The sequence below is a fragment of the Sorex araneus genome, chromosome 2 (assembly GCF_027595985.1).
Source record: "Sorex araneus isolate mSorAra2 chromosome 2, mSorAra2.pri, whole genome shotgun sequence".
NCBI lineage: Eukaryota > Metazoa > Chordata > Mammalia > Eulipotyphla > Soricidae > Sorex > Sorex araneus.
This window is the reverse complement of record NC_073303.1, coordinates 6,316,214-6,430,297: the sequence shown is the minus strand read 5'-3', so window position 1 is coordinate 6,430,297 and position 114,084 is coordinate 6,316,214. Positions and strand designations below refer to the sequence as shown.

At 47.6% G+C, this 114,084-nt stretch overlaps 4 protein-coding genes, 17 non-coding genes and 1 pseudogene across 23 annotated transcripts; 5 read left to right on the top strand and 17 right to left on the bottom strand.

Annotated features, from left to right (window-relative positions):
- Positions 1-8,402: 8,402 nt before the first annotated feature.
- On the top strand, positions 8,403-8,474 carry TRNAA-CGC (transfer RNA alanine (anticodon CGC)). Its single transcript has one exon. It is a non-coding gene; the product is annotated as a tRNA-Ala (tRNA).
- A 1,585-nt stretch (positions 8,475-10,059) lies between these two features.
- TRNAA-AGC (transfer RNA alanine (anticodon AGC)) lies at positions 10,060-10,131 on the bottom strand. Its single transcript has one exon. It is a non-coding gene; the product is annotated as a tRNA-Ala (tRNA).
- A 3,035-nt stretch (positions 10,132-13,166) lies between these two features.
- Positions 13,167-13,239, top strand: TRNAK-UUU (transfer RNA lysine (anticodon UUU)). Its single transcript has one exon. It is a non-coding gene; the product is annotated as a tRNA-Lys (tRNA).
- Positions 13,240-16,439: 3,200 nt separating this feature from the next.
- On the bottom strand, positions 16,440-16,511 carry TRNAA-UGC (transfer RNA alanine (anticodon UGC)). The gene has a single exon. It is a non-coding gene; the product is annotated as a tRNA-Ala (tRNA).
- Positions 16,512-18,432: 1,921 nt separating this feature from the next.
- TRNAF-GAA (transfer RNA phenylalanine (anticodon GAA)) lies at positions 18,433-18,505 on the bottom strand. The gene has a single exon. It is a non-coding gene; the product is annotated as a tRNA-Phe (tRNA).
- Positions 18,506-20,721: 2,216 nt separating this feature from the next.
- Positions 20,722-20,793, bottom strand: TRNAA-AGC (transfer RNA alanine (anticodon AGC)). Its single transcript has one exon. It is a non-coding gene; the product is annotated as a tRNA-Ala (tRNA).
- Positions 20,794-23,359: 2,566 nt separating this feature from the next.
- TRNAA-AGC (transfer RNA alanine (anticodon AGC)) lies at positions 23,360-23,431 on the bottom strand. Its single transcript has one exon. It is a non-coding gene; the product is annotated as a tRNA-Ala (tRNA).
- A 2,950-nt stretch (positions 23,432-26,381) lies between these two features.
- TRNAA-AGC (transfer RNA alanine (anticodon AGC)) lies at positions 26,382-26,453 on the bottom strand. The gene has a single exon. It is a non-coding gene; the product is annotated as a tRNA-Ala (tRNA).
- A 4,839-nt stretch (positions 26,454-31,292) lies between these two features.
- Positions 31,293-31,365, bottom strand: TRNAR-CCG (transfer RNA arginine (anticodon CCG)). Its single transcript has one exon. It is a non-coding gene; the product is annotated as a tRNA-Arg (tRNA).
- Positions 31,366-37,940: 6,575 nt separating this feature from the next.
- On the bottom strand, positions 37,941-38,047 carry TRNAL-CAA (transfer RNA leucine (anticodon CAA)). The gene is made up of 2 exons: positions 38,010-38,047; positions 37,941-37,986 (listed from the first exon to the last, which is right to left on the bottom strand). It is a non-coding gene; the product is annotated as a tRNA-Leu (tRNA).
- A 4,365-nt stretch (positions 38,048-42,412) lies between these two features.
- Positions 42,413-56,656, bottom strand: TRIM27 (tripartite motif containing 27). Its single transcript, XM_004621837.3, has 8 exons — positions 56,111-56,656; positions 55,119-55,214; positions 51,525-51,755; positions 49,097-49,119; positions 46,159-46,274; positions 46,038-46,070; positions 44,741-44,767; positions 42,413-43,781 (listed from the first exon to the last, which is right to left on the bottom strand). Exons 1-8 carry the CDS (start codon positions 56,528-56,530, stop codon positions 43,186-43,188), a joined length of 1,542 nt encoding a protein of 513 aa, XP_004621894.1. The 5' UTR covers positions 56,531-56,656; the 3' UTR covers positions 42,413-43,185.
- Positions 56,657-62,276: 5,620 nt separating this feature from the next.
- On the bottom strand, positions 62,277-70,637 carry LOC129402109 (uncharacterized). Of its 3 annotated transcripts, none has more exons than XM_055127126.1 (2): positions 69,952-70,637; positions 62,277-62,456 (listed from the first exon to the last, which is right to left on the bottom strand). In XM_055127126.1, exons 1-2 carry the CDS (start codon positions 70,355-70,357, stop codon positions 62,278-62,280), a joined length of 585 nt encoding a protein of 194 aa, XP_054983101.1. In that variant the 5' UTR covers positions 70,358-70,637; the 3' UTR covers position 62,277. The 3 variants fall into 3 exon arrangements, 2 of the variants coding, with proteins under 2 accessions (XP_054983101.1, XP_054983100.1); XR_008628547.1 differs by lacking the exons at positions 62,277-62,456; positions 69,952-70,637 and adding exons at positions 64,081-66,036; positions 69,180-69,265; XM_055127125.1 differs by lacking the exon at positions 62,277-62,456 and adding an exon at positions 64,081-66,036 and having other exon boundaries at positions 69,952-70,624.
- TRNAL-CAA (transfer RNA leucine (anticodon CAA)) lies at positions 70,592-70,697 on the top strand. The gene is made up of 2 exons: positions 70,592-70,629; positions 70,652-70,697. It is a non-coding gene; the product is annotated as a tRNA-Leu (tRNA).
- Positions 70,698-71,083: 386 nt separating this feature from the next.
- On the bottom strand, positions 71,084-71,155 carry TRNAQ-CUG (transfer RNA glutamine (anticodon CUG)). The gene has a single exon. It is a non-coding gene; the product is annotated as a tRNA-Gln (tRNA).
- A 1,744-nt stretch (positions 71,156-72,899) lies between these two features.
- Positions 72,900-73,002, bottom strand: LOC129402819 (U6 spliceosomal RNA). The gene has a single exon (XR_008628860.1). It is a non-coding gene; the product is annotated as a U6 spliceosomal RNA (small nuclear RNA).
- A 285-nt stretch (positions 73,003-73,287) lies between these two features.
- On the bottom strand, positions 73,288-73,369 carry TRNAL-AAG (transfer RNA leucine (anticodon AAG)). Its single transcript has one exon. It is a non-coding gene; the product is annotated as a tRNA-Leu (tRNA).
- Positions 73,370-73,866: 497 nt separating this feature from the next.
- TRNAM-CAU (transfer RNA methionine (anticodon CAU)) lies at positions 73,867-73,939 on the top strand. Its single transcript has one exon. It is a non-coding gene; the product is annotated as a tRNA-Met (tRNA).
- A 1,655-nt stretch (positions 73,940-75,594) lies between these two features.
- TRNAF-GAA (transfer RNA phenylalanine (anticodon GAA)) lies at positions 75,595-75,667 on the bottom strand. The gene has a single exon. It is a non-coding gene; the product is annotated as a tRNA-Phe (tRNA).
- A 4,418-nt stretch (positions 75,668-80,085) lies between these two features.
- TRNAM-CAU (transfer RNA methionine (anticodon CAU)) lies at positions 80,086-80,158 on the top strand. Its single transcript has one exon. It is a non-coding gene; the product is annotated as a tRNA-Met (tRNA).
- A 2,731-nt stretch (positions 80,159-82,889) lies between these two features.
- LOC129402474 (aldo-keto reductase family 1 member B10-like) lies at positions 82,890-83,465 on the bottom strand (annotated as a pseudogene).
- Positions 83,466-89,167: 5,702 nt separating this feature from the next.
- On the bottom strand, positions 89,168-90,115 carry LOC101558476 (olfactory receptor 2G3-like). Its single transcript, XM_004621836.3, has one exon. It carries the CDS (start codon positions 90,113-90,115, stop codon positions 89,168-89,170), a length of 948 nt encoding a protein of 315 aa, XP_004621893.3.
- Positions 90,116-102,839: 12,724 nt separating this feature from the next.
- On the bottom strand, positions 102,840-103,784 carry LOC129402472 (olfactory receptor 2W1-like). The gene has a single exon (XM_055129173.1). The coding sequence runs from the start codon at positions 103,782-103,784 to the stop codon at positions 102,840-102,842; it is 945 nt and encodes a 314-aa protein (XP_054985148.1).
- Positions 103,785-114,084: the final 10,300 nt, after the last annotated feature.

Genomic DNA, 114,084 nt, shown 5'->3' with positions numbered 1-114,084 from the left:
TGAACTCAGGGTTCACTCCTGGCAGGGCTTAAGAGATCACTTGTGGCGCCAGGAATTGAACCTGGGTCAGCGGGTCAGCTGAATGCAAGGCCAGCGTCCTGCCTGCTGTACTGTCCCTCCAACCCAGACCCCAGCCTTCCGTGGTGGCTTCCACATGGGATGTTCTCCAAGAGGCCAACAATTCACTTTGGGACAGCGGGTAGCAGAGTTTATATCCCACCCACTGTTGATTCTTCTGGAGCAGAAAAGCGCATACTAACTCATTGTAGAATGGTCAGGAAATCACTAGGATCCTGTCCAAACTCTGTTGGACAATTCCAACGCCGTCTTGAGGACTGCGGCAGCATTAGACCCAGCAGAGGAAGGAGGAAGACGCCCGGGCAGTGTACCCGGAAGAGGACTGCAGCCTCGGACACTGCCCAGACTCGTCTCACAGGCCTGGACTAATCCTGCCTGGGATTCATTCACCTTGGGACCCTGAGTCAGTACTGGACCGGCAGCACTCACCTGCGTCTTACTTTGGTTTGGGTTCGGACCCTTGGCAATGCAGGCAGGAGTCTTTTCCCCAAGCTCAGGGTGAGCCATGGAGAAAATTTGATTAAACTTGGGACATTGGGCCTGGTCTCTTCAGGCTTTACAAAGGCCTTATGAGTCTCAAATTCAGGTTCAAGATCACATGAACTTATGGTCTTGGCACTGCTGGTCTGCGGTGTTATTGGTTTTGTTTTTTTCCACTTCTTTTGTGCTTCTTGGCAAAGCACATGTTCCTTGGGGATTTGGGGTCCACCCATAGAAGAGACTCTTAGTTTTCCGATCCATCCTCCTCCTGCCCTCCCTCTCCTCCCTCTCCTCCTCCTCCTCCTCCTCCTCCTCCTCCTCCTCCTCCTCCTCCTCCTCCTCCTCCTCCTCCTCCTCCTCCTTCTTCTTCTTCTTCTTCTTCTTCTTCTTCTTCTTCTTCTTCTTCTTCTTCTTCTTCTTCTTCTTCTTCTTCTTCTTCTTCTTCTCTCTTCCTCCTCTCTTCCCTCTCCTCCTTCCCCCGTTACTCCTATCTCTGAGCTCAGGGATCACTCCTGGTGGGTCATATGGGATACCAGAAATCAAACCTGGATCAGTAAAAGATTAGTCTGTATTCAGACTCCACATATGCCTTCATGATACTGTATGCCCGCGGTATGTATAATCTGAATCAGCCATCCATGAGGACATCAGGTTTCCCTGGAAATCTTCACCCTTGTAAAAACTGTGTTGCTTTCCATGGGAGTAGTCATCATGCATCACCCAAGGCATCAGACATTGAATTTCTGATAACCAGAGGGAACCAGGCTGCTGACGAGGCTGCCAAACAAGCTCTCAACAGCCTGGACATGTAAGGAGCTTGGATTCTGCCTCCGGCTTTGAAAGTTTCAGTTCCATTACTCTGAGCAGTGTGCCCAGCAGTGAAGAGTTTTCCAACATAAACCCCACCTTCACGTGGAAGCGGAACTCATATATCATAATTCTGCTCTCTGAGACTCTGGGGTACCCTGTTATTAGACACTGGCATGAAGACTGCCATTAGGGCAGGGATGAGCTCATGAAGCTTGGAACTTATTTGAAGGGACCCACTTGCAAGGACCACTCGAATAATCCCCCAGGGATGTTATCTGCATGCAAGTAATAACACCAAGACCAAGGCATACTCTCACAAAATGATGAACTATAAAGGACTCGGACCTTTTGAAGACTTGGAAGTGGACATTGAGGACCCAGAAATTGACATAACCGCCTCAGACAGCAGGAAATTTAAAATAGCTTTTAATACTTGTGATACTTTTTCAAGATGGGTCAGGATCTTTTCCATGAGATCAAAGAAAGCTTCTGCAACAATCTGTTTTTATTTTTTTTTTAAGTCTCTGTTTTGGTCTCCCCAAGTCCACGCACAGTGACAATAGACTAGTTAGTGTTTGTGCCTGAAGTTATCCAGAAGGGAAGCAGGTCAGGACAAAGCAAATGGAAACTTTATGCATCATGGAGGTCTCAGTGAGGAGGGAAGCAAAAGGTCAAGATAGGGGCCAGAGTGATAGCACAGCGGGTAGGTCATCTGCCTTGCATGTGGCCGACCCGGGTTCAATCCTGGGTTCGATCCCCAGCATCCCATATGGTCCCCCAAGCACTTCCAGAAGTAATTCCTGAGTGTAGAGCCAGGAGTAACCTCTGAGCATTGCTGGATGTGACCAAAAAGAGAAAGAAAAAAATAAGATCAAGATAGCTGCCAAGCTGTCAGGAACCCCAGTGGGAAAGGGACAGTGTTGCCTATTGCCCTTCTTTGGACCAGGTTACCTCTCAGGACCAGACTTAAAGTGAGTCCAATTTCACTTACGAGATTGTTATAAACCTCTGGGGGAAATCCACAATATACTCATATTTTCCAACAGATAGGTTGAGTTTTGCCTCCCTTTCTTCCTAGGTCCTCTCACCCAGTCAGTGAACCCCTTCATCCCTTCAAACCAGGGGATCAAGTTCTGGTGAAAACCTGGAGGAATTCAGAACCACGAGAGCCACTGGATGCGCAATGGACAGGTCCCTATCATGTGCTGGCGACAACTCATTCCACTGTAAAGCTGGAAGGCGTTAGATCTTGGATCCACCATTCGAAGGTCAAGAAGGCGCCCCTCGAAGTGAAGCTGGGGGAGCTGCCACTTTCAGAAGAGACCTGGAGCTCTGAACGTATTGATGGGCTGAAATACCTATTCAAGAGGCACAAGTCATGATGTGGCTTTTCCTTCCCTGGCTCTTTCCAGGTACTGATGCCTGGAAGGACCGTTGTTTAGTTAGAATCATGCAGTACATAGAATGTGCTGCCAAACTCACTGTATCCTGGACAAGGCATCCAAAATATCATCAGTTTATGGTCCTGGGGACCCACTTGTTCACCGTAAATATGATGTTGCCCGCCTTAGCTGCTCATGGCAAAAACCCAGTGAAAAGTCCAGACTCATGTATGTGTCAGAATAGTCGGGTTCCCCTCTGAAGGGGTTTGGAAACTTCCATGTTTCTCTATCCCAGTAAAGATCAATCACACTGTCATCCCATTGTTCGCCGATTTACTCGAGTGGGCACCAGTAACATCTCTATTACACTCAGTCCCTGAAAGAGCCTTCAATCGTTGGGAAAGATGAGTAAGGAGAGGCTGCTAAAATCTCATGCAGCCCCGGGAGGGGAAGGGTTTCTGTCCCTTGGCCTTTTCCCCCCTGGACAGCATGGCGACCACCACTGTTCAGAACCAGTTGGACAGAGAGGTAGGAGTTTGCAGTGATGGGACGGGATGCATGGGGAATCTTGCAATGGGGGAGGCAGAACCAGCCCTGTCTCCTGCCCAAATGAGACTCCGAGGGGTCGCCCATGTACAGCTCCTCCGCTCCTGAACAGCCATGATCCCAGCACCACAGAAACCAATCTCGGAATGCAGCGGCTGCTGGCAGAAATACTTCTGGACTTAATACCAGAATTCCAAATCCGGTGGCCGCTTTCGAGACCATGCAACATCATATGCTCTTTGTTACCAACAATAGAAAACATACAACCTAATGATGCCATTTAGACACGTCTGACTGTTGGAGGAAAAACTCCAAATAATGATAGTGAGTTTCCTGTCAAAAATTGAATGTAATCGGGGCTGGAGCGATAGCACAGTGGGTAGGGCGTTTGCCTTGCAAGCGGCCAACCCGGGTTCAAATCCCAGCATCCCATATGGTCCCCTGAGCACCGCCAAGGGTAATTCTTGAGTGCAGAGCCAGGAGTAACCCCGGTGCATTGCCTGGTGTGACCCAAAAAGCAAAAAAAAAAAAAAAAAAAATTGAACGTAATCAAAGTAAGGAAAGAGTAAAGTGAAAATCATCTGTCACACAGGCAGAGGGGGAGTGGGAGAAGATACTGGGGTTATTGGTGGTGGAACATGTGCACTGGTGAAGGGATGGGTGTTTGAGCATAGTATGACTGAGACTTGATCCCAGAAGCCCTGTAACTGTTCTCACAGTGATTCAATTAAAAAATAAAAATTAAAAAGTACAATCTCAGGGCTGAGTGTAAAGATCAATAATAATAAGAAAAGTTGTATCGTGGATTCACCATCAGGGAAAACCTTGCTCTTTTGTGACCAAAAATCAATTGTCATACCTAGAACTCACAATTCAACAGATAACCTTGGAAAGACCTGGGGAGAAAACATAACTATTTGGGTCAGTGAAAGAAAGGAGTGTATTTCTCATTCTCCTGGTGGTTATGTATTTATACGTGACAATGACGGAATCCCATGGACACATAACTGCCGACGGAATGTCGCAGATGTGGGACAGTATTTTCTGGGCACTTGATAATCTCATTTACTCACTTCCCTGATAATGTAATGAGACAATTGTATAATTTCCAAAGCTTATTTACCAGCAATTATTTTCCTGAGGGTAGAGTGAATAAAGACCAATATTTCTTTGGGTGTATTTTATTTTCTCGGTGGGAAGTAGAGGTCAACCAAAATATGTTTAGGAACTTACCTGAAGCCCTTATGAACATTGCTGATGTTATGTCCCAGGTAGGGAGTTTCGCTCGCACATTGACCAGGCCAGAGGCGAGGATGCAAATGCAAGGCCCCTCTATTGCTAGCCAAGCTAGGGTCCGAGTCCCATCCAACACAGTGGAGTCTCGACAAGGACCCCGACTCCGAATTCTAAGCAGTTTATATAGGATTTGATTACATAACAGCATTTTTTTCCCTAGGAACTGGCAATATGTTTCCAATTCTTGTCTCTGTCCGGTCCTGTGACGTCAGGGACCAGCACTGTTTCCAATTCTTGGTTCCTGTCGGGTCCCGTGACTCCACTCCCTCGGCCCTCTGGGCAGGGCAGTTTATCTGCCCAGGAAGATACTGCTCTCTGAGAAGTCGGGACTTTCTGATAGGGGAAACTGGTACTTGGGCTGCTGAGTTTCTGTCTTAAAGTGACAGGCTTCAGCTTCACACTGACAAAACTTCTGAGCTCTTCCTAATACACAGAACTATTTAGATTCAAAAATTCAAATTGTTCTGAATAATAAATAGCCCAATATTATGTACTTTAGCAGAAAAAGGAGGTGTCTGTGTATCTATAAACTTTTTTTTTTTTTTTTTTGCATTTTGGGTCACACCTGGCAATGCACAGGGGTTACTCCTGGCTCTGCACTCAGGAATTACTCAGAGGACCATATGGTGGTGCTCAGGGGACCATATGGGATGCTGGGAATCGAACCCCGGTTGACCGAGTGCAAGGCAAACATCCTACCTGCTGGTGCTATTGCTCCAACCCCTTATAAACTATTTTTACTGTTTCTATGTAACATCTTTTTCCCAGGCCAAGACTAAGGTTAATAAAACCAGATAACATGTCACCTGGCTGCCACGGACTGTGGCTCAACACAAACCACTATTTACAGGTGAATGGAACTGGGTCTTAAGCTTATTCTGGATTCCAGAGGGAATTCTATCCATATGGGAAGACATCTTGAAATAGGCTTCATCATCTTGGGCCTTCATGTGTGTGTGTGTGTGTGTGTGTGTGTGTGTGTTTATGTCTGTGTGTGTCTATGAGCAATTGAGATTGAGCCCAAAGACTCAAGCTTTTTTTATTGCAATTTTGTTTCTGGGGTTTCCATGAGAAAGAGGGGAGAGGAAGTCTACTGAGCCCCCTACCCCACCATAGTGGGGAAGAGCAGAGGACAGGGAGGGGGGATCCTGGGCCTTAATCTTGGGCTCCTACTGGATCTGATTGTTTCTCTTTTTTTAAAAAAAGACCCTCTGTATTTTTTTTTTTTGCTCTTTGGGTAACACCCAGCGATGCCCAGGGGTTACTCCTGGCTCTGCACCTACTCCTGGTGGTGCTTAGGGGACCGTGTGGGATGCCAGGGATTGAACTCAGGTTGGCCGCATGCAAGGCAAACGCCCCTCCCGCTGGACTATTGCTCCGGTCCCCGGATCTGATATGAATATATGAAAACAGGAAGAAGATGGACAAAGTTAGAAAATCTCAAGACTAACGCCCCCATCTTTCTGCTAGATTCCCTGAAAAGAGACCACAGATTCTTTCATCACTTCTATCTCTTCCATATCGCCCCTGTTCAGCAGGAAGTCTCCAGACTAGGATTGATGTCCCATTTTCCATAAAAATGGAAGGAGGTAGTCACTGACAGTGGGAGTTAGAAGTCAGCAAAACAGTTAGAGGCTGCATCTTGTTCTCCAAACACATACTCCTTAGAGCCTCTCTCTCCCTCTTGGCTTTGCCTTGTCTCCTGATACTAAGGAGTGTTCTCCTAGATTGTGTTTGATGTTAAATTAGGTTCTGTCACACGTGGAAGGGGAAGCAAAAGCACCTGGTCTCCCAGAGAGATCCCTGAAACCTGTCACATAGACCCCGTGTTGCTTTACAATGTTATTGCAAGGTTTTATAAAGTGCTCACACTTATCCCCACCGACTCATTTAGCCACTGACACCAGCCAAATGGCCATGTGACTGAACCTCTTCTCTCTATACAGCATTTTCCTGCTTGAATTCTTCTTTTTTTTCTTTTTTTTGCTTTTTGAGCCACACTTGGCATTTCTCAGGTGTTACTCCTGGCTCTGAACTCAGGAATTACTCCTGGAGGTGCTCAGGGAACCATTTGGGATGCTGGGAAGCGAACCGAGGTTGGCTGCGTGCAAGGCAAACACCCTACCCGCTGTACTAGCACTCCAGGCCTTGAATTTTTTTTTTTTTTTTAAATCTAGCAACCCTATACGAACTTCTAACTTTGGTATGAAAGCCTGGTGATTTTTCAAATTACAGGCCCACAGTCTTCTTGAATAAATATGCTTTTCTTTCACCAATTCTTGTCTCTGGAGTATTGAATTTTGCATGTTAAGAATCGTTATCTTAACATGATTATGCATGTTAACTCATTATTGGGGACTGTAAAGATAGCACAGCAGGTAGGGTGTTTGCCTTGCACACAACCAACTGGCTTTGGTGCAGGACTGAGTGCAGAGCCAGGAGTAACCCCTCAGCACCCCCAGGTGTGGTCCCAAAACAAAACAAAGCAATAACAACAACAACAACAACAACAAAATCATTCCTGGGTTCAGTATTGTTTCATTATAAATCTGCCTTAATTTTGGAGCCAAAAATATGTTTGTCCCTTGTGATGAAAAAAATCTTGGCTTTTGGTAAATTCAAATGAAATGTTGGTAAATTCAAGCCAAATAAGAGGGCTCAGCTTCTAAAAAGTCAACCATCTCCTGGTTTTCTTCCCTCCCTTTCTCTGTGCAGGAGACGTTGAGAAACACGCTTAGCACTTAGAGGTAGAAGACATACGTTTCAATAAACCTGTGAAGCCGGGCAGCACCTCAGTTCAAATACCGCCCTTTGAAGACTGGGGGGGCCGATAGCTCCATCCTTCCACAGGAGACCTCAGAGTTCTCCAGTGTCTACTTTTTCTTCGTTTTGAATCCAACCCCCGCCCCCCACTTAGAAACTGTTGTGTATGAAACTGAAGATAGTTCAGCCAGTGGGGCGTTTGCCTTGCATGTGGCCGTCCTAGGTTCTATTTCCCAGCATCCCTGATGCTCCCAGGGCCCTGAGCACTGTCAGGAGCGCTCCTTGAGTTCAGAGCCCAGTGGGTTCCATCCTCAGTATCCCATCCTGTCCCCTGAGTGTCGCCCGGTGTGAATTCTCTGCCTCCAGCTTGCAACTTGACTCAAAATCATAAAGAAGCAGCGTCAAGCTCCCGCGTCCGTGGGCGCCTGGAAGAAAGCATCCGCAGGAGATGTGCCATCAAGTCCACGCTTCCAGTTCAGAACTTTCTAGAATGTTCAAATTCAGTGATGACACCTCCCACCCCACAATGTGGCTTTTTCTTTCAACTCTTCCTGCAGGAGACTTTTCCCGCCCTTGTAATAATGAAGCTCCCAGGGAAAAGAAAGCAGTTTGACAGTTTTGTTGGGTCCCTGCGTCTGCCTAGTCTGGAAGGGAAAAAATAAAAATTGTTCGAAGTTGGAGGAATCGAGGTCTTGACCCGCCCCGCTCCCCGCCCCCCGACCCCACCGGCCTCAGAAATTCTTTGTAAGAATAATTCTCGAGGTCGGCTGCAAAATGCATGCTGGCATGGCAGCGATCCAGCCCTGCAGGGATGTGTGCTGGAAATTCTCGGCCTCTCCCGGAGAAAGAAAGTCCTTTTCACTCTAAAGCGAACGGGAAAGTCCTACGACCGGTTCAGTCATTTCATAACCGGCTTGATTCAACGCAGGGGACTTTCCCCAACGGGCAGGAAACGAGAGCAGGAAGCTGGAGGCGGGGGAGGGGGAGGGGGAAGGGGCGGGGAGGGATCCACATTATAGATGCTCCATGAAGCCCCTTCTGGTGGCTGGGGGTGTAGCTCAGTGGTAGAGCGCGTGCTTCGCATGTACGAGGTCCCGGGTTCAAACCCCGGCTCCTCCACTCGTGTTTTCTTTCTTTTGCATTCTTTTTTCGACCTCGACTTTGTTCCAATTCTCTGACTGCCGTGATAAAGGACACGAATCAAATAATTACCTTCAATGCTTTACTCTCCCGATGGAGGCCTTGGTGCCTGCCACCGGGGACGCGGGCATTCACGGACGGGCAAAGAAAGAAATGCAAAGACATTCATTAGCATCTCCTGTGCAAGCTCTAAATCTGCAGCCGCAGTAAAGGTCCCCCTAAAAAGAGCGGGAAAGAAAAGAACGGGGCAGGGGGGAGGAGGAAGAGGAAGAGGAGGAGGAGGAGGAGGAGGAGGAGGAGGAAGTGGAGGAGGAGGAGGTGGAGGAGGAGGAGGAGGAGCCTAGCGTCCCTCTGGGTTCCCTGTGCCCCTCGCAGAGCCCCTTGCTCCCAGCCGGCCACGGCCCCGCGTGGTCTTCGGCGAGTGAGCGGGGACGCACGCTGGACCAACACTAAGTGGCACTGAGCAAAGCCTCTGCCGTGCAAACTTTCCCCATAAAATTTGATGTTCCACTTGACCTTAGCCAAAAGGTCGAGAAACGACCCCCCCCGCCCCCCGCCAAGTAATTCGAAAGACCCGAGATTGCGAGCCCGTGTTCTCTGGAGCATTTTAGAGGATCCGGCCATCCGCCAGTGGATTTTAAAGTTTAGATCCCGCGTTTGGGCAGGGCAGTTCCTTTCGCTCCGTATGAAATCAACTCACACGGGGCGTTCATGCAAACACATACTAGAATTCTGACCCTCCGAAGTGCGCTCCAGCCCCTTCACCGAAACCCCGCGCTGCGCTCAGACGGCACGACGGCAAATCGCGGGTCTCCAGCCCTCGCCACCTCCGTTTCCTCGCTGACCTCGCGTTTTGGTTTCCGAATCCCGAGCGCCGGCAGCCCCTCATTTAGGAGCGAGAAGCCGGAGCGTCCTAAGGTTCCTCCCAGCCCAGGACGTGGGTGCGAGGACCAGCGATGAACCGCTGCGGGACGCGCACCTGGGCCAGTTCTCCAGGAAGTCACCGCAGAGAGCTCGGGACAGCTGCCACAGCCCCGCGCTCCCCGCACCTGCACCCGGCAAGTCCCGGGCTCCGCCCCGTGGGCTCGAGCCACGCGCAGGGGGGCCCGGGGAACGCACACGTTTCAGCTTCGACGGCGCGTTTGGCGAACCACCGCGGGGGCTTCCCTGGGCGGCGGGTGGGGAGGAGGGGAACGGTGCGAGAACCTTCCTCCGAGCGCTGGCGTTGGCCGGGAACGGGAAGGGCGAGGCTACGGGGTGTTTCTCAAGCCCGCGGTGCCCCCACGCGCCCCTTTCTGTGCCCCTATTTCGTGGGGGCTTCTGCATCCTAAACCAGAAAGGGCAGCAGAGGGGAAAGGCCTTGGAGGGTGGGGCGCGCGCCTGGCGTTTGTCCTGCAGGAGACTCATGCAGGGTGAGCAGAACTGAAACGGTTTCTGAACTCCACTCTTCCAGTCTTCAAGGTGCAAAAAACGCCCAGCCCGGTGTCGGTGGCTGAATGTCCAAGGGCACGCACATGACGGCGTGCACAAAATAATGCAAAAGAACCACTTGTAGCTTAGGCGTTGGAGGTGCTGGGGATCGAACCCAGGGCCTCGTGCATGCTAAGCACGCGCTCTACCACTGAGCTACACCCCCGGCGGAACCACGCTTTTATTGCATTTTGTTACACTTTATACGGGAGGTGTTGCCAAGTCAGAGCAGATTTGGCTACAGATCTTTGTCTGAACTTCCAGGGTGGAATCGTGTCTCGCCACTGTCCCGGGAGAGATGTGACCCGGTCAGCAAAACCCTTGGATTTCCCGCCTACCTCCCTCCTTCCTTCCTCGAACTGTTTTTAGCCAACGGGGCCTATGGTTCCATCCGTATCCATCAGGAGGGGTCAATCTGCTGAAAATCTTTTTTTTTTTTTTTTAATAATGTAGGAGTATTGCTATTTGTTCGGCTCTTGATTAAGCTTATTGAATTGGTTATGAATTCCACTGCAAAATCTTCGGCTCGCTTCCTCTTTAAAAGAAAGAAAAGAAAAAGGGAACCAAATGTCTTCCTCTGCCTACAAAACCGTCAGAAGGAGACTGAAGGCGATGCAACGAACGTAAAAACGCGACACCCGTCCCGTGAACGTCGAGGCAGCACGACTCGACGGCAGATGGACCCGGATCGCGCGTGCGGCTCCCGCGCACCCACCCACCCACCCACCGGCCTGCAAAGGCGCTCGCGGCTTTGGGTCCCGGCCCCGGCTTTGCAGACAATTCACGAGGGGCCGATGCCGGAGAAGAACAGTGGAAAAACTCAGGGCGTTGCTGGCCACGTCTGGGTTTTCACCAAATTCTTCGCGCCGGGAAGGCAGCTGGGCGCAACCTGCGGAAGAAGCTCTCAGCGTAAACTCTCCGTGCGCCCAGCTACGCTCGAGAACTGCATCTGGTCCCCAGGAAGAAGTCTACGGACCACCCACGTCCAGGGAAGGCGCCGAGAATGGGCGCGCAATAGACGCCAGCCTGGCGTGCAGCTGCTGTGGGGGCTTCGGGAGGAGAAGAGGCAGCAGAGAGGACAGGAGAGGGGGTCTTCTTCTTCACTCCCCTTTCTCCTTTCTTTTTCTCATCAAATTATCTTCCATCTGCCAAAACCTAGGTCCGTTTCAAGAGTGCTTTCGACCTAATAATCACACCGCAAATCTACAAAACCTTACGATCCAGCTCCCTGGTCATTGCCCCAACTTTTGCAGCTAAGAACGCGCTGCACGTCCTGGAAGGTTCGTTCTGTTGCGCAAGGAACGTTCCACCCGTTATGCAGAAGAGAACGGTCTAGATCCTCGGGATCCTGGTGACCCAGCCGGCTTCCGTTGGGTGGCTGAAGAGAGGCGCGGGCGAGGAAGCAGAGGGATGAGATGAAGCAGTGACGGTCGTTTCTCTACTCTTTCTGCTACTGTCTTGAACGGAGGCGTAGCTAAGAAGCGGAGGTAGGAACTTTTGTGGCGGTCTTTCCTGGGGGCTCTTTCTTTCCTTTTTTAAAATTGATTTTCATTTTTTAAAAACACCGTGATTTACAAAGTTTGTTCGTTATCAGTTGTTTCAGGCGTGTAGTATTCCAACACCTCCAGCCTGACCGTCCTTCCATCACTATCCCCAGATGACCTGCCCCTTTGGCACATAACAAATTTACTTTATATGGCTTTTTCCAACAAAACTTTAAGAAATGGCAAGTAAAATGACCAGAGATAAATCAGTAAGGGCCAATTAGTGATTACTATATGATTGTGATCTATGTAAATAAGAAAATTAAAACCATTTCATTAAATATAAAAATGCCTATTCTCGTTGACATGTATACATTTTCAACTCTGGAACCGAAAGTATCTTACATTAAATTTTATTTTCCACCTGGATTCCCTTGATGGTAATAATCATATCTCACCTCTTACTAACAACGCTTTTTCTCCTTTTTAAAAATACTCCCGGAGAATGCTTGTTCTTTAGTAGTAATTAAACGGCACGTGTGGTGAAGAATTAACAGGCTGACTGCCTCCTGGTTCAGAGGTCCTGAGTAAGCCCTCTGTGCAGGCTTCCCCCTGGAATATTCTCTGTTGCCAGCAACAGCACACAGGGAGTTAAAAAAAAAAAAAAAGACATGTAGAGAAAAAGGGGGAAAGAAGGCGAATTTATAAGAATAAGACGAGGGGAAAATGAGGGGAAAGAGTGAGAAAGAAGAGGAGCAAAAGGAAAGGAAGCGCCTATACATGAGAATTTGTCTGGAAAGAGGGGTGGAGATACTGAGAATTCAGCGGCAAGCAGCTGTGCTTGTTGGGACTTCCCCCTCGGGGGGGTGGGGGTGGGGGCGCCCCCCCGGCGTGGACGTCTGCGGCACGGACTAGAGCCCTGCCCACTGCACCGTCTCTCCAGCCCCTAGATACTTGGGTCTTAAGAGAAAGACCGTGACTGGTTATCACCTTTTGTCCATGGGTGTTTGGCGCGCGACCGTCGGACAAGGCTGGCTGGTTTGGCATTGATGCTTCTCAGTCAAATCTCTGCACAGCGACCACCTGGGCCCCAGAAGTGGTGTCAGAGTCGCACGTGGCTCTCACTTTCGTGCCAGCCTCTGTCCCCGGGCAAACCTGGCGGGCACTTCCAACGCCCAATGGAAAGGGGCGCGTTGCGGAGCATGCCCTTGGCTGTTCTTCCTTCAGTTCCGGCGACCACGGCAGCAAGAAGACTGTACAGGACAATGGAGAGAGAGAGAGAGAGAGAGAGAGAGAGAGAGAGAGAGAGAGAGAGAGAGAGAGAGAGAGAGAGAGAGAGAGAGAGAGAGAGAGAGAGAGAGAGAGAGAGAGAGAGAGGAGAGAACAGAAGAACTGAGTGTTGGCTCGAGAAATGTGGCATCGCACTTGGCAAGATTTATGCTCTTGGTGTTTAGAAATGCGTTGTGAGCCCCAACAGCAGGACTCTGCATCTCTGGTTCTTGAAAACCTAGAGGTGTGGAGAGAAAGATGAGAGAATGAGGCAAAATGCTCTGGAATTGTTAAGAACATCTCTCAAGTAAAATGTCCTTTGGAATAGGGAGATCTCAAAGGATATATTTTGGAGACTAAGACAAGTATATATATATATTTTTTTTTTTAATTGAGTAAATGTGTGAGTCTAGGAGAAATATATATTAAAGTGACGCACTAGCAGTGGGCCTGGATAGCTCAGTCGGTAGAGCATCAGACTTTTAATCTGAGGGTCCAGGGTTCAAGTCCCTGTTCAGGCGTGTAACTTTGTTTTTCCCCACCTTCTTCCCTAAATTGAACAGTGGAAAGGATCCTTTGTACTTTGGTTACAGACCAACAGATGTCAATGGTTAGGTTTTTGTGTTTGTGTCCAGGGAAGGCCAATTTTAGATTTTTGTTTCCAAGGAGGGTTAGTTTTTTAGATGGCTTTTGGAGAAGAGTCTATAATCAGTTGACTAGAAAAAAAAGTATTAAAATCTTTAAATGTGAGACTAGAACAATAGTGCAGCAGGTAGGCCATTTGCTCAGGAATTACTCCTGAAAGTGCTCAGGACCATATGAGACATCAGGAACTGAACCTGGGTTGGCCACATGCAAGGCAAGCTCCTTAGGCCACTATACCATCTTTCTAGCTCCAGTGCACAATTTCTAAATGCGCACGCATGCGCGCGCACGCACACACACACACACACACACACACACACACACACACAGAATTGTCAATTCATAATATTATACCCAGAGAAAATACCCTCAGGAATGAAGAGAAAATTTGATTCTTGGGGCAGCAGACCTGGATTCAATCCCCAAGCCCCATCAGGAGTGATCCCTGAGAGCAGAATCAGGAGTAAGTCCAGAGCACTGTTGGGTGTGACACCAAAACAAAATTAAAAAATTAAGATCTTCTCAAAAGGTAAAGGAAAGCTAAAAGAATTTATAGTCTACAGAATAATACTAAAGGGACAACTAAAATTCTTCAGACAAAAGGAAATGATGAAGAAATTATAGGCACCAGGAAGGAGGGAGCTACAAATATTTATAAATACTTATATATTTATAAATATAGAAAACATTGGATGCTATAAATGCATAAATATGTTTGTATATAATATATAATAAATATTTTAACTATAATGTTTATATGATATCCACCAAGGTTTTCTTTCTCTTGAGCTTTTAAAATTAGGCTTGGCAGTTAAAGCAAATAGTACAACACTACTCATCTTACATAGCTCTAAGTATGTAAAATAAATAGTTAAGGGGCCGGAGTGATAGTACAGAGGGTAGGGCGTTAATCTTGCAAGCAGCTGACCCAGTTTCAATCCCCAGCATCCCATATGGTCCTCCAAGCACTGCCAGGAGTAACACCTGAATATCACCAGGTGTGACCAAAAAAAAAAAAAAAAGCCAAAAAAAAAGAAAGAGAGAAATAGTTAAGGCAATTAACTACAAATAAGGAAGGGTCATGTGACAAAAAAGGAGGTAAGGTTACTCTACTTTAAAAATGATAAGTAATGCACATTGATGAATATATGAAAGTCTTACAGTATCTACTAAAAATCTATATCAAAAAACATTGAAGTAAAGAAAAGTTTTGCAGATAAGTGAAAAAATTCAGAATCCGTAAAAAGGCAAAAAAAGAACAAAAATGGAACATAACAGGGAACAAACAGAAAATAAAATGCTAAACTCTAGTGGTAACACATCAGTGACTGCACTGTGTGGTGGACAGGGAGACAGCCCAGGCCCGAGCCCTCCTCGGATAACTCTGCAATATCTCCAGGAGCAAAGCCACAGCCTGGAACCCCCGTGTCCAGCCTAACTGCCTGATATGTGTATGAAGAGCCACTGGGAATAGCCCCAGCACTCCTGAGCACACCTTGGGACTCTGTCCCTCAAAATTAAGCAAACAGGGGCCTTGCACACAGCTAACCCCAGTTTGATCCCCAGCACTGAGTGCGGTCCCTGATCGGTGCACACTTGGAATTATCCCTGAGCTAGGAGTAAGCCCTAAGCACTACTGGGTATAGCACTAAAACTAATAATAAATAGATAAACAATTTTGGGGAGCCAGGAGTAACCCCTGTGCATCGCCAGGTGTGACCCCCCCCAAAAAAAAACCCAATTTAAAAAAATTATGGACTGATACATTTTCGCTTTCTTTTTTTTTTTTTTTAATTTAAGGCAGGGGCCGGGGTGATAGTACAGTGGGCAAGGTGTTTGCCTTATACACAGCTGGTCTGGGTTCTATTCCTGGCTTTTTATATGGTTCCTTGAGCATCACCAGGAGTAATTCCTGAGTGCAGAGAGCCAGGAGTAACCCCTGAGCATCGCTGGTTGTGACCCCAATCGCTAATAATAATAATAATAAAATTTAAGAAAAGCATACTAAAACATACAACTAACACCCCAGGCACATGACCAATCAGCAACAAAGCAGTCTTTTGAAGCCAGTCTTCTTCCTGAATGTCTTTTCTTTATGGAATTTATTATTTTTTAATTGTGTTGTAGAGATAGACCGAGTATTTGTTTCAAACCCCTATGTGCAATGCTGCTACTCCACACCCACCACCTGAGTGTCTGAATCCTTCTGCTTTACCTCAGTATCGGTCCTCACCCCCATAGTCCGCACAACAGATCACAGTCCTGTTTGTTGCCTGCATCTCAGGGCCGTTTCCTTGGGAGTTATTTAACCCCTTTTCTCTCTTATTCTCTGCTGGGGACTGAGATCCTCTGGTGTTTGTCTTTTGACACTGTGGCTCACTTCACTTAGCAAAGTTCCCTCCATTTCCACTCAAATTGCGGCAAACCGTGATGTCGTCAGTTCCCGTGGCTGAGTGGTATTCCACTGTGTATATAGACAACAATTTCTTTAACCACCAAGTGTCTGTTTTAGATATTTGTGTGGGAAAAAGAAGTCAGAAAGTTACGGCAGTCCCGCCTGAGACAATGTTGCAAAGGCAGGCATGAATCACCTGTCATTCTCTCCAAGAGAAACTTTGATTCAGAAAATGAATACATGCAGAACAGCTGTTTTGAAGTTACAGAGCATTGGAATCACACACACACACACACACACACACACACACACACACACACACACACACACACACCATTGTGAACAAGGTACTCGCACTACTCTCGCTGTAACAGTCCTGCGACTCTGAAACAGGACCGTCCCCTGTCAACTGCCCACCAGCATACGTAGCCATCATCTGGATTCCGTCTGTCTCTTTAATTTCTTTAATTCAAATTTTACATTGGGGTCATGGTGGACCAACCTTTGCGCCCAAGGGATGGGGCTGTTGCTGGAGACACCCCAGGCTGTGCCCTCTTTCCCTCTGTCAAACAAAAAGAGGAAAATAGACTTGTGGCATTGCAGGATTTCCTTGGTAAGGGTAGGGCCCGTCACTATACTGTACGTGCGTCCAGATGTGATTGTTGGAGAAACAAAAACAGCTGGAGGTGCCGGGGATCGAACCCGGGGCCTCATACATGCAAAGCATGCGCTCTACCACTGAGCTACACCCCCTCCTCGCGCTGTCGCTGTCCTGATCCTCTGCAGAAAAAGGGATTTCTCTCCGCGCCTCCCCGGCGTCGGGATAACCTCCAGGTTTGAACCTCAGGAAGCAAAGAAGGAAACGGATTCTTTCCAGGCGACCTCTTGAAGTGGAACGTAAACCGTGAAAATAACCACAGTGACTCCCTGAGGGGTTTAAAACAAGGTTCGAGTCTCCTATTTCGCCAAGAAGGAAGCAAGGACCAGTTTTTTTTTTTTTTTAAGTTATTTTTTTAATTCTTTTTATTTTATTAAATCACCGTGTGGAAGATTACAATGCTTTCAGGCTTAGGTCTCAGTTATACAATGCTGAAACAACCATCCCTTCACCAGTGCCCATATACCACCACCAAAAAAAAAAAAAAAACCCACACAGTACACCTCCCATCCCGCCCCCCCACCCACTACCTTGTAACTTATAAGTTTCATTTTACATTCTGTTTACTTTGGTTACATTCAATATTTCAACACAAACCTCACCATTGTTGTTAGGAGTACCCCACTAGATTCAGACCTACTGTGAAGACAAATAAGGAAGGACCAGTTTTTTGACCTTTTTCATTTCCTCCAAATATGTCTAAACCTGAAATTCAAGGCTTTTGAAATTGAGGGTTTTTTCCCTCCTACTTAAAACACTGAATGGTATTTGTTCTTTGTTCCCACGGGATATCAGCGACCAGATCTGCTGGAGGAAAACCACCCCCAGAAGAATAGCGCCGAGCACCCCACTGCGAGGCTCTTTGTCCCTTCTGATGGGGCTCCCCGGGAATTTAGGGAACTGCCAATAGCCTACATCTCTCTGACAAAGCGTTCCTGAGGCAGGAATGAAACACAGTTGAGAGAGGAAGAGAATGGTGGAGGCCAGAGCGAAAAGAAAAAGCCACAACATGTTTTTAAAAGCCACATCTTAAAAAAAAGAAAAAATTAATTTTTTAAATATGCCAGGCATTACCAACCAGAAGGAAGCAAAGAGAAAAGGTGTTTTGCTTCGTCTTTTCAACTCTTTTGGGAAACAGGAGGAAGACTGGGGCAAGGAGGAGGGGAGGTAGGTTTGATCAAGTTAGATGCAAAATCCCCGCGGTCACTCGTGTGACGTGGATCTGCAACTCTCTCTGCCCCAGTCTCCTACTTGAACTTATGAGCAAAAAAAAAAAAAAAAAGAAAAGAAAAAAAGTAGACTCACGGGTGTGAAAGGCAAATAAAAACCGAAAAGGGGACTCCTGGGTGATATTGATAGAAAAATAAGTTTGCTCCTGGACATGGCTTGGACTCCGAGGCTTATCCTGCTTAAGACTTCTTTTGATCACATACCAGGTCCCTTCCATTTCACACTTTCTCATTCTGTGCCAGTATAGCAGCTTTTGCCAATATGACAAAGATAGTACTGAGTGCGGGTTGGTCAAAACTACAAAACTACAGCTAAGGGGAAAACGATCTAACTCCCGGTTCCTGTACACCCCGATGTTTCTACCCCGAGGTTGCTTTGCATTTTGGGTCAGTTTTTCATTTGCAACTTGATACGGTTCTGACGTTGGATTCTTTTCTCCTAACACACCGGCCCGGAGTTGTCAGCAGAAAAAAAGAGACCGTGATAGTCATTTAAAAAGAAGAAACTATTGGAATGATACTTATCACCCCTAGAAGTGAAGATAAATAAAGGCGGGACCATGGGATCATTGTACCTGTTGCCATGACTTGATCATTAGCTTTCATTTCAGCATTGGCCTTCTAGTTCAACAAAATGATTTCTCTAGAAATGCATATTTAACATTCCTTACATAAAGGTTCCTTCCTGAACGCCCAACAGAAATAGATCAAAGTGTAATGAACTGTTTTGGAACTGGGTCAACTGTTGTGAAAAGCAATGGGGATGAATCAAAAGGTTGGTGCCAACTGCCGAAACCCGGGATTGAACCAGGGACCTTTAGATCTTCAGTCTAACGCTCTCCCAACTGAGCTATTTCGGCCACACGAAAATCTGGCTATTAGTTACTTTTCTAAAAAAGTAATAGTTCATCAGGGATTTTATTTTATTTTTTCTTTTTGGGGGGGTACAAGGGGCAGTGACGGCGCTTTGGAGCGCTTGTGCTCATTGCCATTTCCTGCTGTCCTGTCCGGTGTCCCCTATCCCCCCTGGGCTCTGCTGAAACCTGCAATCGGACCCGGCGTCGGGAGAGCTGGCCGGGCCGGGCTGGCACCGACCAGGACGAGGAAGGAGCGGGCAGAAGCGGCAGGTGGGTCTGGCCGTCTGGGGAGCGCGCCCCCCTCAGAGCCGCGGCAGGAACCGGGGGGCTTTCAGGCGAAGTGACGAGCCTGTCCGGTCCCCTCTTCTTTTTCTGTCTTGCGCTCCCGGCGACAAGGCTGCAGCGCGCCCGCGGCGTGTCTCCGCTGCCCGCAGCCCCGACGGCAGCCGCGGGGACCCCCGGCCTGTCCTCCCGGCTCCCGCTGGCCCGGCTCCAGGAGTCCTGGGGTCGTTATCTGACCCGGGCTTTCCACGTCGGCCTTCTGCGTCCAGGCCTGGCTGGAAAGAATCCGGATCCTTTAGAAGAATCCGGATCCTTGGGTTCCTGCGGGTCTGGGCCCTGGTCCCGGGTCCCCCGTCCCAATACCCGCACAGACACCGCACTCTGGAGTCCCTGCAGAGGTGCATGGGGACCCTCGGGGTGACGCAGCTAAGAGGGTTAGGGATGCTCTTCAGGAAACCTGCGGGATTCTCGGTTTCTGCGGGTGGAGGAGGCTGTAGCTCGGTGGTTTATTACCTGGGTGAATGAAAGCAATTAAATAAAGATCCTCCAAAGTCACCCTCCAGTTAAAAGTTTAATTCTAGCTGTATCACCCTATTTAAAATGTTAGCGTGTACAGCCACATTTGCAACTGCACAACATCTCATACTCTAGCCACTGATGGAACAAGAGTAGCGCTCCACATTTGATGGGATATAATGTAGAAGACACCAATCTCCATATATATATATATATATATATATATATATGTGTGTGTGTGTGTGTGTGTGTGTGTGTGTGCACATATTTATGTATGCACATACATATATTAGCATACAAGGCTCAACCTTTAACAACATGTTAGTAATCTCTTATACAAAGGCCTAATGGATCCATGTGAGATACAACAATCTTCACATACTTTCCTCTAAGAAACTTTTTTGTATCACTTTTAGCAGATTATTTGTAACAAGCAATGCAAAATAAATTATTTAGATCCGGTTTGGGGGCAGGCTTTGATTGTCAGGGTGGAAAAATTCAAAATATAGTAGAGGGAACGTGTAATGGTGGTGGGATTGGTGTTGGAATATTGAATGTAGTAAATTCTTGTGAACAACTTTATAATAATAAAATAAAATTTTAAAACAAATAAATAAGGTCCTCTCTCTTTCACACACACACACACGCGCGCGCGCGCACACACACACACACACACACACTGCTGTAGATTTCCACTGAGCAGGTTATTCATAAAACTGCACAGCTCCTTGCTCTGTACAGAACGCCCAGTAGAGAGTTGCAAAGCATCTGTTTTCTATAGAAAGAAAAAGGGAACTTTTCCCTCCACTGGTCTTCCACCCCAGCGTTGCCTCTCCAGAAGAAACTTCTAACTCCAAGTATTATTTCCTCCCTGAAAGAAGCGTGCGGAGGAAGAACTGTCCTCTCTGCCACTTGCAAAGTTTGTAGCTAACGGGTTCCTGCGTGAGCCTCGGCCCAGCGTTCCCACCAGCACATCCAGGATGACCCACTGCGGATGCCACGTGGAATGGAGGTTTCAGTAAACGCCTGGGGGTGGGGGCCGGGGGCGTCTGCAACCTGGGTTAGGAGAGAGGTGGAATAAAGTCAGGAACCGCAGGACAATTTGAGTCTTTAACTCCCTGGTTCGCGTTGATCAAGCCGGCAGACTCACATTTCCTGATGCTTTCAGAAGACTCCTTACACCTGGAAGTTGCCTGAGTGGTGGAAAAGTCTTTTATTGCCCAAGTAAGGTGGCCCAGAGAGTGATTGTCAAGAATATTTAGAGAGATTGGGTGAATAACAGACCCAAGTAAAACAACTTCGGTGAATGAGCACCTATGACGTCCTTCAATTCCAAAGACTTTAAGAGTACTTTGCAATGAAACATCTCGGTTTCAAATATACGTCGGAATACACGTTGACAATGAAAAAGTAATCCGAAGTGGAGGTACTGGGGATCGAACCCAGGGCCTCGTGCATGCTAAGCACGCGCTCTACCACTGAGCTATACCCCCTGAGTGTTTGTAACAATTTAGGAAACGTCTACCAGTTTTGAGGGTTATTGTCTGAATCTGAGGCTTGTGATCAAACAGAACGATTTCATTTACAGTTGTTTCTGTTACATCCTCATCCTCTTAGGATGTAATAGAAACTTAAAGTCTGCTCCAGGAGAAAGGTGCCAGAGCGGTAGAAAGTAAAAGCTTCCAATGCGGGTCAGTTTTGCAATGAACCCCCCACCCCACCCCCAAAGTCTTCTCTCCTAACTCTCCTTTAGATGGCCTGGAACCAGCTTCCCTAGCAAACGGCGTTTTATCCTCGAATACAACATTCTCTAGCAACGTTTTTCTCTACGTTAATTTCCATTTCTCTGTCGCTAGGAAACGTTAATGTTTTGCAGATTGTGGATCCACAAAGACTGGCAAACATATTTGAAAACACGTGTTCCCGGACCCCAACATAGTACAGAAAAGCAGTGGTCGGGCCAGAGAGTAAGTACAGGGGCTAAGGTACCCCCTGCCTTCCACAAGACAGACCCCGGCTCAACCCCTGTACACTGAACCCACCAGGACTATGTCCTGAGCACAGAGTCAGGAGTAAACTCGGACACTGATTTAGTTAGGAGTACGCCCTGACCTGCTCTGGGCCAGCGGGGCTCTCCTACCCGCAAAAAAAAAAAAAAAAGAAGAAGAAAAAAAAGAAGAAATTCAGTGTTAATAATTCACGATATTCTTTATCATGTTTTCTCTACTGTTATTGCACAGCCTGCTGAATTCCAGTGATAGGAACATGTGAATACTTTTTCTCCTGACACAGTAACTATGAGTGGCAAAAAGGCACTGCAAACAAGAAGGGAAAGAATATATCACACAATAGAAAATTGTTCCCTAAAGCAACAGAAATGTGGAGGGGGAGGAGTAAATTATCAAACCATGATAACTTTACCTGCAGAAGAGTGTCTTTTGTGATTTATTTTCTTCTTTGAAAATTCCCTAATAAGGGCTGGAGAGATAGTACAGTGGGACCCTTGGCTAGCATGCAGCTGACCTGAGCTAGATCCCCAGCATCCCATATAATAGTCCCCCTAGCACCGCCAGGAATAATTCCTGAGTGCAAAGCAAGGAAAAAGCCTTCAGCATCGCTGGGTGTGCCCCCTCTCACCCCCGAAAAGAGAAAATTCCCTAATAACTTCACAGGATGAGAGGTGGGTCCTTTCATCACAGTTGCTAAGGGATTTGGGATCATCAAAATGATACTTTATATAAATTTTATACTGGGATTAGTATACACAAGGCTGTTAAACAAAGTTCCTGAAGATTTTGTGAATAACAAGTAGTTCAGGGTTTTAAAGAAATCACAAGACCTTATCCTATTGATAGCACTACAGAAACAAAGATACAACGTTTCCAGTTCACATTGTAAATTAGCACAATTGCAAAGAAAATTAGAGATAATAAAATTGCACATAAAATTGTATCCTATAGATTGAGAACAATAAAAAAATCATTACTGTGAACACAAAAATTGTTTTCTGTTTTGGGACCACAACCGGCGAGGCTCAGAGGTTACTCCCGGTTCTGCACTCAGGGATCACTCCTGGCCGTGCTGGGGATCCTATGGGATACTAAGAATCCAACCCGGATTGTCCGCGTTTAGGGCAAGTGCCCTCTCTGCTCCAGTCACTGGAACACAGAAAGTGTTCAACAATAGAAAAATATTTTTGCAATTACTGCTCTAGATTGGAATAGGAAATAAGACAAACAAAAAAAATCAACCATAAGTCCTTGCCACCAAAGTTATAACATTCAAACCGCTGCTTCTCAAACTTCCCAAAATGTGCAGAGGAGTCAGCTGGGGCGCTCACTGCAATGCTGGCTCTAGCCCTGTCGATGGGTGTGGAGGTGAGGTGCAGGGTTTCTAATAAACACAGTAATCACCCACTTGTCTAGCGAAGAAACGCAACCGGAAAAATTCCCTGCCGATAGGGGGCGCAACTGGCAACATTTCGCAAACCCTCTCATTCATGGAGTTCGAGTCAGATGGGAGCAAGGGGGGAATGGAACAAAACCGGAAAATCAACCCGTGATTTTTGACGTCTTGGGTGGCAGCCTATTCCGAGCTCAGAGCCTCCTTTTGCATCGCCGAAAACGAGGTGCTGGTGCTCCCGCTGCGCGGCTCTCGGTTCTGCTCGTAGCGCAGCCTGCGCCGTGAAACGCCACCGGCGCGGCTCGGGAGACAAAGGAACGGGAGGGAGAGAAGGCGGCGGGCTCGCTCGCGCTGTCGCTCCGGGAGGCGATGCCAACCGTGTCGTCTCTGCCCCTGCGCTTCTAACGCCGCTGCAGGACGGAGCCCCGGGGAAAGCGCTCGGGCCTTGCAGACGCGCCGGGGGGGGGGACGCGCGAGCCCCCCGCGGCCCCCGGGCCTGTGCGTTGCGCCCCTTGCTCCCGCCGCACGGCCGCTGCGATGTCGCCAGCAGCCCGATGAGCAGAGAGGCGACCGCGGTCACCCAAACGGCGCGCTGTGAGATCGCTTCGCCGCCTTCGGGAACCCAGAGTGAAAGTTTAAAAAAAAAAAAAAAAAACCTGGAGGTGCCGGGGATTGAACCCGGGGCCTCGTGCATGCTAAGCACGCGCTCTACCACTGAGCTACACCCCCTCCACGCGGCCGAACCCTCGGGAATTTGCTCAAGACACAATTCAGCCAGTTTTTGGGGTCGGTTTTTGCAAGAATTGGCACCTGGCTGCCGGCCCCCGGGGTCCTCCATCCGCGTTCACGCTCTGCTGCAGGAAGAGCAAATTGCAACACTTGCATCCTTGACCCAAAGTCCCGCCAGGGGCCTCACCCCTTCCGAGACCCCCGAAGAGCTCGACAGGAAACGTTTGTTCTCTTTTCCTCTCTCCCGGCGGCTGCAACAGGCTGCCAGGGAGCCCCCAGAGCACCCACAGGGCGAGGGAGAGAAGATGAGCGCGCACGTTTGCTCCAGCAAGGGAGGGAAGTCGGGGTGGGGACCCTCGCGCCGCTGCCCGGAGGTCCCGGGATGGCGCCCACGTGGGGCAGATGCTGTCCCGGAGGGGAGCGTCACAGCGGGGTGGCTTCACTCCTGCGCTGTCACCCTCAGAACCTCTGCCCTGCCTCACGCAGCGCATCCTTCCGAGTCTCGTCCAGCTCTGCAGACTCAGAGCAAAGACAAACCCATGCAAGCACACCCAGGCAAGCTTGCTGGACTCAGAGAAAACAATAACGGGGAACTGCACAGCGTCTAAAATACAGCGCATGTATTTTCATGAGGAGGAAGGTCTCAAAATCCACAATCTAACTTGAAGCTTCAGGGAACTTAACAAAGAACAAACTAAAACAACAAACTGAAAGCGAGCTGAAGGAAGAAGATAATAAAGACGAGAGATAAACTAAAGAATAAAAAGGCAAATTAAAATCTCCAGGGCACTTAGGGATAGAGGAAGGGCCACGATGACAATGATAGTTGGAAATGATCACTCTGGACAAGAACTGAGTGCTGAGAGTAACTTTCAGTATCTGCATTGCAAACCATGATGCCCAGAAGAGGTGTGGGAGAGAGAGAGAGAGAGAGAGAGAGAGAGAGAGAGAGAGAGAGAGAGAGAGAGAGAGAGAGAGAGAGAGAGAGAGAGAATAAAAGAGAGAGAAAATATAATGAATATATGAATATAGTGCATAGGAGAGAGAGAATATAGTGCATGAGAGAGAGAGAGAGAGAGAGAGAAAGAGAGGAAAAGTGCCTGCCATAAGGCAAGGCTGGGGGAATGGGGGAGGGGGAGGGTGGCAGGAGGGAAACTGGGGACATCGGTGGTGGCAAATGTCCGCTGGTGAAGAGATGAATATTCAATTATTCTATGATGAAATTCAATCATGAACAACTTTCTATCTTATGGTGATTTTATTAAACAAATTAAAATTAATTACCATGTGAAAAAATTTAAATGTAATTTTAAGAAAAGAAAAAAAATCCAGGAAATCATTTTTTAAAAAAAAGATGAACAAAATTGACAAACTTAACTAGATTTTGTTTCTCAAAAACACTCAGCAATTTATTACACTCGTGTAATAAAAATCATAGCTGAAAAAGCCACCGTTAGCATTTGTAATTATTGGTGAAAGATTGAAAACTTTCCCACAGAAGATCACAAACACGGCAAGTTCTTGACCAGCTCCCACTAAGGTACCATTATTCACCACAGTCCTGGAAGCACTAGTCAAAGCAAGAATGGGTCAGCGAGTAGACTCATGGGATGGAGCAGGAGAAAATCAAAGTCTCCTTGGTCCTGATGGCTGTTTTAAACAAAAGAATAGAAGGAAAACACATTCACAGGCTAGGAGCTCTGATACCTCTTTTGTTTCCTGGTGAAAAACTACGGAGTGACTTGGGATCGGCGGGCTCCTGGAACTTAACCTGAAAGCGGGGCTTAAGGTCTCTGTGGAACTGCTCTGCCACAGGCGACGCTCCCTTTTGTGGCCAGACCACAGCAGTGATGCAGTGAAAACTAGAATCTGCCCCTGAAGTGCTGGTGCACGGGCTCGGTTCAGGGTTTGCCAGCTTCTCTTTCAAGTCAAGGCTGCCACTCTCAATGCTTATTTGATGTTCTCTAAGCAGAGCTTAAAGTTTTCCAGAAGAGAGAATATGGGAAAAGGTGAGGCAGGGAAAATTTCCCTCTGATTCATTACTTTTGTACATAAAAGAGTCATTCATCATATGACCATAAAACAGATCAAAAAGGAAATTCTCAAACAATCATATTTTGGCTTCTGGCTAGAGGGACCTTTTGCCTTGCCTGCACTCAGGCTCTGCCGAGACAGAAGATTCACTGGAGTCAGACCTGAGGTGTTTACCAGCAGGCGGCCAAGACTGAGTGAGAGGGAGGATCTTTGTGTGAATGTACAAATGAGCATACCTTGATCCCCTTAGTAGATAAAGGGGAAATATAGCCCGACGACCACGTGCCAGCCTCTCAAATACACCCTCTCAACTCTGAGGGTGGTTCATAGCTTTAAAACATGGTTTATAGCTTTAAAAAGTCAAGGTTCTAGATTTTTATAACTCCTAAAGATGCCATAATGGAAGCCCCCCATCTGCCAGACTCTACTAAGCGGGCAGAACTAATCGTTTCAGTTGGAACAGAACGGCCTAGCCAAGGGTGTGAATTTAACAACTATACTGAAATGACAAAGACTTCAGGTTGTGAGTTTTGAAATGCTATTATATGGGGAAATATTTTAATGTCTGAAAAATCTCTATTGAAAGTAGCAAATATAGATTGATTATTTCCTCTCAAAAAATATTTCTCAATAGGATTTTTAAAGAATCCAGAATAATATGACAGGAAAACAATGTACCATTCTACGGATTTGGCCATCTCAGAACTCAGTAAGGCCACTAGGTGGCGCCTAAGTCATTCTCCAGACTGACGCTGGCAGAACATGAGAGCACTTGCAAACGGCAATGGCAAATTCCTCGTTTTTCCAAAGTTACTGTTAGGGGGAAAAAAATTACCCTGTGGCCCTCTGCAGTGATCACAAGCTCTTTCCCCAAAAATCCTAAAGCTAGGATCCGCTTTGCGACCGTGACCAAAACTGGAGGTGCCGGGGATTGAACCCGGGGCCTCGTGCATGCTAAGCACGCGCTCTACCACTGAGCTACACCCCCTCGCGCTCACAGGGCTTCGGAAATATTTCTATGACCCGTGACTATCTTTTTGCTCGGCGCCGCGATGCGACGTTTGTCTGGTTCGTCCAACTTTGCACGTTCCCGGCGGGACCCCTCCAGGCTCGCCGCGCAGGAGGCGGCAGCATCGCAGCGACCTTCCTCTCCTGCAGCGCAGCTTCCCGGAGGGGAGCACGGGGGCCCCTTGGCGCACCCCCTCTCTGCAGAAGCCCCAGCCCCCCGGCTGGAGGGCGGCGGGCAGGCTCGGGGTCTGCAGAGCCCCGCGCGTCCATCCCGTCCACGGCCGCCGAGCGCTGCCCGGGTGAAGGATCAGCCCCCGGCGAGTCCAGAGCCGCTTCCTGGAGATTCTGTGTCCACCCGGGCGGGAGTCCAGGGGGAACTGCATGCACCGTCGCCTCGGGGCCAGCCCTGGGACGGGCCGCCCACCTACCTGCGCGTGGGGGCGCCCACAGGGGGCTGCCCCTCCCCAATAAAAACGTCTTTGGGGGGCAGGTAGATGATGGGAGGCGAAGCCTGGCAGCCGACTCAAGCCCTTAGGGAGGCAATGAGCGAGGGACTGACAGTGCAGATCGGGTCACTCGATCACATTTGCCGTGTTTTATCGGCAAGTGTATCAAATGCATCCAATCTGCCGTGGCGCAGTAAACGCTTACGGACATTTGCCTTCCCATCTTCCTATAAATTGTTTTCTTCCTTGGAAGTCTCAGAACCCTACTTTCTCAGTAGCTCATCATAAAAAAAAAAAAAAAAAAGTCCTAATTACCTGGCCGTCCGGCTTTTGGAGTTCTCGCACCTGTGAAATTAAAGTCCCCCCGCTTTTAACGGGTTAATCTGAGAGCGGAAGGGGGAGTGGAGTCCTCGCCCGTTTGCACTTGACTCATGGCTTGAACCTATGTCCCATACACGCGAGGCATACGCTCAACACCTGATCTAGGCCTCTGCTGATCTAGCTTGGGACATGTTAATTATTAGACCCGCCACAGATTTTAGAATGGGAGCAAGACCTCTTTTTCCTCTCCTGCAGGAAACTGGAACTGGCAATGTCTGGGTCACAGGCACCGCTTCCTTAGGGGAACTAGAAGGTGTCGATGCTTTGTACGTAACTCAGAGGGTGTCCCTAAAAGAGATAAACTATCCAGGAGACCTTCATAAAATATAGATTTCCAGCTCCCACCCGCGATCTCCAAACACCCAGTGCCTTCTCATCACAGGCCAGGAAACTCGCGATTCAAACGTCTTTCAGCAGAACGTTCGGGAACCAGTGGGTTCGAAAACTCTACCTTCGGAAACTGAGATGAACTGGCATCTCAGGAAAGTGGACACGGGAGGGAAGCAGGAAGACAAAGGCGGAGAAGCAGAGGTTCCGAAAGAGGTGGAAGGAGGTATGGGCCGGTCCTGAGGCCCAGGGCTCAGAATCTCCTCCTGCACCATCCAGCCAGGGGCTTGCTTCTCCGCTGGTACCGAGCAGAGGCACAGGAAGCAGAAGGCTTGGTTTCTCTGTCTACCCCTGGAAACTTCTAGATGCATCAAAACTCACCTGGAGGTTCTGTTGAAACATAAATTGGGGACATCATCCCTAAAATTCAGCGGACTAGGGGAGGCTGCAAGAATTAGTAGTACTGGGTCCGTCTCCCCCCGCCCCCCATCCCCACCTTCCCCCAAAAAGGTCACACTGATTTATGTGTCCAAAGTAGGCGTTTCTTGTTATCTACTTTGTTTTATGTTATATATTAATTAGCATCTTGTTATGAGGACTCTGGTTGACAGAGGCCCTGGGGTGACAGCGTTACCATTTCTTAAAGAATCCAGATTCCCTAACTTTGGACTCATTACCTAAATCCGTAAACCTTTACAAAAATGAAAATTTTTTTAGCTGAGAAACCTGCTAGACTGGATGGCAAGCATCTAGAGACAAGGTTTTGTCCTATGAAGTCACCCCCTGCCTGTCCTGGGAAATTCTCACTCCTGGGCACCTGGGAGCCTTTCACTCAGCTTCAGAGCCCGCCCGCCCGCCCGCCCTGCTGAAACCAGGACTCACATGACCCTGGTGGAGGCCTGGGTCCCGTCTGTAAATGTTTCCTCCGCTGAACCTCTCATGTCATTTTGACTCTGGTCCAGCTCAAGAAGAACGCAGCAGGGTGGGGGGTTGGCCTACAACCCAACGCAGGCCCTGAGCTGGCGCGGCTAAGGATCCCGGACCAAATGTAGGCCAGATCTGAGATCTGGGCGCCAGCTCTGAGGTCATCCGTCCCTGGACAGGCTTAGAGAGCAACTGCTGACCTACATGCTTTGGGGGAGACCTGGAGATGAAGAAACAGCTCATCGGGAAGAATTCCTGAAAACCGGGTGGTTCTTTCTGAGAGGGAAAATTTAATACATCTAGGGAGCTTTCAGGTGGGAAGGAATTTGGGCTAGAGGACCTGCTGTTTGGAAAAGGCGCTGGCTTAGAAACACATAACAAGCTTGACCCGTAGTTTGTTTGTTTGTGGGTGGGGGCGGGGATTACTCAGGGATTCCTCAGTGCTCAGGGCTTACCCCTGCCAGGCTAAGGGACCATATGTGGTACTGGGGACGAGCCCAGGTTGGCCGCATGCAAGGCAAGTGCCCTCTGTACTCTTTCTCCACCTCAGGAAATCTGACTGGGTTTTTCTTGTCAGTTCCCCTGGCCTCTTTCCCACACCTTACAGTCTTTGTCTTGAGCTAGCATTTTTGTGTTTTCTTTTTTTGTTTTGGGGGTCACACCCAGCGTTACTCAGGAGTTATTCCTGGCTCTGTGCTCAAAAGTAACCCCTGGCAGTGTGTGGGGGACCATAGACCAGGGATTTGAACTGGGACGGGCTGCATGCAAGGCAAGTGGCTTAACCCCTGTGATACAGTAGGTGGGTCCCACGGCTGCCTTATATGAGACAGAGAGGAGAGAGACGGTCACTTTCTCCTGATCCATCTCTGCCACCCCAGGGCCCGCTGGGAAGGCCAGAACTGAGAAAGTCTTCGACGAGCCCCTGTGCTCCGCTAGCCTCACCAGGTGGCCGTCAGGCCACATATGACTTCCACTTGGTCATCTTGGCACAAGAGTTGGTCCCCACCACCCCATTTCTCGGGGAGCCACGGGCTCAGGTTGGAGCGAGGAATTCTCTGCAGGAAAGGAAAGCCGGCCCCAGCCTTACCCAGGGTTACTGGCTTCTTGCAGAAAAGGATTTCAGGAGTGACAAGCAGTGAAGGAAAACGTTTTATTTGGAGGGTTCTAGGAAGGGGGGATGTCGGTGGGCCCCACGGGTGACTTACGTGAAGCAGGGAGGAGAGAGACGGTCACTTTCTCCCCATGTGCCTCTGCCACCCGGGACCCAGGGATTTCAGGAGTAGACAAGCAGTGAAATAAATAAATTTTATTTGGAGGGTTTTTGACGGTGTGGAGGGAGGAAGGGAGGGAGGGAGGGGGAGGGAGAAAGAGAGAGAGAGAGAGAGAGAGAGAGAGAGAGAGAGAGAGAGAGAGAGAGAGAGAGAGAGAGATGCACTCAAGAGAATTTGGGCTTCTGCAAAGGTGGAGAGCACCCCTATACACACCCCAGCATTAGACATGAAAGCACGAAAGTCACATCTCAAGAGGAGAGATGCAGGTGACACATGTGCTCAGGCACCACATGTGCTCGGCCACATGGACACAGGCAGCACATGGACTCGGGCAGCATACACGCGCCCTTCCTTTGTTCAAGGTGGCCTTTTAGGGTTTCTCCCAAGCTGTCCCATGTGGGGCTTTCTAGCTAGATAAGAGTCCATTGCGGCGGGGGGGGGGGGGTGGGGGGGGGCGCGCATGCAGCGATAGCACAGCGGGTAGGGCATTTGCCTTGCACGTGGTCGACCCGGGTTCAATCCCCGGCATCCCATATGGTCCCCCAAGCACTGCCAGGAGTAATTCCAGAGTGCAAAGCCAGGAGTAACCCCTGAGCATCGCTGGGTGTGACCCAAAAAGCAAAAAAAAAAAAAAAGAGTCCATTGCTAGGGTTGTTGCCAGTGGGATAGAGTCGGGAGTGGTCTTCTTTGAAACTCCTTCTCTTGCCCTTTGGTCCTGCTGAATCTTCTTCAGAAGACTGGGGGGGTCCAGTCTTCTCCTATCTGGAGGGTTAATCAGATTAAGGAAGGAATTAAGGGTTCTCCAGGATTTTCCTTCAGGCCTTTTCTGTAGGGAAGGAGTCCAGTCCCCTCAGGGGCTGGCGGGGAGGGAGGGAGAAGGTCGTATCAGGCCTTCCTTTCTACCACGAGGTGGGTCAGCTGACAGCCTTAGGACTAGTGGCTGTATTACTTCCCAGAGATTTCATTGCCATGATGGGGGTGGGGGGTGGGGGGGTAATCTACCTGCCTACCTCACCTGTACTACCTTTCTGGCCTCGAAGATGGCATTTAAAGCCAGTCGGGTGGCAAGGTGGGAAGTGAGCCTGTTTGGGTTTGGGCTACATGGGTGATAGTGGGAAAGGTCATCTTTGCTGATTTCTTATATTTATAAAGCTTAGCTGGAAACCCCAAGCAGATGGGCAGAAAAGAAGGACTCTAAATAAATGCATGTGCTTTACAAACATCTCCGAAAGAAAAAAAAATAGGACACACACACACACACTTATATAGTATATATACATATATAGGACAGTATTTCTATTTGTGTGCGTGTGTGTGTGGGTGAGGTGTGCGTTTCTGTGTCACACACCTTTGACCTACTCCTCTTCTGGCCCTGCTTTGCCTTTGCTCAAAGTATGTCTCACGTTGCAAGAATCCTAGATGGGCTCCTCTAAGACCAAATTGACAAGTTACAAAAGGAAGGGCCGCACACGACCACGAAGGGACTCGAACCCTCAATCTTCTGATCCGGAATCAGACGCCTTATCCATTAGGCCACGCGGCCAGCCGGCAGCGGGGCTTTTTGCCGCGTTAGCTACAAAGGTGCGCGCAGAGCACTGGCCGGGGATGGTGGGGATGGGCTTTTTATTTATTTATTTTTTTTAATCAATCGTTGACCTCAGAGATGCAGAAAAGAAGTCGCACGTTGACGGGGAGAATTCTCCAACTCTTGAGAACTTCTTGCCACGCCTTCCTCAGTCTGCCCAGGAATGATGCTCGGGCATCAGGAAGCGACAGCGAACCGACCCCTGCGTGCCCGGCGGCCCAAGGGTCCGGGGAACGACCTGGAAGGACGGGAGCCAAGACTGGGCTGCGGGTGACGCAGACCCCAGCGAGGGGGCAAGGGCGGGGGGCTCCGGGGAGGGGCGTGGGGGGAGCCCCGGCCGCCCCCTCTGCGGAACCGGGAAGGAGGCTCCGCCCGCAAGGGCAAGGTTGGCTTAAGCCTGCGAGAGAGCAGCTTAGTCTGCGTACTCAGTGTGTGCCCAAGAGCCTACGTGTTTGTGTTTAATTTTTATTTCCCTCCTGACCCCACCATTCCAGCCCCGCCTCTATGGCAGGGACTTTTCACTCTCTCTCTCTCTCTCTCTCTCTCTCTCTCTTTCATTTCTGTCAGTGTCTCTCTTTCTCTCTCTGTCTCTTTGTCTCTGTGTGCTGTCTCTTTCTGTCTCTTTCTCTGTCTTTTTTTTCTTTCTCTTTCTCTGTCTCTCTCTTTCTCTCTCTCTTTCTCCTTCTCTGTCTCTCTCTTTCTCTGTCTCTTTTTCTTTCTCTTTCTCTGTCTCTCTCTTTGTCTTTTTTCTTTCTCTTTCTCCTTCTCTGTCTCGCTCTGTCTCTCTCTCTCTCTCCCCTCCCCCATCCCCTTCTTGGGCATTATGGTTTGCACTACAGATCCTGAAAGGTTATCATGTATATCCCTTTATCTGTTTCAATACTCAGTTCTTTTTTTTTTTTCTTCAATACTCAGTTCTTGTCCAGAGTGATGATTTCTAACTATTATTGTCACATTGGTCCCTTCTCCGTCCTAACTGCCCTCTGCACACACACTTGTGGCAAACTTCCAAGCATTGACCAGTCCTCCTGGCCCCTGCTTTCCCTGGCCTTGGATATTAGTCTCATATTGGTAGAACATTACAAGAAAAGAACATCCAACCCCATCAAAACATGGGGAGAAGAAATAAAGAAGAAATTCAAGTGGCCAAAAGGCACATTAAAAAAAAAATGCTCTACATCACTAATCATCAGGGAGATGCGAATCAAAACAATAAGCTATCTCACACACAGAGCCTGGCACACATCAAAAAGAACAAGAGCAACGTGTGCTGGCGAGGATGCGGGGAGGAAGGGACGCTCCTTCACTGTGGGCGGGAATGCCGACTGGGCCAGCCTTTTTTGGAAAACAATATGGACATTCCTCAACTACAAGTTCAGCTCCCATTTGACCCAGCAATACCACTTCTGGGAATATACCCTGGGGACTGCACGCTTATGTTCATTGCAGCACTATTCACAGTATCCCCAAGATTTTGAGAGAAGGAGCTTATGATTATTGAGGAACTCAGAGATATCATTAATCCATAAAATAATAGGGTTTGGGGGGTTGGGAGAGTTCTTTGCTTTTAAAGACCCTCAATGTCGTCAGAGCTGCAGATGGAATAAAAAGCCTCCAACTCTTCTGACTCAAAATTCTCTCCTACAGATTCTGTATTTGGGATTAAAGCAAAACCCAAGCCACGTGGATTTCTTGCATCAACTCTGTTTAGCGCCCACTGCAGAACGTGACGGCTAGCTCAGGCCTGGAATGTAGGGGACTGCTAAGGAAGACGCCAGGGGTGGTGGAGGGGCCCCAGAAAACATTATGTGGTGCAGAAAAGGCATGCATGCTTCCCTGTCGTTCTCATACAGGATCCTAGAAATTGTTGCAGAGCCTCCCAAAAAGGAGTAGAAACAGCCTGATTCATTTAAGGAAGGAAAAGGGGTTGAAGAAAAAGTTTTCCTGGGCACTCTGAGGCCTGTGATAGTCTGAGAATCAGAATGGCAAAGTCAGAATAACAGGAAAAAGGAACACATACTTAATGTTTTCTAGGACACTGGAGCCTTCAAAGGGAAATGAAGACCCTAAGAGATGGCTGAACCTCACTGCATTTGTGCTGGTTTTGATGAACCACAGGCAATCACAATTCCACATTCGCTTGGAATTGTGATCGGGAATACACTGAATCTGTAGATGGCTTTGGGTAAAGCATCAATATTAAATCTCCTTACTTTGGTTTTGTTTTTATGCCAGGTGGTGCAAATCCAGGTGCTCATGGTTACAAGGCAGGTGCTCTGCTCAGGGCCTCCTGATTAGGTACTTGGGGCGCCTTTTCATTGTCTTTCATTTCTTTAGCAATTTTTTGGTGTTTTTTTTTTTTGCCTTTTTTTGGGGTCACACCTGGCGTTGCACAGGGGTTCCTCCTGGCTCTGCACTCAGGAATTACTCCTGGTGGTGCTCAGGGGACCATATGGGATGCTGGGAATTGAACCCGGGTCAGCCGCATGCAAGGCAAACGCCCTACTGGCTGTACTATTTCTCCAGCCCCTCTTTAGCAATTTCTGTTTGTTCGTTTGTTTGTTTGCAGCAATACCTGGCAGTGCTCAGAGCTTACTCCTGACTCTGTGCTCAGGAATCACGGAATCACTTCTGGTGGGCTGGAAAACCATATGGGGTGCCTGGGATGAAACCCGGGTTGATTGCATTCACAGCAAATGGCCTAGCAACTGGTCTATCATTCCAACCCTTTATGGCAATGTGCTTTTTTTTTTTTTAAGAATGATAAATATTGCATTTAATGGCATGAACTGTGGTATCAAGTTGCAATAAAATACTTCCAAATTGGTCCTTAAACCAAATAAATATCTTTAAACAAAGTTAGCATTTGAGTGAAATAATTTTATCTATGGCAATGTTTTGATCAAATATTTGATCATCAAATTTTTTTTAAACTTTTGTGCACAAGTCTCTGTTAAATTCATTTCCAATATTTTACTCTCTGATATGCTACTATAATTGGAATTTTGTGTATGTCAGAGAATGACAAGATGCACATTATAACAAAATCTTCGCTTTTTATGTGTAACTTCTGTCCAAGTAAGTTTTCTTTTCTTTTTATTTGGGGTGAGCAGACACACCAGCAATGCTGAGGGGTTACTCTTGCTTGGCTCTGCACTCAGGAATTACTCCTGACTGTGCTCGGGAGACCATATAGGATGCTGGGGATGGAATCCAGGTCAGCCACATGCAAGATAAACACCCAACCCACTATTTTATCGCTTCAGTCTCCCATACCTGCAGTTTTTAACCTAAGGAAGTTTGCAAGGGCTGGAGTGATAGTACAAGTGGGGCAAAAGTCCAATGGGGAAGGTGGTTGCAGCATTACACGTAGCCCACCTTGGTTCCATTCCTGGCATCCCATATGGTCCATTGGACATGCTAGGAGTGATTCCTGAGTGCAGTAATGAGTTACTCCTAAGCACCACCAGGTGTGGCTGGTGGCCCCAAACCCAATAAAATTAATTAATTAGGGGTTGGAGTGATAGCACAGTGGGTAGGGCGTTTGCCTTGCACGCGGCCGACCTGGGTTTGATCCCCAGCACCCCATATGGTCCCCTGAGTACCGCTAGAAGTAATTCCTGAGTGCAAAGCCAGGAGTAACCCCTGAGCATCGCTGGGTCTGGAGTGAATATTAGAGGTGATTTTGTCCTAAGTCTGAAGTCTGAAGTGTGTGTGTGTGGGGGGGGGGGGGGGGAATTTCCTTCCTAATTTTGCTTACTGATACTTTTATTGCTAAGGACACACCCACTGCCCATTTAAAAAACTCATTTAGTTTTGGGGCTATACCCAGCAGGGCTTACTCTTGGCTCTGCACTTGGGGATCACTCCTGGCAGGCTCTGGGTACCAAGGGATTAGACTCAGCAGTGAGGCAAGCACCCGACCTGTTGTTCTATCTCTCCCGCCCAGCAATTCAAGGATCCACGTTTTGGTGGAGGTTTGGGGCCTTGCCTGAGAGCCCTGGGGCCCAAGTGCCTCTTGAAAGCAAAAATGAAAGGCAAAAGGTTGGTAAAAGACCCCCTTTGAACGGTGGCTTCCTCCCTAAATAACGTTCACTTCTCCCGTCTTCGGGATCATAAGCCCCTGCCGGCTCCTCTGGGTGAAGGGCCAAGTTCTCCATGCTCTTGGCTTCAAGGTCAGCTGGGCTGAAAACACGCCCAGAACCAATCCCTTAAACTATCTGCACAGACCTTCAAGTCTCTCCCTTGTGATCGGGATTAGGAACCACTGCGATGGACACCCCGAAGGCCAGATGCTTTCAGGCGCTGGCAAGGGTTAAGAAGCCATTGTTAGAAAAACAGACGCAAACCCAAATTCTGCTGAATGATTTCCGTGCTACCGGCTGACAATTCCAGAGGCGCTGTCCACAGGCAAACAACGCCCGGACGACACAACGGGCCACAAATCTTAATCTAAATCAGAGCTGAGGCGATCCTGGCTTTCCCTGCCTCCCAAACAAACTAACTGCCCCTTCCACTGTGACTTCACAGCTTTTGATCATCTCCATCGCGTCTACCAGGAGCTGCGGGAACGAATCCTTCGCGTCCCCGTCTTCCCAGGAGCTGGCTTCTCCCCTCCTATGTTTACATCCGAGTCCGCCAAGTGCTTTCACGCATTCTTGATGAAACAATGACATATCCGCAGGAGCGCTAACAGGAACACTTACTCTGTAACCCCGAATAACTCGAGGGTTCCAAAAAAAAAAAAAACAATAATCAGGAAGACTCCGGTTTAAAACTTCTTGCAAGCGACAGATGTCCAGGCGGATGCTGCGGGAGGAAACCTAGGTTGAGGGGCGGGGCAGACGGAGTTAGAAACGTGCCAGGATGTTAGAGCAAAAAACCGGACCCGACCGGCGTCCCCATCAGCCGGCACCGCTGCCCCTTCGGCAGGGACCCTGCGCCGCCAGCCAGCAGCGGAGGACCAGCCCGGGAGCCCAGACGAAGAGACACTTCCGGCCATAAAGAGGCCGATCCTAGAGCCTACCTAGCGACCGCAACCACGTTTACTTCCGGTACTCTCTAGGACGCTGGAGGTCTCGCCTTTGCGGTCGTTCCGGCCTGGGGCGGACCAGGACCAGGAGCGATGAAAAGCCACAGAACTTTGAAACCTTCCGACTCGCCTCCACCCAGTTAACTGGGCTGATGGGACACCAGTGACCGCTAAGAACAAGTATGAGGTGGGTTCAGCTGTAGGAAAGTAGTTACCAGGCTGTTACCTCCCTCACTCCCCATTTCACTCAAATCACCTGCATTTGGAGAGAAACTACCTACCTCTTTTAGGAAACTATTGCAGAATACCTACATTTACATTCACAGAAATGCAAATTAGTTATGTCCGGTGAGATGGAATTAATCACTCCCTGGATATTGAAAGAATTAAGAAAATTTATTTGTGGCCTGAGAGATAGCTCCAAGGGCTGGAGGGCATGGCTGGCGCTGTGGCCTCAAGTTTGACTGCTTGGGAGCCCACCACTGCCCTCTTGTCCCCCAAAACCCTATTAATTTTGTTTTTATAGAGGATCCACAGGTATGTAATTATACATACATATATTAATTTAAATAAACTTAACCTAGCCCAACCAATTACCTTAATAGAGTCTATTTTACTACTTTGAGTCACTGGCATATAATAAATCTCATTAAGTACTTGTTGGATTAATGATAGTTGGAAGTATTTTAAAGTTCCACAAAAAAAGATAAATGAAGTGGGATATATCTACTCTGTGAAATGATTTACAATATTTCCTTCATAAGGAAAAGCTTTAGTCTTCACATGAGAAAAGTACAAGTTAAATAAAGGACAGTACATTCTTGATATCTTATTTTCTTAAACACACACACAGCAAATAGTTATGTATACATATGTGCAAATGCAGAGAAAACAAGTGTGAAAAATACGACGTTATGGCGATTACATTTGGAGAAGCACAGCTTTCATACTCTATATACGAGTTATAATGAAACTCAATTTGACCAGGAGACAAAACACTAATTAACAGATCCCAATCTTAGCACGGACGTGCCTAGTTTACAAAGAAAATGTTCGAGAGCTAGTTTCATACATGTTTAATATGAGGAAAATAACGGAGGATCTCTGCAGGATTCCTTTAGAGGGAGCCACGAGCCAGAAACCCCCGGGACTGGATGGAAAGTGCAGTGGGGAACACTCAGGGGAGAGCCTGCGACAAACCCGGGCAGGAGAGCGGACTAAAGGCAGGGAGTGCACCGGCACCCGCCCCGCCTGCACTCCTGCTCTCAAATCTCTGCGTTTCCGGCTCCTCTCGCGCTTCACACCCCCCCACCCCCGCACCCGTCCAAGTCTCGCTACTAAGTATCGCGATACTCCCACTTAAAATTTTTTTTTTGTTATGCGCTCCTACGAGAGTATTTTAAACATGAATCTTGAACACTACATGGTGGAAAAGGTGCTCGGGATATTATTTAACTAGGCAGATCAATTTTGAAAATTAGAAGATGGCCAAAAGGTTATGTGTCAGAAGTGGGATTCGAACCCACGCCTCCATTTGGAGACCAGAACCCCCAGCGCTGGGGAAGCGGAGCTTGAGTCTGGCGCCTTAGACCACTCGGCCATCCTGACACCCTGCCGCAGGTTGGCGATTTTCTCCCCAAAGAGCTTCGCAGACCAGCGCAGCCGCGCTCGGCCCCGCCACGGAACCGCGCGCGGAGCCGCCAACCGCCCGCGGCCATTGAAAAGGGAAACGCAGGGCGAGGAACGCTTGTCTTTCGCCGGGCAAAGCGCTGCAAAGTTTCCTGGGGCGGTTCCGTGGGGCTCCGGCCCCCAGCCCGGGTTTCCCGCGCTCGCCGCTCGGGGCACGGGGCTGCCTGGCCCCCGCTGTTTCTCGGGGCTCCCACGGGGACCGCCTGGAGGGTCGCGGCCGAAGGCCGGGTCCAGGGGGGCCCTGGGGCATCCTCGGGCGTCCGTCGGGCCACGCAGGCGTCTCGGGGGCGTGGTGACCCCGGGGAACTGGGCTGCTCCGGGCTCGCCGCGCTCCCTGCAAGGCTTTTCTTCTCTTTTTTTTTCCTTTTTCTTTCCCTTTTCTTTTCTTTTCTTTTCTTTTCTTTTCTTTTCTTTTCTTTTCTTTTCTTTTCTCTTCTCTTCTCTTCTCTTCTCTTCTCTTTTCTTTTCTTTTCTTTTCTCTTCTTTTCTTTTCTCTTCTTTTCTTTCTTTCTCTCTCTCCCCCTCCCTCCCTTTCTTCTTCCTTCCTTCCTTTCTTTCTTTCTTTCTTTCTTTCTTTCTTTCTTTCTTTCTTTCTTTCTTTCTTTCTTTCTTTCTTTCTTTCTTTCTTTCTTTCCCCCTCCCTCCCTTTCTTCTTTCTTTCTTTCTTTCTTTCTTTCTTTCTTTCTTTCTTTCTTTCTTTCTTTCTTTCTTTCTTTCTTTCTTTCTTTCTTTCTTTCTTTCTCTTTCTTTTCTTCTCTCTGTTTCTCTCTTCTCTTTCCTTTTTTCCTTTTCTTTTTCTTCTTTCCTTTTCTTTTTCTTTTTTTAAATGAAGACCCGTGATTAAACAGTTTACGATTCTGCTAAACGGTGCTAAAGAACCTTTGCAGGTACAAGGCCCACCCCACCTGGCCCAGGGCCTGGCCCGCGGGGTCGTGGGGTCGTGGGGTCGTGGCAGCGGTGCAGTCCACATAGTTGACTCTCCGATTTGCACTGCTGTGAACGTTTGGAGAATAAACTAGAGCAAGGGAAGTGAATTTCGTCCCAATAAATTCTTTGGTGTTTACTAACACTAAAGATCCACCCCCCCACACCACCCCTTTACTTCTGGAAAGCAAAGACCTTTTTTTTCCATGAAAGAAAAAGATTTTTCTTCGATTTTATTTTAGATTTACAGTTAATCAAATCAAAGATTACCTCTCCGATAGTTGAAGAGGAAATGAGTTTGTTGCAGTAGTTCTGTTGGACATTGACCAGCAAATAACACCCAACTTGGCAAAATAAGCTTCATATTCTTTTTTTTTTTTTCAATTCAATAGGCTTTATCAAACGTTGACCTGGACAGCCTCACATGAATCTGACAAGTAGAAAGTCTTAGGGGGGAAAAAAATACAAACTGGAGTGATTTTGTAGTCAAAGGGGATGTGATAGTTATTAGCAAAGGAAGGTTTACTTTATTTATTTATTTATTTATTTTATTTTTTGGAAGGTTTATTTTAGGTAAAAACAAAACCCCTTCCGTTAGGGGAAGGAAGGGGAGGTTTGTCAAACTCCCTAGCACTGATCTGGAAACCCCAGATTGATTGTTTTCACTTTTGGGGAAAAGAAAACTGCTACTAGATGAATTATAATGGGACTTGGGAAGAACAATTTCATGTTGAGCCTTTATTATTATTATTATATATTTAATCAGTAACCAATAAATGTGAAAAAAGCAATTTCTCTAAGAAGGGCTTGACAAGTGCTCTTGCTGCTTTTCAATCATTTTTCTAGTACAAAGTTCGACAGCATGAACGTTGAATTATTTTCACTTTCATGAGAAGAGCTCAGAAGAAATTTTATTTTCAAATCCCATTGCTTCCATAAATTTTCCCAAGTGGAATTAACTAGCTTCTTTCTTTAAAAGCTTTTACACGCACTACCCACCTGCCTACCAAATGCTTCAGATGTAGGTATTTCAAACATGACCAATGTAGAATATTGTATGGTTAAATATTATAATAAATGAAAACAAGGCACTGTTTTATACACATATATTTTGGGGGTGGGGGGTGAGGCAAAAGGCCCTACCCAGTGACGCTTCTGGATCTGCACTCAAAAATCACTCCCAGTGGGCTCAGTGCCCAGATGGGAGATACCAGGGGTTGGCTGTGTGCAAGGCAAGCGCCCTACCTGTTGTACTATTGCTCTGGTCCCATGTTCTATACATTTTTTATTAGCGAGGTTCAACCTTAATACTTAAGAAATTTTTACTTCTTCCTTAGTGAACTGCCTATCGAAATTTTATTGTTCATCTTTTTCTTATAATATGAAAGATAAGCCTTTGTGATAGCTCAAGAACCCGGGCAGAAATTTCATTGATAAGAATCCATTTAGTTCCTTAAACACTTAGTGAATCCATCTCATAAAACTGAAGCTGCGCAGTCTTCAATAGCCGAGCACATGCAGAGCCCTTGTAGTGTGTAATCTAGTCAAGCCCCAGTCCCTGGGGGAGATCATGTCATGCTTGAGATCCGTACAGGCGTCCTGCATGCAAAGCATGAACTCTAGAACTCTGAGCCATCTCCCTGGCCTGTGCAGTTACTACCTTTTACTTTATATTCCAAGCTACCGAGTATCCTGCCCACATGGCAGAGCCTGGCAAGCTCCCTTGTGGCGTAGTCGATATGCCAAATACAGTAACAATAACGGATCTCATTCCCCTGACCCTGAAAGAGCCTCCAATACGGCACCTTTGGGAAGGACGAGTAAGGAGAGGCTGCTAAAATTTCAGGGCTAGGACGAATAGAGATGTTACTGGTGCCCCCTCAAGCAAATCGATGAACAGTGGGATGACAGTGATAGTGATATTTTATATTCCTTCCTTATTTTTTTTCAATGTGGAAGTCTTTGGGGGAATTAGGTGAAATATCACTGTATCACTGTCGTCTCATTGCTCATCGATTTGCTCGAGCAGGCACCAGTAACATCTCCATTGTGAGACTTTACTGTTTTTGTCATATCGAATACGCCATGGGCAGCTTGCTGTGTGGGCAGTATACTCTCAGTAGCTTGTATGATTAATCTAAATATTTTACTACTTATTTACATTGTACAATGGCTACACACATACACATCTTTATTTTTTTTGCTTTTGGGTCACACCCGGCAATGCTCAGGGGTTACTCCTGGCACTATGCTCAGGAATTACTCCTGGTGGTGCTTGAAGAACTCTATGGGATGCTGGGAATCGGCCACGTGCAAGGCAAACACCTTACCCGCTGTGCTATCTATCACTCAAGTTCCACATCTTTTTGATTTTTGAGGCCACAACCGATAGTGCTCAGGGCTCACTCCTGATGAACTGGGGGACCATATGGGGTGTCAGGAATCCAACCTGGGTCAGCTGTATGCAAACCAAGCACCCTATCTGATGTTACTACTGCTCCGCCCAATATTATATTCTTATGAAAACATCTTCTGTGGAGGGATTTTGAGAGGCCTGAGTAATTTAAAATGTACGGAGATGCAATTCTTTGAAATGGGATTGATCATAAACTGATAGTTGAACTTTCCTATGTATTTTTATGCATGCTGAGAGATTTTTAAAGTTAATACAGGAGGCACGGTTGGGGCATGTAATCTACATGAAGTCAGACGTTCAATCCCCAGAACAGGTGATCCCTGGGCAACTAGCTAGTAGTCCCTGTACCTACCCAGGTTTTAGACCAAACAAAAATATTTTAAATACATTTTAATGCGGCTGAACCTGGCAAATTACCCGCAGTGTATTGATATGCCAAAAACAGTAACAAGTCTCACAATGAAGACATTGGTGCCTGCTTGAGCAAATCGATGAACAATGGGACAACAGTGCTACAGTACATTTTAAAAAAAGATATTTAATAAGATATATTAAAAATACTCATTTAAAATATTTCTGGCAGTTGTCAGGGGAATAGGTGCCAGGGACCAAACCTGGATCAGCTGCATGCAAAACAAGCACCCCCCAGTACAGTATACCCACTGTACTCTCTCTCTGGCCTCCTACACACTTATATTGTCATAGGTATAGCAAAAGGTAACAGACCTGGGAAGGGAGTGTGTGAATCAGAACATGACCAAGTCACAATCACAGGATGAACCAGTAGAGCTGTGTAAATCTGAACATTTTTCTTAATCACATAGGACAAGAGAGTAAATTGTTTAGATGGAAGTAAACCACTGGCCAGTCAAGACTCTGGGCCAGTAGGAATACCAGACCACAGCCACCCCACCTGCTACAAGACCCATGAAACCACCACCATGTAAACAACATCCATATTCACTTTATTCTCAAACAGAAAGGCATGTACCCAAAGAGAATCAGGACTCGGAACCTTCACAGGGGGTTGCTCAAAGTGCTCTGACCCCAGAATGCTCCAGGATCCAAGGGTCACGGGAGGAAACGCCCCCCTCCCCAGATGTACAGATGTCAGAAAGGTCAGTTCCCCACCCCCGAAGGAGAGGAAAGGAGGGGCAAGTTGAACAGTCCCCCAGGAGGTGCAGGGATGGTGGACTGTCCACAGAGGCGAGACGGAAGCGAACACTGGGTGGTTTGGGACAAAAATTTATTCTGGGTAATGTGTATCCAGCACCGGGATAACTTTTCATTAGAATGAAGGGAGCAGAGAGACCTCAGAACAGATCAGACCAAAGAGCACGTGGGTTAGAGCATTATCTCATGAGGGAGGTGGGGTCACTTCCCACCATAATCGTAAACGGACGGTACTAACCCAAACACAGAGGCCTCTGGAACGGAGTTAACCAAACTAGGGCAGGCTGGACCAGGGGAAGAGGCAGATCCCCAGAAGGAAGGTGCTCCCTCCTCAGAGATTCTCCCGCCTCCGGGAGCGGGGGGGGGGGGGGAGCACTGGAGGCGGAGCCCTGGAGGCGTCTGGGGACAGCTCCCAATCTGCGTGGGGAGAAGAGGGCCGAGAACCAGCTGGACATCATGTCCCCACCGCAAGGGCACGGAAAGTGGGAAGGTGATCCGGCCGCGAGGGCAGCAAGACGCCTTCCCGCCGGCCTCGCTGACCTCCTCATGGGGAGGTCTCCATGGAATGGCCGTGACCGCCCACGTGGCCGGAGAAGCCGGCGATGCCGCTCATGGGGCAGATGACGAGCGGGGCGGCGCTCTTCCCGCCCGAGTAGCTCAGGCTGAAGTAGGGCCGCACGGGCCCGCAGAAGGTGGCGTGCGAGAAGGTGAAGGTGTGACAGCGCTCGGTCACGTTGTAGAAGGAGACCTCGCCCGCGTCGTAGTCCAAGAAGATGCCCACCCGCTGGAGAGGGGTCCGCAGGGGCAGGGCCGTCATCGGGGAGGTCAGCGCCCAGTACTCCTTGCCGTACCACAGGGACACGGCCCAGAATCCGTTCTGGGGGGCCGAGGTCACGCCGCCCTTCCGGCACACGGAGTCTTCGCACACGCCGATGGTCCACTTGGCCTTGTCGCCCACCTCCACCTCCCAGTAGTGGCGGCCGGCGATGAAGCACGGCGAGCCCAGCACGCAGGGGAAGAGGTTGAAGCGCTCAGGGTTGTCGGGCAGGTCCTGCTGCAGGTAGCTGTAGCGCACCTGCCGCAGGTTCTCGGACAGGATGAGGCTGGGGTAGGCCGTGTCGGGGTCCAGCGTCACGTCCACTGCGGAGACAGAGCAGGGGGCGGGTCAGCGGGGGCCGAGGGAGCCCTCCCCGAGTCGCCACGTGGGCTGGCCGGCCAGCTCAGCCGGGCCGGCACTAACGAGTGGGTGTGTGGGAAGGCGCGCTAGACTGAGGCAGCTCGGGCCGTACTCGTCTGCCCATCCTTCAGTCCCGCCTCGTTCCTCCTCCACAGGCCCTGGACTCCGCCTGGCCAGAGCCATGACCTGCTTCGGTCCCGGCCAGGACCCGCACTGCTGTCCAAGTGACGGGTGCGGGGTGCCGGGAAGGCACCAGGCCGCCACGCCTCCCTTCTTCTCCGTCACTAGCCCCGGTACCAGGGTCGCCTGCAGTCACCGCGTGCTCTCCTGCTTTGAAAGCACAAGGACACAGCGGGAAGGGCACTTGCCCTGCACCCGGCCAACCGGGGTTCGAGCCTCCGCATCCATCTGGTCCCCGGGCACGGCTAGGAGTACTTCCTGGGTGCAGAGGTAGGAGTACCCGAGCACTGCCAGTTGGGAGCCCAAAACAAAAAACCCGAAATACCGGGCCACACTGTCTCCTGTGTTCCTCACCTCATGCTCGGGAGGAAGCTCCTCCAACCTGATCCTCCCAAGGCTGAGTGCAGACAGGCTAAGGTCCGGGACAGGAAGTGCGTGGAGGCCACCTGTCCTGGGTCAACTCTACAACAGCCTCCGGGTCTCGGCTCAGGACACGGGTAAACCGGACCCTGGAACTCCCAGGGCAGGACGCCCCACACTCTTCCATTCCCTCTACACACTGCAGTCTGGGACCGCAAACACATGAAAAGCAACCAGGGTGTTTTGGAGTGGTGGCTGGTCACTTTTACAACGCGTGGGACCGGAAGATGGAAACTTGGGCCGTTCTTGTTAGCACTCGCGGCAGTGTTAGGCTGGGAGGTCTTTACTCTTTTCCCCGGACCTTCTGCCTCCTGTCACCTACCTGAGTATAACTGAGCCTCTCTCAATTCTGAAAGAACAAGAAAGGAAAAAGCAGTTACGGCAGGCCTAGAGCATCCCAGGAAGTCCCCGAGGGAGCTTGGCTCAGAAGCTTCTGGAAGTCGAGCCCACCTGTAGAAAGCCCTGACTACGTACGCCACGTCCCCACTTCACACGCTGGAAGGAAGAGGGACGGGCCACTCGGGCACAACAATAGCTACATGCCTGGCATGGGGACAGATGGTGAGACCAGGGACTCAACCGTCCATGGAAGTGGCAGCTCGGAGGGAATCCTGGTCCCAGGCCCCACCGGCCTGAGCCCCCCAAAGCCATCTCTGCTCCAGGGGGCAGCTCGGGCAGCGCACTACCCAAGGGGCACTCTGTAACAGAGCATTCACGCACATACTTTCTCAATCACCCTCTTAAGTGGCAGGAGAAAAGTCAAAAATTAATGAGAACAGATCAAGGAAGGTCCGTCCTAAAGCAACTGCACAGTGCTCTCATGCACAGTCCTCACGGGGTTTCTCTCTACACGCTCTGCTTGGGGGACCGTGTACGCATCTCCTAAATCTAAATCGCTAGCGGCCCACACAGGACGCATCTGCAAAGATACAATGCAAACAGGAGTCAGCACACACAGAACAGGAGACACCCGGCTTGAGGGACCTGGAATCAGGAAGCAAAAGGCCAGAGGCTCATTCACGGAAGGGTTCCAGACCCCACAAGCCTGCCTGGGGCTGCAGCCCCGAGGACACGGCCAGCTGCCAGGGGAACGTGGCTCGTGAGGAAGAGCTGTGCTAAGTACCCGGGACACCAAGTCTAAAGGCGTTAGAAACGATGACCGAGCTGCAGGAGACAGCGCCGAGAGGAGCTACCATTCCCTCCCAAAGAGCAGCAGCAGCCTGCAGTGTGACCCGTGCCGACACTGACGCTGCCAGCTCTGCTCCAGCCTTCCCTGGAGGGGCCTCGTCAGGGGTGCTGGGCACACTGGTGCCCCCCAGCACGGGGACCCCCTGGATCCCATCTGGAAATACTGGCTTCAGGGCAATGTTATTTGGGACAATTTCACTCTCTTCCTCAAGCAAATCAAAAACCAACTCCGTCTATATTAATTCATTTTGGAACGCCTATTCCCCCCTCAACGTAGGTGAGAGATCGGCCTTCCAAGAGGCTATTAGCTAAAACCAAGCACAAAGCAAAACCGATATTAAACACCAGGGAAGGCTGGCCTGTTGGGGCGGCCCTCCCCCCCTTCCTCCGAGGAAACCTTCACCAAAAGCCCATTAAGTAAATAAATTTACCTTGGATCTTCTCCATATCTGACTGCATTTTTTCTAAAGGGAGAAAAGAAGATCTTGAGTTTGGATTTCCCTCTGGGTGGAAAACCCCGCCCACAGCCTCCCGGGCTCAGCCGCACAATACCTGTGAACTGCTTCAGACTCTCGGTCAAGAACAGGCATTTCTGGGCAAAAATGTGGATTTTCTCCTGCAGATCTGGAGGTGTGATCCAAGGTTCCGGGATCCTGATCCTTTCAGCCCTGAGTTCAAAGAGAAAAACAAAACACGAGTGACCGCCTGTAGCCCCCCACCGCCCTCCACAGCCAGCCGTCACACAGGCTGGACAGGAGCCTGCTCAACAGTCTTCCCGATTAGGTCCACACCTATCCGGCCCGCCTCCCCCTTTCCAGAAAAAACAACTCCTCAGCGCCCTTCTGGAAATCTACCCGAAGCAACAACAGCAAGTGTCCCGAAGCCGCGCTGACTCTTCAGACCCTCCGTCCCACCATCCCATGGTCTAGGGGGCCCTCTGTGGTCCCTGTGACAAATGTCCAATGGGGGCGAGCTGGCAGGGGACTCACAGGCAAGGAAGCACAGTCTAGGGGGCTATGGCTGGGAAAGAGTTGAGAATCAGGGGCGCCACTGGAGCTCCTCGGGCAGGGAGCAGCCTCCGAGCGCGCGTGGTGCTGGGACAACGGTGCACAGAAGGAACAACGAACAGCAGCAAGTCACGGAGCCTCCAGAGAAACGGCAAGGCCGGGTCCAGGGACTAAGACTCCAGGCCACAGGGCAGCAGCTGAGCTAGGCCGGCCCTCCCCGTCTCCCTGTCACGCCCAACACCTGCCTCCGGGCGCCATCTCAGCGCACCCACTGCCTAGAACCAGAGGCCGCCACATGAATCTCGAGATGGACCAGCTCCCTTCAGGGACGTCTCTGGACCCCAACCTTTTACAATTTTAGAATCCCAGAAGCATGTGGACACGCGCTACCTCTCATGATATTCATAATAAGCAATAGAAAATAAATTATCTAGCATCTGCCCCGGCAGGCAGGTTGAATGGTGGGAAAATTTGAAATAATGGTGGTGGGATTGGTGTTGAAATATTGAATGCAATCAATGTGAACAATTTTATGAAAAACAAAACAAAACAAAAAAAAATCTTGGGGTTGGAGCAATAGCACAGCAGGTAGGGCATTTGCCTTGCACACAGCCAAGCTGGGTTCAATTCCCAGCATCCCATATGGTCCCCTGAGCACCACCAGGAGTTAATTCCTGAGCACAGAGCAAGGAGCAACCCCTGTGCATCACCAGTGTGACCCAAAAAACAAAACAAAACAAAAAAAAAAAAAAAAAAAAAAAAGCAAAAGCAACCAATCTTGCCAGGAACCAGCACAGGACTGGCGCGCAACAGCGGCGATGAGCCGAAGCCCAGATCTGCTTCCCTCTTTCCCCACTCATGCTGTGGAGGGGCGCGCAGAGGTGGTGCGGGTGACAGCTTCAGCAGGGGCACACGCCGCGCGGTACCCAGGCACCCCTCACTCTCGGTGAGCCACTCCCCTTCTCCCTCCTTTAAGTGGCCGGGTTCAGAGCTGCCCGCTGCCCCCTGGCCCTGCAGAGAAGCGCCCATGGTGACAGGCTCCCTCCTGCTGGTCACGGCCCAACTCCCTGGGCTGGAAGGCGAGGCCCACGTCCCAGGTACCTGCAGGCGCCAGCGGTCACTGCTGCCACCACACCTACCTCGATGGCAACAACAACACAATTGTGGCCTTGGGGGGGTTTGTCTTGTGACCACATATGGCGATGCTCAGGGATCACTCCTGGGGGCTCAGGGGACCGCATGGGATGCCGGGGGTTGAACCCATGTCAGCCACATGCAAGGCAAGCACCCCATTCACTGTACTATTTCTCCAGTCGGACAAAAAAAATCTCTCAATTAAGCATAAGCCTCAGGCCCAAGGAACTCCCAGGTTTTCCGCCTTGTGGAACTTACCAAGGCCCGAACGAGAGAAAGTTCCCATCTCTTAGGCTCTACTGCCCAGTGAGGGCAGAACTAGGCTGGCATAAAAAAGGACAGGTGGCTGGAGGCAGCACAGCGGGTAAAGCACATTATTTTGTACCGGGCCAACAGGGGTTTGATGGCTAGGCACTGCCATGAGTTCCCTACCCACTCCAAGGAGCAAGTCTGAGACTTTCCTGGGTGTGGCCCAAAGCTCAAGAATAAACCAATAAAATGGGTCAGGTAAAGGGCCACTTTGCTGGGGTCATCTGGCCGGAACTCGGACAAACTTTAGTTTATCTCCATTCCAGGAGATATGGAATGGACATATCTCGACAAGAACCACAAGAACCTCGATATTTTCTGTTTACGTCCCCGCAGTGTCTAGGGGCCACAGAGTACAGTCCTCTGAAACACTGCCCCAGCCAAGGACCTCAATTCTGTCACCACCATTCAATCTATAAGACCCTCCTGGGCCCCCAACATCTCCTCAGAAGTTCCTGGATTGTCAATCTGCATTTTCTAGGGGATTTTCATCACTCCACATCTTATTTGAGCCACCTGATGCCCGTCTCTCCCTAGGCCTGCCTGCACACGGCACCGAGGCTGCCCCCATGGGCTCTCGCCCGCCGTGTGAAGCACAGCCAGCCCTGGCTTCCTGTCCCTCTGTACTGTCATCAGCATGTCGTGAGTCTGGGGAGACTCTTTCTCTCCACCAATGACGGTAGAGCGACAGGAGACCAGAAAGTGGAATCTCCCCAACGGCACTCCTAGCCACACAGCGACCTTCGGCCCCTTGACCCACAATACAGAACAAAGAGGCGGGTGAGACCGATTGTGAACTGCCCAGTATGTCACCTGGAGGTGGCCTCAGCAATGTGGCCAAACCTATCAGTTTTGACCCTTTCCCGGGACTGTCCTCAACGATCACCAGCACCTCCCGGGGCTTCCTCGACTCCACACCCCCCCCCTCCCGGAACCCCGAGGGACTGCAATTCATGCCAGTCTGCAGCCGTCATGTCACCTGGGCCCTTCAGAGCTTTGGCAGTGCCAGATGTGGCCCGGGTGAGCGCAGGGGACTGTACCTGTTGAGTGTGTCCCCGATGTCCTGTGAAAGAAAGGAAAGACAAACCGTGAGGTCACCGTTCTTTGGTTCTCTTCGCAGACGTCTGCTGAGAACCCACCTACAGCCTGGCCCTTCCCGGAGAAATCAGGGACACACAATCTGTCAGAGGTGAGGAGAGACAAACAGGTTGGGGCACACGGATGTCAACCACTCTCTGGGTCCTCTGACAATGACGCGGGGATTTCAGATCGACTAACTCAAGCCCTTTCCCCGACCACAAGGGGCTACTGGCTAGAAGGCTTTGGTGTCGCACTGTCCCCTAATTTCAAACACACAGAAAAACTAAATAGATGATTCAAACCATCTTTATTTTAGAATCATTTCGGAGATCTCTTAATACTATACACCCTTATACTTCTGAGTGAATTCCTTAGGAACAAGTACATTTTCCTATGGAACTACAGCAGATCTCGAACTGAAGACTGATACAATATGCCGAGCTAATCCATAAGCCATTCTTTTCTTGGTTTGGGGGCCATAGCCAACGGTAGCAGTGCTTGGGGACAGTCTGGGGCCCCTTAACAGGGAGCACAGGGGACACTCAGTAATACCGGACAATGGTTTCAGCCCAGTGTGGCTGGACACCGATGGTGTGGACGGAAGGCCATGGTCACTACAGGTCTCACTCGGGGCCTTGCTTCTGCAAGGCAGGCACTGACTCCTGAACGGACAGATCATCGCCAAAAAAAGCAGTTCCGCTTTCCTATTCTTTAAGCCCTACCCTGCAGTGCTCAGGGACCACGTAGGATGCATGCCAGGCAAGAACCCTCCCGGCTGTACTATCTCTCCGGCAGCTTTCTAGTTCTTGTACTTACAGTGGTTTTCTCGTTTAGTTAAAGCCGCCAGCACAGTGTGAAGGCAGCACCTGGCTCATACCCAGCCTCAGTGGAAAATGCCCCGCGAACTTCAGTCCTCGCCCCTCTCCCAGGGCATGCCTCCTCCTTTTCAGTCTCCTCAGACTCTCACAGGTACCCTCGACTGTAAAGGAGTACCGTAACCCACAGTACGCTCACCCTGGCAGCACACCCGTAACGGCACGAAGAGCAGGCACAGGAGCTGGGCGCGACCCTGGGCAGGTGGCGTGCACGTCTCTGAGGCCTGTTTCAAGGTTCACAGCAGCCCAGCGCACAACAGCCAAAGGGTAGAAACTAACCAAGCGCCGTCAACTCACAGATGCGTGAACAGAACGGGCACAAACCCACACCAGGGAGAACCGTCCCAGTGCTGAGGCCTGCGACAACGTGCAACAAGGCTTGAGAAAGTCCGCCCAGGGGCCCCAAGAGATGGGGGACTGAGGTGTGTGCCCTGCCTGCAGCTGACTCTGGGTCACCCTGGGCACCAGCTGGTCGTGGCCCACCTGGGAGCCGGACACAGAAGGCCGGGGACAGCTCCACACGCACCAGATCCCCACAACCGAGCCCAGACAGAGCAGGTGGTCGGCAGGACGCCTGTTAGATGGGTACAAGGTTTCCTGCTCAGGGGACAACATTCTGGAAACTGGGAGTGGGACAGGTGCACGCTGCTGCCGATTTCCTACATGCCACTCCGGGGCATACCTAGAAGTGGCTGGAGTCACATGCAGGAGCACGTCCTCTTCACTGCTGGAGCACCCCAGAGCCAGGGATAGACCGAAACCCTCTGGGTGTGGCCCCAAAACAAAAACAAAAATGGGGTCCGTGAGGAGGGGGGCCAGGAGTCGAAGACCAATGACATGATGACTACTGGTTGGATTGAAGTACGGGCTGGGCATCACTTACATGTACTGCTCTTTCAGTTCTTAAGTTTGACGCTCTTGTCATTATGCAAGAAATGCACTTGTTCTGAGGAAACACACACAAGAATATAAAGGTGCAAAAATCGGGGCTGGGGAAAAGAGTACACGGACGGGGCACCCCATATGGCCTCGAGCACTGCCACGAGTGATCCCCGAGTGCAGAGCAGAGAGTTATGAGCACCGCTGGGTGTGGCCCAAACACCCAAAAAAACAAGGGAGCAAGAGCGGTAATGACCATCTATCTAGAGGTACTGAAGGTGGTGTCTAATGACAAGGTCCGACTGGGACGAGGACATACGAGTCCTCTGCACAAGTAGCTTTTTGTGTGTCTGAAATGAAGTGACAGATTTCATATCAAGTCAGGGAGAGGGCCCAGGAGACAGCAGAGCGGGCAGGGCGTTTGCACGTGGCCGACCCAGGTTCGAACCCCGGCATCCCATATGGCCCCTGTCCCCTGTTGGGAGGGATCCCAGAGTGCAGAATTCATCAGTCACGAAGACTTCAGACACGGAATCAGGAACTACTGGACTGAGCGGGCCTTGTCGTGCACAAGCCCAACCTGGGTTTGAATCCGGGCACCACCTACGAGCCCACCCCCCAGCTGTGGTCCCACCTGCAGGAGTTCCCGCGTCGGCTGCTGCTGCTTCTCCTCCAGCTGGGCGATGAGGCCGCTGAGGTGGGAGATGTTGCAGGAGAACTGGGTGATGGCGCCGTTGATGCTGTTGTAGATGGCCAGGTCCAGCTCCTCCAGGCGCGCCAGGAGGCGGTACTCGTGCTCCTTGAGCGCGTGGTAGAGCTGCTCGAACTCCCACACGATCTTCTCCCGCTCCATCTGGGTCAGGCTCTGTGCGAGGACAGGAGAGGCCTGAGCAGAGGGGCCTCCCCCACGCCGACACCGCTCCAAGAGGGCCCTGAGGCGCTCTGCACACCGAACAGGCGTAACGGGCACCTTGGCCCTTCTGGCAGTCCTGGGCACGTGGTCCCTGAAGCAGGGCTGGGCAGTGGGGAGGGAGTGGGCGCCCGCACTCCTGTCTCACAAAAGCAGGCCCCCCTAATCTGCGGGCGGAGCAGCAGCTCACCTTGTCGGCTCTGAAGACCGGAAGGCGGGCCAGCAAGACAGCACCACGCCGCACACTCAGGTTTAATCCCCAGCACCCAGGTGATCCCCTCAAACCTGCCAGGAATGATCCCTGAGCACAGCCTGGTGTGACCCCAAAACAAAAAAAAAAAATTAAAAATTAAAAAATTTAGGAATAGGAAGGGGCCAAAGAGATAGTACAGTAGGTAGGGCCCTGCCCCGAAGGCAGCAGACTGGGCTCGATCCCCAGCACCCCAGAATGTCCCCCAAGCCTGCCAGACGTGATCCCTGAATGCAGAGCTGGAGGAAGCCCTGCGTACAGCCAGGTGTGGCCCCCAAACTCAAAGTGGGGGAAAAAAAAAAAACAACCAGGAGAGCTTTCAGGGCCCAAGAAACAGAGAGAGAAACCAGCGGTTCTTTCTGGCTGGAGCCCGAGAATGCCAAAGGTGGCGGTCAGGAAAGCAACCTGGAACATACCTCGCAGGGAGGCGGAGGGGGGGCACGGGAGTCTGGAAGCGCTCGAGAGGCACCGGGAACACAGCCAGAGACTGCCTAGAATCCGCACCTTCTCTCTCTCTGGTCTTCAGGGGGCTGAGCACTGGCTTGGGGGGCGGCTCCCTCTTGGTGATTCGCTCGCCAGCGCCTGCTGGCCCTTCCTTCTGCGGCCACTTCACGACAGGCTGCTCCAGCTGTGCCCTCTGTGACTCAGTGGTGTCTGGACCAAGCCCCGGGCCTCACACAGATGAAGCAAGTGCTCCGTTGCTGAGCTACGCCCGGCCCTGAGGCTCTGTTCTAAACAAGGGTAGCCAGGTCCCCCTGTGCAGTCCCTCGCAGTACGGGGCTACAACCACATACACTCGTTATTTAAGGCCGCGGCTGCTGGAACAGAGATGGCAGGACCCAGAGGGTTTGTTGGTGCCTATTTCAACTCGAATCCTCCCCTCCAGCCCCTCCTCCGAGTCACGCACTTCCAACACAGCGGCACACAAAGAACCTTTGCTGATAATTTCTCATTCGCTCCAAACTCCTCAGCTGGGCAAGTCAAAGTCACAGCGATAACAGAAACGGAAGATGAGTTAAGGGAGACCTTAAAGAGCAGTCAGTTGAGCGCCACCCAAAGAGGGCAGCTGCCACTGCCACCTTGGCTGGGACGGCTGTGCCCAGCCCGGGCTGCTCCGCACTCAGGACACAGCATCCCTGCCCCACTGCCCCACTCAAGAGACACTCAGAGAGGCCAGAGATGCAGCTCAGAAGCACAGCGCTTGCCGTGCATGCGAGCCCCGGGAGGGAGGGGGAGGGGAGGGCTCAGGGATAACTCCCGGCAGGTTTGGGACGGGGACACCTGGACGAACCTGGGCTGGCTGCGTGCAAGGCAAACAAACACCCGACCCGCCGGGCTGCTGGTCTACGGCTCCAGCCCCAGAGGACAGTTACTGTCTTGGCTGGAGACCACTAGCCTAGAACCTTCCATTCTACAGATGAGGAAACTGAAGGCCAGAGACCGCACTGCTCTCTCCATCTCTCCAGCCGGCTGGTGTGAGAGCAGGAAGCCCGGCCCTGCTTCTCGGACAACGGCACAGCCCCCTTCTCACGACCTCCCGGACAGCACCACCGTGCGACATGCGTCCCGCAGGCTCCCGGCCAAGGCTCTCATTCTCCAGACCTATTTTCCTCTGGGCGGGTTGTTTTTTAGGCAACACCTGACAGTGCTCAGGGCTCGCTCCTGGCCGTGAGCTCAGAAGACCACTGAAGCTGGGGAAGCGATCTGGTGGCCCCTCCAGAGGCCAGCTCCACTTAATTGGGCGCTGCAGTAAGTCCCCCCATCCCCAAATTCTTTATTACACATCCCCTACCTCAGCCAAGACCAAGCATTTTCTCACTAAGACACCACTAGCCTATACAGGGAATGTGCATGCGGCCAAGCCTGGTTTCACCCAAACCCCCGTGACCCCTGCAGGAGTAGCCCCGTGGCACCAAACCATTTAGAGGAAAGGGGAAACAAAACACCTGCTATTAGTCTACAAGTCTAAAAGTTTCCTTTACATGGAGACGGCTATGGGCTGTCCCTCCCCCATCTCCCCCCAGGAGCACGCGGCCGCAAAAGTGGCCGCACAACATCCTATATTATTCATAACAAGCAATATAAAATAAATTATTTAGCATCTGTTTATGGTGCAGGTTTCAGTGGTGGTGAGAAAATTCGAAATCATGGTGGAGGGCAGGTGTAATGGTGATGGGATTGGTGTTGAAATACTGAACGTAATCAATTACTGTCAACAACTTTATAAAAATAAAATTGAAAAAAAGTTTTCTTTTCAAGAACAAACAGCTTTAATGGGAGAATATGGTACTTTTTATTAAAAAAACACACACACACACACACACTTTTAGGGGCTGGAGAGACAGTACAGGGCTAAGGTGCTGGCTGTGCACACGCTGTCCGAGGCCCAATCCTTACGGTCCCCGGCCCCACCAGGATGGTCCCTGAGTGCAGAGCCAGGACTAAGGGCTGGGCAAGCACGGGATGTGCCTCCCCAGTCAAAACAAACAACAAAAAACTGTTTTTTTTTTTTCCTTCCTCTCCCTGCAAAATACCTTTAAAGACCTAAGTGGTGATGTATGTTATAGACATTGTGACTTTTGGACTCATTTTTGAGTGTTCAAAGAAAACCTCAGCTACTCTGAGCACAAAAGCGCGGAGGCAGGAAGTCAGCACCCCCAGGAGAAGGAACAGCAGGATGGGGACACAAAGTGTCATGCCTGTTGGCTGCCCGTCCCCGAGAAGCTCACTGCCATCAGCCCTGTCAAAGACTAACTCTGCTCAACACAAAGGTCTCGGTGGAACAGGCCTCCAGGTCTGTCCCCCCGAAAGGCAGGAAGCCCCTGGTTCTCCAGGCTGAGCTCTCCACTGACACACGTGCACTGGCCCACGGTTGGGGCAGGCAAGCACGACACACGCCTGGGAGCAACATCAGCCTCCCGACAGACAGACGGAAGAGCACATGCACCAGGGCCGGAGCGATCGTACAGCGGGTAGGGCGTTTGCCTTGCACCAGGTCAACCTGGATTCGATCCCTGGCATCCCTTACGGTCCCCTCAGCCCAAAGCAAAGGCGGCACAAGCCCTTACCAAGAGTTCTGCGCGCGCCTGCTCGCCCTGAGCCCGCCGCCTCTTCTTTAAGTCCTTCACTCTTTTGAGATGGTCCAGCTGGTTCTGAATTTGCTCCTGAGAAAAGCAGAAACAACTGGGTAGTCCAGATCAGGTCGACTGCGGCCGCCGTGTCACCACCTCACGCCCCTTGCATTCCTCATGCTAAATCCCTGGAGGGCCTGACCCTGCCCCGCACCCCATCCCGGAGTCCAGGGGCTCAACCTGGGACTCCGAAGTGAGGGGGTCACTGCTGGGCTCAGCCTCGGGGAGGCAAACGCAGGCCGGCGTGGGCGCACCTAGAAGCCCCCTCCCACAGAAGCCTCAGGTAACTCCTGACCCCGCTCGCCCTCTTCCCTGGCGCCTCGGGCAGGCTCCCGCGGGCCAGCCTTTTGGGGTGACCGCCCGTGCGGGCGACGTCCTGTGCAAGAAAGCACCACACACGCCGAGGGATGAACTGGGCAGGAGGGTCGCCCCCGCCCCCCCTGACGCCGTGGCCGGCTCAGCCCCACGATTCTTTTTTTTTGGGGGGGGGCGGGGCGGTCCTGCCTGCCTGCACCCGACCTGGCACGCCAACGTCACTCCCCCAAGCCACCGCTCGCTCCCACCGGCTCCACGGCCCCCTCCAGCCGCACCAAAAAGCTGTTGCTTCTCCTCCAGCTCCCAGGGCCGCAGGGAGGAGACCCCAGGCGAGGGCCGGGCCGAGCCTTACGGGGATGGGGCCCGTCGGGGGGCGTCCCTCGGGGGTCATCCCCGTCCCTGGTCCCTGGTTCCGCGGGGCCGAGCATCGGGGCGCGGGGAGGCCCGGGTGGTGGTGGGGAGGGGGGGCGCGGCTGGGGCCGGGGGGGGAGGGACCCCCTCGGGCCGGGGGAGGAAATGACGGCGGGGAAGAAGCCCACGTCCGGCTCGGCCATTTTCTCGGCGGAGCGCGGGCGGGCGGCCCCCGCGGCCTTTGTCCCCGCGCCGCGCCTCACCTTGAAGCCCTCCACCGCCTCCTCGAGCGGCAGCACGCTGTGGCCGCGGTGCTCGCGGGAGCGGTCGCACACCACGCAGATGGGCATCTGGTCCTCCTCGCAGTACAGCTTGAGCGGCTCGCGGTGCTTCTCGCACACGCCCATCTCGCCGCCCGGCCCCGACGGCCGCTCGGTGCGCAGCTGCTTCACCAGCTGGGTCACGTTGGCCAGGTGCCGGTTGGGCCGCATGTGGCGCTGCGGGAAGGTCTCCCGGCACTGCGGGCACGACACGTTGGTCTCGGCCGCGCCCCAGCAGCGGGCCAGGCACGCGCAACAGATGTTGTGGCCGCAGTCGAGCATCATGGGCTCGGCGAAGTACTGCAGGCACACGGGGCAGGTGGTCTCCTGCTGCAGGCACTCGGCCACGCTCCCGGAGGCCATGGCGCCGGGGCTCCGGGCCGCTCGGGCATGGGCCCCCGGCTCCCGGCCCCGCGCCGCGCTCCCGTCGCCGCCGCCGTGCGGCGGCCCGAGGGCGGCGCCTCCCGGGCCCGGCTCCCGGGCGGGCCCGCGCCGGGGCGGCACCTCCGAGGGCCCGGGTCGCGACAGCGTCCGGCGACGCGAGCGCGGGAAGCCGGCGGCCCCACACAAGGCGGCGGCGGTGCGGGCCCGGCGGGCGGAACCGGCGCTCGGACCGCGCGAGACAACGTGGCCGCGGCCGAGCGGATCGCGGCCGCCTCGCAGGCCCCACCTCGGCGCGAGCGGAAGGGGCGGGGCGGGGCGGGGGCGGGGCTTGGGCCTCTGTGACGCGCCTGCGCGTTGCCAGGCGGCGGGGCCCGCGGGACGCGGCTTCCTGTGGAGGAAGCCCTCCTCGGGCCCCCCGCCGCCCCGCTGGGCCCGGACCCGTGCCTCAGTTTCCTGTCTGGTGCCGCGGCGGCCGGGCCCGGCTGAGGAAGAAGCGGGTGTCCCGCCTCAGCAATCCCCTGCGCTCTGGGAAGCGTTTTATTAGAGACCCTCCCCTTGGCAGGTTTTGTGGGGAAATGACAAGGCTGCATCCAGAAGGTTCCTCTCAGGGGGAACCGCCTCGAGGCAGACCCGGGCCCGCTACTTCCGGCCCGTGCCTGAGGCTATTCGGCCCCGCTGCGCCTCAGTTTCTCCGCCGGTGAAATCTGGGCGATTGCTGCACGGCCGCCAGAAAGATGGTTTCAGCGCATCTTTCGTTTTCAAACCTGAGAGGATTGTGTATCCCCTAAAGTCAGACTCCCCGGAAATGTACTGGGTGGTACCTCAAGTGCTTGCCCCGTCCCAGTTTTAGGGAGGTGACCCCACGGTGACTTCATCATCGTCTGTGTTGCTCTCGTCCCCATCTCCGTGTTTCCTTGGCTGTCCTCTTACTCTCCCACATCTGATTCCTTTTCTCTGGTCTCCGTGGTACAAGAGGTCTAAAGAAAGGCTTGCGCAACCTCAAACCCACTGATCCTGTCTTGAGTCTGAAATCCCAGGTCCTCCTAAAAGCAAATTAAGAGTTGACTTTCACCAGTAAGACACCAGGAAGCCTCTCAGGTTAAGGGATGGTTGAAAATACTGAGAGCGTTTCTCTGAACGTATTGCAAAGGATAGGGGAATTGAAACCTTAAATCATTATTTGTAGAGACACAGGAGGTGAGGGAATTTATTGATCACCCTTTGGCCCACTGGCCTGTAACCCACCCTGCCTAAAAATGTGCTTCCTTCTTGTCTTTCCCTTTAAAAATTGTTTCTTCACCATGCAGACAAGATTGGCTTCTTTGGGGGGGTCATGAGTGTACCACTCACAGTGCCATCTCCTGAATAAACCTGTTGAACTTGCATCAACTCTAAGTTCTTATTACCTTTAAGCTGCCAATACCCAAACTTGGGTTCAATAACACTAATAGTCCCAGCCCACTATTCCAAAAAAAAAAAAACTAGAATTGTATTTGGGCTGGACCACACCAGAGTCTGGCCTTTATAACCGTTATCACTTGTTCATTTGTAAAATGACAGTTGTAGGCACAATGCCTGAATGTCACTTAAATAACAAGGGACTCAATAGGAAAATGTGAGGACATTGATGACTAAGAGGTTAAATATACAGACTGAGCTGCAGTATCTTATTTCTAGCTGAAAGTATCCATTGAGAACATGGACCCAGGGTACTGCCAAATATTTAGTTTTTCAAGATAAAGCAGAAATGTGCTTTATGTAGAATTTACTCACTTTAAAGAGTTAGAAATCAGCTGAAGGGGCTGGAGGTATAGAACAGTGGGTAGGGTGCTTGCCTTGCTTGTGGCTGACCCGGGTTCGATCTCCAGCATCCCATATGGTCTGAGCACCACCAGCTGGGATCCCTGAGTGCAGAACCAGGAGAAACCCCTGAGCTTCTCTGAGTTTGGCAAAAAAAATAAAAAATAAAAAAAATAAATAAATCAGCTAAAAATGGTAGAAATCATCCCTGTAAAATGAAATTGGTTCCCTAATATCCACTTTGGGATTTGAGTACAGCTGATTTTTTGATTTGGGGGTACTCCCGGTGATGCTCAGAGTTTACTTCTGTCCCTGTGCTCAGGAATCACTCTTGGCAGAGCTCAAAGGGCCCTAGGGTGCCAGGGATCACACCAGGGTCCCCTGCGTGCAAGGCAAGTCCCCTACCAGTGTATTATCTCTCTCACCCCAGTTACTTATTTTAGTAGGTGCTTATCAATCTTGCCAAAATATGGAAAGGACTATTGGCTAATTTATAGCAAACTTTCATGAATCACGAAATCCCGTTGATCATCTAATTTCTCTAGCAGTCTCAGTAACCTCTCCATTCGTCCTATCCCCGAGATTTTAGGAGCCTCTCTTTACTCGGCCTTCCCAACGATGCCACATTGGAGGCCCTCTCAGGGTCAGGGGAATGAGATCCAGCTTGTTACTGTTTTTGGCATATGAATACACCATAGGAAGCTTGCGAGGCTGTCCCATGTGGGCAGGAAACTCTCAGTAGCTTGCTAGTTTCTCCCAGAGGGAGAAGTAGGTTATAAGATATTCGGTATACCCTTACTTCTGGGAGCTTGCTTTTAAGTCTCTGGATGTTGGCCGTTGATGGGATTATATACACCTGGGTTCCTCTGCCGGTACCTTCATGCGTGAGGCCTGTCCAAACGTAGCAAACTTTACTCCTTAATATTTTATAATAGGCCATAACATGACTAGCTAAAAGATTCTTCCCAGGCCCCTTGGCATTCAGTCCTGTGGTAAATTCATAAAGACAATGCTAATGCTACAGAATGAAAACTTGTGCAGTTGGTTATGGCTATCCCGGAATACAATCAACTCCCAACTTCCTTCACACATCAACACAGTCCTGAGCTTGTGGTGGCCAAGGAAATCTAGATGAGAATTATGAGAAAGCTTCTGAGGTCAGCTCAACTGGGAGTTGTGCCTGTTTAACCTTCTTGATTTCACTTCTTCAAGCCTAGACTGTTGCATCCATGATGATACGAGCTTGAGCAGCCATCTGGACCATGAGGCAGTCTGGAAGGTGGAAGCCAGCACTGACATGGTATTGGGAAAAGCACAAGTACCCTGTTTTTTGTTTTTTGTTTTTTTTTTTCTTTGTTTTTGTCACTGCAGCATGTCTATATCTCAACATCGCACAGGCGAGGAAGACCGAAGCCACTGTCTTGTTTAAGCCATTTATTCGGATGTTCTGTGTACGCAGCAGAAACTAAACCCACCTGATAAAATACTTTTCCTTCTCTGTCTCTCTCTCTGTCTCTGTCTCTGTCTCTCTCTCTCTCTCTCTCATCCATCACTGTTACATCCCCAGCCCCCAAAGTACATGTGTTTGTTTTGTTATGGCTGTACTCAGGGTTTACTTCTGGCTTTGCACTCGGAATCACCCTTGGCAGGCCTGGAGAGGACCGGATAGGGTGCTGGGGATTGAACTGGGTTGGCTGTGTGCAAAGCCAGGGCCTTTCCCTTTGTACTATTACTTCAGCCCCTAAAGTACATGTTTTCTTAATAAAATATTTAAAAAAATGAGTCCCCACCTCCTTTTATTGGCCCTAAGAATACCCTAAGGATTCACAGAACACTTGATCATCTTTATCTTAATGTTCTGGAGTCATTTGACTCTCTTGGTCCCTCCCTTGGCTCTTTGTTCCAGCACACTGATAAAACCTAAGTTGTTTCTATTTCCTGGGTCTCCAGTTGCCTTTTCCAAGGACTACTAAAGTTTTCATGGAAAAACTAGAAAAAGAAACTCGGGATGGAGAAATAGCTCAACAGGCTGGAATGCATGCTTTTGATCTCAAACACTAGCATACACATTTGGTCCCCCTAGCACCTCCAGGAATGAGCCTTGAGCACTGAGCCAGGAGTTTTCCCTGAGCACTGCTGGGTCTGGCCCCCCCAAAAAAGGAAACAAAACAAGTTTCTCAGCTCATAGAGGACTTTTTAGAGGCAAAGAGGGACAAAAAGAAAACCAAGCACTATAGTGTGAAAAATGCTATGCAGAAAACTGAACCAGGATATGAAGGCTTCAGAGTGATAGAGACATTATTTCATTTTGTGTGTGTGATTGGGGAAGTCTCTCTAATAAGATGGTCAAATAACTGCTGTCATTTTCAGTCTCAAGTAGGAATATCACAGGACATTTATCTCTGAGAAAACATGCATTCACACAAAAACCTGCATAAGGTGTTCATTGTAATAGCCCAGAAGCCTTTTGGTGGTAATGGTTAAATAAGTGGGCATATCTATATCATGACCTGCTTCTCAGCAATAAGAAGGAATGAACTATTGAAACGCACCCCAATTTGGATGTATGTCAAGGGAATTATGTTGAGGGTGGGGGGAAAAGCCAATCTCAAAGGTTACAGTCTGTAAGATGCCCTTAATAACGTTGTTTAAATGACAGTCATAAATATATAGAAGATAATAGAGGTTGTCGCAGTTTAGGGAGAGGCAAAGGGAGGCAGGTCTGTGACCATAGAATGGTGGCAGTGGTCCTTGAGGTAGAACACTCTGTAACCCGATGTCCGATGTGGTGTTGGGGACATCTAACAAAATATGTAATTCAGTAGAGTAAAATAGCCACAGAAATGCACAAGTACTTACAACAATGAGTGAAATGGAATAAGCATGGTGCAGGGATGCCAGTTTCCTGCTTATGATGTTGGGCTCTGCTTACGCACAGTGCCACCCCTGAAAGAGGCTTGGTGTCATACGAGGTTTCTAGCATTTGTTACAAGTCTACACATCTATGAGAATCTCAAAATTAGAAGTTTCAAACAATTTCTGCAGACCACAATGTCCATAGTTTATCTGCTGCCAGCCAGCATCGTTCTGTATTTTACTTTCTTGTTGAATTTCTTTCCCTGGCTCATGTGAAGTTGGGAGAAGAGAAACAGCAACTCTGAGAGGGGACTCTAGGGACTGGAGGGACAGTACAGGGGTTAAGGTGCTTGCCTTGAACACTAATGGCTTGGGTGACTTCCAGCACCAGCAACACATGTGGTTCCCAGACCCAGAGCAGGAGTGACCCCTGATTGCAGCAGGAGTAAACCGGAGCATTCCTGGGTGTGCTCTCTAAACAAAGCAAGCAAAACAACCAGATCTCTTTTCTGTCCAGTGGTTAGGACCCATTTCAACCACCTCTAATCTCTTCTGTCTGCCTATAATAGCAGGAAGAACTAAATGACTAATGCCAGAGCAAGGATGGGGTGCTTGCCTAATACATGTCCAACCCGATGCCTGGCACCCCATATGCATATGATCCCGAGCCCCACCAGGGGTAATCCCTGAACACTGCCCCGTGTGGCCCCAAACCAAAACCAAACAATTCCCCAAAGGAAGTATCTGGGGGCTGGAGCCATAGCACAGCGGATAGGGCATTTGCGTTGCACATGGCCGACCTGGGTTCGATTCCCAGCATCCCATATGGTCCCCTGAGCACCGCCAGGGGTAATTCCTGAGTGCAAAGCCAGGAGTAACCCCTGTGCATCACCGGGTGTGACCCAAAAAGAAAAAAAAATCTGATCTGCAATTAGGTTAAGAGTGAATGTGTGAGGAAAAATGAGGATGGCGTTACTGATAAATAAATAGAAATAGAAATATTTAAAATCTTTCTATTTAATAAATAAATAGAAATATCCCCGAGCAGGTTGTGTGGGAGGGAGAGGGCCCTAGATAAAGCCCTGGAGAAAGAAGAATGGTGAGAAATGGGTGGTGGAGCTCCAGTTCTGAGTCGGGCCACTCAAGAGTAGGGAGGGTCCTGGGGTCAGCAGCAACCTGGACAGCCCATGTCTGGGCCCTGAATGGCAACAGCATCCCAAGGGCTGCTTAGGAGGCGACCGCAATAGCGCTGTGGGGGAAGAGAAATGGAAAAAGACGGTGAGCAGAGGCTGAGTAAGAAGCAGAAGAGTCAGCGCCATTCTCCTCCACTGTTCCTGGGAATGAAGCTGGAATGGGCGAGGAAGAGAGACATGTCAACAAGGTGAACTAGACGCAGAGAGAAAGAAGAGAAACAAGACATTTCTTAGAGAGGGGCTTGCTTGCCTTTGGGGGAAGGTATAGAAATTCTCCCTTTGATCAGGTTTGACTTGGTTTTCTGACCATCTCTTGGTGACCCTTCACAGAACCCAAGCGGCAAACTCAAACTCTAAATGGCTGGAGCTGGAGAGACAGGACAGGGGGTAGGCACTTGCCTTGCATGCAGCTGACTCTGGTTCGTTCAGTCCTGGGCACCGTGCATGGTTCCCTGAGCAGCTCTAAGACTGACCTGGAAACACAGAGGCACGAGTAGGCCCAAAGCACCGATTGGTCTGGCCTCATCTCCCCTCCCCACCCCTCACACCCCCAAAAGAACCCTCTCAGAGTGGGATGCTGTGCCTCTAGGTGAGGAATAAGTTGGAATAAATAGGGAGGGAAAATGAATGAGTAGGAGGGCCAAAAGCAGGAAACTTTTTTTTTATTTTTGAAGGAACATTTATTAACTCATTATTTTGTCTACTACAGAGATATTTTATGGAAAATGCCAAACTAAAGTGGAATTCCTCTGCTTAGTGTAGTAAGGGTTGTTTCTACCTATTGCTTATTAAGCCCTTCATCCCTACCCTCCACCACATAAACTCCCCTTCCCCTTTGTGGACACATACAATATCTTAATTTATTACTATACTGTGGAGAAGATTGAGTAACCCTGCCATATCCTATAATTCTTTTTTTTTTTAATTTATTTTATTGAATCACTATGTGGAAAGTTACAAAGTTCTCAGACTTATGTCTCGGTTATACAATACTCAAACACCCGTCCCTTCACCCGTGCCCATATTCCACCACCAAAGACCCCAGTCTACCTCCCAACACCCGCCCCCCCCACCCCCGCCTAAAAGCAGGAAACTTTTTTTTTTTCAAGTTGGAAAATGAACCATTTTTTTATTTACTTCCTCTACAACAACACCAAGGATAAAAGGAAAGGACAGCACAGTAATAGTTACAACATAAATGTTCTAACCTGGAAACCAAAAGTTTTGTGAAAAATGAGATAACTTCAAAATTCTTTTAGGCATTTCTATTCTAATTTTCATTTGCTTATTTGTTTTTGTTTTGGGGGCACACACAGCAATGTTTAGGGGCAATTCATGGGTATTACTAAGGAGTCACTCTTGGAGGTATTCCAGAACCTTCTGGGATGCTGGGAATTGATTAAACCCAGTGCATGCAAGGCAAACTCCCTATCTAATCTATTATCTTTCCAGCCTCTCAATTATAATTTTTTAAATTAATTTATTTATTTTTAATTAGTGAATCACCATGAGGGCACATTTACAGATTTATACACTTTTGTGCTTATGCTTCCCTCATACAAAGTTCGGGAACCCATCCCTTCACCAGTGCCCATTCTCCACCACCAGTAAACCCCGCATCCCTCCCACCCTCCCCAATCCCATCTCCCCCCACCCCACCCTGCCTCTGTGGCAGGGCATTCCCTTCTGTTCTCTCTCTCTATTTAGCTGCTACGGCCCCGCAATAAAGGTGTTGAGTGGCCGCTGTGCTCAGTCTCTAGCCCTCATTCAGCCCACAACTCCCTTCCCCCACATGGCCTTCGACTACATTATAGTTGGTGATCCCTTCTCTGAGTTGCCCTTTCCCCAGAATGTGAGGCCAGCCTCCAAGCCATGGAGTCAACCTCCTAGTACTTATTTCTACAATTCTTGGGTGTTAGTCTCCCACTCTGTTATTCTATATACCCTAGATGAGTGCAATCTTTCTATGTCTGTCTCTCTCTTTCTGACTCATTTCACTCAGCATGAAACTTTTCATGCCCATCCACTTAAATAAAAAATTCATGACCTCCTTTTTTCTAACAGCTGCATAGTATTCCATTGTATAGATGTACCAAAGTTTCCTCAACCAGTCATCCGTTCTAGGGCATTCGGGTTTTTTCCAGATTCTGGCTATTGTAAACAGTGCTGCAATGAACATACATGTGCAGATGTTGTTTCGATTATACTTTTTTGCCTCTCTGGGATATATTCCTAGCAGTGGTATTGCTGGGTCAAATGGGAGCTCAACCTCTAATTTTTTGAGAATCGACCATATTGTTTTCCAGAAGGGCTGAACCAGTCGGCATTCCCACCAGCAGTGTAGAAGGGTCCCTTTCTCCCCACATCCTCTCCAACAGCGGTTGCTTTTGTTTTTTTGGATGTGTGCTAGTCTCTGTGGTGTGAGGTGGTATCTTGTGGTTGTTTTGATCTGCATCTCTCTGATGATTAGTGATGTAGAGCACTTTTTCATGTGCCTTTTGGCCATTCGTATTTCTTCCTTGGTAAAGTTTCTGTTCATTTCTTCGCCCCATTTTTTGATGGGGTTGGATGTTTTCTTCTTGTAGAGTTCAACCAGTGCTTTATATACCATTGATATCAACCCCTTATCTGATGTGTATTGTGTAAATATCCTTTCCCATTCTGTGGATAGTCTTTGGATTCTGGTCACTGTATCTTTTGCGGTGCAGAAGAAAAGCAGGAAACTTTTGAGTAATTTGTGCTCTTACTCATTCAGGTTGACGGAGCAGAGATGAGTTGTTTATCCAACAGGTATTATATACTGGGCTTCTAAATAGGTGCAAGTTATGGAACAAAATCCTTCTAGATCCAGTGAAGTAGCTGCTATTATTCTGATTCCCCCTCTGATAGTCAGGGAAGCAATGAAATGCATTGTCAAAGCTAACAGAACCAGTGAGTTCAGGTGGACTGTCTCCAGGACCTGGACTTTACCTACCACATGACTTCTCATCTAACCCAGACTGACTCGGGGTCTGCCAGACACAAGAAAGATAAAGATATGTGCATTGCTGGCCTTAATTCTCATATCAACATCCCCTGGCATAGGTTATTACTTTTATTTTATTTATTTTTTATTTATTTATTTATTTTTTGCTTTTTGGGTCACACCCAGCGATGCTCAGGGGTTACTCCTGGCTTTGCACTCAGGAATTACTCCTGGCGGTGCTTGGGGGACCATATGGGATGCCGGGGATCGAACCCGGGTTGGCCGAGTGCAAAGCAAACGCCCTACCCGGGTTGGCCGGGTTATTACTTTTAGGGACCAGCAGAGAGAGTCCTAGATTATACTCGCAATTGAGGACTGGACAGAAGGACCAGGTATACTCAACTAATACTGTCACAAAAAAAGTAATTCTCTTTAGCTATTTCATTAATTTTTCCCTTAGCGGTGGTGGGGAGGGAGCGCAGAGGCACTGCACCCGCAAAGCCAGTGCCGTGCTGTGGGAGTTCCATCCCCATCCCCCAAAGTTCTGTTTGTGTTTGTGGTGCTGGGCATTGAACTGAGAGCCCTGAGTGATGCAAGGCGAGTGATCTGCAGCCGAGCTCCAACTCCAGGCCCTTCTCGCTTCCAGTGTCCTTGGAGCTTTAGTTTCTGTGCTGCCAAAGAGAGAGAGAGAGAGCACTCAGTGTCATTTTGAGTTGATCATTTGTTCCCCAGACACTCAACTGTTTTCTATTTCCTGGGTTTTCTATTTCCTTCAGTCTTAGCAGAAAGCTTTCAAAAAATTAGGATTTGGTGATGTTTTGCTGATTGTAGATACTCTGTGTGAAGAGAAGGGAAACACTTTCGACAAAGTTCCTGCCTTTGGGGAACTTTCAGGCCCATGAGGGCTGGGTGGAGACAGGAAGTAACTTTCTCCAAGGTGGGCTGCACCTTCCTCCCCATGTGCACAGGATAACTGCATGGTGGAGAGGTGCACTGTGACCAGTAAGAGAGAGTAGCAGAGTGGTTCCACTAAGGACTGCCATGGACTTGGACTTGTAGATGGCTTAGGAAAGTGGGGAGAAGAGACGTAATAACCGCAAGAGAGGAGAAGGGGTTCATCTTCGTTTCACCCACCTTGGTCACCGGGGAGATGCTTTGGAGTGTCAGCACTGATCAGGTATACCACAAAAACATACACGGTATGATGTCTGTGTACCATCAGCTCCGCTCAGCAATCATTGAACTGTGCTTTTGTCCCATCTGATCTGCATGGTGTTGGGATCAAACTCAGGTCAGCCGTATGGTCTCCTGAGCACTGCCAGGGGTGGCCCCCAAACAAAAAACCCCTTTCTGGGGCTGGAGTGATAGCACAGTGGGGAGGGCGTATGCCTTGCATGTGGCCAACCCGGGTTCGATTCCCAGCAACCCATATGGCCCCCTGAGCACGGCCAGGGGTAATTCCTGAGTGCAGAGTCAGGAGTGACCCCTGAGCATCGCTGGGTGCGACCCAAAAAGCAAAAAAAAAAAAAAAAAAAAAAAAGAAAAAAAAACACCGAAAAAAACCTCTTTCTGTTTAAGCATGTTCTTTATGCATTTCCTTTTGTGGCTTAACTAATTCATTAATGCAACACATTGTTAAATTCTTGAATATATTAATTTAAATGCATCTGTTTCATTTTTAGTTAAATCAGTATTCAAAGTTTTTATCATTCTGACTTCATTATATATTCTGCAGCTTAGCTTGTTCTATCGTAATTAACTTTTCCTTTCTTTGATAACCTTTTTGTTTTCCTGGAATTAAAAATTGCTGCCTGTGTCTTTACTTGTTTTCTAAAACATTTCTTCTTAAATCAGCACCAGCTTTTGGACACTATTTTATTATTTTTATTTTATTTTTTTGCTTTTTGGGTCACACCTGGTGATGCACAGGGGTTATTCGTGACTCTGCACTCAGAAATTACTCCTGGTGGTGCTCAGAGGACCATATGGGATGCTGGGAATCGAACCCAGGTCGGCCACCTGCAGGGCAAACGCCCTACCCCCTGTGCTATCACTCCAGCCTCTGGACACTATTTTATGGTCAGACATAAGACAAGATGTCAGTTCCATTTTTTTCCTTGGAAAAAATCTTTCTGCAGTCTTTCTTTCTTTCTTTCTTTCTTTCTTTCTTTCTTTCTTTCTTTCTTTCTTTCTTTCTTTCTTTCTTTCTTTGTTTCTTTGTTTCTTTCTTTCTTGCTTCATTTTAAACTGTGGTGGAGAGGAAATTTCTCTTTTCACCCTGGGTTCTTCTCAGGATGATTAAGCAATCAAGTTAAAATATGACAGACTAGTAGGGGGAAAAAAACCCCACATTTTATTGCATCCATATGGGGAATCTACATGGATGGGAACTAGTTCCAGTTCTAATTCATTCTGAATTAGGGAGTGGGAAAGGGGGCCGTTAAGGAGAGGAGAAGAGGGTGATCTCATCTTTTTTCTTTTTCTTTGTTTCTTTCTTTTTTTTTTTTTTTCTGTCTTCTAGGGTGATCTCATCTTGATGAGAAAAGACCCCTGCGCACATATCAAGCGGACTGACGGCAGAGGAGCAGGACCTGGCAGGGGTTGTAGGTCTGGGGAACACGCATTTCCCCAGCTTGCATGCAGGATGCCCTTGAGAGGGTCAGAGTCTCACTTTGTAACCGCAGAACGTGCTCCCAGTGTCTCGTGTCCTTGAGCTCCTCTCGCCCTCGCTTTGCATGTGTATGTGAGAATTTCTGCTTCTGTGTTTTGCTGCCAGCTGCCTGCAAAAGCCCCTTCTCCCCATCAGACACCCTTCAAAATTATTTCTTATACACTTTTAGTTTATAAGTTATTTCTTATAAAACCATAGTTCAAGGCCATACTCCAGATTTTTATTCTTTTAGGTAATTGAGTTGTAATAATTTTCGTTTTGGGGCCACAGCTGGAAGTGCTCAGGGATCACCTCTGGTGGTGCTCAGGGAACTGAACCTGGGTCAGCCGAGTGCAAGGCAAATGCTCTCCTATCCCTTCTGTCCCAGGGAGCGATAAGACTTGTTTGTGAGCTTTCAGGGCCTCTGCTGGTCTCTGTTCAAAATTATCCTCTTGCCAAAGGGGCAGATTTTAGGGAGACCCATTTGTCACCTCTTGGGGAGAAGTCCCTTCCTTTGCCCATAGGCCTGCAGCTCCCCGTAATTCTACACATTCTAAATTGATTAGTTTAATAAATTAAGGTACACCTTAGTTTCGTTCTGTTTGGGGGGAATCATTTCTCCGAAGCGTCCTGAGAAAGGGGACACACAGCCTGAAACCTTTTTTGTTATTTGGGCTGCACCCGAGGCTGCTCAAGGGACTGGGCTCTGCATGCAGGAGTCAGTGCTGGCGGTGCTGGGGACCACCCGGAATGCCAGGGATGAGAGGCAAGTGCCCTGCCCGCTGTACTTTGCTCTGGCCCCAGGTGCTGGATCCCTGGATCACTGTCACTGTCATCTCGAGCGGATGCCAGTAGCGTCTCCATTCGTCTCAGCCCTGAGATTTTTAGCAGCCTCTCTTTACTCATCTTTCCCAATGATAGGAGGCTCTTTCAGAGTCAGGGAATGAGACTCTGTGTATTTGGCATATCGAATATGCCACGGGAGGCTTGCCAGGCGTGCAGGATACTCTCGGTGGCTTGCCGGGCTCTCCAAGAGGCATATATATATATATATATATATACACATATGTATATGTATATATATATAATATATGTCCCTTTATGATGATGTGTCGGTAGCCCTGGGGTAGCACTAATTCATCAATTGGCAGAATTGCCACCCACCTCCTGAGAGTCGGAGCTGTCCCCAAAGCATCAAGTTGAAGTGAAGCTGGAGTGGGTCAAAGATACTCTTTCTGGCCCAGGAGTTGTATTTTAAAAAAATACGAAGATTTAAAAAATGTAAATTAAAAAATTGGATAAGCCAAACACAGTAGCAATAAGTCTTTCAATGAGAGATGTTACTGGTGCCCACTCGAACAAATCGATGAGCAACGGGATGACAGTGACAGTGAAATTAAAAAATACTAGAATGATTAAAAAATACAAAATTAAAAATTAAAAATACATTTTAAAATATGAAAATTTAAGGTTTTCAGTGATGGAACATAATCTCGGGTTTTGTCTTTGTCTCCTTGCCTTTCAGTTTCTTCCCTGAAGCCTGAGCCGATACCGTGCTGGGACTCTTTCCACGACACACCCTTCGACTTCACCCTTGGTTTTTTTTCCATTCTCGCTGTTAAAGGACACTTATACAATGTCATTTTGAAACTTAAAAAATAGTCTGGCATCCCAGTATTAATTTTAAGAACTCGTTCTCACTTATCTTCTTCCACAAATGCAGTTCATGTCCTATTACTTGACTGGGAATTAAGTTATTTACGCCTATACTTAAAAATCCAGGCCGGCTTTGTGCCTGTTAGGATTTCCCACCACCCCCTTGCCTCCCCACCGGTGCTAGTCCTGTTTCGCCAACGCTGATGGGCTTTGGTGGCCTTGCATGTTTGCGACACAGCCCTTACTCCTGGCTGCGGAGGTTCCGTGGGGTTGCACTCACCTGCCGTTACTTTGGAGTCGATGCATTCAGGCGCCTTCAAACGGCAGCGCGGGGCTTTACCTCTGAGATCCCGGCCACCGACTGCAGCCTCCTGGGTCCAGCGGGGACAGCGAGGACCAACCCGCGGGTCCGTCCTAGGAGTCCGGGGGCGCGGGCCAAGCGCGCCGCGGGGGTTTCTCAGTCCCGCCTTTCTGGCGGCGGCGGCAGCTCCCGGGCACATCGCGGTCTTCGGAGCCCGACTCACCTGGTCCCTGCGGTGTAAACCTCCTCCCCGCCCCCCGGGTCTACACCCGCTCACTCCTTCCCTGCCGGGCAGCGGACAATCCGGTTGCTTGGCCAAGCTCGTTCTTGTCCCGGGTGAAAGGGTTTTTCCCTTGGCAGAGTCCAGAGTGGGGTCCCCGCGCATCCCCGAGCTCGGGTGCCGGGGCGGGGTGCAGGGAGGGGTCGACAGAGGCCAGAAACGGTGCCTGGTCCCGGGAAAAGCTTTTGGATTCAATGGAAAAAAAAAAGAGGAAAGGTCAGTTGGTTGGTAAAGGCTCACGGGCCGGTGTCGGAGCGGACGGGCAGTCGGGGCCCCGCGGCGGGGCGCGTCCTGCAGCAGCGACGAATGAGACGGTTCAGGCGCCAGCGCCTCCCGGGTGTCAGGATGGCCGAGTGGTCTAAGGCGCCAGACTCAAGCTCTGCTTCCCCGCCCCGGGGATTCTGGTCTCCGAATGGAGGCGTGGGTTCGAATCCCACTTCTGACACATCTTTTTTTTCTCATCACTGGGATGACAGTCGTGGGTGAGAGCCCTGGGAGGACAGTCGTGGGCGAGCCCTGGCCGTTGGCTTTTGCTTTTCGGTGGCTGCTCCGCCGCGTTCTGCCCGGGCGCCCCGACCTGTGCGCTACAGGCGTGTTGGGCGCAGGCCCAGCGCCCAGCGCGTCCTCGTAGGGGTTTCAAATCCGACTGCCGGGAACCCGGGCCACGGGCACGGCGCGCCCACAGGCTTCCCCGCCGCGCGCGGCGCACCGGGAGCTTGGTCTCTGCGTCCGCGCCCACGGCTCAAGCACAACAAAATGCAAAGCGCAGAGTCGGACGCCGTTGGGTTCCCTGTCTCGGGCGGCAAAACGCGAAGGGGCCGTGTGCAATAAAGGTTCCACCGAGATTTGAACTCGGATCGCTGGATTCAGAGTCCAGAGTGCTAACCATTACACCATGGAACCGCCCTTGCTCAGCCCCTTGCGCGGCTCCCTCTGATACTACCTAAAAATAAAACCAGTCCTGAAGTGTCAACGCCGCCCAAAATAAAGCTCCCGCCTCCTCGTCAGTTTCAGGGTCCTGTGCTTTCCACCCGCCCCAGAAACAAGAAAAGAAAAAAATCTCTGCATTGAGCTTCAGGGCTAGGACGAGAGGGTCGGCGTGGAGCGGACCTGGGGGCGTCCTCGGGGTCCCCTCCGGGAGCCCTGCAGCCTGCGCTCCCTGGAGGGCGCCGGGGGGCCGGACCCTGCCCCGAGATGACCTCCGGCTCCTTGGCTTCCGCTTTCCCTGCCCAGGGCCGGGGGCTGCACTTGCCTTGCACACGGGAGCCGTCTGCACAGCCCCGGAGACCCCGGACTCCTGGAGGGCAGCCTCGACCCTTCGTGGGGCTTATTCCTCAGCTTTCCCCGGGCTGGGAAGTGCAAAACCTACTTCCCCGCCCCGAGTCGGCGGGAGGGTGGGACCCGGACCCCCCCCCCCCCCAGGGAGGCCTGGAGGGGGGGCTGCAAGGGGATGAGAGGGTGAATGAGTGAAAAGAAGGAGCAAGGGCGTGCATGCTCAGGGGTCCCGCCCGCGCTAGCCCCTCGGCCTCCTCTGCCAAGTCTAAAGGAACGACTGGGGCACCATGTCACCTTTTGGCCTGCCCAGATTCCAGCTCCCATGAACATGCCAGAGCCACAACAGGCAGGTCCCTGGGAGTGGAGGACCGGGAGAGAGGGTGTCACTTGTGCAGGGCTCAGCCACTTATTTTTCTCAACCTTCTCACTGTATTATGACGCCACCTGGCCACTGTAAGAGCCACAGGTAATGAAGAGGCCGCACATGGACTATGCTTGGAAGAAAGGCGCAAGGCTGAATTACTTCTTCAGTTAATCTCAAGTGTAAGTTTCGGACGTCTTTTAATTTTATGAATGATTTTTTTTGGAAATTTTCTTGCATAACCCTGTTTACAGCAGCGTCACTGGCACTCTCTGAGCTTAGTGTTACTTTGCCACACTTGGCACCGCCGCCCCTGCTCGCTTCTGCTTTGCGCCCCTCCTCCCCAGCCCCCCCTTTGCCCCACTTGGTAAACCCAGCCGTGTCCCGAGTCTGGGGGTGTCTGGCCACTGACGCCGGCCCTTAATGCGCCTGGCGATAGGCCCCCAAGGCTGAGTTGCTGAGGAATCCCCGAAACGTTTCCTTTCACCCTCTTGCTGTCTGCAACCAAGCAAGATGCCTATGGCCAAACGGCTGCTCAGTGCTGGTGGTTGGACTGGAAGCATCTTTGGGAGGTGGGGACGGGAGCTGGGGAATTCCCAGGCGTTTGCTGAGCTAATTCTCCGTGTCTCTTTCCACGCTCATGGACTCGCCACTTTCTGCCCTACCCCTTACAGCCTTAAAAACTGATTTAAGCCATCTCAGAGCTTGGTGAACAATGGACCGAATCTTTCTTCCTCGGCACAGAATAAAAAAAAAAATTCTTTTTTAATTCCAAGAGCTACACTTTCTTTCTTTTTTTTTTTCTTTGCAAGATGACCATAATCAGGTTTGAATTTTTATTTGAAATTCAGGTTTAAAATTCAACAGTTTATTACAATGTTATATTAGATATTTTCTAGCCAGTACTCTCACCTGCTTTACAGGATCTCTGGACATGTTTTAAGAATTGATACTTTCTGCCTAACTTGCGTGATATGCCAATTATACATTAGCAGTGTCAGAACTTTTTAAAAAACCATGGAACGCATCACGAATTTGCGTGTCATCCTTGCGCAGGGGCCGTGCTAATTTTCTCTGTATCGTTCCAGTTTTATTATCTCTGCCGCCAAAGCGAGCACTGCACTTTATTTATTTTTTATTTTTTTTGCACTTTATTTTTTAAGGCAAAAAGAAAAAAAAAAGAAAACTGTCCACTAAGTGATACCAGAACCACCAAGGCTCGCAATTAATGGCAGCTATAAACTGCTCTCTGGGAGGAGGCAAAGAGGAAGGGAAGTAGATGACTGTTCTTCCAATTTAGGACGTGCATCCTCAGCGGGGCAGGTGAAACGTGTTGCTTCAAGTTTTCTTGGGTTTAGATTCAGAAGATATTTACTGTAAGAAGAAAAAGGATTCAACTTGGCAGCGGTGGGATTCGAACCCACGCCCCCGAAGAGACTGGAGCCTTAATCCAGCGCCTTAGACCGCTCGGCCACGCTACCTCCTTCTGGTGGCGGCGTCCCTGCACTTTCCCCAGCCTGAACCCGGCACGTCCGGGTTCTCCGGCTCCTCCCGCCTGGGCCTCGCCGCCCCGCGCCCTCCCCGCCTCTCCTCTGCGCACGGCTCCCAGCAGCGCTAACGTGGCCCCTCGGACTCATCCGGCCCCTGCATCCCGCTTATTTAGGTCCCAGGTTGACCCTGACACGGGGTCCTGGGACTCCCGGAAGCAAAGGAGTCGAGCGAGCGAGCCGGCCCGGCTGGACGCGCCTGTCCGCTCCCTCCACGCTCAGACGCCGCCAGGTCTGCGCGAAAAGGCCGCGGGGACACGGGGCTGCCCCTCGGCCTCCCCTGCCCGGGCTCCTCATCTCCACTCGCGTACCTGACCCGCGAACTCTATCTCCGCGCCGCCTTTTTTGGGAATATCCGGCGGCGAAGACGTCAAGACGGGCCTCCTCGGCGTCAGGTTGATAGATGCTCTGCGCCAGTGGGTGGGACAGTTGCCTCCTTAGCGCAGTAGGCAGCGCGTCAGTCTCATAATCTGAAGGTCCTGAGTTCGAACCTCAGAGGGGGCAGCCAAGTTTTTCCCTCCACGTTCAATAAAATGAATCATATAGCGAAAATCGTCTAATCCTTATTCTGTTTCGCATCTTTACCACTCGGAAGGCGCAAACTATTTCTTTTTTTTTTTAAAAAAAGTAAACTAGGAAGTATGGGACTGAGGGAAGAGTAAAAAAAAAAGCACACTTCAAGGGGAGAACGGAGCAGTACACTTATTAAAGGTGGGCGATGCTGGCCAAGAAAGGGGATCCGACTCTCAAAGCAGGCAATCTGGAGGCCAGCGTTCCCCAAGACACACCTGAAAGAACATGTTAATTAGTTGACACCTGGGTGCACACGTGCCCCTAGATTTCGAAGTCAGTAATCAAAACAGTGCCTTAAAGCAGGACTGGCACACTCTCGCGGGCCCTCGAGGAGACCGGCAAGGCCTTGCCCAGCACCCACAGCGGAGCCGTCGGTCCCTCAGTGCAATTGACGAGCGCTCAGGGCCGCTGCGGAACTGGAGCAAAGTATCTCAGTGTTACCCGCGGGCGCCTCTAAGAGATGGAAACTTTGTATCTTACAGAGGAAGGTGAATCCGCTGCTGACCTTTCTCACGTCAATGTATCACCTTCAAGTGATTATGGCAACAGAAAACAATCCAATTACGGCATCAGAAAACAGTTTCCCTTTGTTCTTTCATTTGGAGCTGGGTGTTGCCTTCAGTTTTTCCAATTTGTATGAAGACAACATCAAAATTAAAAAAAAAAAAAAAGAGAGAGAGAGAAAAGAATTTGGATAATGGCCTTGGAGTTAAAACGGGAAAAGATCTTTTAAAATTTACTTTTTAACTGACGGAAAGCCGCGAAATAGCCGTTGTGAAAATCCTTAGAGGAGAGAGGGAGCTGGAGCTGCCACAGGGTCGCACAGAAATCCATTTCTTCCCGAAGATCTCAAAAGAGGGAACGTAAAGCCGAAAATAATACAGTTGGCCTCCCTCCTATTAGATGTCTCTCTTCCATTTCCTTCGGGAGGGCTGGAACCGAGAACGAAGATACGAAATATTACAAAGAACAAAGACAAGTGGTTTTCCTCGTCCTTATTTGTGTATCTTTTCTATTTGGTGAGATAGTGAAGCCTATCCCTAGAATTCTCCCAGTTAACCCCCAAACAAGTTATCCCAGAAACCATTGTGTGGCTCCCTCTAAATTTGAGGGGGGCAATGACCTTCCCCCCTTCCTATTGGAGAAGTGTTTTCACAAGGGGATAGGAAATACCTAATGAGGGCAAACAAACCTTGGCCTTGGATTACAAAACCCTGATTATTAAAGCGAGGGACAGGAAGGGGCGGGAGCAGGGGAATGGACAGCTCGGTTAGAGGGGTAAGAGGAACTTGGGGTGGGGGCCACCGGCACTTTGGTGGTGGTGGGGTGCAGTGACTATACAGCAATACCGTAAACATTGAAACTATTGCAACCGTTGCAAACTATTGTTACCGAAACGATAATTAAAAAGTCTTCTCCATATTTGCAGTAGGTAATACTTTATAAATAAAAGTTCATACACTTCAATATTGTTGTAACTGTTACCTAAACTACAACGAAAATTAAATTTAGAAAGTTGTCCTTATATTTGTAGTAGCTACGTAAACTCATATTTAACCGCAGGCTGTGAAAGAAAAAAAGGCCTCTGCCGAAACCCGGGATCGAACCAGGGACCTTTAGATCTTCAGTCTAACGCTCTCCCAACTGAGCTATTTCGGCTCCGCCCCTGCAACCTTCGAGTAAGATGTGGTGACTGTACTCGGTGACTGTTTTCCACCCTTCCTTTCTCCCACCCCCAAGGTCCCTCCCATCCCCCAGTCGGCTTCCTTGCAGGTACACTTTACCGTTTGATTTTTGTAGTTTGGATACGACGCTTAGAGTACTGTTGACTCTGTGCCTTAGATACCTTATGAGTGAGTATATGATGTGCCCAAGACCCTTTAAACACCCTATCAGCCTCTTCCCGTTCAATTTCTCTCCTCTGGTCTTACTTCTGTAATCTAGGGCCAAGAAATTGCCCCCTTTTCTTGAATTTTTTTGTTCCAAGGCCTGTTTTTGACAAATTCTGAAGCTAAAAGTCGGTGATTGCGTCCCAGAACATTTCTCAAGTAGGGTATCTCTGGGAAACTGGCTTTAAATGCTTTAAAGTCAGCTTTGGGGGACTTGGGGGGCCTTGGGGAATCAATGTAGTCCTGAAAGCGAAGATCACATCAGAATTCTTCGTTGAACCTCCAGGAGTCTGGGATTCCAGATCTCACCTTCTGCTTATTGACCCAACCACAGGCCAAAAAATTGAACTGAAATTCTTCTGGTCCCTGGACTGAAATGAACTAGCGAGACCCCGCAGTCCTCCACCTGCCCAGAAAGTACCCACCAAGCGGATCGTAAGCTAGAGGGGCCACCTGGAACCAGGAAAAAGACTTCCAGCATCCGGCTTCGCTTCCGGTGCTCCGTCGGTTTGGCAGGTGCAGTTCGTCCCTACCTGGCACTGCCAGAGGTCACCCTGGGGCCTGATTTTTCTCGGAATGTTGACTTCATCCGCAGCTCGGAAAGTGATTTTTTGATGCATGTTCGCCTTCGATGCTGTTTCTGAGCGCGAGGACGCGCCAGTCTCCGTTTCTCCTGCTGCCCAGTGAGTGCCCAGCTGTGCGGCAGGCGCTGGTGATTAAGTCTTGGACCAGTGAGAGCCAGTCGGAGGGTGCACTGGCTCTTTGTCCCTGAGGATTAGAGCTGTCACACTCTGCTCCGTGACTAGGCCACCTTCTCTGCCTCCTTCTAGGGTCCATGTGATGCAGGAGATGGAATCGAGAGAAAGTGAGCTGGTATTCCAAAATCACCCCTACCCCACAATTCTGGGCTGGGGGCTGGAGATAGCATGCACTCTGATTTCAAGCGATATTACAAAGCAACGGTAACCAAAACAGCATGGTCATGGTACTGACATTAAAGCAGAACTATGAATCAATGGGATGGAACAGCCCTGAAATGAAGATATATATAAATAGATAGCTAATTTATACTAAAGATGCCAGAACATAAAATGGAAAGTCTCTTCAATAAATGATGCTATTAAAACTGGACAGCCAATACAAAGGAATTAGCCTATCTTACAACAAAGTTTAACCTACAGTATGTACAAGATACAAGAATGTAAGAATACAAGTAGAATAAATTATGAATGGCAGAAGAAAACAGGTGATAAGCTCTCAGACATTTGCTTTCCTGATGTCTTTAAGGAATATGTGGGCAATGAGAAGGGAAATGAAACAAAAGTAATCAATTATGGAAAAAATATTTTCCAGTCATATAGACAAGTGGTTAATAATATCCAAATATATAAAGAAGTCAAGTATTAGTTGAGAACCAAAATATTCAAAAGAACCCATTAAAAAAATTGATATGGGATATGACTAGATGATTCTCCAAGGAGGACAGATGAACAAGGCACTCATAAAAAATTCTCAGCATTTTATTTATTTATTTGTTTGGTTATGGTACCAGGGACCAAACCAGAAGCTCATACATGCAAGTGCTCTACAGCTGAGCCACATTCCTGATCCCCAGAGTTTTCATTCTCTGTGTGTGTGTGTGTGTGTGTGTGTGTGTCTCTGTGTGTGTGTCTGCCTGTCTCTACCTCTCCCATGGGGACAGGGGACACATATTATATATATAATAAATGGAGAAGGGAAAGCTTCATAAACAGTTGGTCGAATGCAAATAGGTAAGCCATAATGGAAAGCAGTAGGGAGATTCCTTAATAAATACAGAAGAGGGGTGAGAGTGATAGTATAGCTGCGATGGTGTTTGCCTTGCATGCAGCTGACCCAGGTTTGATCTCCAGCACCACATACAGACCCTGAGTGTCACCAGGGGAGATCCCTGAGGGCGGAGCCAGGAGTAATCCCTGAGCACCAAGTATGGCTCCACCCCAACCCCCCCCAATAAGACCTCAAAAAGCAAAAATAAAAAATAGACTTATCATCTGACTCAAAGATTCCACTTCTATGCTTTAGCTTGAAGAATATGAAACGTCTATGAAGCTACTTACATGGGATAGCCTCATGTTCTTCATTTGGAACTGAAGTGAGTGCCTCGCATCGGATGGGCGGCTAAGGGTGTGACAGAGGCGGAAAGGAATACCCCTCGGCTATGCAGAGGTGGGATCCTGCCATCTGCGACAGGTTGGATGGTCCTACTGGGAATTATGCTAAGTGAAACAGACACTGAAAGAAAACTACTGTTTGACTTCACACGTGTAGAAAATAAACCAGAGTAACGAACAAAATAAAAATAAATGCAGACTATAGGAACAAAATAGTGGTTAGGAAAAGGAAGGAGAGCATAGACAAGGAGTCAATTGTATGGTGGTAGGTGGGAACTGGGGAAGATCTTAGTGCCTTAGAAACGTATGTTTGGATACCTGAAACCTATATAATGTTACAACTGATGTTCCTTCAATTAAAAAACAAAATTTATCCTGGGCCAGAGAGAGTGACTGGAGCACACCAATGGGAGCCCCCCAACACACAGCCCCAACAACAGATTCACCATCTTTATCATCCCATAGACCCTTCATGTTTCTACTTAACACTTAAGGCTCGTAGAAGAGCCGTGATGTTCCTCTCTGTTGATTTCACACTGATGCTCTAGAGCTAAACTGAAACATAATGGGGGCAACTTTTCACTGTTCTATTTTACCGGGTGCCAAGGATTAGAACCCAGGGTTTCACTCCGGTAAAGCATCCCCTCCAGGCCCCGGGGCATCCCTGACCCCTCCTTGAACTTTTTTTTTTTAATAAGAAAATGCACAAAAATACATACACAAAAATACCCACAAATTTAACACAGGTGGCGCCGATAAACCTCAGGGGCAGAGGCACAGGGAACCTCCGAGAGTTTTGACCGCGAGATGCACTCACGCTTCCCTTCCCCGGTTGCTGGGAAGTTGAGGCATCAAAGGTCCGAGAGTTTCAGAGCTGGACCTGCTTTTGAAGCCAGCCTCTGCCCAGCACTGGAGGTGCCGCCACAGAATGTTCTCGAAACTCCTATTTCCATAGGCTCGGGAACAGGGAGATGCATTAAAGCAGCTTCTTGATTTTAATTCCAACACTCAGATTTATTCCGGAAGTCACAGTAAGCCAGTCCCCCCGGCTTCAGCAAAAGAAAACAAAGCGGAGAACAAACAAACAAAATCAGGTGGGTTATAAAATAAAAAGCCAGACAAGTTAGGTGAGTCTTTTGCACCCAGGTCACGCCTGCGACAGTCGCTGACCCCTTGGGGCCTGCTCTTAGCACCGCCACAACGGTGGTACCTTCTCTGTCCCCGAAAGCAGTGACTCCTCCCTCCCAGGTTTCCCTAGGAATCACCTTCTTGCATTTTTTATAGCGTGATTGCAAATACGCAGCTCTAGAGTCTGGGTGGGTAAAACTTTTATTTTAATTTTTTAATTTCTTTAACTTTATGTATTCTTTAATGGGGTTACCAGAAAAGTTTTCATGACCTAATGGTTTACATCTATTTTATTTTTTTAACTTTAAAAAAATTTATAGGGTAGTTCACAATATTTAATTACATTTAATATTCAAACACCAATCTGGGTGGGTAAAATTTTTAATTAAAAAAATCTACTTGATCTACTAAATGCCCTTCCTAACAGTGGGAGCTGACGCTGGAAACGAATAGGCTGGCAATGGACATTTTCCTAACTTGGACTTTAATTACCGACCTTCGCTGGTCCCCTGGGCACCCGCGGGGTCTCAAACACCCGGGATTGGTAGCGGGAAAAAAAAAGAGATCTCGGTGCTCCAGGTCCGAGCTGTGCAGAGCACGGCGAACGGAGTCGACGAAAACGTACATTTCTCGACTAAAATGCTAACGAGATGTTTGAGGTCAAACAAAACATTTTTGGTGCAACCGTAGCTTTGGGTCACGCCTGGCCCCACGGATCCTTCTAGAAGCGCTGTCACAGACGGCAGGAAGTGGCTTGTGTGGGGTTGAACGCAGCAGTTTCCATCTGTCTTGAGCGGCAGGTCTCCAAGCTTAAATGGCATGAAAATTCCGATTTAATTAGAAATGGGAGCTTGGAAACGCGAGTTAAGGCTCGTGAGGAGAAACTAGAGGCCCTGCTCCCAGGGTTGCCTCCTTAGCGCAGTAGGCAGCGCGTCAGTCTCATAATCTGAAGGTCCTGAGTTCGAACCTCAGAGGGGGCAGCGCAAAGTTTTGCCCAGGCACTGCAGTAAAACTGAAAAAGCCCAAACATTGCCAAGTTTTATTTGCAACCCAGTTTTCACAACTCTTGTGCCGTGCACTTTAGATTCTAAAAATAATGCCTAATTTTACATTCTGCGTTCCTCTGTGAAGTTTAGGACTAGTGAACCCAGACAAAAATTTTGAACTTGGACCAAAGACAGGAAGAGAAAACAAGAAAAATGAAGGTTTCCGGTTGTCTAAAAAAAAAAAAATAAATCACAAGACAAATGAAAGCACATTAAATGGATCTCTCACTAATGTTAAGAAGTCTATTGCTGTAAGTGTGCAAAGTCATAGCTGAAAAATACGATCTAGAAAGTAGGAGCTGAGGCTGGCAAGAAAGCTCTGGGTTTTATTGTCCCCGTGGACCTTGGCCACTTCCTCGACGGGTGAACTTGATTGAGGCCAAGTTCCTTAAGGCCTCAGTTTCACCCATCTACAAAAGGCTGGGTTCAGTAGCACTTGCTTTGTAGAAGGGGTAGGATGCATTAAATATAAACTCTTAGGGATGGTGCTTGTCACAGAAATTACTGCGTGATTTCCAAGTCAGCCAGGTGCTGTGGTTGAAACGGACTCTAATTCCCCATCCCGAGAGTCGGTAGGATATTCAGGATATTGGCATTTATTGGAAACTCTCCTCTAGCCCGTTTCCCCCTTTCCAGTTGAGTTCTATGTTCTCTGAGATCTAGGCCATCTAGGATGTAAATTCGATTTTGTCTCTTCCGTGGAGAGAATGCTTAACCAGAGGACAAAAATCCTGTTTATGTTCCACCAGGGAAGAACTAGCAGCTGTCACTCAGGCTCTCAATAGGATGTCACAGATGGGACGCTGGGGATGGAGCTGGGGAGGCCACGTGCAAGGCGAGAGTCCTACCAGCTGTCCCCTCTCCATCCCACTTGTTGACTTCTTGTTTGTAAGATTATCTGTCTCCAAATAAAAAGTTATTGTGCACTTCTATTCTAGTTTCTTCTGTGCAGTGTTTCATTCTGTGCATACATCACATTTTATTTTCCTCAAGGAATATTTTTGTTCAGCGCATAAGTTTTGGTCCTAGGGGCCCGAGGGACAGTACGGCAGATAGGGTGCTTGCCTTCGTGTGGGGGCTGACCTCGGTTGGCTCCCTGGCACCCTGAGCTCAGGGCCAGGACTAAGTCCTCAGCACTGCCAGGTGTCACCCAAAACCGGACAAGAACAGTATTTGGTTCCCAGAAAGCTTAAGTTATGCTCACAATCTTGCCTATGTTTTTTGGGGGGCACATTTGCAAGATTGTATCCTAGGTATATAACTAGAAGAGAAATTCTGGATGAGGAAGGCAGGCTGGACTCATGTACCAACAATAGCACACAACATTTGATGGGGTTTAACAGACATGTTAGTAATCTCTTATACCAGGGCTTAATGGCTCCAGGATGAAGTATAGCAATCTTCACACACTTTCCTCTAAGGAAACTTTATTGGATCATTTTTAGTGACTTATTCATAACAAGCAATACAAAAATCAATTGTTTTGTTCTGCTTTGCGAGAGCATGGTTTAGGACTTAGGGTGGGGACATTCGTAATATGGTGGCGGGGAGGTGCAATGGTGGTGAGATTGGTGTTTGAGTTTAAATGTAATGAATTATTGTCGATTTTATAAAAATAAAATAAAATTTAGATTAAAAAAGAAATCCCGCTGGGGAGTAACTGGGGACATTGGTAGTGGAAAATGTACACTGGTAAAGGACAGGTATTGGAATATTGTATGACCGATACCCAATCTTGAACAACTTTGTTACTGTGTATCTCCCTGTGATTCAATTAAAAAAACCAAAATTTAAAAAATAAGCAAAAAAAATTTGAAGGGTTGGGTGTGAGGCTCAAGGTAAAGCACAAATGTTAGGATGGGAGTTGAATTCCTAGTGCTGTAAATTTAAAAAAGAAACAAAACAAAAAAATAGTTTTCTCCTCAAATTATGATACCAATTGTACTCTTGATTTGTATAAATTATTCTACCAATTTATATTTTCCAATAACCCACTGTGCAGACTTTTATTTCCGGTTTATAAATCCTACCTAGCTGAGACCTCAGCTTTTGTTTCCTTAAGAAGGAGACTGATGCAACTTCTCTAGGTCTTATCCCGTAGGATCTTTCAATGCAGAACCTCTTAGTGTTGGGTCGCTTGGGCCTCCTGTTTTCCTTCCACTAGATTTAAACCGACAGGATTGCTGGACCTCACATTGATGCTATTTTAAGTCTTTGGAGAAAGTCTCTAAATGCTGCTCTGGGTGACTGAGTGCAAGAGTTTCACTTTCACCCCGAGTGCTCTGAGCTTCCTCTTCTCTTTTTCCATGGTTTGGTTTTCTTTTTTTTTTTTTTTGGTTATGAATAGCTTTTATTCTTTTTACTCTTTGTGTCCTTGGTCTTAGCAGAGTTCCCCACAATCAGACCAAATACACGGGGGTAGGAGGGAGAAAACCAACCAACCAACCAACCAACCAACCAACCAACCAACCAACCAACCAACTCTGATTTGCTGTCTGAGTCGAATCTCCCTGTCAGGGTTTGTTCTTGGTTGACCGGATCCAGGAGAAGCAGCACAGCCCAGGAGTTCAGGTCTAGCGGGGGAGAAAAACAAGACTCTGGCAGAGAGTTACAGTTCAGGCCAGAAGAAAGCCTGCAGGACCAGTATGGAAGGAAAGACTCCGCTTCAATATTCTTCCCGGAAGGGGTGGTCTTTCAAGTGAGACGAGCCCTCTATGTTGCAGAATCTCCAGTTTCTGTGGAAGCTTAATATGGTCGCCATGTCTTCATCACTCAATTTAAAGTCAAAGACCTTAAAATTGTCAATGATGCGTGAGGGCGTCACAGACTTGGGGATTGTGACCACATTCCTCTGGATGTGGAACCGGATCAGAACCTGAGCTGTGGTCTTCTTGTGCTTTGCAGCAATCTCCTTTATTCTGGGGTCCTCCAGCAGGGAAGGCTCGTCTGGCTTGGCCCAATAGGAGACCCCAGGGGGCTGTAAGCAGTCAAAACCATGCCCTTGGATTTGCAGTACTCGATCAGCTTGTCCTGAGTGAAGAGAGAGTTCAAGGGTCAGAATCATCCCCGCATGTGGTTTGGTTTTCCAGGAGTTCTCCCTGCACACACAGAACCCAGCTGCCCCTGGCTCCAAAACCAAAACAGAGCAGACACTCGAAATTTGTACTATTTGCACTTTCACGGTCGGAATAAGTACGTTAGAAAAGGCCACAGAACTTGAAAGTGGTGGGATGTTCCACATTATGGGATTTCTGAGCCTCTAATTGAAACATCTCTGAACCTCAATGTTCGAGTTAGTGCATAAGGAGGTGCATGAGTTTCTAAGGCGTCATACTCAAGCCCCAATGCAGCAGTTTAGACAAAAATTTAGATACCAGAGCATGCAACCTAGATATTATCTCAGGATACCTTCAACTTCCCCCTTCGTTTTATTTATTATTTTATTTTCTTTTTAATTTTTTTACATTTAAAATGTAATTTTCATAAAGTTTTTCATAGTAATTGATTACGTGCAATATTTCAACACCAACCCCACCACCGTGACACCTTTCCACCACCATTGCTTTGAATTTTCCTACCACCACTCAAGCCTGCTCTGTAGGCAGATGCTAAATAATTTATTTTGTGTTGCTTGTTATGAATAATATGAGATGTCGCTCCTGGAATTCTAAAACTTTAAATAGTTACCCCCTTCATATTAGACTCATTCCGCCTCCTGACTGATTGCATGGATAAACCAGTTTGAGAACAAAAAGGGAAGGGAGATGACGGAGTCCACAAAAAAGATGAAAATGTACCTGTCTGGCGTCCCTGGACCTAGAGAGGAAGAACAAGACAAAGCACGGAGATGGGTGTGTGCCTTTAAAGCACAGTAGCCGTTTCCACCAGGGTCCAAGACCTTGTGATGCCCTAGAAGTGGATCCACTGGATTATAATCTGCAAGAAAGAGGAGCTGCAAGGGTTAGGCGGGAGTCTAGTTGGCTGCAGCGTTTGGCTGGCTCGCGCGCCCTCTGCTGGAGACACAGTGTAATGAGCGACGCTTTGTGTTTTGGCTGTAGGAGGAGCAAAAGAAAAACTGCTCCACCGTGGGAGAAAGGCAGTTCCAGGGAGAAGGAGGGAATTTTAACCCGGGCATCAAGAACTTCAGGCTCAAGTCAGTTCTGCCAGAGTGACTGGGCCGCAGGTTTGGGGGTCGGGGTGCGGGTGCTGCCTGCTTTTCCGATGGAAGATCTGAAAGTGGGATCCTGCCACCCGGGGAAACCCAACCGTGGGCTCAGTGAGGCGCATTTGCCATGCAAAGGTGGGCATGGGGTGGGTTTGCCTGCTCTTAGAAGGATCGCCGTTGCCTGTGCACAGATCGGGAACGCTTGGTCCTCGGGACAGTGGCACTGTCGCTGTCTCTGTGGGAACCGCTACCCACACCGCCACCTGGTGGCGCTGAGCGGACACGGCAGCAGGGGGACCAGAGCCGCGCTCGGTGGACTCACAAAAACCTAAATGTTTTTTACGTGGCCACTTTAATATGCGTTGAAACCCTTTGAAAAAAAAAGCAAGCTAAACTGTTATTCCTTGACATCCTTGGTTGGATGCTAGTACTATGTCTTACTTGAACCTTTAAGTCCAAACAGAATCTGTAGTTTTATAAATTGCTATTAATATTTGTATCTGCTAAGATGTAGCTGCTATTTCAGGAATACATAAAATTGCTAATATTTTACGCTAAAAGAAATATCTTTTTTGGTACATATGATCTGCTTCTGTAAAAAGACCCCAAAGAAAAGGGCAGGAAGGGAAGTTTAGGTCAAGGTTGTCCTGTTGAGTGTTATAATTTTTTGATTTTTCAAAGCTTTTCTATTCAAAATTGTGGACAAAGTATTTTATGTCAAGATAGAACATTTCTAGATGTCTTTTTCATTTGATTTAAAAGAGTTTGTGTAGTTCCAGTTAAGTAAAATTTTAACTAGTTTCCGTGAGATCTCTGTTCACCCACATTCCAATAGTATATGGTGTTATCAAACTTTTTAATGAGATGTTAGGGAGTTGCAATAATTTATAACTGAGACCATTATCTAAATCATTTTATTAGTGATCTTGAGACTTTGAAAGCCTTGCGGGGTGCTGGGATGGGTAACCGCCCATCACTGGGTCTGTAGTGTGTTACTTTCACCATCTCTTTCAAATATGGAGGGAGAAGTGCATGTTATAACAACGTACTGTTTCCCCTGTCTTTTTTTTTTCTAATCATTGTTATCTTTCTCTTAACAAAAAATTTAGAGCCATGGTTATGCTGTGTGTCTCCATAGGTTGGCTCTTTGGGCCAGCTGTCATTGTGTCATCTGCGGTCCCTGCCGCTGCCCAAGGTCAGTTATATCCCTCGGGGATGCTGTACTGGCTGTGAGGCATATGTTGGGATAGATAAAGCCGGATTCTGAGCATGACTAGACTTTAATGCGGCTAACAGACCATAAGAGGAATTGTCCAGTTAAAAAGTTAAATAAGTCAGCAGTCATTGTTTCTGGAAAAAAAGAAAATAGCATTTTCCTTTTCTTCTTTTTGCTTTTTGGGTCACACCCAGAGATACTCAGGGGTTACTCCTGGCTTTGCACTCAGGAATTACTCCTGGCCATGCTTGGGGGACCATATGGGATGCCGGGGATCGAACCCGGGTTGGCCGTGTGCAAGGCAAACGCCCTACCCGCTGTGCTATCGCTCCAGCCCCCAAAAATAGCATTTTCTTGAATTCCTCCTCATTTCTGGTTCTCACAGGCTCAGTTATGTGCAGCTCCTGGGGGTGAGAGACTAAACAGCATGTGAGAGAAAAGCTTTCCTGTTCTTCCCTATCCTTAATCTTGGGTGTCTCCTGTCCTGGGTGTTAACAAAATCCCAAAGATTGCAGCCACACACATTATCTGTGGGATAGCTCCAGAGACTGAAGAATTTGTCACACTTCCATGGAGCTGTGTTCAAAACTTATTTGATGCCACCATTTATAGATTGAATATGTAATTCATGCCAGACCCAATTGTCGCAGAGCAAAATCATCAGTGTTTACAAAAGTTTCTATGTTGTTAAAAAGCCGATCACTGCCCTTTCTGCAAATATACTTACAGACATAGAAATAAAATTTGATAATACCTCAATACTGATGCGGTCAGATTCTGGGGAGGATTCAAGTAGAAACGTTGATGGAATTCGTAAGGCCTTTGGGGTGATACAAGATTTCAACTGAATGCATAAGACTGAAGAAGAGGTTTTAGTTTTTATTTTATTTTATTATTATTTTTTAAGATTGAAGAAGAGGTTTTAAGTGAGACACGTTTGACAGCGTTTAGCATTGTCCATTTTCAGAAAGAAGGCTGATACGTACTTCCTGTGGCTACAGTTCTTCCAGTCTACAAATTTCTCCTATTCTGGTCTTCAGCATACCTGAAAATGTATCCTGTCACTCTCTGTTTGCATTCCTTTGTTAGCCTCATCACCTGTTAGAGTCTTTATTATTTTAACAATTCTTTTCTTTTTTTAGTGAGGTGTATACAACTAACCAATTTAAAAGAACTATTCCTTGAGAAAGGAATCAAAACCTTAAAATATAGGTGTGATAACTTCATTGTAACAGATTTAAACAACTGCAATAATTCTGTACCCAGAGATCCTCTTTCCCGCCATCTCTCTGTTACAGTTCCTTCTCCCAGGCCTCCTTCTTTTAGCTTTTACTCTCTCTAAAGCACCCTGGGGTTCCTCTTTCACATTTAATATTCCCAGTATAGCCCTAACCTAGCTTGGAGTATTAGTCTTTCTTACTTGAATGCCAGAGTTATTGTTTCAAAGACCAACCTCTGAGTCAAGCAAATCATATAGATATTAAGAAAGAAGTCACTAACTTCATTCTCCAGTTAAGATTCAATGGGGACATGAATTATATGTTGTCCTCAAGGTAAATGTATAATAGTCACACATGGAAACTTTGCCTACATATGTGTGTGTTCTTTATTTTATGACAGATGTATTAAAGGTAAAGTTTGTCCCATTCGACCTGTGAATGCAAACAAATTAGAAGAGGTACCAAACACTCTGAGATGCCAAAACAGTATCTTGAAAGATTAGAATGCTAACAACATTGATGGTATCTTTAGCATACTTAATAAATACTACTAGTATAAAAAAATAAAATATTGGTGTGCTGACCCAGTGCGGACATTTGGGGAGCACAGGCACGGGGGGTGGGAGGGGGTGACCACACACAGCCCCGTCACCCCACCCCAGAGCTTCAGGCAGCCGTCCTGCACGGTGCTGTCACCGGGCACTGTGCAGAGGGGATTTTCAGGCTGGTAGGGACGGGGGTGGCTCATCCTCCAGCCCAGAGATTTCCCGACTTTGTATATTATAGGTGATCAGGCTAACAAAGGATTGCGAACAGAGCGACAGGATGAGTTTCCAGGTCTGCTAACGACCAGAACAGGAGAGATTTGCAGACTGGGAGAACCGTAGCCACAGGAAATGTGGATCATCCTTCTTTCTGAGAATGGGCGACGCTAAATCCTGTCAGACATATCTCACTTAAAACCCCTCCTTCAGTTTCCGCACTCAAATGCAGTAAAAGTTGATCAGCAGTTGCGAGACGGTGCATTTTTTTCTCTTCTTGGCAGGAATCGAGCTGGGGCCTTCACTCGGGCCTGCATGGACCCTAGAACCACCGGTTCAGACTCAACTTCCGTTTCGTTGAGTCAAAGTGTGACGCTCCTTTCTGATTATCTCTTATTGCCATTGCCTTTTGAATTTTTTAACTTTTTTTTTAAAATGTATTTTGCTTTTTGGGTCACACCTGACGATGCTCGGAGGTTCTTCCTGGCTCTGCACTCAGGACTTGCTCCTGGCAGTGTTGAGGGGACCCTATGGGATGCCTGGATGGAATCTGGGTTGGCTGGTTGCAAAGCAAATGCCCTTCCCGCTGTACTATCATATCACCCAGCCCTTGCTGTTCTTTCTTTCCTTCTTCCTTCCTTCCTTCCTTCCTTCCTTCCTTCCTTCCTTCCTTCCTTCCTTCCTTCCTTCCTTCCTTCCTTCCTTCCTTCCTTCCTTCCTTCCTTCCTTTCTTTCTTTCTTTCTTTCTTTCTTTCTTTCTTTCTTTCTTTCTTTCTTTCTTTCTTTCTCTCTCTCTTTCTCTCTCTTCTTCTTTCTTTCTTTCTTTCTTTCTTTCTTTCTTTCTTTCTTTCTTTCTTTCTTTCTTTCTTTCTTTCTTTCTTTCTTCTTTCTTTCTTTCTTTCTTTCTTTCTTTCTTTCTTTCTTCTTTCTTTCTTTTCTTTTCTTTTTCTGCAGTGATGGGGACTGACCCTGGGGCTTCCCAACCACAAGGCAAGTTCGCTACCACTGAGCTACATCTGTAGCCCTACTGCCCTTTCTCAACAAAAGACACCAGAAAACCAAAACGCAAGGCGATAATACTAAATCAGCAATGAACTGGATTACTTTGCTTTTTTGGGGGGAGTCACACCTGGCCTTGCACACGGGTTACTCCTGGCTCATGCACTCCTGGCAGTGCTCGGGGACCATATGGGATGCTGGGAATCAAACTCGGGTCAGCCACGTGCTAGGCAAACGTCCTCCCCGCTGTGCTATCGCTCCAGCACCCCTGAAATGGATTTTTGATGGCCTTGATTTAACCTAAGGTGAAACTTATTTTTCTCCCCATCCACCTCCCCACCAGGTTGATTAAAAAAATTCCATTGTGGTGCCCGAGAGGAAGGATAGCAGGTAAGATGCCTTACATGTGGGGGAGCCTGGGGTCCACCTCCAGGAACCGCCCCCCAAGCCCAGAGGAGCCCCAGAGCGTCTCTGGGTGTGGTCCCTCCCCTCTCCCCACAAGAGACGCTCTTTGGAATCAGTAAGCGAGTCATCTTCTGTTGCTCAGGGTCAGTATGATTCCCTGCTTCTCCCCCGTGGATTTCAAAGCTGTGCTGAGCATTTCCTTGCAAACAGCAGCCTCTTCACTGCACTCTTGACGTCTTTGTTTCTCAGCGTGTAGATCAGAGGGTTGAGGCTGGGGGTGATGATGGTGTAGAAGAGAGTCAGGAACTTGCCCTCATTGGGGGCTGTGCTGTTACTCTGGGGCTTCATGTACATCGAGATGAGTGTTCCATAGAAGAGAGCCACCACGGTGAGGTGGGAGCCGCACGTGTTGAGGATTTTCCTCCATCTTCCTGCGGATTTGATCCTCATCACAGCACGAGTGATGACCCCGTAGGAGACGAAAATTAGTGACAGAGGCACGAGGAGAAACACCACTCCAAGAGTAAAAACTACCACCTCAATGACTTTGGAATAAGCACAAGCCATCTTAATCAAGGCCGGCATCTCACAGAAGAAATTATCCACCTCTCGGTGCCCACATCTTGGCAATTTCAAAGTCAAGGAGCAAATAACTATGGCACTTCCAAGGCCACCCAACCAGGACGTTATGACCATCTGGTTGCAGAGCCGAGGGTTCATTATCACCGTGTAGTGCAGAGGCTGGCACACAGCTGCATAGCGGTCATAGGCCATGACAGCCAAGAGCAGACACTCTGTGGCACCCAGGTCCAGGGCAAAGAAGAACTGGAGCACACACCCTCCGTACGTGATTGACTTTCTTGGTCCCCACAGATTTACCAGCATCTGGGGGACAATGGTGGTTGTATAGCAGAGGTCCAAAAGCGACAGGTTGGAGAGGAAGAAGTACATGGGCGTGTGGAGGTGGGGGTCCAGGTGAGACACCAGGATGATCATTGTGTTTCCCACCAGAGTCACGAGATAGGAGATGACGACCACCACGGAGATGATGCGTTCTACTCGGGGTCTGTCAGAAAAGCCCAGAAGGATGAAGTCTGTCCCGTAACTCTCATTGTTTACGTCCATTGTTCTTTAGGAAGCGAGGAGATAATATCATGTTAGCAACAACACTAGCAACAAAATATTGTCAACAAAGTGATATACAATCAAGACAACTCAAAATCTCTAGAGTGGATGGGTGTCTAAAACTCAGTTTGACTGCATGTTTCTTTTTTCCCCTATGGAAAATCTCTTTGAACATTTTCTCTGAGTCAAGAGTTCAAAGTTTCTTTCTTTCTCTCGTGGTGTGTGTGTGTGTGTGGTGTGTGTGTGTGTGTGTGTGTGTGTGTACTTTTTGGGCTTCACTCAGTGATGCACAGGGCTTACTCTGGCTCTGCACTCCGGAATTACTCCTGGTGGTGCTTGGGGACCATATGGGCGTCTGCGGATGGAACCTGGGTTGGCTGCATCCCAAGTCTCTTCATATTTAAATCATGTATATTAAACCAATCATACTGAATGCAAATCACTGAAAATATTTCCAGATGATGTGTCACCAGAGGTTCCATGTATTTGGCAAGGCACTAAATACGTAAGGCTAGTTTAATGATTTTAAGGATAAGATGTATTTTTTACTTACTAATTTAAAATTGTACTAATTTCAGAAGTGTTTGGTCACAATATACAGGCAGCAGCAGATTGTGCTAATGCCTCCTCTCCTGACCACTTAGCAAAATTAGCAGGCAGGAATTCAACAACAAAGAATTCATTAAGCAACCAATGTGCTGTTTTCCCCATAGAATTTACCAATATATAAGTCAGCTTCTGAGTCTTTTTTTTTTTTTGCCACAGCTGGTGGTGCTCAGGGCTTACTCCTGCTCTGTGCTCAGGAATCACTCTTGTCAGGCTTGTGGCATCATATGGGGTGCTGGGAATCGAACTCGGGGTGACTTACTGTACTGTCTCTCTGGCTAGGATAATTAATCCATCATCATCACAATTGTAAAAAATAATAAAATAAAAATTAAAAATTAGGGGCATGGAGCAATAGTCTCACTATATACGGTAATATAGCATATGATTTAGTAGGTCGATTAACGACTGAAATAATTTATATGTTGTTGATAACTTTAATTTGTGGTCATAAACTTCAGACCTAGAATTATTTTTTGAGGTCAAGGAACACTATTTGGTCTCAGTCATAGTGAAATGAGTATAGAAAAATTATCTATGGTCTATTACTACCATAAGCATTTGAGTTAGAATACTAATTTTTTGAGAATACTTATAAAGAGTTAGTATCCAAGACATATAAATCACTGAGAATTTTACAGGGAAAAAAAAACCAGTCAAACCTATCAAAAGGGGCTGGAACGATAGCACAGCGGGTAGGGCGTTTGCCTTGCACGCGGCCGACCCAGGTTCTAATCCCAGCATCCCATATGGTCCCCTGAGCACCGCCAGGGGTAATTCCTGAGTGAAGAGCCAGGAGTAACCCCTGTGCATCGCCGGGTGTGACCCAAAAAACCAAAAAACCAAAAAAAAAAAAACCTATCAAAAAATGGGGGAAGTGTAGAAATGAACAGGAACATCCTCAGAGAAGATCTAAAGATGCCCAAAAGATTATGAAAAATATTCAACATAACTTACGAGGAAAATGCCACTCAGAATAGCAATGAAATATTATCTTAGACTGGTGAGACTGGCCAACATCACAAAGAACAAAACAGCCAGTGTTGGTGTGGCTAGGAAGGGACCCTCATTCGATGCTGGTGGGAAATACCCAAGATTTTTTGGAAAACAATCTGGACACTCTTCAAAAAACTAGAAATTGAAGCTTTCATAGGACCCAGAAATTTCACTTGTTGGTGTTTACCTGTGGGATAACACTGGTTTGTGCTTTCTTCTCTGCCACAAAGAGTTTAGGTTTTTCGGGTGATACCCATCACAGTGCTCCTGAAGCACTTCCATTCTTCTGTGTTTATTGGAATGTAGCTCTAAACATTTTAGGATAACATTGGCATGTCCTGTTTCCCTTGCCACAGGGAGCTTAGGTTTATCACAGTGCTCCTGAGGCACTTCCATTCTCTGTGTTTATCTGTAAACTCTTCTCTGTGCTCTCTTCCCCAACTGGTCTATCACCTTTTTCCCCTAATCAGACTCTGTTAACTTGTAAGGTCAGATTCCTCAGAAATCTATGATTTTATATTTGTGTATGAAATATTGCCTTTCTCCTTCTCTTATACTCTTTTGCATAGTTATATTTAAAGCTATGTCCTTTTTGTATAGACACAGGAAGACAGTTAATATCATGCTTTTGTAACCTGGGAGTTAATTGTCTCGGAATAATATTCTCTCCTGGGCATCTGCTTTCTCGACTTAAGCCTCAGTTGCCCTTAGTTCCTAGCAACCCAAAAGCAGGGTCCCAATGGACCCAGGGCAAGATGTGAGCTACCCTAGCTCGAAATGGGCCAGGCCAAAGTGCCACGATACTCAACTATAAACTGAGAGCATGGTCATGGACAAATGCTGTCATGATCCAAAAGTAATGATGAGATTAGGATCCTGATAGAGATAGGAAAAACTGATCTGGCCTGAGCACTGTAGCCTGAGATCAAGATGGCCCCAGAAGAGCAATTCTATAAACTTAATGTATCTCTTACTGTGTCCATACAAAATGATTAATACCATGAATGTTTATATGTTTGTTGGACTAAGGAGAGAAGAAACACACCCATTGTTGGAATTTCTGTCTTGGGATGGTCATCTTACTGGATGAGAATCTGTCCTAGAAGCTTCCCCTGAGGGAAGAACATTACCTCTGTTGATTACATGACCACACCTATGTGTAAGCCCCAACCCCTCATGCTTTGGGACTTAACTAGACTGTAAGAGGCGCCTGGGGGTCGAGAAGAAGTATGAAGTAGGAGAAGGAGAATGAAGGGGGATACAGAATGAGAATGAAGTAGCATGGGGGAGGAAGAAGCAGGAGGAGAATGGAGATGAGATGGGAATGGAGATGAGATGGGAATAAACTGCAATTGAGACCAACCAGCCTGGCCCTCGTTCCTTCCTTCTCCTGCCCATCACCATCAACCTCTTCAGGGTGGGGGAAGCGGTGTGAGACTACTGAACGAGCGCGGGCAGCGGCTAGAGAGAGAGCTACCCCGAGAGGCCACTTCGTAATTTATTTTTAGTAAATACTTACCCAAGGGCCCCGAATCTATTCATTCAAGTGTCTGCAGTCCTATGTCCATTGCAGCACTATTCACAGGTGATGAAATCTGGGAGCGACCCAGCTGTCTGAGCATAGATGAGCAGACAGAGAAACGAGGGTACGTGTACATGATGAAATACTTCTTAGTCCTAAGAAAAGATGAAGTCCTGCACTGGCTGCTATGTGGATGGGTCTGGAAAGTGTCAGGATGACTGAAGTTACTCAGAAGGGGAGGGACAGACCCAGAGTGGACTCTCTCATGTAGGGGCTACAAAGAGAAGTGCTCCATAACAGAGGCCCAAGGCAACGGAAAAGGAGAAACGGTCCTCAACAGGAATCTTACAGCAAAGCAAGCTGGGCAGAGAGATTAGGCTGGAGGGACGCTGGGACAATGGTGGGGTGAAGTGACGCCAGGGGGGCGGGGATGGCGCAGGATTGTGCTATGCCTGAAATCCCATCCTCAGCAGTAGAGTTAAAGCTCAACGTTGAAAATAAAAATGAACAATGAAAGCAAACTCCTTTGCTGTTAGAACCATGAAGAAAAAACCTGTCAGGATCTAGGGGTTAAGAGAGAGAGAGATGTGCTCTTTTGCAAGGGATTCTTCTGTGTAACCCAACTCGGGCTCTTTTCTTTTTAGTAGGAAAAAGCTGCAATCTGAGTGGTTTAAGGTGACTATGCCTGGACCTGAGACCCAGGTGGAAACATCGGCACCACCCAGGAAAGTTCCCCTTAGTGCCTAATCCACAGTGCCCAGATCCTGGTGCTTATCGGGATTGATGCTTGGTAGTTTAATAGTTGATTTACCTGAGTGTGCTTCTCTCGACAGTACAGTTTAGCTCACATTTCCCCTATGTCTTTATAAATCTCTTAACATTACCATCTTTTATTAAAATATATGCTCAGATTGCTGACTCTTCCCTGACCAAATGAATAAATGATCCTAACGCTGCTCAACCCTCAACTACCCACTTCCCAGTTTGTCTTGACAGGACACCTCGGGATTTTTTATTTGGGGGGGGCCTACACCTGGCGATGCACAGGGGCTTATTTCTGGTTCATGCACTCAGGTAATTACTCCTGGCGGTGCTCAGGGGACAATATGGGATGCTGGGGATCGAACCTGGGTCAGCCACGTGCAAGGCAAATGCCCTACCCGCTGTGCTGTTGCTCCAGCCCCCACCTCGGGATTTTCAAATATCTCATATTGGTGAGTTCAAGAGAAAACACAGCAGTCAAATGAACTCTATTACACTCTGAAAAGAATGGAGAACGTCTATTGACCGCACTGTGTGTGTGTATGTGTGTGTGTGTGTGTGTGTGTGTGTGTGTGTGTGTGTGTGTATGTATCTGTTGGTTTTTGGTATGATCCAGCAGTGCTCAGGGGTTACTGCCGGCTCTGTGCTCAGTGATCATTCCTGGTGATGCTGGTATTGACCCTGGGTCGACTTGTGCACAAGGAAAGTGTCTTAACTCCTGTACTTCCTCTGGCTCTCTATTCACATCTTGTAAAATATATCTGACAAAGTCTACCCAGTGAAAATATTACCGACTTATTTAAATTTTGGGTCATAAACTTTGTCTCCCAGGATCCATTGGAAGTACCTTCTAGCCAGGAGAAATCCTTATAGTGGTTTGATCTTGTAAACCCAAATAGTGATCTTTTCTCTTTAGTTTTTTAGACATTTTTCCATATTGTTTTTAAGTCTTGTGTCTCAAGATTTAGGTTACATGTTTTAGTATATGTGAATATGATACTAAAATCAGGTGAGATGACAAATAAGTTATATTGCTACCTTAAAAAAACTCCTTTTTAATTTCTTTTTCTTTCTTATTTTAAAATATTTTTTTGTTCTGTTTTTGAGCCACACCTGGAGATACTCAGGGGTTACTCTTGGCCCTGCCATCAGGAATTACTCCTGGCGGTGCCCGGGGGACCATGTGGGAGAACCCAGGTGGGACGTGTGCAATGTACTATCGCTCTGGCCATTAAAACTCTTTTATTTTTCATTGTTGGACTCCAGTTTCTAATAATGTAGTAACATGTTACATTTTCTTCAGTAAACTTAGGACAATGAACTGCACCAACTCAATGTTATTTGAATGGACACAATAATATGGAGAGAAAAGTTAGAATTATAAAAAGTTATAGGTGTCTAGGGCTGGAGCAGTAGCACAGTGGGTAGGGCGTTTGCCTTGCATGCAGCCGACTCAGGTTCGATTCCCAGCATCCCATATGGTCCCCTGAGCAGTGCCAGGAGTAATTCCTGAGTGCAGAGCCAGGAGTAACCCCTGTGACCCCCCAAAAAAAGCAAAAAAAAAAGTTATAGGTGTCTAAATAAGGCTAGGGAACATCAATAGGGACCAGGGAGATAGAATAGTGGGTAGGTCACTTGCCTTCTACCAGAGCTCCCTGCCCGGCACCAATTTCTGAACACCTCGGTGTGAGCCCTCCAAATAATTTCTTACTCAGATATATATATATATATATATATATATTTTTTTTCTTTTCTTTTCGGGTCACATCCATGGGTGCTCAGGATTTACTCCTGGTTCTTCACTCAGGAATTACTCCTGGCGATGCTCAGGGGACCATACAAGATGCCGAGGATGGAACCCATTCACCTTGTGCAAGGCAAATGCCCTACCCACTATACTATTGCTCCAGCCCCCCAAATAATTTCTTAATTTAATAATTTTCAAGAGGTATATTGAAGTAGCATGCAAATGCAAAACAGAAAAGAACTAACCCCCTGCCTTGGCAATGAGAAATAAGGACAAATGCTTGTCCTCTGAGAAGACCAGGTAGAGAGGGAGGCGGAAGGGAGGAAGGTCGGGGCAGAGCAGAGGGGCCTTAAGGACAGAGATAGAGCATCTGGGACACTTGGGTGGTGGTGACAGAGCAGTGACCTTATACAACGAAACCATGAAAGACAACAGTATTATAACCACGTTATCTAAACTAGAACAGAAGATAAAAGTCAAGCAAACAAAACCTCAGATCACTGTGAGTGCAGGAGAGCCCGTCTTGCTCACTCCCTCAGTGTGTGTGAACTGAAAGACAATACACTTCTCCTATTCCTCAGTTTCCCTAGTTGTCAAAGAGTTCTTATAGCAGGACGGAACTTTATGGGAGGGATGTTGAAATAATGCTAAATTTAAATTACTACTTGAGCAGCTACTTGGCTCATAACGGACACTCAGAACTGCAATAGCCACCAACTCCTCTTATTGAATCAATTCAGTTCCTGATCCTGAGAGGCAGTAGGATATTGGCATTTATTTACATCTCACATAACTTTCCTCTTTTTGTTTTCAGGTTAGAATAAAACCTATGCTTTTGGAGACCATTTCCTAGTAAAGAATTGTATATTTATTGAGATAGCAGAGAATACTTACCGCAAAGAAAGAACATGAGGTTCTGTTTGTGTTCTCTTCAGGAAAGACCTCGAGGCTGTCACACCCTCATGCTGTCTAAACGGAATGCTCTTCTAGGGAGATGATCCTAAACATCACTGATAACACAGACAAAGTCTCATTTAACTGCTTACTGCGCCTCAGAAATCCTGGGTTAGCCACCGAGTTTCTCCTACTCCCACCAAATCACACTCACTTTTAACTGCCAGTTGATGGAAGATTTCATACAAGTCTCTGTCTAACATGGATGATGAAACAAAAGTTAAGGCTGGTGGTTGGTCAGCCCCGTTTTGTTAAGTGTGTTTTGGTGGAGTATTGCAGGACGCATTTGCAGGTAGATTCTGCCTAACTAAGCAAATGCTCTGCACGGACTCCATACGCACGGCGAGAATCATTTCATAGTAGTAGAAAGCATTTATGCACGAGGCTAAAGGCTACTTGGTTGAAGTGATTTTGACCTTGGGGACTGGTGCTCACAGAGGTGATTAAGGAAACTAGGACTAGGGGCAGAGGCTTATCCCAGCAGCAATTTTATTAGAAGTTCCCTTAAGACCTTGTTTACTTTCCTCTTTTCCTTCCTTCCTTCCTTCCTTCCTTCCTTCCTTCCTTCCTTCCTTCCTTCCTTCCTTCCTTCCTTCCTTCCTTCCTTCCTTCCTTCCTTCCTTCCTTCCCTCCCTCCCTTCCTCCCTTCCTCCTTTCCTTCCTTCCTCCCTCCCTCCCTCCCTCCCTCCTTCTGTCTTTCTCTCTTTCTCTCTCCCTCTCCCTTTCTCTCTTTCTCTCTTCTTTCTTTCTTTCTTTCTTTCTTTCTTTCTTTCTTTCTTTCTTTCTTTCTTTCTTTCTTTCTTTCTTTCTTTCTTTCTTTCTTTCTTTCTTTCTTTCTTTCTTTCTTTCTTTCTTTCTTTCTTTCTTTCTTTCTTCTCTCTCTCTCTCTCTTTCTTTCTTTCTTTCTTTCTCTCTCTCTCTTTCTCTCTCTCTGCTTCCTTCCTTCCTTCCTTCCTTCCTTCCTTCCTTCCTTCCTTCCTTCCTTCCTTCCTTCCTTCCTTCCTTCCTTCCTTCCTTCCTTCCTTCCTTCCTTCCTTCCTTCCCTCCTTCCTTCCTTTCTTGCTTTCTGCATTAAAATTTTTCTTTTCTTTTTTGTTTTGAGCTTATACCTGGTGATGCACAGGGGTTACTCCTGGATCATGCACTAAGGAATTACCCCTAGTGGTCTCAGGGGACCATATGGCATGCTAGGAATCGAACCTGGGTCACCGCGTGCAAGGCAAATGCCCTACCCGCTGTGCTATCGCTCCAGCCCCATGTGTATTTCTTATTGAAGATTGCAAATATAATTTCTAACTATATCTATAAAATCAACACATTTAATCAAAATTTGGTTTATTCCACAGTAGAAAAAGCAAACATTAATGAAGAAAAACTGACAAATATCTAGATTTTATGTGCAGAGGGAAGGAAAAGTATTTGTTCAGAATTATGGAATCATTAATTCTTATTTATAGTTACTCATGAAACGTATCATAATTATTATATTTTCAAGGAATTAAATTTAATACCCTCTGACTTTGAGTTTACTACTCAGTGGAGAATGGGAAACTTAGATTACTGTCCCCATACACTCGCCTTCCTCCCTGGCCCAAGGAAATCATGAATCTTAAGCCCACCCTACACGTAATTTAGGCTATAATTTATACATGAACATGTTCACATGTATATTAGAATACTAAGAAGTATGCTTAGTTATATTTTAGCTTCCTCAAGGGTGTTGTATTTTACATGTGTTTTAAGACTTTTTTGTCACTTGCCTTATAGTTATTCAAATGATCCAATAGATTTCAAAACAGTGGTTGTTTCCCTTCCACTGTAATACAACATTCCACTGTGTGAATGTGGTTCGATACTTTTGTCTTCATGATCGATGGTTGTTTTTGAGGATTGTAGCCTTTTGCTTCCATGAAAGACTAAATCACGAGGAACACTACATTACATATCTTTTGAGGACACACACAAGTATATCTTTTGGACATATTTTTGGAAGAATAAATAAGTATTAAACTTTACAGGCATTACATATCATTTGAGGACACATACAAGTATATTTTTTGGATATATTTTTGGAAGAATAAATAAGTATTAAACTTTACAGGCATTTACATACATAGCTGAGTAGTATTCCAGTGTATTTCTTGAGCCACTCTTTGCTTATATACTCCTCTATTCTTGGACACTTGGGTTGTTTTTGTAACATGGCTATTGTGAATAACACTGCAATAAACTCAAGAGTGTAAGTGCAATTTTTTTTTGTTTTTGGGTCACACCTGGTGGTGCTCAGGGTTTAGTCCTGGCTCTGTGCTCAGTAATTACTGCTGGCAGTGCTTGGGGGACCAAATAGAATGCCAGGGATCAAACCCAGGTGGCCTGCAGGCAAGGTAAGTGCATTACTTGTTGGACTATCATTCTGGCCCCTGCAGTGTTGTTTGAAATAGTGTGTTTTTTTGGACATTAGGGGTCGATGCCAAGAATTAAAGTGGCTGGGTTATGTGAAAGCTCAATTCTTAAATTTTTGAGCTATCTCTACCCTGGTTTCTACAGTGATGGACTCAGATGTGTTACACCATCAGTGGATGAGAATTCCTATCCCCCATATTCCCAGCACTGACGCTTTGTTTTTTTTGGAATAAGAACAAATTCCTTTAATTGAGTTGATGCATGTCAACCAAAACCACTGCCAAAACTTCCTGCAACATCACCTTGCAAATACTTCATGAAATTAGACTGGCCTTTCAATTGTGATTATATCTCTGATTACTCAAGCTGCGCACACTCCTTGAAACGTTCTTCTTTTCTCTTTCTCTTTTATTTATTTATTTTTTTGCTTTTTGGGTCACACCCAGCAATGCACAGGGGTTACTGCTGGCTCGTATACTCAAGAATTACCCCTGGCGGTGCTCAGGGGACCATATGGGATGCTGGCAATCGAACCCGGGTCAGCCGCATGCAAGGCAAAGTCCCTACCCGCTGTGCTATCGCTCCAGCCCCTCTTCTTTTCCCTTTGAATCGTACCCAGTGTTGCTTGTTTTTGTCCTCAGATGTGATGTGCACCAGTTTCACTGGTGTGAGGTGATATATCTTTGCTTTTTGAAATTTGAACTTCCCTGAGGATAAGTAACAAAGCATACTTTTTCATGTGCCTATTGGTTATCTGCTGACCGTTCATATTTTTCTATTTTTGTTTTCATATGTCTATCGCTCTTCCCCAGCACAGGGATCTCCAGACTCACTGGATTACAGTTGTCAGTAAAATAGAGTAAAAACTAGCAAGCCAGTGTGGGACTGTTTCGAGAGTGGCGGGGATGGGACTCAGGCCTGTCCAACCTCGACTTCCATTTTATAAAATTAAAGTGTTTTCTCCTGTATATTATTTACCACATGCTGCTCCATTATTTTTCCCCTCTTTTTTTTTGCCTGCTAGGCTCAGCAAAGCAAGTGTTTTCCCCCTAACCCTCCCCCCCCCAGCTCCTACCCGATCCATAAACTTTTCAACAAAGCAGAAACACTGTGCATGCATTGCTGTGTCTAAACTGGGTCTGGCCTATTTGGTCTGTCCTTATTGTCTCTAGCGCTAGATCTCAAGGCATCAGCCTCATCTCCTGGAGAGCTTGTGAGGACTAGGCCAGTGGGTTGGCCCTCTGACCCCCTCAGTTTTGATACTGGCGGTCTGAGATGAGGCCCCCAGAGCTGTATTTCTGATGAATACTTACCTGGTGATGGTGATGCTTTTTGTTTAGGGACCACATTGCTTGATGGAAAAATGCCTAAACTCTTTAACAGGCCAGAAAAGGGTGAAAGAAAAGCTACTATAGTAGAGAGGCCTCAAGGGTCTATGGCTTATTGACCCACACTGGCCCAGGAGGGAAAATGTCTCTCTTTCTCATTTTTTTTTCCCTTTCTGGGGAGAAGCGGTGTGGTGTCTGCCATATTATGAGGATTTTAAGCAGGTATGAACTTGGTGGCTCGGGAAGGAGGAAAAAAAAAAAGAGAGTTATGTACTTGGAACAGCGGGACGCTTGGGCAGTCTCGGGCTGGGCTGATACTGGCTCGTGCTCCTCAGAGACTCGACCTGGGCGGCCACACACTTTGGTGCGGCTGCTCTGCTGCTGATTGACCACGATCCGGAGGCCAGCTAGACTACTTCTGGTCCCAGAAACTGCTTGCAGCCATGTCTCTCGACTGTGAACTAAGCCATTGCCCCATACTGCCCCAGGAAGGGAAATGATGCAATTTCTAACATAAATCTCCCTGGACTTAATTACTAAAATACAGAAATCCTAAACCTTCCTATCTCTCCATTCTCAGCAATGGAAAACTAATTATCAAATGCTTCCTAGTCAGTAGGGCTTTTTTTTTGGTGGGGGGAAACTCCAACAACAATAGTGAGTTTTGTGTTAAAATATGGAATGTAATCAAGGTAAAGAGAAAACAAAGTGAAATTTATCAGTTATGCAGGTGGGGGTGGGGGGTGGGGGGTGGGAGGTATACTGGGGTTCTTGGTGGTGGAATATGGGTACTGGTGAAGGGACGGGTGTTTGAGCATTGTATAACTGAGACATAAGCCTGAGAACGTTGTAACTTTCCACATGGTGATTCAATAAAATAAATTAAATAAAAAAGGTTCTATGGCTGAATTCATATGAGATGGTTCAGACTTTAGTCTCCTGTAAATATTTGGAGGCACAGATCTGCAGGTAGCAGTACTCTGTTTTTGCTTTACTGTTGCAACGTCTCCTAGGGTTTATTTTTGGTGGTGGTGGTGGTGGTGGTGGGGTATAGACCAGAAACTCTTCAGACTCAAGCTGTGGCCAAGAGGAAGGGGTGGGAGGGAGGTGATGGCAAGTAGCGTCTCATGAGAGCAGACGACTGAGGAGATGAGACCTGACTTCTGTGGTGTGTGACTGGGTCAGAGAAGGAAGTGGAATTTGCGACCAGGAGGTCCTCGGCCCTAATGAGTTTGAAGCAAGTGTGTGGTGGAGGTTTCTGGGCTCCGTTTCACAGGACAAAAATCTCCTTCAACAATGTTAGGTGAATGGCAGGGAGTGATTTTTGAAAAAAGAAAGTAGCAGGAAGCGTCAGGAAGGAAGATATCAGTGTCCTTATGGTCTGACAGTAGAGCAAATTCTTATATAATCTTTGATAAATGTGTTTCGTTATCTTCATTTATTTATTCAGAAAAGAATATTACGTAACAGAAAAAAAGAAAAGACTTTATTTAATGGAGGTAAAGAAAAGCAGGGCACTTCCAGATTATTGGGGGTGTGTGTGGGGGGGCAGGTGAAGGAAATCTAAAAAGGACTGCCATTTATTATTTATTTAAAAAACCATGTGAGTGGCTGGAAAGATAGTACAGCGGGTAAGGCACTTGCCTTCCTGGTGGTTTGATCCCTGGCATTTTATATGATCTCCTGAGGCTGCCAGGAGTAATTCCCGAGTGCAGAGCCCTGAGTAATCCCCAAGAATCTCTGGTGGTGCCCCCCCCAACAAAACAAAACAAACACAATGAATATCAGTCCCTCATCTGGCACAACTTAGGTCTGGCCCCGGAGAGTGTGAGGTCAGCACATCGATAAGAGACTAATATCTTTATTATTGCAATTACCAAATTTCATACTGACATGTTTATCTTCCTGGGTCTCTCATTAGCCTTGATTTTTGTATATGGGGTATATTTTGGTTTGTATCTAAATCTTTGTTATCCATCCATTTCACTTTATTTATATGATTTCTCTCATATTTATGTACAATTCAGCAAGTAGTTCAACTTTTGGTACATAGAAAACATCCAAGAGATGCTTTTGAGGGCCCTGAGAGATGGTGCAGCAGGCTAATCCTTTGCAAGCGGAAGATCTGTGTGTGGTTTCTGGGAGCAGCCTCCAGGGCACAGCTGGGAGTATCCCCTGAGCATCACTTGGTGTGGCCGAAAATAAAACAAAACAGAACAAAGCCAAAAAATAAAAAATGGAGGAGAAGGATGAGAATGAGGAGGAGAGAAGGATGATGATGATAATAATAATAAAAATAATGATAATAATAATAATAATATGGTTCTTTGTATAAATAAAACGCACCATTTTCTGTAGGTCAATATTTCCTTGACTCTCTACACTCTGAATTTTTACATATTTAGCTCATGACACTGCTGAGCATTTCTTTGCAAACAGCAGCCTCTTCACTGCACTCTTGACATCTTTGTTTCTTAGAGTGTAGATCAGAGGGTTGAGGCTGGGAGTGACGATGGTGTAGAAGAAAGTCAGGAACTTCTCCTCTTGGGATTTACTGTTATTCTGTGGTTTCATGTACATAGAAATGGCTGTTCCATAAAAGAGAGTCACCACGGTGAGGTGGGAGCCACAGGTATTGAGGATTTTCCTCCATCTTCCTGTGGACTTGATCCTCATCACAGCACGAGTGATGATGCCATAAGATATGAGGATTACTGATAATGGCACAAGGAGATATATCACTCCAAGAGAAAAGACCACAGTCTCAACTATTTTTGAAGAAGCACAAGCCATCTTGATCAATGCCGGCATCTCACAGTAAAAATTATCCACTTCTCGGTGCCCACATCTTGGCACTTTCATAGTCAAAGTGCAAACAAGTGTGGCACAGCCAACAGTAAATAACCAGGCAGCCAGTACCATCTGGTTGCAGAGCCGAGGGTTCATTATCACCGTGTAGTGCAGAGGGTGGCACACAGCTGCATAGCGGTCATAGGCCATCACAGCCAAGAGCAGACACTCTGTGGCGCCCAGGTCCAGGGCAAAGAAGAACTGGAGCACACACCCTCCGTATGTGATCGACTTTCTCGGCCCCCACAGATTTACCAGCATCTGGGGGACAACGGTAGTTGAATAGCAGAGATCCAAAAGCGACAGGTTGGAGAGGAAGAAGTACATGGGCGTGTGGAGCTGGGGGTCCAGGTAAGATACCAGGATGATGGTCGAGTTTCCCACCAGAGTCACAAGATAGGAGATGACAACCACCACGGAGATGATGCGTTCTACTTGGGGTCTGTCAGAAAACCCCAGAAGGATGAAGTCTGTCCCATAACTCTCATTGTTTACGCCCATTGTTCTTTAGGAAGCAAGGACATAAAACTGTGTTAGCAACAACAATAACAAAATATTGTCAACAACAGTGATATACAATCAAGACAATTCAAAATCTCTGAAGAGTGGATGGGTGTCTAAAACTCAGTTTAACTGCATGTTTTTTATTTCCTATGGAAAATCTCTTTGAACATTTTCCTTGAGTTAAGAGTTCATAGTCCCTCTCGTGTGTGTGTGTGTGTGTGTGTTGTGTGTGTGTGTACTTTTTGGGTTATGCTCAGTGATGCTCAGGACTTACTCCTGGCTCTGCAGTCAGGCATTACTCCTGGCAGTGCTTGGGGGACCATATGGGCTGCTGGAAGGAACCTGGGTTGGTTGCACCCCAAGTATCTTCATATTTATTTATTTATTTATTTATTTATTTATTTATTTATTTTTGCTTTTTTGGGTCACACCCAGCGATGCACAGGGGTCACTCCTGGCTCATGCACTCAGGAATTACTCCTGGCGGTGCTCGGGGGACCATATGGGATGCTGGGATTCGAACCCGGGTCGGCCGCGTGCAAGGCAAACGCCCTACCCGCTGTGCTATCACTCCAGCCCCCAAGTATCTTCATATTTAAATCATGTATGTTATGCAAAAGAATGGGCTTAGACCTCGACCTGACACCATGCACAAAAGTCAGATCAAAATGGATTAAAGACCTCAACATCAGACCACAAATCATAAGGTACATTGAAGACAAGGTCGGCAAAACCCTCCACGATATTGAAGATAAAGATATCTTCAAAGATGACATGCAACTGACCAAACAAGTGGAAACAGAGATAAACAAATGGGACTACATTAAACTAAAAACTTCTGCACTGCAAAAGATACGATGACCAGGATACAAAGACAATCTACAGAATGAGAAAGGATATTTGCCTAATACCCATCAGATAAGGGGTTGATATCAAGGGTATATAAGGCACTGGTTGAACTCTACAAGAAGAAAACATCCAATCCCATCAGAAAATGGGGCGAAGAAATGAACAGAAACTTTCCCAAGGAAGAGATGCAAATGGCCAAAAGATACATGAAAAAGTGCTCTACATCACTAATCATCAGGGAGATGCAGATCAAAACAACCATGAGATACCACCTCACACCACAGAGACTGGCACACATCCAAAAGATCAAAAGCAGCTGCTGTTGGAGAGGATGTGGGGAGAAAGGGACCCTTCTACACTGCTGGTGGGAATGCCGACTGGTTCAGCCCTTTTGGAAAACAATATGGATGCTTCTCAAAAAATTAGAAATTGAGCTCCCATTTGACCCAGCAATACCACTGCTGGGAATATATCCCAGAGAAACAAAAAAGTATAGTCGAAATGACATCTGCACTTATATGTTCATCGCAGCACTGTTGACAATAGCCAGAATCTGGAAAAAAACCTGAGTGCCCTAGAACAGATGATTGGTTGAAGAAATTTTGGTACATCTCCACAATGGAATACTATGCAGCTGTTAGAAAAAATGAAGTCCTGAATTTTGCATATAAGTGGATCAACATGGAAGTTATCATGCTAAGCAAAATGAGTCAGAAAGAGAGAGAGACAGACATAGAAAGATCGCACTCATCTGTGGAATATAAAATAACAGAGTAGGTTACTAACACCCAAGAATGGTAGAAATAAGTACCAGGAGGTTGACTCCATGGCTTGGAAGCTGGCCTCACATTCTGGGGAAAAGGCAGCTCAGATAGAGAAGGGAACACCGAGTAAAATGTGGTTGGAGGCCATGCCGGGAGGGTGATGTGTACTGAAAGTAGACTAGAGACTGAACACAATGGCCACTCAACACCCCTGTTGCAAACCACAACACCCAATTGGAGAGAGAGAACAAAAGGGAATACCATGTAGGCAGGGTGGGGTAGGGGGAGATGGGATTGGGGGGTGGGAGGGACGCTTGGTTTATTGGTGGTGGAGAATGGGCACTGGTGAAGGGATGGGTTCTCGAACATTGTATGATAGAAACATGAGCACGAAAATGTATAAATCTGTAACTGTACCCTCACAGTGATTCACTAATTAAAAATAAATTAATTAAGAAAATAAATCATGTATGTTAAACCAATCATCACTGTATCTTGTATCACTGTCATCCCATTGTTCATCGATTTACTCGAGCGGGCACCAGTAATGTCTCTATTCCTCCCAGCCCTGAGATTTTAGCAGCCTCTCCTTACTCGTCTTTCCCAACGATTGAGGGTTCTCACTCGTCCCCCTCTGGAATGCCCCGAGTGAAACCAGCCTGGCGCAGAGTCCAAAACCAATCATACTGAATGTAAATCACTGAAAATATTCCAGATGATGTGTCACCAATGGCAATGCTTAGGGCAAAGGGAACTGGGCAGAGAGATTAGGCTGGAGGGACGCTGGGACAATGGTGGGGTGAAGTGACTGGGGGGGGCAGGGATAGCGCAGGATTATGTTATGCATAAAATCCCATCCTTACCAGTATAGTAGACCTCGGTGTCTAAAATAAAAATGAACAATGAAAACAAAATCCTTTGCTGTTAGAACCATGAAGAAAAAAGCTGTAAGGATCAAGGGGTTAAGAGAGAGATGTAAAAAAAAAAAAAAAAAAAAGAAAAAGAGAGAGAGAGATGTAATTTTTACTAGACACAAGGGAAATTCAGTTTTCCAAAGGAGTGAGTGTTCTGCTTCTCTGTGGCGGGACATGAGTTAGATCAAGTGTGAAGGTCACAGAATCGGAACTCAACGTGGTTGGGATAAAATTTTAGTTGCCAGCTGGAAGCAAAGTGTTGTGGGCAACCAGTCATGGAAACTCTTTGTGTCACAGGCCCTTCGTATGTTAAAGAAGGAGAAGACTTCCTCACATGCAGGGGTGAGGCCCACCTTGTGAAAACACTTGAGACATATGGGTCACATTGAATTACAAAAATTAAAAACAATTCACCTACCCTCCCCACCTGCCCCTCCCATTTTTCCTTCACTCCTCCATCATTCACTTGGGTGAGTTAGTCAAGATGGCTTGGAGCCGATTGGAATGCTGACACAGTTTGCGTACCTGGAAATCACAGAAATGGCCACGAGCAACGTGTACACACTGAGTCGACAAACTCCAGAGGCAAAAGCACACATCAGCTTCCAACTACGGTCTCTGGTTGCGTTTGTCTTGACTGCCCAAGGTTCAGATAGACTTGGGAATCCCAAAGGGCGCGGCCTCTCAAAGTCAAGATGTGACTCAGAAGTCAGGAGTTGGCCCTGCCCTGGGATCCCTCTGCAGGACCACACCCGGCCTATTCTATCACCTTGGTAACGGGGATGGGGCCCGCCCCTTCTTTCCCATGGTCAATGCCTCTCCCCTCCTTCTATGCGCTCAGAGATTCTTCTGTGTAACCCAACTCGGGCTCTTTTCTTTTTAGTAGGAAAAAGCTGTGATTTGAGTGGCTTAAGGGGACTATGCCTGGACCTGAGACCCAGGTGGAAACAACACTGGTAACCACCCAGGAAAGTTCCCCTTAGCGCCTCATCTACAGTGCCCAGATCCTGGTGCTTATTGGGACTGATGCTTGGTAGTTTAATAGTTTAATCACCTGAGTGTGCTTCTCTAGGAAATATAGTTTAGCTCACATTTCCCCTATGTCTTTAAAATCTTTTTTTTTCTCTTTTTGCATCACACCGTCGATGCACAAGGGTTACTCCTGGCTCTGCACTCAGGAATTACTCCTGGCGGTGTTCAGGGGACCATATGGGATGTTGGGAATCAAACCCAGGTTGGCCGTGTGCAAGGCAAATGCCATACCTGCTTTGCTATCGCTCCAGCCCCCAAATCTCTTAACATTGTCATATTTTATTAAAATATATGCTTAGATTGCTGACTCTTCCATGACTAAACGACTGAGTAATCCTAACACTGTTGAACCCTTAACTACTCACTTCCCCAGTTCCTCTTCACATAACACCTCAGGATTTTCAAATATCTTATATTGGTAAGTTCAAGAGAAAACACAGCAGTCAAATGAACTTTATTACACTTTGAAAAAGATGGAGGACATCTCTTGTCTATTGACTGCTCTGTGTGTATGTGTGTGTGTGTGTGTGTGTGTGTGTGTGTGTTGGTTTTTGGCCTGGTTCAGCAGTGCTCAGGGCTTACTTCTGGCTCAGGGGATCATATGTGGTGCCAGGTATTGACCCTGGGTCGACTTGTGTGCAAGGAAAGTGTCTTAACTCCTGTACTATCTCTCTGGCCCTCTATTCACATCTTGTAAAATATACGTGACAAAGTCTACCTGGTGAAAACATTGCTGACTTAATTAAATTTTGGGTCATAAACTTTGTCTCCCAGGATCCACTGGAAGTACTTCTAGCCAGGAAAAATCCTTTATGTATTTGATCTTATACACCCAAATAGAGGTCTTTTCTCTTTAGATTTTAGACATTTTCCATGCTGTTTTTAAGTCTTGTGTCTGAAGACTTAATCTAAGTAATTTTTTAATATATGTGAATATGATACTAAAATCAGGTGAGATGAGAAACAAGTTATATATTGCTACCTTTAAAAAACTCCTTTTTAGTTTATTTTTCTTTCTTTTTAAAAATATTCCTTTGTTCTATTTTTGAGCCACACTAGGAGATACTCCGGGAATTACTCCTGGAGGTGCCCGGGGGACCATGTGGGAGAACCCAGGTGGGACGTGTGCAATGTACTATCACTCTGGCCCTTAAAACTCCTTTTTATTTTTCATTGTTGGATTCCAGTTTCTAATAATGTAGTAACATGACATTTTCTTCAGTAAAACTAGGACCAACTCAATGTTATTTGAATGGACAGAGTAATATGGATTTTTTTTTTTGGCGTTTTTGGGTCACACCTGGCGATGCACAGGGGTTACTCCTGGCTCTGCACTCAGGAACCACTCCAGGCAGTGCTCAGGGGACCATATGGGATGCTGGGAATTGAACCCAGTTGGCCGCACGCAAGGCAAACACCCTACCTGCTGTGCTATCGCTCCAGCCCCCAAAGGACAGAATAATATGGAGAGAAAAGTTAAAATTATAAAAAGTTATAGCATTTAAATAAGGCTAGAGAACATCAATAGGGTACAGGGAGATAGAATAGCAGGTAGGTCACTTGCCTTCTACCCAAACTTCCTGCCTGGCACCAATTTCTGCCACCACAAGGGAGTGATTCATGAGTACAGAGCCAGGAGAGTGAGATCTGAACGCCTTGCGTGTGAGCACCCCTCAATTATTTCTTGATTTTATAATTTTCAAGAGGTATGTTGAAGTAGCATGCAAAGGCGAAACAGAAAAGAACTAACCCCCTGCCTTTGTAAAGAGAAATAAGGACAAATCCTTGACCACTGAGAAGACCAGGTAGAGAGGGAGGCGGAAGGGAGGAAGGCCGGGGCAGAGCAGAGGGGCCTTAAGGACAGAGATAGAGCATCTGGGACACTTGGGTGGTGGTGACAGAGCAGTGACCTTATACAACGAAACCATGAAAGACAACAGTATTATAACCACGTTATCTAAACTAGAACAGAAAATAAAAGTCAAGCAAACAAAACCCCAGACCACTGTGAGTGCAGGAGAGTCCGTCTTGCTCACTCCTCCCATTCCGTAATACACTTCTCCCATTCCTCAGTTTCCCTAGCTGTCAAAAAGTTCTTCTAACAGCACAACCACCTTATGGGAGGGATGTTGAAATAGCGTTAAATGTAAATTCCTACTTGAGCAGCTACTTGGCTCATATTGGACACCCAGAACTGCAATAGCCACCAACTCCTATTAAATCAATTCAGTCCCCGATCCTGGAAACAGCAGAAAACTGGCATTTATTTACATCTCACCTAACTTTCCTCTTTTTGCTTTCAGGTTAGAATAAAACCTATGCTTTTGGAGACCATTTGCTAGTAAAGAATTTTATATTTATAGGGATAGTAGAGAATACTTACCGCAAAGAAAGAACATGAGGTTCTGTTTGTGTTCTCTTCAGGAAAGACCTCGAGGCCGTCACGCCCTCATGCTGTCTAAACGGAATGCTCTTCCAGGGAGATGATCCTAAACATCACCGATAACACAGACAAAGTCTCATTTAGCAGCTTACTGAGCCTCAGAAATCCTGGGCTAGCCACCAGTTTCTCCTACTCCCACCAAATCACACTCACTTTTAACTGCCAGTTGATGGGAGATTTCATGCAAGTCTCTGTCTAACATGGATGATGAAACAAAAGTTAAGGCTGGTGGTTGGTCAGCCCCGTTTTGTTAAGTGTGTTTTGGTGGAGTATCGCAGGACGCATTTGCAGGTAGATTCTGCCTAACTAAGCAAATGCTCTGCACGGACTCCATACGTACGGCGAGAATCATTTCATAGTAGTAGAAAGCATTTATGCACAAGGCTAAAGGCTACTTGGTTGAAGTGATTTTGACCTTGGGGACTGGTGCTCACAGAGGTGATTAAGGAAACTAGGACTAGGAGCAGAGGCTTATCCCAGCAGCAATTTTATTAGAAGTTCCCTTAAGACCTTGTTTACTTTATTCTTTTCCTTCCTTCCTTCCTTCCTTCCTTCCTTCCTTCCTTCCTTCCTTCCTTCCTTCCTTCCTTCCTTCCTTCCTTCCTTCCTTCCTTCCTTCCTTCCTTCCTTCCTTCCTTCCTTCCTTCCTTCCTTCTTTCCTTCCTTCTTTCCTTCCTTCCCTCCCTCTCTCCCTCCCTCCCTTTCTCCCTCCCTCCCTCCCTCCCTCCCTCTCTCCCTCCCTCCCTCCCTCCCTCCCTCCCTCCCTCCCTCCCACTTTTTCTTTCTTTCTTTCTTTCTTTCTTTCTTTCTTTCTTTCTTTCTTTCTTTCTTTCTTTCTTTCTTTCTTTCTTTCTTTCTTTCTTTCTTTCTTTCTTTCTTTCTTTCTTTCTTTCTTTCTTTCTTTCTTCATTAAAATTTTTTCCCATGGAAATTAATTTCAGAAATGAATCAATTCATGTAGTGTATATTTCTTTTTTTAAATTTTTTCCCCTTTATTTAGTTTTAATTAGTGAATCACCGTGAGGGTAGTACAGTTACAGATTTACTCATCTTTGTGCTCTTGTTTCCCTCATACAAAGTTTGAGAACCCATCCCTTCACCAGTGCCCATTCTCCACCACCAGTAAACCCAGCATCCCTCCTACTCTCCCCTATTTCTTATTAAAATTTAAAAAATTGGGGCTGGAGCAATAGCAAAGCGGGTAAGGCATTTGCCTTGCATGTAACCCACCTGGTTCTATTCCCAGCATCCCATATGGTCCCCTGAACACCACCAGGGGTAATTCTAGAGTGCAGAGCCAGGAATAATCCCTGTGCATCGCTGGGTGTGACTCAAAATGAAAAAATTAAAGAATTAAATCACCATGAGATATACAGTTATAAAGGTGATTATGATTGTGTATTTCTTATTGAAGATTGCAAATATAATGTTAAACTCTATTTATAAAATCAACACACTTAATTGAAATTTGGCTTATTCCACAGAAGAGAGAGCAAACATAATGGAGAAAAACTGACAATTATCTATCTAGGTTTTATGTGCAGAGGGAAGGAAAGCATTTGTTCAGAGTTATGGAACCATTAATTATAATTTATAGTTATTCATGAAACGTGCATGATTATTATATTTTCAAGGAATTAAATTTCATACCCTTTGATGCCTTTGAGCTGGCTACTCAGTGAAGAACTGGAAACTTAGATTACTGTCCCCACACACTGTCCTTCGTGCCTGGCCCAAGGAACTCATGAATCTTAAGCCCACCACACACATATTTTAGGTTATAATATGTATTCGATATGCCAAAAAACAGTAACAGCATGTCTCACAATGGAGATATTACTGGTGCCCGCTAGAGCAAATCGATGAACAACGGAATGACAGTGACAATTTATATATGAATGTATTCATATGTATTTAGAATACTAAGAAGTATGCTTAGTTATTTTTTAGCTTCCACAAAGGTGTTTATTTTACATGTGTTTTAAGACTTTTTTTGTCTCTTGCCTTATAGTTGTTCACATGATATAATAGATTTTGAAACAGTGGTTGTTTCCCTTTCACTCTAATACAACATTCCACCGAGTGAATGTGGGACAATCCTTTTGTCTTCACTATTCATGGTCATTTTTTAAAAATTCTTTTTGGGTCATACCCGGCGATTCACAGGGGTTACTCCTGGTTCTGCAGTTAGGAATTACTCCTGGCGGTGCTCAGGGGACCATATGGGATGCTGGGATTTGAATTCGGGTTGGCCACGTGCAAGGCAAGAGCCTTACCTGCTGTGCTATTGCTCCAGCCCTATACATGGTCATTTTTGAGGATTGAAGCCTTTTGTGTCCATGAAAGATGAAATCAAGAACACTGCATCACCTGTCTTTTGAGGACACAGACACAAGCATATATTTTGGGCATATTCTTGGAAGAATAAATAAGTATTAAACTTCACAGGCATTTTTTATAGTTGAGTAGTATTCCACTGTGTTTCTTATATACCACTGTTTGTTGTTTGTTTATATACCCCACTGTTCTTGTGTACTTGGGTTGTTTTTGTAACATGGCTATTGTAAATAACACTGCAATGAGCACAAGAGTGTTATGTGCATTTTTGTTGTTGTTGTTTTGGGTCACACCTGGTGGTACTCAGGGTTTAGTCCTGGCTCTGTTCTCAACAATTACTCCTGGAAGTGCTTGGGGGACTATATGGGATGCCAGGGATCAAACCCAGGTGGGCTGCATGTAAGGCAAGTGACTTATCTGCTAGACTATCATTCTAGCCCCTGCAATGACTTTTGAAATAGTGTTTTTCTGGGTACTAGGGGTAGATGCCAAGAATTAAAGTGGCTGGGTCATGTGAAAGCTTAAAATTTTAAGCTATCTCTACCGTGCTTTTCATAGTGATGGACCCAGATAATATTCCACTGATTTCCACCATCAGTGGATGAGAATTTCTATCCCCCATATTCCCACCAATGTAGCTTGTTTTTTTTTTATTGAATAAGAACAAATTCCTTTAATTGAGTTGATGCATATCAACCAAAACCACTGCCAAAAACTTCCTGCAACATCGCCTTGCAAATACTTCATGAAATTAGACTGGCCTTTCAGTTGTAATTATATCTCTGATTACTCAAGCCACACACCCTCCTTGAAATGCTCTTCTTTTTCCTTTGAATTGTACCCAGTGTTGCTTGTTTTTGTCCTCAGATGTGATGTGCACCAGTTTCACTGGTGTGAGGTGATATATCTTTGCTTTTTGAAATTTGAACTTCCCTGAGGATCAGTAACAAAGCAAACTTTTTCATGTGCCTATTGGTTATCTGCTGACCATTCTAAAAAAAATAAAATTTTTTTTTTTTGTTTTCATGTGTCTATTGCTCATTCCCCAGCACAGGGATCTATTGGTTATCTGCTGACCATTCTAAAAAAAATAAAAAAATATTTTTCTATTTTTGTTTTCATGTGTCTATTGCTCATTCCCCAGCACAGCGATCTCCAACTCACTGGATTACAGTTGTCAGTACAACAGAGTAAGAACTGGCAGGCCAGTGTGGGATTGTGCAATTTTCTGTTTCGAGAGTGGCGGGGATGGGACTCAGGCCTGTCCAACCTCGACTTCTATTTTATAAAATTAAAGTGTTTTCTCCTATATATTCCGTTACCACATGATGCTCCAGGTTTTTCTTTTCTTTTCTTTTCTTTTCTTTTCTTTTCTTTTCTTTTCTTTTTTTTTGCCTGCTAAGACTCATCATCTCCTGGAGAGCTTGTGAAGACATAGGCCAGTGGGTTGACCCTCTGACCCCCTGAGTTTTGATACAGGGGGTCTAATATGAGGCCCCCAGAGCTGTATTTCTGATGAATACTTACCTGGTGATGGTGATGCTATTTGTTTAGGGCACAGATTGCTTGATGGAAAAATGCCTAAATTCTTTTTTTTTTTTTTTTTTTTGCATTTTGCTCACTTTTAATCAATATTTCATCACTCTTTACATTAAAAATAGAAAATAAGGAGACTAGAGCAATAGTACAGAGGGTGGACATTTGCCTGGCATTCAGAGAACCAAATTTCATCAGAGGGCACCCCAAATTGCCCACTAAGCCTGTTAGGAGCGACCCGTAAGTACAGAGCCAGAAGTAAGCCATGAACATCCCCAGGTGTGGCACAAACACTTTTTAAAAAAAGATAATAAAAGTCTATGACACAGAGATAGCTGATTCAACCAAATTGTGATGGCAGTAATAAGATAAACAGAAAATGTGATTAATAAACCGTTAAAGACTTGGTTTAGCACTGTGTT

Excerpts from the sequence above, each read along its gene's own strand:
- TRIM27 (XM_004621837.3), bottom strand. The coding sequence starts at position 56,530 with ATGGCCTCCGGGAGCGTGGCCGAGTGCCTGCAGCAGGAGACCACCTGC. Across the intron at positions 55,215-56,110 it reads AGGCGGTGGAGGGCTTCAAG|GAGCAAATTCAGAACCAGCT; the intron begins GTGAGGCGCGGC and ends TGCTTTTCTCAG. Across the intron at positions 46,071-46,158 it reads GAGTCTGAAGCAGTTCACAG|AAAAAATGCAGTCAGATATG; the intron begins GTATTGTGCGGC and ends TTCTCCCTTTAG.
- LOC129402109 (XM_055127125.1), bottom strand. The coding sequence starts at position 70,357 with ATGCGCGGGGACCCCACTCTGGACTCTGCCAAGGGAAAAACCCTTTCA. Across the intron at positions 66,037-69,951 it reads CGACTCCAAAGTAACGGCAG|CACAGAAACTAAAGCTCCAA; the intron begins GTGAGTGCAACC and ends TCTCTTTGGCAG.
- LOC101558476 (XM_004621836.3), bottom strand. The coding sequence starts at position 90,115 with ATGGACGTAAACAATGAGAGTTACGGGACAGACTTCATCCTTCTGGGC.
- LOC129402472 (XM_055129173.1), bottom strand. The coding sequence starts at position 103,784 with ATGGGCGTAAACAATGAGAGTTATGGGACAGACTTCATCCTTCTGGGG.